The sequence below is a fragment of the Misgurnus anguillicaudatus genome, chromosome 2 (assembly GCF_027580225.2).
Source record: "Misgurnus anguillicaudatus chromosome 2, ASM2758022v2, whole genome shotgun sequence".
Classification (NCBI taxonomy): domain Eukaryota; kingdom Metazoa; phylum Chordata; class Actinopteri; order Cypriniformes; family Cobitidae; genus Misgurnus; species Misgurnus anguillicaudatus.
This window is the reverse complement of record NC_073338.2, coordinates 27,467-169,385: the sequence shown is the minus strand read 5'-3', so window position 1 is coordinate 169,385 and position 141,919 is coordinate 27,467. Positions and strand designations below refer to the sequence as shown.

General features: G+C 40.3%; 1 protein-coding gene across 2 annotated transcripts; it reads left to right on the top strand.

The window, feature by feature from the left end:
• Positions 1-51,136: 51,136 nt before the first annotated feature.
• On the top strand, positions 51,137-124,066 carry abcf3 (ATP-binding cassette, sub-family F (GCN20), member 3). 2 transcript variants are annotated; one of them, XM_055201081.2, is made up of 21 exons: positions 51,137-51,295; positions 51,850-51,991; positions 58,833-58,909; positions 68,136-68,191; positions 90,924-91,021; positions 91,246-91,368; positions 91,673-91,939; positions 92,351-92,431; positions 92,632-92,691; positions 112,691-112,747; positions 112,996-113,018; positions 114,516-114,571; positions 114,670-114,870; positions 115,104-115,180; positions 115,253-115,297; positions 115,385-115,517; positions 120,553-120,641; positions 120,718-120,809; positions 121,107-121,239; positions 123,248-123,335; positions 123,589-124,066. In XM_055201081.2, the coding sequence occupies exons 1-21, from the start codon at positions 51,220-51,222 to the stop codon at positions 123,745-123,747; spliced, it is 2,133 nt and encodes a 710-aa protein (XP_055057056.1). In that variant the 5' UTR covers positions 51,137-51,219; the 3' UTR covers positions 123,748-124,066. The 2 variants fall into 2 exon arrangements, with proteins under 2 accessions (XP_055057056.1, XP_055057054.1); XM_055201079.2 differs by having other exon boundaries at positions 68,133-68,191.
• The last annotated feature ends 17,853 nt before the right edge of the window (positions 124,067-141,919 follow it).

The window sequence follows — 141,919 nt, the reverse complement described above, 5'->3', positions numbered from 1 at the left end:
GTTTGCAATGGTGGATCTGTTACTTTTCTTCACCTATCCTAATGTTTTAATGTACTGTAAATGTCGCCAAATCAGTGCTGTCCTGACAGCCTGTTAGACTAATAATTTGAATAAGAAATCATTTGTATTGCGTATAGTGTCGAACGCGGCCATCCGCGTGTGGCCGCGCGGAGTATACTCGGAAAGCTTCGCGGACGCGTGCGCGCGCGAGCCGGACGCGGACGCGGAAAAAAAGTATACCCGGGCCTTAAAGCCGAAAGTATACTAGGGACGTCCGCGTATGCGCGCCGTCCGCATGACGTCATTTTCGTCATCAGGAGGGTCCGCGGCCGGCCGCGCGGACCGTCCGCGTGCAGCCCAAAATTTGAGACCGCGCGGACAGTGCGCGTACAGTCCGTGTACGACAGCGCATGCGCGTGAAAATATTTAGACAGGACACTCCACTATAAACAATTATACAAAGGAAATAGACAGCATTTGCGCACACACTATCGTTTTTCTTCTTTAACTTTTACTTCTTCCAAGAACAGAAAGCTCTGGAGCATGTTTGTTTGATTCCTGTTCTTTGTTGTCTTGTTGTTTGTTCTAAACTCTGTTTGCAATGGTGGATCAGTTACTTTTCTTCACCTATCCTAATGTTTTAATGTACTGTAAATGTCGCCAAATCAGTGCTGCCTTGACAGCCTGTTAGACTAATAATTTGAATAAAAAATCATTTGAATTGCGTATAGTGTCGAACGCGGCCATCCGCGTGTAGCCGCGGGGACTATACTCGAAAAGCTGCGCGGACGCGTGCGCGCGCGAGCCGGACGCGGAAAAAAACTATACCCGGGCCTTTAGTGTTGGCGTATCCGCACTTCATTCTGATCACATGTACACCTGCAAGAATTTTGTAATAGTTTGTGCAGAAAATAGGTTTATATGGTTTTTAGTGATATGTTTATATGTTGCTTAGTGATATGCTTTGCCCTATTTAATGTATGTTTCTTTGTTACGTTTTGCGTTGACCGTGAATATTTTTTTTAATATGCCCTGTAAACCTGGCAATGTCTTTGCATCCCAATGACGCTACGAGTGCACCTTAAAAGAGAGCGCATTCAGCCATCGTTGTCGGAATTTGAATGCGATATGCTAAAACGTGTCTTTATAGGAACATTCTTTATAGGCTAAATGTCGGTTAAGCTATCGGTAAAAATTATTTTTTACATAGCACTAGATACAAACGTACGTTTTCCCTTCATTCATATTTTGCTAATAATTAGTGACAAACGTCGTAGGGAAAAAAAGGTTGGATAAAAGCATTCTAAGCGGTGAAACACAGAGTCAATTTTAAGTGGGTGCGGGACGAAAAAAACTATGCCGCGCAGACCTCGATTTTAAGCCTCACCCCATGTCGTCAATATTTGACGACAATTGACCATTCGTCAATATGTGACGGGGAGGGTATACCTTTCGCGTCATTTTTTGACGAACTGGGGACTTCAATACTATTACGTCCGTTGCATTCTCTTTCCTATTTTCTTACCATTTTCGCGTCGGTTTAGGGTTAGATTACGCAAAATTAAACAGTGTACGCGAAATTAAACAGTTGTCACCTGGCGTTGGGGTTAGAGTTAGGTTTGGGTAGGGATGTCATTATGTAAATCTAACCCTAAACCGACGCGAAAATGGTAAGAAAATAGGAAAGAGAATGCAACGGACGTAATAGTATTGAAGTCCCCAGTTCGTCAAAAAATTCAAAACTCAGACTGTAAGCAAATGAGATCTTACATGGGAGCACAATGCAATTCACGCCCTTATTATGCCTGTAATCTGTTACCACAATAGTACTTTTTCTGTTTAAAATTATTTATTAAATATTAATATTGCAATGAGAGCAATAATAAGTAATAATATAAATGTTAAAAGGCAATGCACAATGGTATGAGTCCAAACTAAATATGGAAAAGATGATTTCACATATCATAAATTATTAAAATGTGCAATTAGTCATTGAACAATATCAAACAATATTATTAACAATATTATTACATGCATTGGGTAAAGATCATTAGGCTAAACTTTTAACAAGCGTGTGCTACAATTAACAGTCATTCTATATGCCACATTTCAGCACTTGACAAACGCATAGCCACTGCTGTGTGCGATATATTTAAGTGCATTTTGGGGAAATGCACGTGAAAGAATAACTAATGTTCATTAAGTAGCTCGTAGAAAGCGCTCTTAAGTGCTAAGTTCAATTTTAACAGGAAACACAGCCCAGACCGCCCGTTTCCAACCAACGTTCCTGTCTAATATGGGTACCCCAGAGTTCCGACTGCTACCGTATTTAAATGTAATCCCGCACCACAAGAATCAGACAAGAGTCGGACTGTATAAGAGAATTAGACTACAGGAGAGCATGATTGCTCGTTGCTCTGTCATATGCACAACCTTATTAAAATGTCTGTAATCTGTTACCACAAAAGTACTTGATCTGTTTAAAATGATTTCATTGGCAAATGTCTGCTAAGGTATTAAATTAAAAAATCAAAATTAAAATTTGTCCTAATCCCCTTATTCATATTTTGTATTTTTGATCTGAATGCACAATCCAAAAATCGAAAAACAAGTCGTTATTCGTTTTATCATTTTTGTTTTTAATTTGAAAAATCGATTGAACGAACGATACACGGATTATTGTTGTCATCAAATAATAGTATTAGAAAATTGGACGACATTTCGGGGCCGAAACATTATGCACACATTATTATCAGTGGCATTACAAAAAAAAAACATCATAATATTTAAAAAATCTGTCACATTTTTTGTTTTTAACCATAACCAAAGAGTATAGAAGAACAAGAGGCGAAACTCTGATTCGTTTTTGGCAATAGCGCGGCCACCATTTTGTAATGAAAATTCTCACAGCCAATTCATTCTCAATTAATTCTCAGCGAATCTCACAGCCAAATCAGAAGTGCAATAGTAAGTTTCTAAAATTAAAATTTTGTTCACTTACACGAAATGCTGTATTGTCTTGTATGTATGTGTTGTGTTGTTGTTGTTATCAGTTGTGGAATCCAATCATTAAATAGATACACATTTGAGGTCGTTTTTTCTTGCTTTATTATGTTATTCTATTTTATGCTACTTTACACATTTACTATTATTATTAGTTACCAACTCCACTAGGTATGAAATATATTTGGTACATATTAATCCCCTGGATCCCGCTACAAACATTATAATCTTATAGAACATGATGCATTGCTCTGTCTGTTATCCTATAATTGCCACTTTTGGACAGGCTGTGTTTTCTTTACTTAATACATTTCGAGCAATTCAGATGTGTGTATGTATCAGTATGTATATGGAGCCAAAATATTATGTGTGGATTAGTTTATGTCAGTATGTATGTATGTGTATTATAACCTATGTGCTTTCTTAATAAACACACAGTACACCGTCATGTCCAACTCACATGCATAGATAAATACACTAGATGTCGCCTTGGGGCTCTGAGCATGCGTCAAAACCGCCGCCATCTTAGAACAGGGGTCTTGTCATAGGAAGTAGCTAGGTAAAGCTTCTATCTCTGCCTGTACTTCGAATTCATGGACAATGCCAGACTTTTGTGCCGCGTATGGATGTTAGGGCTACTAGCACTATGCATAACAGTTAGAAAAAGTACATTTTTCATAAAATCAATACTTTTATTTTTTCCTGGACTAAATGCTAAATACATCTCTGACTGTTGAAACGAACCAAAAGAAAACCAAGAAAATCGCGTTCATGACGATTTATGGTCATTTTATTTCTGTTACACCATTGCCTACATTGACGCTGATGTGGAGTTCCTCTGTTTCAAGATGGCGGCTCCAGTTGACGCATTCGATCCAATGAACTGCCGTAGCCAAGGCGACATATCTATGACTCACATGGTGAACAACTGTTTATTCTTCCGCCCCCTCCCACATACATCATCACACCGTGCTCTCCTGTGCATTATGGGTAATGCAGTCCCTATTGTTACACCTCCCCCTTTAAGCTAAGCAATGCAATTCTTTTATCAGCCACACATATTAACATAGCGTTTTCCTTTTCAACACATCATCTTAACATTTCTCTTTTAAACATATTGTAACATTTCCATTTAAAAACATTTCTATAACATTTTCCATTTCAACACATTTCTATAACATTTTTCTTTTCAACACATTTCTATAACATTTTCCTTTTCAACACATTTCTATAACATTTCCCTTCTCGATATTAAATCCTCATAAACATTTACATCTTTTCCTTTTTTTTCCAGTCCACAGACTTAATCGATTGAACTATAAATTAAGTCTTTCTGGGGGCCTGTAAACCCTGCCTTCTCTAGAAATGCCTCTAATGGGTCAAAGATGTTTTCTGTTTCTCCGCAACACCCCTTTGTCAGTTTCAACAATGTATGATCTTGGGGTCTGGGCTGGTCTGCGCACTAATCCATGAATCCTCTCCGTGACCAGCCAAACCTTTTGATCCGTCTGCAAAGGAGGCAAGTGACGTGACTAATGACGACAATTGTAGTACATAGCCTGACATTGTCTTGTTTCCTTATCCTTTCTTCTGTATTCCTGTAGATCTGGCCACTCAGGATGTAGTTTTCTTGAAATGTGTGGTAGGGTGGTGCGGAGACATCTGCCCATGAGAAGTTGAGAAGGGGAGAACCCGTGCTCCAGAGGTGTTGCTCTGTATGTTAGCAAGGCTTTGTTGAAATCATTTTCTTTAGCCCACAGTCCTTTAATTGTGCGTACAGCTCATTCAGCCTCTCCATTTGCTTGGGGATAATGAGGGCTGCTTGTGGTGTGGTTGAAATTGTATTCCTGGCCGAACTGTTGGAATGCATGTGATACAAACTGTGGTCCGTTGTCAGAGATTACCTCCTCTGGAATACCATGCCTAGCAAAGACCCCTTTAACACCTTTGACTCTGACCTCAGCTGATGTGACATTAAGATGTGCAACTTCTATGTATCTGGAAAAATAGTACACAATGAGTAAGTATGTTTTCTTCTTCCATTCGAACAGATCCATTCCGATTCTCTGCCATGGACGTGCCGGGAGTGAGGAAGGTAAGAGTGGTTCGCAATGAACTATTTTGTGGTGACTGCATGTGTGGCACTGTTCCACCATTTGAAGAATGTGTGATGAAATACCTGGCCACCAAACGGAGTGTTTTGCTCTAGCACGGCACTTTGTTATCCCCTGGTGTCCATCATGTATTCTTTTCAGGATGTCGCTCTGCAGTGTCTCTGGAATGACAAGTCTGTCACCTTTAAGCAAAATGTCCTCAGGTACAGTAAATTCTGCTCTCACATGCTAGTACGGAATCAGATCTTTACCCACTTGATGTTTCTCTGGCCATCCTGCCAGACAGTGTGCTTTTACCTTTTTGCAGGTGACGTCCTCTGCTTGAGCTAGTTTAATCATTTGCAGTTTGTTGTCAGTTACAGGGAAGGAAGACACAACTGTATCCACAAAGACATTTACATCCTTTTCTAGCTGCAAGTCAGTCTGTGATGGACCCACCTCTAGTGGTGCCCGTGAAAGTGTGTCTGCTGTGATTAGGTTCTTTCCTGGAACATGCTGAATATCAAAACTGGAGCGCAGCAAGCGAAGGCGGAATCTGCGAATTCTAGGTGGGAGTTCATCAAGTCCTCTGCTTCCCAGCAGTGGTATGAGAGGTTTATGGTCCGTAAGCATTGTGAAGTGCAGACCTTGTAGAAATGAAACCAGTCTCTCACATGCCCATGTCACTGCTAGCGCTTCTTTTTCGATTTGCGCATAGCGCTTCTCTGTGTCGGTTAGACTCCTGGTAGTCTCGCGTAGCCAGACCTTCAATACTGAAGGTCTGGTGTTTTTCGCTGCTTTTTCTGGACAAAGCCCGCCCACGAGCTGTTTGACCGACATGTCAAACAACCAATCACAGTTTGTTTCATCTAGCGTCACGTTTCGGACTCCCCACAATAACGAGCCGGCTGGCAACAAGTCAGTTATTGAAATAACCAGCCGCAACCAAATAGTATCTAAATAAACAACATTACTCACCATAGGACAACGTTGAGCACCTCATCAACAGCCACACCAATGAGACGATCCTGTTAAACGTCTGTTTGAAGCATATCTCTCCACTTTTAACACATACAAGCAATTCAGGAGAACCAAACTTTTAAACTCCACTAACTGCCTTAAAGAAAACTCTTGGACGTCTTTTAGAGAGTCGATGCCGCGAACTATGCATATTTTTGAGAATCCAATGTTTAGCTGATCATGATAACTGCTCATTATTATCCACGTGAACACGACTGATTCTCTTCCTCAATGGAACGTCAGAGCTTTGTTTTCCAGGGACTGAAACTAATCGCGACACTCGCGTCTCCTGGAAATCCGTTTTTTTCCAACCAATCAAAGACGACTTTAACATTCTCACAGGGTTTCCAGAAAAGTGTACGAAAAACATCAGACGTTCAGCCAACAGTTTGTGGGCGTGACGTCTGAGGCTGAGACTAGACTCCTGGATATGTATGTGATTGGCTTCCATGTTCCATCGTTTTGTTTCTGCGACAACACGACGCCTATGCCATAAGATGATGCATCTGCAGCAACCTTTGTCTCTTTGTCTGGGGAATAAGCAGCCAGCACTTTTGGTGAACTCAATTCCTGTCTTAATCTGCAAAATACTTGTCTCTGTGGCTCATCCCAGAGCCATTCATTTCTCTCCTTAATCAGTTCTTTTAGCGGGACAGTGAATGAAGCAAGTTGAGGTAGGAATTTAGCAAGGTAATTTGCCATTCCGAGGACTCTGCGCACATCAGCCACACCTAGGCTCCAACCCTTTTGTTGTGATTTTGTGTCTGACGAAAAGCATTTCAGTCTTTGCAAACTCACATTTTTCATTTAGGGTAAGTCCCACTGCTTATAGTTTTGTCAAGACTTTGATCAGACGCTGGTCATGTTCAAGTTTGTCTCGGCCGAAGACAAGAATGTCATCTGCATGACATATGACACCACTGAAATCCTCCAGCAGCTGTGACATTCGCATTTGAAAATGTTCCGGTGCCGATGCAATGCAAAATGGAAGTCTATTGAAAAAATATCTGCCAAATGGAGTAATGAATGTGGTGAGAGGTCTTGATTCTTCTGTGAGGGGGATCTGCCAGAAGCCTGATCTGGCATCCAGTTTTGTAAATACTGTAGCCTCTAACAACATGGCTAAAGACTGATCAACTGCTGGAAGAATGTGGTGCTCTCTGTTGACCCATTTGTTTAGATTTGTCAAGTCCACGCATATACAATTTTTCCATTTGCTTTAGGAACCACGACCATTCCTGCGCACCATTCTGTAGGGCTGTTCACCTTTGAGATTACACCCATTGACTCCATTCTGTCAATCTCTTCTTTCATTTTTGTTCGGAGGGGTATGGGAACTCTACAGGGTGTTGACAATGCGTATGGTATTGCCTCTTGCTGCAGCTCTATGTGATATGGGTCTTTCAGCAATCCTAGGCCATTAAACACTGATGGAAATGCTCTAATGTAGTCGCACCCTGTTGTGTGACTGTTTCCATTCTGTGAATGAGATTTAAGGCCTCAATAGCGGGAAGACCGAGAAGAGATATTGTGAGTTTGTTTACAACATACACTTCCTGAATGCTGTTTTGCCCTTTAGCACTCAGCACACACTGGAACATCCTTTAACATCTAGAATGTTGTGTCCTGGGCCATACAGTATTTTTGGGGGTGTTTTCAGCTCACCAAAATTATTAGCTTTGAAGATGTCCTCTGGAATCGCAGACACAGCTGCTCCTGTGTCGAGTTTAATATGGACAGGAGTTCCATTCACACTGACAGTCTCGGTCCATTCTGTAACAGTCCCTTTTGACAGTTCTCCGAGAAAAGCATAATCCTCACTCCCTGAAGATTCTCTATCCTGTTGTGAAACAGAGTCCAATTTGTACGTCCGACACACAACCGCGTAATGACCCTTTTTCTTACATTTTCGGCACTCAGCATCTTTTGCCGGGCAGTCTTTCCATGAATGTTTCTTTTCCAGTCCACGTTTACCACAGTCTTTTTGTATTGATTTTTGTTTCTTTTTATCATCCTGATATCTGTCCTGTCTCTTATACTGGACCATTTTATTGCTTGAAGCATTATGTCTGATTGCATCCATATTCAAACTGTGAGTGACTGGTGTGTCTGTTCCATGTAGCACTGCTTGTTGTTTCTTGACTGTTTCCTTTTAGGGCGCACTGTTTGGATAGCTTTGGTTAACGTTAGCTCTGCGTCCAGCTGTAAACGTTCTGACAGTCTTTCGTCACTGATGCCTACAACTATCCTGTCTCGGATTAATTCCTCTTTTAATGCCCCGAAATTACAGTGTTCTGCCAGCTTGTGTAATGCTGTTATGAAAGCCTCTACATTTTCACCGTTGTTTTGGCATCGCCAATTAAACTGACCCCGTTCAAATATGACGTTGTGTTTACCGACACAGAGTTGTCTGAATGCTTCCACCACAGAATCATATTTATTTCGGTCTGACTCACCCAACGGTAATAGAGCGAAGATATCATCTGCTTCGTCTCCCATGGCATATAAAAGGAGTTTATCTGGTATTCCTCAGTCTTTTCATTTAATCCAGACGCTAGACGAAAGCGCTCGAACCGTCTGATCCACCTCGGGTACTCCGCCGCATTTGAGAAATCAAACAATTCTGGATGCTATATCTGCACTGCTGCAACAGCCATCATGCAGTTTGCTTTATGGCCGCGGTTCTCTGTAACCTAATCTTTAGGTTCACTTCTGACACCATTGCTGTTTCTCAATATTCGTTCTTCAGCGATCTTGCGTCCTCGTGTACACGCTCTACGTCATCAATAAAGGTCGAATTTAATTACAATTATCAAGAACGCAAGGACAGAGGACGCATGAAAATACCCGGATGTGTTCTTGATATCGAGGATGCATCGAGTGCAGACTTGCTGAAATCGCTTTACGCCCCAGAAGTCATTGCGGCAAAACTTCCGAGTTCGTTCTTCCAAGGTCGCCTGGCAAGACCGATCTCCACGAGGACGCAAGTCCGTTCTTTGCGTTCTTGGAATTGAGAAACAGCCCATGTATTATAACCTATGTGCTTTCTTAATAAACATGCAGTACACCGTCATGTCCAACTCACATATTGAACAACTGTTTATTCTTCCGCCCCCTCCCACATACATCATCACACCGCGCTCTCCTGTGCATTATGGGTAATGCAGTCCCTATTGTTACAGTATGTATGTAAAGTTAGCCTATATAAAAGTGGAAGACTTGTCTAAATATCTGAAAATAAGCTGTAAAAATGGATTAATGATCACTGGTCTGATTGTATGTTATTCTGTGTTATCATCATTCCGTTTGAATTTGATCTTTTAATGTACAAAGTAGCTGATATTGCCATCACTTCTAGTTGACTACCAAGTCGCTCTCATTCAGTAGCGGAGTGGCCATCGGGAGAGTCGGGACTTTTCCCGGTGGGCCGGTAGTGTTTTTGGGCCGCGCGATGGCCGGCCCGGTCTGATAATAATTATACGTTACGTCGTAATGATTACCGCGGCAGCCTGATCTGCGGCCGCTTCCCGCTGGTCAAACTGTGCAGCCTCTCTCTCTCTCTCTCTCCCTCTGCTCAACACAGTAGGCTATAATACAAGCGATCGCTGAACCCGTTCGGCAGGTCAAACCATGTCTAGGATTTTCACAAATATAGGGGGATCAGTGAGCGGCCCCTCACCAAATGGAATAGCCCATCTGCCTCTGATGTAAAAAGCTGCTGAACACACCTCTTTTTCCTCGTCACATTTTGGGAATCTAACTTTGCAGTATCACATTTTATATTTCCTACTATTAGATTTCCATATTAATAGACGAGAGTATTCAACTTGAATATATAAATATCCTCACAACATTATTATTTCTCAAAACTTTGACAAAAATTATTTTCAAATGAACTGTAGTCTTACAGTTATTCAAAGATGCACACATTATTCCAGATATGATTTGAATATTAGACGAGATTATATAATATCTACATATAAATTAACATTACAGCATAATGAAATTAATAAAAAGACAAGGAAGCAGGATTGGCATGTAAATTGTATTATTATTAGCGGGGAAAAAAAGCAATATTACTGAAATAAACTCTGAGGTAATGCGCCAAACAAGTTAAAATAAATAAGCAATAACCGTGAAAAAAAAACATTATTATCTCTTTATATGACAAAAATTATATTTAAAGGAAATATTCTTACAGTTATTCAAAGATGCACAAATTATTCCATATTACTCCGTTTATGAGCACATTCATCTCTGGTCTCGCTCTGTTATGTAATAGCTGATTGAGGCGCGCATCTCCGTCTTTCAACCAGGTATCATTTTGTATAGTTACTCATTTAGGAAAATTAGCCATGATTTAATGATTTAATTATTATTATGAAAATGTTTTTTTGGGAGGGCGCAAATTGATTACGATTTGTATTACCCTAGTTTTACTACAAATAGGCTACGAGACATTTTTTTTTTACCACGGAGGGCCGGTGGTATACGAAATTTCCCGGTAGATTTTTTGGTCCCACTCCGCCCCTGCTCTCATTCCAAAGTGGCGGATTCGTAGGGCTGCTGCTGGGCGCTGGTGTTGCAATGGAACGTTCTATTGACTTTCACTTCTTGTCAATATAAGTTCTTTGCCATAACCATAACCATTTGGAAGTATCAGTGTGCTTACTTAAATGAAAATTATACACATGGGCATGGGAAGTGGGCAGCAACCCCTGGTGGCAAAGATTTAAAAATGAGATGACAGTAAAATAATAGCTTATAAATATCTTAGATTGTCGTTTGTTTCTGTTCCAAGACATTTTGTATTTCATGTTTGGGGTGTGTGATGAAGAGATGGATAATTTTAGTAATTTTAAAATGATTTAATTTATTTCAGTGTGTATTAGCCAATCAGATTTGTCTTGATGACGTGATTGCGATTTGGCGACAAATGAGAACGACAAATGAGTTTACTATCTGTATCTATCTTCTATAATCTGTATCAGCTTCGCAATGTCTCAAAATAGAATTTGGGATTTGTTTCAATCACAAAACCCAAAAGTCTTGAGGACTAGCATTATTTCTACTGACTCCTCATTCTGCATACCAGAAAAAGCCAGTACCTCCCTGACGATCGCGCTCCAGCAGGACAAGCTAGCTTCTGTCGTTACTGGTGCTGCTAATCAGGCTGTTTGTTGACACTAGCCATTCAAGGTCAGAAATTTCACGCGCTGCCCCCGACGAGAGTGAAACTGCTGCAGGAGGGACATCACTTTTACCATCTGAGCCATTTCAGTCAAAGTATTTTGACTTCCCCACTAAGCGTTATGGAACTGAAAGTTTTTCAAGATTGTTTAAATCAGATTGGTTTAAAAGATGAAAATGGCTCGATTATGTCAAGGACACTGACAAAACCCTGTGCTTTATTTGTTGGTCTGTGGTAGCCAAAAAGTTACATGAGAAGCAAACCAGAGCTTTTCGAATTGGCGTCAAGCCACAGAAAAATTCAGAGATCACGAGAAGTCATCCTTCCACCTAAAGCTGTGAATAAAATCTCTGCGCTAAAAAATAAACCGATCAGTGCCATGCTCTCAGCCAGGGTTGCGAAGGAGCAGAATAATGCCAGAGTGGTTCTCCAAGAGGCCTTGATCCATCAGATATGATCCAGAGTGAGATAGTAGAACTGCTTACATGCTGGGCAGCGAAGGTTGGTCTCTGGGGCAATGGTTTCTCATTTCTTTGGACTAACGGCTGATGGCACTACAGATATTAGCTCATCCGAGCAGTTTTCCTGCCAATATGCATTATGTGAATGCTGATTTGTCTCAACAATGTGTTTTTATGGGGGGGGGGGGGTTTACAGCGCACCAGATTCGAAAGCAGACACTCTCTTCAGGTGCATCACTGACATATTTTTGCGCTTGCACCTGTCAATTGAAAATCTTCAAGGCTACTGTTTTGACGGGACAAGTAGTATGTCTGGATGTTTCACTGGCATACATGCTTTATTCTTTACATATAGTTGTATTATTTAAGTAGCTATATTATCTTGCTTTTACCCTTAGTCCTGATTATTTATAAAATTTATTATTATTATTATTATTATAGGTGCACTAAGTGGAGAAGTAGTTGTGGACACTATTTTGTTGAAAGCAAAAGCGTCTGCATCAGCAAGTGGCCAAAAGATTCCAGGGTCAGCAGAACACCATGTCGTTTAAGGGACACCACTGTGCTAAAGGTTTTAGCAGACAGTGGTGAATCAAAGTGGCAATGTGAATTTTTTGAGGCAGTGGATTTAATGAATTCGGAAATGAATCGCAGATTCGATCAAGCTGGCATGTCAACAGCTGCAAAGAGGGAGAAAGTGCTACTGGATTCTGCAAAGGGCCTTGTTTCAGATGCTGACTTGATTAACCTTCAGCTTCCGTAGATGGATATTGCATCCCTCAACATGCAACTGAGGATGCTGGGTGGCCTCACCAAACAACACACATTTCACTCAGTCAAAGAACTTGCTGGCTTTGTATCAGCTCTACATCCACAAACAAGAGGGCTCTTCACCAAGGTGGAAAAGCTGTTTACCAGTGTCTACTGCTGGCTCCAAAAAGTTTTTCTCAGCTCTTCGCCACCTGAAAACCTGGATCCGTATCAACCTGGCACTATCAGTCAGAGTAGACTTTCACACATGGCATTGCTTCATGTCCACAAAGAAATGTTGGATGATCTGGATATTCAGGGTCTAATAGCAGAGTTTATCAGCTGAACTCTGGAGCGCAAATCTATGTTTGGTGTAGCCCTTGAGACGGTGTCTGTTGTGACTTTGGTTTTTGATCTGCTGTATTTTTGTTTCTCTGTTCATGTTTCTGTGTTGACTGTTTTCACACATGCGCGGCTCTGTCACGGGTGTCATTAGTGTCATTTCTGTCACCTGCGTCTCTCACCTGATATTCATTTGATTCCCAATCGGTTTAGTATTTAATCCCTGTGTGTGTGTTTGCTCCTTGCAAGTTCGTCTGTGTATGTTCTCGCCATTACTAGCATTGCTAGTTTCCAGTCTTGTCTTGTGTCGATTTCTTGTTTGGATTTATTTATTTCATTTGTGCTATCTGCTGTCCAGGATTTATCGCTGGGATTCTGTTTATACCCTCGGCTCTCTGGACTGTTTCTCTGCTGCCTGTTACAGACTGTCCTCAACCTCAGTTGGATTTACAGACTGGTCTATTACTTAACTGCAGAAGCTCATCGCGGCATTGTCGCTGTCCACCGGAGAGGTCCTTCATCACTGGAGCTGTCCAGCTGCTCTCATCTGTTTCTCTAACGCTCTCTCTCTCTCCCTCTGCCCGCCGCAGGATTTACCCCCTGTCCCGTGGCTTCCGTGACGCGGCGCTCACGGGAGCGGTCTACGCACCATACCCCGTATCGGGGTCTTCATACTCTCTCCCACCGTTCGTCTGTCTGGCCGGAGCCCGAACGTGTGTGGTTCATCGGCCCCGTGCCAGTGTGTGATCTCCACCCTAGCCGTCTGCCTTGGTGTGGCTTTGTGCCCAGACGTGCTTTTGACATTTTCATCTCATTATCATTTAAATAAAGTCTTCTGTTATCCGCACTGGGATCTTCTGTTTTCATTGTCTGACAGAACGAACTTGCCATCATGGATCCCGCAGATGCAGATTCTGTTCGTTCAGCGATCGCTCAGCAAGGGGCTTGGCTGGGTAGACACACCGATCAGCTCTCTACTACAGCTCGGGAGATGGAGGATTTGTCCGCTCGTTTTAATGAGCTTTCGTCACGTTTTGATCGGACTCATCATTCCCGAGATTCGGAGCCCCATGCCGCCAACCCTCCACCTTACGACGGTGATCCCTCCTCCTGTCGGGCTTTTCTGTCCCAGTGTTCGCTGGTATTTGCCCTCCAGCCTTGCCGCTATGCGACTGAGCGTACTCGGATTGCTTATGTTATCACTCTGTTGGTTGGGAGAGCACGCCAGTGGGGCACCGCTGTTTGGGACGCCCAGGATCCTTGCTGCCATTCTTTCGAGGAGTTCCGTGAGGAGATGGTGAAACTTTTTGACCGTTCGGCTCGTGGAGATGCCGCTGCTGCCCGGTTGGCCCGCCTCACGCAGGGAACCAGCTCCGTCACTGACTATTCCATCCAGTTTAAGACCTTGGCAGCAGCCTGCAGCTGGAACGAGCCGGCACTCTGGGCACAATTTATTGAGGGTCTCAGCGACAACATTCAGGATGAGATTGCAACTCACGATTTGCCCCACACTCTGGATGGTATCATTGAGTTAGCACTGAGGGTGGAGGCTCGGATGCTGTTTCGCGATCAACGTCGCACACTGCGTCATCGTGTCCATCAGAGTGAGATCTCTCAGTCCAGTCAGAGCAGTGTTCCTTTAACTACGGAGACTGAGCCCATGCAGTTGGGTAGAATGCGTCTTTCGCAGAGAGAGAGAGAGCGTCGCCTTCAGAACTCCCTGTGTCTTTATTGTGGCAAGCCAGGACACTTTGCCAAGAACTGTCCGGTAAAAGGGACCGCCCATCAGTGAACCGGGGAGTCCTGGTGGGCGCCACTTCTAGGAAATCCTCCCCGACTTCATGCACTCAGCTTCCTGTCACCCTGTCATTTGCTGGCCTCGATCATTCTACTACTGTGTTACTCGACTCGGGCGCTGAGGGCAACTTTATTAGTGAGGATTTGGCTCATGAGTGCGGCATTCCTGCTGTCCCTTTAAAGGTTCCACTGGATGTCTGGTCCATCAGAGGTCAGCAGATGGCACAGATCACGCACTGCACTCCTTCTGTAAGTCTTTTTATTTCTGGCAATCATCGTGAGGAGATTGTGTTGTACATCCTTCATGCCTCGCTCTCACCCATTATTTTAGGGCATGCATGGTTGGCACAACACAATCCCCACGTTGATTGGCAACTCAATGTCATTTTAGCTTGGTCTCAGTCTTGTCATGTGTCTTGTCTTGGTTCTGCTGTTTTGGGTTCTGTTTCCTCTCTCCCTCAGGTTTCGGCGGTTGATCTGACCGGGGTTCCGGCGGAATATGCCGATATCGGTCAGGTTTTCAGTAAAGCCCGGGCCACCTCCCTTCCTCCCCACCGGCCATACGACTGTTCTATTGAACTTCTCCCAGACACTTCTCCGCCTAAAGGTAGACTTTATTCTTTGTCTGGTCCGGAGAGAGAGGCTATGGACCGTTATATTAGTGATGCCCTTCGTGCAGGTCTCATTCGTCCCTCCACCTCTCCCGCTGGGGCGGGGTTTTTCTTTGTTAAAAAGAAGGACGGCTCCCTACGTCCCTGTATAGATTATAGAGGTTTGAATGACATTACTGTTAAGAATAGGTACCCTCTTCCTTTAATGTCTTCTGCTTTTGAGCTTTTGCAGGGAGCGCGGTTCTTCACTAAGCTAGATTTGCGCAACGCCTATCATCTATTGCGCATAAGAGAGGGCGATGAGTGGAAGACAGCATTTAATACCCCTACTGGTCACTTTGAGTACTGCGTTCTTCCTTTCGGGCTTTGTAACGCTCCGTCTGTCTTTCAGACTTTGGTTAATGATGTGCTGAGAGACATGATTAACAAATTTGTCTTTGTGTACATTGATGATATTCTCATCTTTTCTTCCTCCATGCAGGAACACACTCAGCATGTCCGCCGAGTCTTACGCCGTTTGCTTGAGAACAAGTTATATGTGAAGGCGGAGAAGTGCGAGTTTCATAAGAGGTCGGTTTCGTTTCTGGGTTTTGTGATAGCCGAGGGTGAGATACGTCCCGATCCAGATAAGGTCAGAGCGGTGGCTAAATGGCCTGTCCCCGACTCTCGTAAGGCATTACTGCGTTTCTTAGGGTTCGCCAATTTTTACCGGCGATTCATTAGAAACTTTGGTCGGATTGCTCAACCCCTTACGGCTCTCACCTCCACTAAGGAGAGGTTTGTCTGGGGAAAGGAGGCTCAGGAAGCCTTTGATAATTTAAAGTACCGGTTTATCACTGCTCCTGTTCTTTCTATTCCAGATCCTACCTCCCAGTTCATTGTTGAGGTGGATGCTTCAGATGTCGGGGATGGTGCCGTTCTGTCTCAGCGATCTCGTAAGGATGGCAAGGTGCATCCTTGCGCTTTTTTCTCACACCGGCTTAACCCTGCGGAACGGAACTATGACATAGGTAATCGGGAGCTGCTGGCCGTCAGATTGGCTTTGGGTGAGTGGCGTCACTGGTTAGAGGGGACCTCGGAACCCTTTCTGGTCTGGACGGATCATAAGAATTTAGAATATATCCGTTCAGCCAGAAGGTTAACGTCTCGCCAGGCTCGCTGGGCACTTTTCTTTGACCGGTTTAACTTCGTCCTCTCGTACCGGCCTGGTTCTAAAGAACACTAAACCCGATGCTCTCTCTCGCTTGTTCGATGTTTCCGATTCTGGCAGAGACGAAACCATTCTTCCGAAAGGGCGAGTGGTGGGCGCTCTGCGTTGGGGCATCGAGCAGCGGGTGAGAGAGGCCGGACGAGAGGGGGAAGTGCCAGAGGGGTGCCCAGCGGGTCTGCTTTGGGTTCCGAAATCGCTCCGTTCCGAGGTCATCAGGTGGGGTCACGAATCCAAATTAGTCTGTCATCCTGGGGTTCGGAGATCGTTGGCTGCCGTCCGTCAGCGATTTTGGTGGCCCTCTATGGGTTCCGATGTCAGACAGTTTGTGTTAGCCTGTCAGGTTTGTGCCCGCAATAAGGCTTCTCATCAAGCCCCAGTAGGTCTGCTTAAACCCTTATCTGTCCCTTCCCGTCCCTGGTCTCATATAGCCATTGATTTTGTTACCAATTTACCCAGTTCTAGAGGTAACACTGTAATTTTGACCATTGTCGATCGCTTCTCTAAGGCAGCGCATTTTGTCCCTCTGCCCAAGCTTCCTTCTGCCAAAGAGACGGCTCAGATTATGATAGAACACGTCTTTCGCTTACATGGCCTGCCTTCTGACGTAGTTTCTGATAGGGGTCCTCAATTTATCTCCCGTTTTTGGCAAGAGTTCTGTAGACAGATCGGCTCCACAGCCAGCTTGTCTTCAGGTTATCACCCACAGACCAACGGGCAATGTGAACGGGCTAACCAGGATCTTGGTCGTGCGCTCCGCTGTCTGACATCTCAATATCCGAGCTCTTGGTGCCAACAGTTACCCTGGGTAGAATACGCACATAACTCTCTTCCTGTTTCTTCCCATAAGATGTCTCCGTTTGAGGCTTCCATGGGGTTTCAGCCCCCTCTTTTCCCAGATCAGTAACTCGATGCGGTGGTCCCGTCTGCGCTAGCCGTTTGTTCAACGTTGCAGACGCACCTGGAGGAGGGCTAGAAATACATTACTCAGGACCTCCAGACGGACCAAAGCCGCGGCTGATCGTTACCGTAGACCCGCGCCCCGTTTTATCTGTGGGCAAAAGGTATGGCTTTCTTCCAAGGATCTGTCTCTCCGAGGGCCATCTCGTAAGCTGGCACCTTGATTCCTTGGGCCATACAGTATTGAAAAGGTTATTAACCCGGTGACGGTTAAGCTCAGATTGCCTCCTGCTCTCGGTCGAGTTCACCCAGTTTTTCATGTGTCTAAACTGAAGCCTGTTTTCTTTTCTCCCCTTAACCCTGTCCCTTCTGCTCCCACCCCTCCCACCCCGCAGCTTTTGGACGGTGCCCCAGTTTATACTGTGAAATCCCTTTTGGATGTGCGTCGGCGGGGCAGGGGTTTTCAGTATTTAGTAGATTGGGAGGGTTATGGTCCGGAGGAGAGGTGTTGGGTACCGGCCCGGGACATCTTGGATCCTGACCTGATTGTGGACTTCCGTCGGCGACAAGGTGAGCCCTCCCATGGACCGCCTGGGGGCGGTCGTGGGGGGGGGGGTCCTGTTGTGACTTTGGTTTTTGATACTGCTGTATTTTTGTTTCTCTGTTCATGTTTCTGTGTTGACTGTTTTCACACATGCGCGGCTCTGTCACGGGTGTCATTAGTGTCATTTCTGTCACCTGCGTCTCTCACCTGATATTCATTTGATTCCCAATCGGTTTAGTTTTTAATCCCTGTGTGTGTGTTTGCTCCTTGCAAGTTCGTCTGTGTATGTTCTCGCCATTACTAGCATTGCTAGTTTCCAGTCTTGTCTTGTGTCGATTTCTTGTTTGGATTTATTTATTTCATTTGTGCTATCTGCTGTCCAGGATTTATCGCTGGGATTCTGTTTATACCCTCGGCTCTCTGGACTGTTTCTCTGCTGCCTGTTACAGACTGTCCTCAACCTCAGTTGGATTTACAGACTGGTCTATTACTTAACTGCAGAAGCTCATCGCGGCATTGTCGCTGTCCACCGGAGAGGTCCTTCATCTCTGGAGCTGTCCAGCTGCTCTCATCTGTTTCTCTAACGCTCTCTCTCTCTCCCTCTGCCCGCCGCAGGATTTACCCCCTGTCCCGTGGCTTCCGTGACGCGGCGCTCACGGGAGCGGTCTACGCACCTTACCCCGTATCGGGGTCTTCATACTCTCTCCCACCGTTCGTCTGTCTGGCCGGAGCCCGAACGTGTGTGGTTCATCGGCCCCGTGCCAGTGTGTGATCTCCACCCTAGCCGTCTGCCTTGGTGTGGCTTTGTGCCCAGACGTGCTTTTGACATTTTCATCTCATTATCATTTAAATAAAGTCTTCTGTTATCCGCACTGGGATCTTCTGTTTTCATTGTCTGACAGTGTCTTAAATCTCTGCGTCTTTTTCCTGCCGCCGTGCAGTCCCAGATGGTAGCAGTTTTTCTATAGCTAGTTTTATTTAATGTGTTTGTGATTTTTTTATGTGTCAAAAATAGTAAGCCTTAAATGAAAAAAATATTCATTTAATTTACTACATTTTTTTTAAGGTAGGTGGTCGCAATCACTTTATTTAAGCTACATTTAAACAAAACAAAAATAGAAATACAAAACAAACAAAAAACTTTTGTTTAAATGTAGCTTAAATAAATTGATTGCAACCACTCACCTTAAAAAATAGAGTTAATTGAATGAATCATTTTTTTGTGTGTTTTGCATTGCATTTTCTGTATTTTTGTTGTACGCACTAATGTTAAGCCTACATGATGGTTTATGTTATCCCTGCCGCCATGCAGGTAGCCTATTAAATATGGTTTGTGACTTTGAGTTATGATTATTAGATTACATTTCATTTCATATTCTGTATTTCCTTTGTGGTTTTATAACCACTTATTGCTGTAGTCTGTTGGGCCTACACACTGGTTTATGTTAGTGCATTCAGGTCTGTTATGTGATTTTGCCTATGAATTGTTTTTTTTTTTCAGATAACCTAGTGATTGTTTTAAAATAAACATACATTGTCTTGAAAACTGATCCTGGTGCATCAAGCTCTTTGTTTTATTAACAAACAATCTACTATGTATGAATTGCTAATATATGATTTACAATAGTCGCACTATAATATAAATAACATTTTAGTTTGTATGCGTAAAAAAAAGTGTGCATGCAACAATGATACACACTAGTGCTGCCTCACGATTAGTTGCAACTAATCGTTTGCAGAATAAAAGTTATTGTTTACATAATATATGTGGGTGTAGTTTGTATAATAATTATGTCTATATAAATACACACACATACATGTATAATTTTAAGAAAAAAAATATTTATATAATAAATATTTATATATAATATAAATTATATATAAATATAAACATGTATATACACATGCAAATGTTTCTTAATTATATACATGCGTGTGTGTGTATTTATACATAATTATTATACAAAGTACACCCACATGTATTATGTAAACAATAACTTTTATTCTGCAAACGATTAGTCGCGACTAATCGTGAGGCAGCACTAGTGTGTATCATTGTTGCATGCACACTTTTTTTACGCATACAAACTAAAATGTTATTTATATTATAATGCGACTATTGTAAATCATATATTAGCAATTCATACATAGTAGATTGTTTGTTAATAAAACAAGGAGCTTGCTGTAAACGGTAATCCAATCCAAAGTTAGGAGCAGGCAGCAAACAACAATAGTCCAAAATAAACACCAGGAAAGCAAACACAAGAAAACACGTGGCAAACAAGACTTCACAAAGTCAATGTGCTAGAGTCCCAGGATAAATAGGGCTGCTGACCCGGAACAGGAACCGCGGAGACAGCGTCCGTGGGGAATGATGGGAAAGGTAGTCCAGTTAATAATTGAGTTAGGATCCAAGATATTTTCGGCATCCTCCCAAGATCTTTCTTCCGGGCCGTACCCCTCCCAGTCTACTAGATACTGGATGATGGAGCCCCGGCGTCTGGACTCCAGCAGCTCACGGACCAAGTAGGCATCCTCGCCACCTACGACAATGGGTGGAGTGCTCGGAATCTACAGTCGCCCCTGGCTCCTCAGCGGGTTTGAGAAGGGAGAAATGAAAGGTGGGAGAGATGCGGTAGTTAGAGGGGAGTTGCAATCAATAAGACACAGGGTTAATTTGTTTTAGGATTTTGAAAGGGCCAACATATCTGGGACTCAGTTTCTTGCATGGAAAACAAAGTCTTAAATGTAGGGTATCACATTTTGAACAATGCTAATGGTAGCCAACTAGCAATTAAATCACGATCCCACCCTCCATTCAAATCGCCATCCAAAGTCACGCCTCTTTCAAAACACATGAACACTCACAGATCAGATGGTCGCATCTCATGTCTCATTCACCAGTGAGAAAACTTTGCAGTACAAAGTGAATAACATTACCAAAATAACCAACATAAACAACTGTTTTAAATCAGAATTAGTTAAAGCACACTTTCGGTTGTGTAGACGTAGTAACTATATTGTTACGCTAATCCGTAAACGAACACAAATTTCAGAAGTAACACAATGTTTCCTCAAAGTATAATATCTGAATACATCTTAATACAAACATATTGCGTCCCTACCTTTCCAAAATAAATAGTGCAATGACCCTTTCAGACCCTTTTCCTCCTGCAGCTGTTTGCATCTCGTGGTAAAGCAGTATAGTTACCGATGTTAATTTGGGGTTTTGCTCTTTGCTGATCCAGGCAGTTTTTGCTGTTATTGTTATAAAACATGTCTTTGGTTTTGTGGCTCCTGTGCAGGTTGTCAATTCAGCAGAAAAGTTTGCCATTCTCCCTCTGTTTACAGACGGGAGGTGAGGGCACGTAAACGGGCCGATGACGTATGGTGTCTGCGTAAACACGCTGCACGGTGGGCATTCAAATTTCGCTTACAGATGAGGGACAAAAAAGGCAACGTCTGTTAGTACCGAGATCTATGACTGGTTGAAAATGTTTTGGTCCTACACCTTTCACGGATGACACAAATTTCTACAAATACATTTAAACAACTTAACATAGAGATTGCTATCAGGATGTGAGGAGACTTTTAACCAGCATAACTAAAAATGTTTCAGGATCAAATGTGATACCCTGCCTTTAAATCTCTGCTAGAGAGCCATACCAACTGGCCAGGTTCATAGGTGGGGTCAGGAGGTCTATGGTGATCAGCTTTCTCTTTGAGTTTCCTGATGGCTTGACATAGGTGGATATGAGCCTGGTCCCATACCTCCTGGTTGCGTGAGAACCAGGCATCAACGGCGGGGACGTAGGAGGGTGCCTCATCCCAGGGGAGCATGGGTGGCTGGTATCCAAGGATGCACTGAAACGGGGTGAGACCAGTGGCTGTTTTTTTAATAAAGTTCTGGGCATATTCCGTCCAAGGTAGGAAGGGCCACCAATAATTTTGATTCTGATGACAATGTATGTGGAGAAACTTGGTGAGTTCTTGATAAAGGCGTTCAACTTGACCATTGGATTGTGGGTGAAAACCGGACGTGACCATGACGTTGATGTTGAGTGCTTTGTGAAACGCCTTCCATACCTTGGATGTAAATTGGGGACCACAGTCTGACACAATGTCTTCAGGGAGTCCATAGTAACGGAAAACACACTACAGAAGTTGTTCTGCCGTTTCTAGGGTTGACAGAAGCTTGGGCAAGGGAATGAACCTACAGGCTTTAGAAAAGCGGTCCACCATGGACAAGACGATGGTGTTACCTTCGGATGCTGGTAAATCTGTGACAAAGTCAATGGCAATATGCAACCAGGGTCTCTGTGGGATCTCCAGAGGTTGAAGGAGGCCTGCTGGGGGTTGATGAGAGGCTTTAATGGTTGGGCAGGTGGTACATGCACTGATGATGGAATTAACATCCTGATGCATGGACTGCCACCAAAACTTATTTTTCAACATTTGCAAAGTGGAATTAATGCCAGGGTGACCGGATGAGGGGGATGTGTGTGCCCAAAGAATTATTTGCTTTCTATGAGATGCTGGAACAAACACAAGATCTGCAGGGGCATTCAACTGGTGGTGGGTTGAGGGTGTTCAGTTGGTTAATTTCACGCATCATGTTCCACTGTATAGGAGCGATGACAGAGAGGGGGGAGGATGGGTTTGTGACAGATGGTTGAGGGGGGGGGGAATCAAACTGACGTGACAGGGCGTCTGCCTTGGCATTCTTAAAGCTGGGTCAGTATGTAATGATGAACTGAAACCGGGTGAAGAACAGTGCCCATCTTGCCTGGCGAGTGTTCAGACGTTAAGCAGATTGCAAATATTCCAGGTTGCAATGGTCTGTAAGAATTGTAAATGGGTGTTTGGTGCCCTCAAGCCAGTGCTGTCTCTCTTCTAGTGCTGCTTTCGTGGCCAACAGTTCATGGTTACCCACATCATAGTTGCGCTCAGCCGAGTTTTAGCTTACGTGAGAAATATGCACATGGGTATAACTTGGTAGGATTACCTTGTCTTTGGGACAAAATGACACCAATGCCACAGCTGGAGGCGTCTATTTAAATCGACTATAAATGGTTGTTCTGGGTCTGAGTGATGCAGGATCGGGGCAGAGGTAATTCAAATCAAGATGGCCGCCGAGGTGTGAGTGTGTGTTGCAAGCTCAGTCTGCTGGCCCAAAGTTTTTGCTTATTGAGGTCAAGGTGACATTTTTTTCTCTCTAAAACCTTTCTGCGTATGCAATGGTTTAGTGATCTTTCAAGAATATCAAACTAAACCAACCTCCCCCTTCAAACCAATTAGTTATTGGACCATATCTTTCTCTTTGTATGAACGGCAAGAGAGCGGCCTCTGAATGGGTAAGGAAACAATCACTCTTCAAAGTATTTTGGACATGATACAGCAAATGAAGCTAGAGATGATTACACACTCGGACGTCAAAATTGATTCACTTGGAGCTAAGCTTACTAAAATAGATGGATCGCTTCAAATGCTTGAAGAGCAGGTTACTGAGATGGAGCAGAGAGTCAGCTCAAATGAGGATGATATAACAGACCTCGTCAAACGTGTAAAAATCCTTGAAAAGGAAAACACTGACCTGAAATCATGGGCGGAGGACACTGAGAACTGAAGTAGATGCTCCAATTTACAATTCATTGACATTCCAGAGAGAGCAGAGGCCAGAGATATCCTTGGCTTCATGAGGCATATGATCCCTCAGCTTCTAGTTGAAGCAAATTTCCCTACTTTTCCAGTGATTGAGCGTTGTCATCGTATAGGAACGCAGGACAACAGCAGAGCCAAGGGCGCCAGGCCAATCCTGGTAAAGTTTCACTATTTCCAGGATAAGCTAAAAGTAATGAAGCTAGCTAGGGAGAAAAATGGGTCCCTACAGTACAAAGGAGCTTGTGTTTTCATCTATCCGGATTCCGGAGATGCAGAGGGTTTGATGCGGTTAAGAAAAAGCTTTGTGATTGGGACATTAAATATGCATTGATCTATCTGTCACAGGTCGGAGCGGACCACAGATGTCGTGAGTCACGCCCATTCCTAGGTTCCACCTCGAGGAGGTCCCCAGAGCACCCCAATGACCAAACACACGAGGAAGGTAAGTAAAATTAAAACAAACTTTATTTAAATTAGTTAAAATATTTCGGGGAGGGGGAAAGGGAAATCTTAAAATAACGTCTTCTGTTCTGCAGGGGGAGAACGGGCCAGAGGGGACTAGACGGCAAGGGTAAGTATCCCCGCAGGTGGAGGGGGGGGGCGGAGCTCCTTTGTCCCTTTTGGAAGCCCTTAGTCCTTCTCTTTGAGTTCTGTTGACTCGTGGCGCCCTTCGTTTCTCCTGAAGGCAGAGTGAAACACACAATAAATAATTGGTCGGATGAGAGTGGATACCTGCTACTTGGTTCCCTTAAATCTAGCTGACGAATGACTCGTTCCTCTGATGTCGTTATACAGGGTGCTTGGGCGGCGTCTCCCCTCCTGCAAGCTTCGAGATGGATGCAGCCCACAACACAAGACTCCTAAAGGAAAGGTAAGTGGCACAGTGAATATCTCGAAATGTTTACCCTGCACTCTGGCTGACCAAGCTTTTCGGAAGCAGTACCCCTGAAGGTAAGTATAACTTTAGCTTGTTGTAGGCAATGCTCTCTTTCGTCGCTGGATCAGCTATTCGGGGCTTGCAGGGCTTACGTGGTAAGTATAGCTTTTAGCTCTGACTCTACAGGACTTCAAGGTGAATATACACAGGGAAACCCATACGTCACCTCTTAACTCTGTTTTTAGGGGCAGGGGATTCTACCAGCTCCGCGTTACTGCTCGTTGGGCCGACTACGGCCGATGTCGTTGTCGTGGGGGGTTCAAGTAGAGCCGCCACACCGGGCGCACACGTGCGGTTGACCTAGATCTGTGGGTGGACGGCCAAGCTCACTCCACCACACAAGGTATGCAACACAGCGGTTAGATGAAAATTACAATGCTCTCCTTCAATGGTATGGTCTACCCCACAGTACCTTAGCCGACGTACACACACTGCCTCCTTCTGGCTGAACACAAGGGCTGGATTCACACGTGGGGAGATGTACAATGATGACTACTGCCACAGCAGCTCACATGAACGTCAAGCTGGGACTTCCTTGACCTAGAGAACGAGTATGGACAACGAGAGACACAGCACAGCACTGCAAGACTTCGGTGCACACACGTCAAAAACAGACTCACCCACTGCACTCCACACACTTCAGTGACTTTTTAAGGTCCGTACCACGTACTCGGTCGTGGTTCGCCCTGGCGGAAGTTCACGGTTGCTGCCACAGCCAGTATTCAGCTGGCGTCCGTAAAACCCACAATATAATCTCCATTGCCTTGTAACTCTTCGGCTCACCCACCCGTCTCGTCATCCACGGTGGGGCCGCTACTCAAGGGTTAAACACTTCAACACAGGTAATTATGTCCGTTCTTCAGATGAAACAACAATGTAAACAAAGCGCTGTACTCACTACTTCCTGGTTATTGATCTCCTCTCTTCTTCGTCTCTGGTTATCCCCAGACAACTCACCCAACACCCAGCAGTGCTGTCTATATTTCCATCCCGTGATCGTCTTTTCCACTTGGCCTTTAACACAGCACACACACCATAGGTAAGTACGTATCTCTTTCGACTTCACTCGTCTCAAACCTGTTCTGATTGTTGGTCTCCGATCGCTTCATTCGCTCAATAAATCCTCCAAATGCCTCTGCCTGTTCGCCTTGCCTCTGCATCCAAACACCGATCCGTCCGTTGTATTCCTTTCCAAACAATCACACCCTTCCTGTATCTTACACGCCTCCTTTATACTCCTTCCAGCGTGTGAACTGCCCCGTCAGCGATCGCCACGTCATCACACACCTGTTACGGATTTCGCTTCATTTGGGTTGCCCGGGGTTACCCGGAAGTGACGAGTGTTTGTGGAATTCAGTCCGGGCGGAACTTTTCCTCTCACCTTTAGTTCCGCCCTGCAGTCACTCCGTGACATATCCTTGCACACTAAAGGTTGCCTTTGCTGGTAAGACACAATTCTTTCATACTCCTGAGGAAGCTGAGGTTTCCCTTGGTGAACTTTCTCCTTTGAACTCTACCACTGACTCTGATATGATAGCCTAAAGTTATTAAATGAAGGCTAGTGCTAATAGTAGCATGTTATTAAGCTTGATGATGAACTTTAACTCTCTTTTCTTTCTAAGTTTGTAATATTTTCCTTGCCGGATTGGGATTGAACCTATTATTTACTCTTTGTTTTGTTATTATTGGTTTAAGTGCTATTTGAGCGCTTGAGTCCTTTTTTTTGCCAATTAATGTTGGAAGCAGTAAGGGTTGGGGCTGCTTTACTACTGTTTGCGGAATAATATGAATTAAATGGTAAAAATGGCCTAATATTAAAAGTTAGCTTATTTCAGGTTTCTTAAATGGGAAAGGATAGATACTAATAAGTCTGATATAGGCAATTAATTTTTTTTATTGATTAAATAAATTAAAGAAGTATCCTTTACAGTCTTTTATTTCATTATTTTTTATTGTTTGATGTTATTTTATTAGATGACTTCATGTAGCTAGAATTATACAACTTCAGAGAAATTGAAATGGACCAGGATCATTTATTTATTTTGTATTATTATGTTTGCTAGTGGGCTATGTAGACTGGGTGGACACTTATTGGTTTATGTGGATACTTTGTTTTGTGTGTGTGTGTGTGTGTGTGTGTGTGTGTGTGTGTGTGTGTGTGTACCTGGTAATTATCACGTTGTGGGGACCAATTGTCCCCACAAAGATAGGAATACCAGTATTTTTGTGACCTTGTGGGGACATTTTGATGTCCCCATGAGGAAACAAGATTATAAATCAAACAAAATGATGTTTTTTGAAAATGTGAAGTAGTAAAAGGGTTTCTGTGATGGTTGGGGTTAAGGAATGGGGTAGGTTAGGGGAATACAATATACAGTTGTGTTCAAAATTATTCAACCCCAACTGAAATCGATTGTTTTGGCCGGTTTGACATTGATTTTGATCATTCAGTCATCCTGCTTACAATTACATCAAAGAGGCATGTGTAGGTCAGACAAATATAACATAACATTTATAATGAAATAACCACAAATGTCTTTTCTGTGCTCACATCATTATCAGTTTTATTCAACCCCCAAGTGACATTCAATCTTAGTACTTAGTACAACATCCTTTTACAGTTAAAACAGCTTTTAAATGTGAAGCATAGCTTGACACAAGTGTCTTGCAGCGATCTACGGGTATCTTCGCCCATTCATCATGGGCAAAAGCCTCCAGTTCAGTCACATTCTTAGGCTTGCGCACTGCAACTGCTTTCTTTAAGTCCCACCAGAGGTTCTCAATCGGATTTAAGTCTGGTGACTGCGATGGCCACTTCAAAATGTTCCAGCCTTTTTTCTGCAACCATGCTCTAGTGGATTTGGAGGTATGCTTGGGATCATTGTCCTGTTGAAAGGTCCAACGTCTCCCAAGCCTCAGGTTTGTGACGGACTGCAACACATTGTCATCCAATATCTCCTGGTACTGAAGAGAATTCATGGTACCTTGCACACGCTGAAGTTTCCCTGTACCTGCAGAAGCAAAACAGCCCCAAAGCATGATTGACCCCCCACCATGCTTCACAGTAGGCAAGGTGTTCTTTTCTTCATAGGCCTTGTTTTTCGTCCTCCAAACATAGCGTTGATCCATGGGCCCAAACAGTTCTAATTTTCCACAGAACACTATCCCAAAACTTCTGTGGTTTGTCCACATGACTTTTGGCATACTGCAGTCGACTCTTCTTATTCTTTGGAGACAGCAAGGGGGTGCGCCTGGGAGGTCTGGCATGGATGCCTTCAGTACGCAGGGTGCGCCGTATTGTCTGAGCAGAAACTTCAGTACCTACATCTGACAAATCTTTTCTCAGTTCCTCAGCAGTCACACGGGGACTTTTTTCCACTCTACACTTCAGATAGCGCACAGCAGTCGCAGTTAGCATCTTTTTTCTGCCACGACCAGGAAGCGTTTCAACAGTGCCCTTTGCCTTGAATTTGCGAATGATGCTTCCTATGGTGTCTCTTGGTATGTTTAACATCTTTGTGTAGCAGCACTACCCAGAGACGGGCTGAATAAGTGCTTTAATTAGAGACAGGTGCGCTATGGGTGTAGGTCTGTATAAAAGAAAGGTCTCCAGCGTTGTTTAAGCGTGTTGACGGTTGGTTGCTGCTGCGACTTTGGATGTTAAAGGTCTGTTTCCTTGGTGGATCTGTGAGCCGTTTGGGACGAGTATTTGAGTGGGGACTTGCTGCATTTTGGGTAGGTCACAGTGTATAAATTAGTTTTATTTACGATGAGCTGTTGACTGCATGCGCTTTGTTCATTTGTTTTAGTATTCTTTCCGGGCTGTATTATTCGTGCCATGCCGTGGTGTTAGCAAGGCGGACTTTATTTCACAGGTTCGTATACTATTGTGAGTTATTTAATGTAAAGGGAGCTGTTATTTGTAAGCGCTCTATTTGTTTATATAGTATACATGCTGCGGAGTTAGTCCATCCTTTGACATGTCAGCAGTGCCGACTCTCAAATAATCAGGTGGGTATGCACTGACTTATCGCATGCCGATTATGTAAATTCTACCGTTAATGCTGTCATTTTCTTTTATCAGCTTAAAGCGCTCCGGGGGTATACGGCCATGACACTGTGTAGCTGATTGTGACCCAGCTTCCCCTTCTTTTTGGTTTTGTTTGTCAACATTTTTCTATTTCGTTTACGTACCTGCTGGGCGGCATACATTTCTGCGACGCCTGGTCCATCCCTTCATTTATGCTGTCCTGCTCCTGGGAATAACTGTGGGACAGGGTATTAGTTCGTGCGGGTAGTCGCGCACCCCCGCATTGTTTCAACCGGAGGAGGTTTGCGTGGTTGTATGGTACGTTTGTGGTTGTATGTATGAGTAAGTTAAAGTGGGTGTGTGTGTGTGCGACTTATAGTGTGTGTATAGTGTGAGAAGGACACGTTGTTCAGTGTGTGTGTGCGCGCGTGTGAATTTAAAGTGTGTATAGTGTGCGGATGGTAAATGGATTATGGTTTACGTGAGGAATGAGTGCTAGTGTGTTTACTTTATTTTGTATTTTGTTATAAATGATGATGTGATTTATTTTGTTTTCTTTGTTTATTTGATTTAATATTGGTTTCACAATTTAGTGTTTCTTTGGTTATTTTGTGGAGCGTGGTATTCTATTCAACTGTCAGATCGGTCTGGGGAGGAGTGTAATTTCTTTAAATTTCTTTTTTTTGTAATTGTTCACTTAAGTGGTTTGTAATTTTGTTTTTTTGTTTTTTTGAAACACGTGTGGTGAAGTGAGCCCAAAGAAATTTGTATTTAAAGTGTGTGGTGAAGTGGAGATTTGCTTTTCTTTATTTCTCCCTGTGACTCGATCTGAACTGTTGATGTCTGGTACCTAATCTAGTGTTTTTAAAATGAAGCTAGCTTCACTAGTCTCTTGATCAAGACATTACATTTAAATTGTGATTTTACTCTGCAAAAATAAAGTATTGTTATTTTGTATTCATGTCTCCTCTGAATCTTTGTGGGAACTAACCTGTGTGCCATTATTCATATTTCCCTGGGTGCAATTCCCAGGGTGGCGTAGTCGGTGTTACAAAGATTTAGGTGTTTACTAAATCTTTAAGAGGTTCTAAATAGTACCTTGTAAAAAGTAAAATTGTGGTTGGAATAATACCACAGGGTGCCACATTTTGGCGTAGTCGGCAGGATCCCACACTGATTCGGTTGATTTGAGACGTGAATTTGTTTTCTGTATAGTGTGAATGTTGTGTTTGTTTGTTTCCTTTTTGTGTTGAAACAGGACGGTGGTGTGCACAGAAGGTGTGACTAATTTTGTAAAAATGGATGAGGAATTACAGGAACTCCGTGATTTAGTGTTACAGTTGCGGGCTGAAAACGAGAAGTTGAAACAGGATCGGGCTGCCACAGATGTGGCCGAACCGAGACCTGGCCCATCTACGGCATCATCTGTATCAGGCATAGATCCCCCATTGGCGGATGCTGGTGCATCAGCCGTGGAGAGGTTTGTGTTTATACCACGAGATCGTAAGTGTCCCAAATTTAATGGTAGAACAGGAATTAGTATAAATGAATGGGTTGATGAGGCAGAGGCATGTATGAGGGTGCGTCACATGTCCATTTCCGATCGGGCATTTTTCTTATTCGATCATTTGGAAGGGGAAGCTCGGGAAGAAATTAGATATCGTCCTATAGGGGAGCGGGAAGATCCAGAGAAAATAATTTTCGCATTACGTGAGTTGTATGGATGCTCTCAGTCCTATGTGGCTTTACAAGAAGCGTTTTTTTTCTAGGAGACAGCATGAGGGAGAAACCCTTTTGGAGTTTTCTCTAGCGCTCATGGGTCTACTAGAGAGGGTTAAACAGCGGTCGCCAGGTGGTCTGCTAAATTCTGACGCGTTATTGCGGGACCAATTCGTTGAACATGTGATTGAGAGTAACCTTCGTTGAGAATTAAAACAGCTCGTTCGTCGTCAGCCAAATTCCACCTTGCTGGAAGTGCGAAGTGAAGCGATACGGTGGGAACAAGAAGGGACCCCAGGGGGCACTAGGGGACGTAGCCATTCGGTTCCATCAGTCCAGGGTTTCCAGTATGGGGTGGGGGGAGGCGCATACACGGCGACTAGTGGTGTACTTCCACGCTCGGAGTTAAGCGAATTGAGAGAGATGTTCAAAGCGCAGCAGAAACAGCTCGATCAGCTCACCCAAACCATCACACGGTTACAAGGACCCATATCTCGTGTTCCCTCTGCTCGTAGTGGTCCGATTATATGTAGGCGATGCAATAGACCGGGACATATTGCTCGGGAGTGTGTGGGGGATCGTGTGGCCCCTCAGTCTAGGACTTTGCCCCTCAATTCTGATTTGCCAACAGAGGGTAGGTTGCCCCAGTTGGCCCAGCAGTCGGAAAACTAATCCCCACCGAGTTGCGGAGCCACGATTCGGTTGGGGATAATGGCGGCTCAGAAATAGGGTATAGTTTACGCTCGTTACCACAATTGGTGTCTTCGTGTCCACACCTAGATGTCCGTATTGGTGGGGTGGTTGTGTCTTGTTTAATAGACACTGGGTCAATGGTGTCTACGATCACGGAGACCTGTTTTTGTAGACATTTTGAACCATGGGGGCAAGACCGCTTGAAGTCCTGCCAGTGGCTGTTATTGCGTGCCGCCAACGGGCTTTCCATTCCATACATTGGATATTTGGAACTAGAGGTCGAACTATGTGGTCATGTCGTACCAGAGTGTGGTATTCTGGTTGTTAAGGACCCCCCTGGAGGCATTGGGGGCCAAGCCCCTGGTGTCCTAGGAATGAATGTCTTGGGACGATGTTACCAGAAACTGTTTGGACAGCATGGTTCGGCACTTTTTAATTTCCCTTCTGTGGCAGGTGCACCTTCTTTGAGACAGGCATTGCAGCAGTGCCATCAAGTGAGTACTCAAACTTCTGGTGGGTCGGGGTGCGTTCGGGTACGTGGTCCTCGGACACAACGAGTAACAGGTGGTACTATTACGTTAATAGCGGCGACCTGTTCAGAACAGTTTGCGGATGGGGCAGTACTACTTGAACCCCCAGAGTCAGGGCTACCGGAAAATTTGTTAGTTTCACCCGCCTTGGTTCGTATCATTAAGGGGACAGTTTATGTTCCAGTAGTCAATGTGGATACTTTAGATGTTATGCTTTACCCGCATAGGGTTTTAGGTAACATAAGTACTGTACATGTAATTAGTCTACCTGCAGGGGTTACAGAGGTTAGGTCTAGTACAATATCAGCAGCTTCACCAGTGTCTCACCCCACGGTACAAGCACAGATAGATGCGATCGATTTGGCTTCATTGCCTGCTGAAGAACAGGGCAAGGTAAAAGTCTTGTTACAGCAGTATCAGTCAATTTTTGCTGCTCACGAAAGTGACTTGGGTTGCACAAACCTCATTTCTCATAATATTCCATTGGTAGATGAGGCTCCAGTAAGGCAACGACATCGACGTATTCCCCCTTCAGAGTATGAAACCGTCCGGGCCCATATAAATCAGTTGTTGGAGTCCCAGGTCATTAGGGAGAGCTGCAGCCCATATGCCTCCCCTATTGTTCTGGTGAAAAAGAAGGATGGTAGTCTGCGCTTATGCGTGGACTACCGTCAATTGAATGCTAAAACCAGAAGAGATGCTTTTCCATTGCCTCGCATAGAGGAATCGCTGGATGCATTGTCGGGGGCCAAATGGTTCTCTACGTTAGATCTGGCTAGTGGTTATAATCAGGTCCCCGTCAGTGAGGGAGACAAGGCAAAGACCGCTTTTTGCACCCCGTTCGGGCTATTTGAGTGGAATCGAATGCCGTTCGGGCTCTGCAATGCTCCCTCCACATTCCAGCGCCTGATGGAGCGGGTCTTTGGAGATCAACAATATCAGTCTCTTCTGTTGTATTTAGATGACATTGTGGTCTTCTCATCATCTATTAGCCAGCACCTGGAGCGGTTAGGGGTGGTGTTTGGGCGCTTGGAGAGGGAAAACTTAAAGGTGAAGCTAGAGAAGTGTGCCTTTTTTCAGCCTGAGGTAAGGTATTTGGGTCACATTATTTCAAGCAAGGGAGTTGCTACTGACCCTAGTAAGATTGAGACAGTGAGACAGTGGCCCCAACCCTCTACGGTTAAAGAGCTGCGTTCCTTTCTTGGCTTCGCCAGCTACTACCGCCGTTTTGTAAATGGTTTTGCAAAGTTGGCTGCTCCTTTGCATCGGCTGGTGGGAGAACTGACGGGAGGCAAGCGTAGGTCAAGGCAACAAGAGGGAGAGGTGTTTTCCAGCGCCTGGGGTAAGGAGTGTCAAGATGGTTTTGAGGAACTAAAACGTAGGCTAACCACCGCCCCTGTGTTGGCATACGCTGATTTCACCAAGCCCTTTGTTCTTGAGGTGGATGCGAGCCATGGGGGACTAGGGGCAGTCCTCTCACAAGAACAGGGTGGTAAAGTGCGTCCAGTTGCGTATGCCAGCCGCAGTCTTAGACCCAACGAACGTAACATGTCAAACTACAGCTCCATGAAGCTGGAGTTTTTGGCACTTAAGTGGGCTATGACTGAACGTTTTCGAGAATATCTGTTGGGAAATCGGTGTACGGTGTACACTGATAATAACCCCCTCAGCCACTTGGCCACTGCCAAGTTGGGGGCAACAGAACAGCGGTGGGTTGCTCAATTAGCTGCCTTTGATTTCGACCTCAAGTATAGGTCGTGTAGGAGCAATACCAATGCAGATGCTCTGTCCAGGTTGCATCCTCCAATTGCAGAAGGGGAAATAGGCCCTGGTACTATGATCCCATCATTATTGAGGAGAGCTATGGGGGAGGACCAAACAATTGTGGCTTCCCAGCATACCATGGCTATGTTCCCTGGCCATTCACCTGTGGAGCTGGCATCTTTACAGGCTGCTGATCCAGTGATTAGCGAAGCCCTAAGATTCTGGAAAGACAGGAGGTATCCTGGCCCAGAGGAGCGACAGAACATGTCTAGGCAGAGTTTAGTCCTGTTGAGGCAGTGGAAACGTCTGTCTGAGCAAGATGGAGTCTTGTATAGAAGGGTAATGCGTCCAGATGGTAAGGAGGAGACTTTACAGTTGGTTTTGCCGACCGTGTTGAAGGTGGAAGTTTTGACCCAACTCCATCAAAACCATGGTCATCAAGGTGTGGAACGCACCCTTGAACTGGTGCGGCAGCGATGTTATTGGCCTTGTGTTGCAGGAGAGGTGGCCCAGTGGTGTCAGCGGTGTGAACGTTGCCAAGTGGCAAAAGAAACACGGCCACCTGCTCGGGGGCCTATGGGCCATTTGTTGGCTTCTTGCCCAAACGAGGTCATCGCCATCGATTTTACAATGTTAGAACCATCTAGTTCAGGGGTAGAAAACGTGCTGATAATGACCGACGTCTTTAGTAAGTACACTGTTGCTGTTCCAACTCGTGACCAGCGGGCCGAGACTGTGGCACGATTTCTAGTGACTGAATGGTTCTGTAAATTTGGCGTTCCCGCTCGGCTCCATTCGGACCAAGGTCGAAATTTCGAGTCTGGGTTAATTTACCAGTTATGTGATCTTTATGGGGTCATCAAATCACGGACCACTCCATACCACCCAGCGGGAAACGGGCAATGTGAACGGTTTAACCGTACACTTCACAATCTCTTGCGGACCCTTCCGAGCTCGAGGAAGCGAGATTGGGTATCGTGCCTTCCTCAATTGGTGTTTTCTTATAATACTACTCCTCATCAGACCACCGGAGAGTCGCCACATTTTTTAATGTTTGGCCAGGAGGCACGATTACCTGTAGATTTCTTGCTGGGAAGGGTGTCGGAGCCCGTAGAAGGTGAGGTACATGAGTGGGTGTTGGAGCACCAGACTCGATTACAGGTAGCTTTCAAGGGAGCTCGAGAACAACTGCAGGTTGCAGCAAGGAAGCGGAAAGAGCAGCATGATCAATTAGTCCGGGATTCTGCGCTTGTGGTAGGCCAGTTAGTGTACCTTCGAAATTATGGGGTTCGGGGGCGCCAAAAGATCAGTGACCTTTGGAGTCCTGTGGTATATCAGATCTTGCGAGCTCCCGAGGAAGGTGGCGTAGTATATACTATTGCTCCTGTCGATGATATGACTCAAGTACGAACGGTACATCGTTCTCTGATTAAGGAACAGTTTGGATCTGAGTCAGAAGCTCAGGAGGAACTTGAGCCCAGGCCAGATCTAGAAGAGAACCTGCCTTTTCGGGAGGAAGGTTCTTTTCATTTGGAAGAGGAGGATGTAGATCTTGCGAGAGTTGTTAGAGTGGTCCCTGGGTGTTCAGAGCTTATGGTGCAAGCCCATTCTCAGGATGGTGAGAGGGATATTGTACCCCCTCTGAGAACTGGCACGGTGCAAGTGGATGCTTCTATGTTGGTTGAGGGAGGGGCAAGGTCTGGACTGGACAATTCTCCTCGTGAGGTTAGGAGTGTGGTTAGGAGGACCAGTCGAGTTACAGCAGGCCAGCATTCCAATGTGAACCGCCTCCCTAGGCCAGCAATGGGGTCAAACGGGGTAGTTAATGCAGTCACTGTGCTTTTCAGGCCATGGAATTGAAGTGGCCCTGTGATCGCCGGGACGTCGATCCAATTCGAGGGGGGTAGATTGTAGCAGCACTACCCAGAGACGGGCTGAATAAGTGCTTTAATTAGAGACAGGTGCGCTATGGGTGTAGGTCTGTATAAAAGAAAGGTCTCCAGCGTTGTTTAAGCGTGTTGACGGTTGGTTGCTGCTGCGACTTTGGACGTTAAAGGTCTGTTTCCTTGGTGGATCTGTGAGCCGTTTGGGACGAGTATTTGAGTGGGGACTTGCTGCATTTTGGGTAGGTCACAGTGTATAAATTAGTTTTATTTACGATGAGCTGTTGACTGCATGCGCTTTGTTCATTTGTTTTAGTATTCTTTCCGGGCTGTATTATTTGTGCCGTGCCGTGGTGTTAGCAAGGCGGACTTTATTTCACAGGTTCGTATACTATTGTGAGTTATTTAATGTAAAGGGAGCTGTTATTTGTAAGCGCTCTATTTGTTTATATAGTATGCATGCTGTGCGGAGTTAGTCCATCCTTTGACATGTCAGCAGTGCCGACTCTCAAATAATCAGGTGGGTATGCACTGACTTATCGCATGCCGATTATGTAAATTCTACCGTTAATGCTGTCATTTTCTTTTATCAGCTTAAAGCGCTCCGGGGGTATACGGCCATGACACTGTGTAGCTGATTGTGACCCAGCTTCCCCTTCTTTTTGGTTTTGTTTGTCATCATTTTTTCTATTTCGTTTACGTACCTGCTGGGCGGCATACATTCCTGCGACGCCTGGTCCATCCCTTCATTTATGCTGTCCTGCTCCTGGGAATAACTGTGGGACAGGGTATTAGTTCGTGCGGGTAGTCGCGCACCCCCGCATTGTTTCAACCGGAGGAGGTTTGCGTGGTTGTATGGTACGTTTGTGCTTGTATGTATGAGTAAGTAAAGTGGGTGTGTGTGTGCGACTTATAGTGTGTATAGTGTGAGAAGGACACGTTGTTCAGTGTGTGTGTGCGCGCGTGTGAATTTAAAGTGTGTATAGTGTGCGGATGGTAAATGGATTATGGTTTACGTGAGGAATGAGTGCTAGTGTGTTTACTTTATTTTGTATTTTGTTATAAATGATGTGATTTATTTTGTTTTCTTTGTTTATTTGATTTAATATTGGTTTCACAATTTAGTGTTTCTTTGGTTATTTTGTGGAGCGTGGTATTCTATTCAACTGTCCGATCGGTCTGGGGAGGAGTGTAATTTCTTTAAATTTCTTTTTTTTGTAATTGTTCACTTAAGTGGTTTGTAATTTTGTTTTTTTGAAACACGTGTGGTGAAGTGAGCCCAAAGAAATTTGTATTTAAAGTGTGTGGTGAAGTGGAGATTTGCTTTTCTTTATTCCTCCCGGTGACTCGATCTGAACTGTTGATGTCTGGTACCTAATCTAGTGTTTTTAAAATGAAGCTAGCTTCACTAGTCTCTTGATCAAGACATTACATTTAATTGTGATTTTACTCTGTAAAAATAAAGTATTGTTATTTTGTATTCACGTCTCTTCTGAATCTTTGTGGGAACTAACCTGTGTGCCATTATTCATATTTCCCTGGGTGCAATTCCCAGGGTGGCGTAGTCGGTGTTACAAAGATTTAGGTGTTTACTAAATCTTTAAGAGGTTCTAAATAGTACCTTGTAAAAAGTAAAATTGTGGTTGGAATAATACCACAGGGTGCCACATTTGCAATCTTCTTATAGCCATTGCCCTTCCTGTGAAGATTAATCACCTCTTCTCTTGTCTTCCTGGACCATTCTTTTGACTTCACCATGTTTGTAACCACACCAGTAAATGTTTAGAAGGAGTTGAGTATCACAGTCATTTTAAAGCTGCCTAATTGGTGCTTATTAGGCTTTATTGCTGTTCCCTGATATTTATAGGTGTTTTCAATACCCGATTGAAAACACTCCAATGAACCTCCGTTCTTCAGAGTGGCAGCCCCCCAAGGGGTTGAATAACTGTGTCAATGAAGAACTCACAAAAGAAACACTTACTACCATATTACAAAACCAATTGATGTCATTTTAGTTGCATACGGTTCTTTAAGAAGTCATTGTAGGATTTCATTCTGAATACAATTACAAATGTACACTAAATTCCCTAAAACCCTTAACAACATTGGGGGGTTGAATAATTTTGAACACAACTGTACAGTTTGTACAGTATAAAATGCATTACGTCTATGGAATGTCCCCACAAAACATGGAAACCAGAATGTGTGTGTGTGTGTGTGTGTGTGTGTGTGTGTGTGTGTGTGTGTGTGTGTGTGTGTGTGTGTGTGTGTGTGTGTGTGTGTGTGTGTGTGTGTGTGTGGGTGTTTGCTCTCCTACTGCCTTTTTCGTCAGCTGCCCCCATTGCTACATACATTATCGTGCGATGATGCTTTATGTGAATTCTCGCTTCCATATTATGTGTATATTACTTTTATTATTTAGGAGTAATGAACTTCCATAAAGGTTTATTTGTTATTAACCTGAACATTAGGAGTTTGCCTCCTAAAATTGATTTATTGAGAGCTTGGCTCGCTTACAATAATCTGCAGATCATTACTCTTTCTGAAACTTGGTTAAATAGTGGTATCACTGATGATGAATTAAACTTGACAATTATGTTCTTTTTAGGAAAGATAGGGGCTCAAGAGGTGGGGGCCTCTTAACATATGTATCTTCAAAATTGACTGCAGAACTTGTATTGCCAAGTGAGACTCCCCTGCATTTTGAAGGCCTTTTTGTTAAAATTATCTTTCATGAAAATAAACAACTTATAATAGGAAATATTTGTAAACCTCCTAATGCTCATGTTGAAACTACTGAATGTATTTTGTCTACCATTAATTCCTTAAATGGTGCTTGTGAAAAAAATCATATTAGGTACTTTAATTCTTATTGGCCAGCTTCTTCTTCTTGTAAAGATCGCAATCTTTTTAACAGCATAAATTTTGTTTACAAGAGTTGGTCCGAGCTCCTCTTCCTTGCTTGACTGGATCTTGGTTTCTCATCCTGCTAGAATTGTAAACTCTGGGATTTTACCTGATTCTCTCAGTGACCACTCTTTTGTTTTTTGTGTTTGGAAAATTAAAATGCCCTATCTCGCCCCTAAATTAATTAGAGTAAGGAATTGGAATAATGTCAATCCTGAACATTTTATTCAAGATATATTAAACATAAATTGGGAGAGATTTCAGTTAATTCCATCTGCTGAAGAAGCATGGAATTATTTTTATACAGAAATTGTTGAGGTAATAGATAAACATGCTCCTTGGAGATCAATCAAGGTTAAGGGTCGACATTTACCATGGATCAATGGAGGTCTTATACACTTATTTAAACAAAGAGACAAGGCATGGAAAACTTATCGTACATCAAATGATTCTGCTGACTGGGATACTTATAAAGAATTAAGGAACAAATGTAAAACTACTACTAGAAATGCTAAAGCAAATTTTTATACTGATTGTTTATCATCTGATTTTAAGAATCCAAAGCATTTCTGCAAGTGAATCAATTCCATAACTAACAAACCTATAAAAAGCCTCATTTCACATATTAGAGTAAACAATTAAACTATTAGTAAACCTTTATTAATTGCAGAGGCCTTTAGTCAGCACTTCTCTACAGTTGGCAGTTCTTATTCCTTTCCTCCTCACTCTGATGTTTCTATGACCCAAAATAGGTGCAGTGGATCCTTTTGCTTTAAAACTATCACTCCAGTTGATGTTCAGCAGGTTATAGATGGTATAAACTCTAAATGCAGTGTTGGTCCAGATGGTTTGGAGATCAGGTTTTTTAAACTCGCCTCTCATGTTTTATCATTTCCATTGGATATATTTAATTTATCACTGGCAACTTGTGAAATACCTCGATCATGGAACTGTGCCAGGGTAATTTCTCTTCATAAAGGAGGTGATATCACAGATATGAATAATTATAGACCTATTTCAATAATCAATAGTGTATCGAAAATATTTGAGAAACTAATCTTTAATCAACTCTCTAAATATCTTAATGAGCAAAACATTTTATCTCCTTATCAATCTGGATTTCGATCAAATTTTTCGACCACTTCAGCTCTTCTAAAATTCACAAACGACATACTGTCAGCAGCTGACAGTAATATGCTTAGACAGTAGATGCCATATTTATTGATCTTACCAAAGCATTTGATATGGTTGATCATGATCTTCTCTTGGATAAATTGTATGCTATTGGTCTTTCTTCTGACTCTATATTATTCTTTAATTCTTTTCTTTATCACAGAAGTCAATGTGTTACTCTTCAAGGTAGCCAGTCAGTCTTCAAAATTATTGATAAAGGTGTTTCACAAGGCTCATCCCTAGGTCCTCTCTTTGTCACGGTGATCCGTGTCATGTTTTGTATCTGTTCCATATTGTCATCACCTGGACACTTGTTAATTATCACCTCATTCATTCCACCTGTGTGTCATTAGTCTATGTATTTATACCCGTGTTTGTGTCACACTCGTCGCCGGATCATTGTGTCACAGGTCGGAGCGGACCCAGATGCTAATGAGTCACGCCCCTTCCTAGCTTCCACCTCGAGGAGGTCCCAAAGCCACCCCAATGACCAGACACACAGAGTACAAGTAAATTAAAACAAGCTTTATTAAATTATTTAAAATAGTTTTCAGGGAGGGGGAAGGGGATTTTAAAACAATGTTTCTTCTGGCCTCCAGGTGGGGCTTCCTCAGGGAGAGAGGGGACGGGACTCCTTTGCTGTTCTTCCTTGAACCCGTGGCGCCCTCCGCTTCTCCTGGAGGCAGAATTTTAAGAAAAGGCTTCAGTTGCGTGGTGGACCACTCTATGTGGCCTTGCTAGGAACTCTCCTGGCGATCCACTCTGGTGCCCTGAAACTCAGCACAATGCACACAAAGTAAGTAGTAGGAGAATAGCTGGACCTTACTCCGCTCTTTTAGCCGGCTTGCAGCTGTGGACACGAGGCACACTCCATGGCCGACGGGGTTTCTTTCACTCCTACAGGTAGCTGGTAGCGGTAGCTGGTAGCGGTAGCTGGTAGCGGTAGCTACGGTAAGTACTTCTCAAGTAACTGGGCTCGTAGTTTCCTCCGTTTGAAGGTTCGTGGCTGCAACACAGAAATGACACTTTACTGATAACTGTAACCTTTCTCTCTTACAGGTGGCTGGTAGCAGTGGATACGGTAGGTACTTCTCAGGTAACTGGGCTCGTAGTTTCCTTCGTTTAAAGGTTCGTGGCTGTAACACAGAATGACACTTTACTGTTAACTGTAACCTTTCTCTCTCTCTTACAGGTGGCTGGTAGCAGTGGATACGGTAGGTACTTCTCAGGTAACTGGGCTCGTAGTTTCCTCCTTTAGAAGGTTCGTGGCTGCAACACAGAATGACACTTTACTGTTAACTGTAACCTTTCTCTCTCTCTTACAGGTGGCTGGTAGCAGTGGATACGGTAGGTACTTCTCAGGTAACTGGGCTCGTAATTTCCTCCTTTAGAAGGTTTGTGGCTGCATCACAGAATGAAACTTTACTGTTAACTGTAACCTTTCTCTCTTTCTTACAGGTGGCTGGTAGCAGTGGATACGGTAGGTACTTCTCAGGTAACTGGGCTCGTTGTTTCCTCCTTTAGAAGGTTCGTGGCTGCAACACAGAATGACACTTTACTGTTAACTGTAACCTTTCTCTCTCTCTTACAGGTGGCTGGTAGCAGTGGATACGGTAGGTACTTCTCAGGTAACTGGGCTCGTAATTTCCTCCTTTAGAAGGTTTGTGGCTGCAACACAGAATGAAACTTTACTGTTAACTGTAACCTTTCTCTCTTTCTTACAGGTGGCTGGTAGCAGTGGATACGGTAGGTACTTCTCAGGTAACTGGGCTCGTAATTTCTTCCTTTAGAAGGTTCGTGGCTATAACACAGAAATGGTAAGTATAACACAGGTGGCAGGAAACCCGTACCCCTGACTCCTCAGGGTCTCGATCCTCAGACGCTTCCACCTCAAATGTTACTCGTGGGCGGTGGCTTGTGATGGACTAACATGTACACAGTAGATGGAATTACTCACAGACCTTTCGTGGTAAGACGTCTTCACGTGGGCCTTCCTTCAAGGCCTCTGATACAACAGGGGACTTCAGCGCTGTCACAGTCGAGCCGAACACTGCCCTCTCCTCTCTTCTACGTATGCTTCCAGAGATCTAGACAGGGGCAGACCTTGAAGAGGCTCCGCGACAGGCAAAGTACTCACACCATGCTTAGACAGCAATACAACTTTTTCACACATGAACAACCACTTTGGAACTCTTCTCACGTACGGTCTGAATTCCCTGTACGGTTTTCCACCGTCTCCACAGAGCCACAACGATTTTTGAGACTAGAGATTTGGACGTCACACCTGTCTCCACACGGTGTCGCTGGGCAGCATATAATTGTAAAGCACTTCACCAGCCTCACGGGCGTTTTCTTTTCCCACAGCTAACTCCAACCTATAATGGCTTCTGACGACAAATACACAGCATTCCACTGCAATACATCAAGTGTACACACATTCAGCAAAGTCAAGACTCACCCACGGCACTCCACACACTTTTAGTGAATAGATAAGGTCAGGCCATGGTCTTCATGGAGCTGGGCTGGGGACCTATGGGGCGTTGTAATGGTGAAGGACCAATGGTAAAACGTAGCTGCTGCGACTGCTTTTCCTCCTGATATTTATGTGCTTCCCGGCTCACCCACCACTCTGCTACGTGATAGGGCCGCTATTTCAGTTCGCTGAGGGCTCACAACAATAATATACTCGAACATACTCGAAAACTCTTGAAATTTAGCACAGATATCAGAGTCGTCGGCCATTAGGACCGGGCAAAGGCTGGAACACGGGCGTGGCAGGGGGGCTCTGTAGCACCCCCTGTAATACAAAAACAAACATTGGGGCACAGATCGGGCAAACATGTACACACACGTACGAAAGTTGGTACACATATAGATCTCATCGACCCGAACAACTTTCGCACTCAAACCTATTAGCTCCGCCCAACAGGAAGTCGGTTCGCCCTACTATGACTTTGTTTACCACTGAAATAACTTTGAAGCTGTTAAATTAAGGTAAAATAACTGCATAGTGTGTCTTTAAATCAAATGTCGCCATAGTTCAACAACTCACTAATACAAAAGTGCAAACAATTCCAGACCTAAACCTACCTATTCAACTACTACATAAATCCTAACTAGCTTTTCAGAGGGCACCAATTGGGAAGCAAAGCCTCCCCCCAGACTACCTCCAAAAATAACAAACTAAAATAATAAAACAAAACAACAAACCTGTAAACCGTAGATAAGGCCGGCGCTGGACACGGTCCTCAAGGTTTACTCTACCTTTCTGGAATTTGTTATGCACAATTGTAATAAGTTCCCCTTAAAAAATTAAAAGAGGGGGAAAAAAATTGGGAAGGACGAGCCCCCATTTTATGTTACGAACCCCTAAGTAAAACCATAAAGAAGGGGTAAACGCAACATAAAGGAAGGACACGTGAAATCAAATTACTGCAAAATATTTATTTAAAAAGGAAACATGCATCAAAAGAAACAACCAACCTTGAAAATTAACTCCTTAAGTAACAAATTACTCCCAATAATAATGTTAATTAAATACCTGAAACCTCAACCCAAAACAACTAATCAAACTTACAAATAACGAAAAAAAAGAAAATTAAACAAGGAAAAAGAGAGATGTTTGCTGGTGCGGATTCTGCTGGTGAGTGCTCTCCTGGCTATTCCCACCAGCATCTTTAATATAGCCGCCCACAACGAACCCAATTTGAAACAGGTGCGCAGGGGTGGACCTACAAGTAAGAAAACAGGAAAAACACCATACACACACACACACACACACACACACACACACACACACACACACACACACACACACACACACACACACACACACACACACATGGCAAGAGCCGTAACACAGCCCCCAACACAAAAACCTGGAAACGTTTGTGTACATTGAACATCTCGTTACAACAAACGTGTTTATAAACCGTCGCAGTTAAGTGTCTGCTAAAAGCAATGTAATTACAATACACTAAACGCATGTGAAGAAACTTAAGTTACCTTTGCCAGTACAACGCTGTTTGTGAGCTGGTTCCTGTAAGGTCCCTTTCTTTCGCCTTATCTTTTTGCATTGCTTTATTCCTTTTCTTTATCATATTTGTAGATCGTCTCTGTCCTGCCGAAATAATAAATTAAAGAGCTCTGGAAGTCGCGCCTCTGTGAAGTTGCCCCTGGCAACCGATAGCGTCTCCTACCGTCATGGCCGACGGGCTCAGACCCCGCCCAAATCGGCACGTGACTCCTCACTCTCAATAGGTTTGTATGCGATCCCCGTGCCCCCACCTGACTGCAGATCGATCATCAAAAGTTTGTTCGATAGCGCTGCACAGATAAACATAAAAGTACAGCGAGAGCGATAAGAAAACATGCAGAGCAGTCTCCTGTCACAATGCTTTGATATCATCCGCTATCCGTTTAACAGTAACACAGGTCAAAATTGATGGACACCTATACCCGGGAAGACGAAGCATTCTGTCTTCAAATGGAAAAGTATGAAAAAAAACTCACGCATAACTTTCAGGTCAGTTCACATAGCCTTTGTAAATGTATAGCTGGCTGCTGACACCAACTCATCTGCGTGATTTAAATAGTATAACAATGTACCAATCATGTACAGGGCTCCAGACTAACTTTTTTCACTAGGAGCACAGTGGCCCCCAACAAAAAATTTTAGGGGCAAAACCAGAAAATTTAGGGGCACACACCGTAAATCAACATGCTAACCAAATATTCACATTTCTACTAATTTCCAATGTATTACTAATAAATACTTTGATGATAGATGTAGAAAGTACAATGTGCCGTTTCAAATTCAGTGTCACATCACAAAAAAAGGTCAAATTTACTGGTCGCACATGTGCGACTGGATGTAAAATTCAGTGGCACACTCTCAAATTTGGGTGGCAAAATGCCACCTCACCATTTGGTGGCAGTCTGGAGCCCTGATGTAACTTCAGTTGTTTAAATGACATTGATTGGGCTGCGTTGCGATTTGAAGCATGGCAAAGATATCTATGCTAAAGACATCTGTTGTTTTGTATGTGCTAATAACTACACTTAATTATTATTTGCATTAACAAAACCTACTTAGCCGAATGCTTGAGTGTTAAATCAATCAAACACATAATAAACATACATACCAACTTTTGCTTTTGTTAATAGACATCAGCTAGGTACGAGACAATCTCGGCTGTCATGGCTGACAATTTGGTTCCTCTCGACGAAACTTCGGATTACCTCAAGCGACGTGCGGAGTAAAAACATTCTTGAAATTGTAACTTAGATTTAGTTTAATTGCTAAACTACAAGTGAACGAAATTTCAATGAATTTGAATGACACGCAAGGGTTGTTTTACCACCCACAAAATGGAAAACAATAGGACAAAATTAGGTGATGATTTTCGAGTTTCAAATGGCCAGTATTTTGTTTTTCTTGAACCCATAGACATGGTCTTGGTGTCATTGTAAAGTTTTTTTCAAGCTCTTTCTATCTGAACAACTAGTTTTAGCATTTTACCATGTTTACAATTTTTGTCACATGTGTTATTTCTCTTAAAAAAAATGAGACTTGTTCTTTTTAATCCTCAATGAGCTTGTGCTCAAACTTTAATGTCCGAACCATTCACCAGCATAACATTCTCTGAACTAACTCTTATTTTACTCTTCTATCTTTCAACATGCACCATCGTCATCTAACACGGTAGTTCCCCCTAGTGGTCACATTTAGTATCACATGTGATTCATTGCCTATCAATACATCCCCCTTTCTTTAAAGCTGAACTGAACATGCCTCAATATGTATATTTATATTACACTGGGATTGTGAACAACCAGTTTCAAAGTATAATTTTTTTAAACACACAATTAGAACATTACGTATTCAGTCCATTCATTTACAAATCGAGTCTGACTGGTCTTTTGACTTGATGCTCAGATCTTCTCAAGACCTGTGACCCTAACTGACCATCACTTGTGTCCACATGTACACATTCATTTGATTTCAGGTCTGGCACTGTTTCTGCATGTGACACAGGAGCAATTCCATCTTCATCTTCACATTCTGTTTCTTTGAAAGTCTCTTTGGTTCTGAGAAGGTGACGACGGTTCCTTCTAAGCACATGACCCTCCTCAGTCCTTACTTCATATGATCTCGGTCCAATCTCCTGAAGAAAAGTAGCTTTTCGCTGGGGATAAACCACATTCAAGCAGGGCTGTTCTGTAGCTTAGTAGAGCTAAATAAGGATCCGACTTGCTGTCTGTGGACTTTTTAAGGAGCTGTTTGATGATATGCACTCCCTTTTCAGCTTTGCTATTTGCCTGTGCATGCTGTGGACTTGAAGTGATATGGGTAAATCCATATTGTCTCGCAAACTGTTGCCATTCCTTGCTGCTATAACAGGGACCATTGTCACTCACTACAGTCTTTGGTATCCCATGTCGGGCAAAAATAGACTTGACATGTGTAATGACACTGGTGGAGGTTGCACTTGTGAGAAGAGCTATTTCAGGAAAATTTGAGTAGTAATCTATCACTCTCAGATAGTCTTTGCCATTACAGTGGAACAAATCTGTACTAAATTTCTCCCAAGGAGCAGTGGGTAGGACTTGGACCAGCATAGGCTCCCTTGCCTGTTTGCTCTGGTACTTGTTACACGTCTCACATTTTCAATATCCTTGTTGATTCCGGGCCAGTACACAGCGGCCCTGGCTCTTCTTTTACATTTTTCAATGCCTAGGTGTCCCTCGTGTAACCTACGAAGTATCTCTGGCCTCAGGCTGTGTGGAATGACAATTCTACAGTCTCTCAGTAGCAGTCCATTTGCCACACTAAGCTCTGATCTCATGTGATAATATTTTGGACAGGACCCCTTGGGCCAGCTACCATGAATGTTTTCCATCACTGTTTGTAGCTCCTTGTCCTTGACTGTTTCTTCACAAATTTCATTTGCTTTGACATGAGATACAGGTAGAGACTCAACAGCCATGTTGACATAATTCTCAATTTCTTTTTCAGTGGACCATGCAGAACTCCTCTATGGCGCTCGGGATAGCGCATCTGCCAGAACTAAATATTTGCCTGGTGTGTACTTAAGATCAAAATCATACCTTTGCAGTTTCATGATGAGCCGCTGAATCCTTGGTGACATCTCATTAAGACTTTTCTTGATAATTGATACAAGAGGACGATGATCTGTCTCAACTGTGAATGTAGGAAGCCCATAGACATAACAATGAAATTTCTGTAGTCCATAAGCTAATCCAAGACATTCCTTCTCTATTTGAGCATATCTTGTCTCAGTCTCAGTCATGGACCTAGAAGCGTAAGCAACTGGCTTCCAGCTGTCCCCTTCTGCCTGCAACAAGACAGCTCCAAGTCCGTCCTTTGATGCATCTGTTGAAATCTTCAGTCTTTTGTTGGGATCAAAATACGCAAGCACAGGTGCATTTGTCAGTGTGACCTTTAGAGCATTCCATTCTCGCTCATTTCTCGATGTCCACTTGAACTCTTTGGAGTCATGGAGAAGTTCTCTCAGTGCTGATGTTTTCACTGATAGGTTGGGTATGAACTTTCCAATAAAATTGATCATTCCTATTATTCTGAGCACACCTCCCTACTGAAAAATCCAGCTAAGACCAGCATAAGCTGGTGAGCTGGTTTAGCTGGTCTCCCAGCTTGGTTTTAGCTGGTTTTGTTGGTGTAGAAAGCTGGTTTTGCTGGTGTAGCAAGCTGGTCTAGCTGTGTTTTGGTTACGTTTTAAGCTGGTCTAGCTGGACTTAGCTGGTCAGGCTGGAAGACCAGCTGACCCACCAGCATGCTGGGAGGACCAGTGTAAACCAGCTAGTGCCACCTTAAACCAGCACAAACCAGCTACCAGCTTATGCTGGTCTTAGATGGATTTTTCAGTAGGGCTTTTCTGTCTGTGGGGCGCGGCATGCCTAAAATGGCTTTTATTTTCTCTTGATCTGGCTTTGTACCTTGAAAAGAAAGTTTGTCTCCAAGAAATGTTATTTCTTGCACACCGAATCGGCACTTTTCACGATTTAATGTAAGCCCATTTTCACGCACCGTTTGAAGCACTTTTGTCAGTCTTTCATTGTGCTCTATTAGATTGGAGCCCCAGATCACCACATCATCTACATAGCAATGGACCCCTTCTAGGCCCTCCAGCATGTTGTCCATTGCTCGATGATAGATTTCAGATGCTGAGATTATTCCAAATGGCATTCTCAGGAATCTATACCTCCCAAAAGGCGTATTGAATGTGCAGTATCTTGAGCTTTCTTCGTCCAATTTGATTTGCCAGAATCCCTGTGCCGCATCTAGCTTTGAGAAGTACTTGGCTCCTGCCATCTCACTTGCGATTTCTTCCCTTTTTGGTATCTGGTAGTGCTCACGTTTAATGTTTTGATTTAAATCCCCTGGTTCCATGCATATCCTCAGTTCTTTGCTTGCGTTCTTTTTGTCGACACACACCATGGAATTTACCCACTCTGTCGGTTCTTCCACTTTGGCGATGACTTTTAACTGACACATCCTTTTCAGTTCCTTTTTGAGGCGCTCCCGAAGTGGAGCTGGAACTCTCCTTGGTGCATGGATAACAGGAGTTGCATCCTCTTTGAGTTTGATTTTGTATGTGCATGGAAGACATCCCAGTCCTTTAAAAACATCTTGATAACGAGTCACAATGGATTCAACTGAGCCTGTTTATACACTTACTGCTTCTGAGCAGTTAATGTGGTAAACTCTCCTCACCAGGTTCAATTTCTTTGAGGAAACACCACCGAGCAGTGATTCCCGGCCCTCAGGTACAACAGAGAACAGTACATTGTGGCGTTTGTCCTTTATTGTCACTTTCAGTCTACACTGACCTTTGCTTTCTATGTCTTTTCCGTTATAGTCTTTCAGTTGCATTGTTTTCTTGATTATTTTAGGCTTTTCTTTCATGACCTTTATTTCTGTCATGCTGATCAAGTTTGCTTATGCGCCTGTGTCAATTCTTAGTGCTATTAACGTGCCATTAATTGGCAATGACACAATCCATGTTTCATAATTTTCTAAGTGGCTAACATTTTCTTCTGTGGTATCTTTTTTGATATCGTTACACGACACCATGCCAACAAAGAAAATCTCACTTAGGTCAGTTTTTTCAACTAGTCTCACTGACTTTGATTTGTCCTTTGTTAAGCACTTTCTTGCAAAATGATTTTTTCCATTGCACTTTGAGCATCTTTTGCCATAGGCAGGGCACTGCCGGGGCTCATGTCTGTTACCACAACGGTTGCAGGAGTATGTTGCGGCATCTTCTCTGTTATTCTTTTGTGGTGCAGGCTTTTTTATTTTATTTTTGACTACTGCATGGCACTGTCATGTACAGCAGTGATATTTGCTTCATTAAACGTCTTTGCGTGCTGTTGTGCTAATTCACTTGCATGACACAGTCTCTCTGCTTCTTCCAGGGTTAATTTAGCATCTCTTAAAAGCCTCTCCCTCATTCTCTTATCCTGAATTCCATAGTCAATTTGATTGCAAATCATGGAATCTTTGAGATCTCCAAAATGACATGACTGCGCTTTAAGCTTCAAATCAGTCACATAACAATCAAATGTTTCGTCGGGCTGTTGCATCCGTGACCGGAACACATACCTCTCATACACAATGTTCTTTTGTGGGGAGCAATATGCACTGAATTTCCAGTATGGTATCGTACTTCTCTTTGTCTTCATTTTCGCCGAACTCGAACGTGTTGAATACTTGGCTTGGGGACCCACAACTGTAAGCAGCAACGCAATTTTTCTGGCATCGGGTTTATTGTCCAGTCCTACGGCCGACATATACAATTCGAAGTGTTGTTTAAAAGTCCGCCAGTTGCTATCTACGTTACCCACAAATTTTAGTCCCTCCAGTGGCTTCAAAACATCCATTTTACTAGCTGAACTGAGACTTGACAAAGTCGGTTTACTCCTGGTACCATGTGTTATTTGTGTCTTAAAAGATGAGACTTGATTTTAATCCACAATGAGCTTGTGCTCAAACTTTAATGTACAAACCAATATTCACCAGCATTACATTCTCTGAACTAACTCTTATTTTACTCTTCTATCTTTCAACATGCACCATCGTCATCTCACACGGTAGTTCCCCCTACTGGTCACATTTAGTATCACATGTGATTCATTGCCTATCAACATCACATACCTACATCAGCTGTTTTCTTAAAAGGACACTTCACCCATTTGCATTAGGCTTTGTATAGTTAGAACCCCAGTCATGTTTTTGAATGGTCGTGCATCATTTCCTCAGTTGCCGCTGAGACAGGAGAAATACAGATTTCAGTGTTGCACTTCCTTCTTTCAATGATGTAAAAATAATCATTTTGCATCATTAAAAGCAGGAAGTCTAATATCTTTGTTGAGGGGGTGAGACTACAAACACCGCTTTTCTCGGTTAAATAGGCACTAAATTCGAAATGTATGTTACATTCCTTTAAACTTTTGTATTGGTGTTGGATTAGTTGTACTGTGAGCTGTTTATATTTTACACAAAAACGAATTTAGACTTAGATTGCATCCCAACATTTACTAAGTAGCCTTCCAGTAATGAACAGTTCACCTTTGTTGATTCTCCTTATAAACATCTTAATGTAAATGCATTTTGTTGGTATTTCAGTTGCATCTATTTAATCCGCGATACAATACGCGAACGCGATCTCTTCCATTGCTGATGTTTGATGTCCACAACAAAGTGAGATTCATGAAGCGTCCGGCTTGCCTGCAGTTTTTTCACTCCTCACCTCACTGCAGCCGTCTGCGCTCGTCTAAATTCCAGGCAAGGCAAGCTGCATCTCAAACAAGCGTCTGACAGACAATGATCAGGTGATGAGTGACATCATAGGGTCAGTCAGAGTCAAGATTAGCGGGGAACTCGCCATAATAAAGAACTAAATAAAAACAACTGTGCCTATTATGATGCCCGATAAAGAGCGCTGTAGATCAATTTCTTTTTATTTCTTTTATATTACTTTTGATGTATATTTTTTTTCAACCACTAGCCTGCAGTGACTCTATGGGGCCCTCTGCTGGCCACGGGGCCCTTTGCAGTCGCAAGTGTTGTTTAGTGGCTGGGCCGGCTCTGCTTTTAGTGCATAGTAGGCGAATTGGGATTTAAGCCAATTGTAGCCATTGAAATTCTTGTAAAGAGAGTTTTTGGCAATACTTGACTTTATTATAGAAAATATTGATACAATTTTGTTTTACGGTGAAAACATGTATTATTAGGTTTGTTCCCTGCTGAAAAAAACAGCATACCAGCATATGTTGTGTTTTGGTGCTGGTTTGCTAGTGAACACCAGCTAAACCAGCATCAAACCAGCATTAGCACCAGCTAAACCACCAAACCAGCATTAGCACCAGCATCCCATGCTGGTCATACCAGCATAGCCAATGTTGTGCTTTCGTGCTGGTATGCTGGTGACCACCAGCTAAACCAGCATAGACCAGAATAATTTCCATGCTGGTCCATGCTGGTTTGATGCTGTTTTTTTCAGCAGGGTTTGTAAATCAAAACAAATGTATTGCATATTTGATTAATTTGGATAATTTAATGGCTAAATGTAAATAACTCTGGTAAAAAAACACAATTTACAGTATAAGAAATAAATAATGCATATGTTGAATTAGTCTAAAAATAAAATAATAGTCTAAAAACCAGAAAGCTTGTCGGACACAGTCATGAATGTAACTCTTTTCATGTTTTTTTTTTTAATTACCCACCAGCAATTTTTGCGTTGTATTTCTTTGTTTTTTAATTACTTACATCTGAAGACACTACTTGCATAGCCTATTATGTTCTTGTCATTCAATAAAAAAAATTCATAAGACCACGTGGGACGCAGTTTTTTTCCGCACGTGCGTGTGGAGCGCAGCTGCGCCTGCGCGCTATGTGTGTGAGCGCGTGTGCATTGCTGCGCATGCGCGCTGGCTGTGTGAGTGAGTAAGTGTATGATGGCGGCGTATGTGGACATACTGAAGAACGAGTTTCCGCAGATCGACTCTGAACTCTTTGAATATATCACCGGTACTGTACGACATCTACACGACACTGTTATTTACACTTATCACACATGACGTGCACTGTTATAGTGTTTTAGCAGGATGTATATTTTAATAATGCTGAGGTGTTGAGCATGCTAACCTGAGTTCATGACTCATTATCATTTCAAGACTTGCACGAACACCGCAGTTACCGTTCACGTCAATGAATGAATGAAGTCGGTGCTTATATGTGTGACATAAAGCGAGAATAAAGTTTGACACGTTTCACCGGTCAAGCAGATTATTTACTTTTAATTCATCGTTTCTATTAGTTTATGATATCCAGTATCAGACAAAAATTTTACTGATCATGATCAATACAGTGATATGAAGGTTATACGGCAGGTCACGTGATTGGTGAGATCTTTAAATGCTGTACATGATGATGTCCAATAATTTATATTTAAACAGTAAAATCTACAGAAATATCAAATGTTTAGTTCATTATAACCACGACCACTGACTACCAATCAAATGTAATGCATTCCAGACAAAAAGACGTTGATTGATTGATTTGTTGTGTGTGTTGTCATTCAGGTGTGTTGGACAGTGGCGGCTCAGAGTTTGAGGATGCAGAGGAAGTGTTTGATGCTATTGGCGGCTTTCTTCAAGATGTCGGGGACAAAAATGAGGATGACATCCGAGAGATTTGCTTTCAGATGTTCAACACACTTCATCTGTAAGTGATCCAATAATTATAGTCAAATACTATGTGTTGTGTTGCCTTATGTGTCAGTGGAGGGCATGGCCGGACTTACCATTGGGCTTGAGTGGGCTTGAGCCCAGGGGCCCCGGCCAATAGGGGCCTCCGTGCCGGCTTGCGTTCGTTTGATTTGTTCAGTCGTTTTCATTTTTTATTTTACAGCCTATTGGTTGGTGATGCATTAAATTCGTTAATATATGTCAGTCTTGGTGCGGAATATGACGCGCTGAGTTTACTGCTTTTGAAACCCACAGATGCTAGTATAATAGCGATTACGCGAAATGAGAGTCATAAATGAGCTTTACAGATAACGAGAAAGAGCAACGCGAAAATGAAGCGCTCCGTATGAAAGATTACTAGTAGAGTAGGTCTTGTAACTTTGTTTTTTTTCTTGTTTGTTTGTAATCTAACGTGATACGCAGCAGGTATACGCAGTATACCAACTAGGAATGGTCAAGGATTTCCGTATACCCATTTAAAAAGGCGTGAAAATATACTTAACAGTGTGTGACAAACCTTTGACACTTTCATTCATAAATTGACATCTGAATCACTCACCATTCGCATGCTGCACTTGCAACTTTGGCGGGTTGAACCTCATATACAGTTCAGTCGGCTATTTGGTATTTGGTGCATTTGACTTCATGCGGCACTGCGCGATCCGATCATCATATGAAATCAAATTATCACGGCGCAAAAGTGACTGTAAAGCAGACGGGGTATTCATATGGTTCAACACATATCTATGGTTCAACAACAGCCAAAAAAATGACATCAGAGTACCGCGAGAGCGATTCGAGAAATCACACAGAGAAGTCTGCTTTCTAATCGCTCTCGCGGTACTTTGACATCATCACCAAGCGGTCTGCGTAGCGCCAAATGAAATCCAATCTGCTCGCAGTCTGCAGCTCACACGACACTGTAACCAAACTGTGAACGAGTGGAGCAGAGCTACGAAACATAACAAAATCCGGAGAGTTAACCACGCACATGTGATTATGTCAACATTTAAATCATCAGTCCAGTTTATTACTTCATCTGGAGGTGAGGATTCACTAAATCATGGCCATGTTGATGTCCTGATGGTTTTTGATATATCCACTAGACTAGCCTACCTGTAGTTTCTCTTTCAGCATGTTTGCTTGTGCTTAACAGAATCACAGTTTAATCTTCTAAAAAGTGTTCATTTTTATATCTACCTTCAAGGTTTTAATGTATTATGTTCATATCAGACGCAAAAATTAATGAATGATCATCTTCTCCACTTTGATTTTTGGTGTTCTAATATTACATGATTGTCTTGTCATAATGATTAAATAACATCCTAAAATCTTTTATTTTCACTGCACCCCTTAGGCTATATGCACAAAATACGTTTGTTGATTATGTTTATAACTTTATATGGTGTGTAATCAGGTGAATGTTAATCAAAACATATAATTATCTTCTTAAGCTAAGTCTAACACAATGATTTTAAATGTTGTTATGGGGTATTTTTTTATGTGCATGATTAATTTGGATTTGTGACATCCCTAAAATACATGATTTAATTTTAGACTGGGCTTATGTTCTGCTATAGAGATATAGGGGCAGTTTCCTAGTCAGGTCTTATCCTAGTCCAAGACTAAAATGCATGTTTGATCTGTCTTAATTTAAACACCTTGCACTGATATATCTTAACATATATCATTGCCATTGTTTTGTCTCAAGATGCACACCAGTAATGTTTTTGTAAGGTTTGTTTGTAAAAACTAATTGAATGCCCTAATATAACCTAGCAATAGGCCTAGTGCTAGATTAATCTAAACTAGGGGTGTCAACAATAATCGATTCAGCACTGCATCGCAATGCGCGCATGCACGATTCAGCATCGATGCAGCAAAGTGCCATAATCGATTATGTCACTGTTTATTTTCTGGTTTCGAGTGGACAATAAAGTTGTGAAGTTGTAATTACTTCCGGGGGCATAACAACAACAATCAAGATGACCGTGATAGACGGGTAAATAAAAACTAGAGCTGGGCATAGATTAATCTAGATTAATCTCATGCAAAATAAAAGTAATTTTTTGCATAATGTATGAGTTTGTGCTGTGTGTAATAATTATGTTTAAATAAATACACACACATTCATGTATGTATTTAAGAAACATTTACATGTGTATATATATTTATTTATATTTTTATATATTCTATATTATATATAAATTAAAAAATATATATATAAATAAAACATTTCTTAAATGTACATATATGTATGTGTGTGTGTTTACATATACATAATATTTACACACAGCACAAACTCATATATTTTGCAAAAAATTACTTTTATTTTGTATGAGATTAATCTAGATTAATCTATGCCCAGCTCTAATAAAAACGCACACTTTTCCACAGAAAGTGGACATATGGGCACATTTCGGATTCTACGAAGTTAATGGGAAACTAGACAAGACTTGCGCTGTGTGTAAATTCTCATCTCAGGTATATAATTGTCATTGTCTTAAAGCTGCTAAGCTTCCGTTTTTGTTGAGAATAGTTGTACTTGACTGATTAAAATTTTGCCTTTTTGTGTACAGTAGAATTCTGATGCATCGCAATGCACCATAGAATCGAATTGAATTGAATCGTTACCTGGTGAAAGATTAATTGAATTGATTGTGAGGGCAGTGCCAATGCACACCCCTAATCTAAACCCTGTCGGGAAACTTCCCTGAAATGTAGTTCTATGATATATTTTTTATTTTAGGTTGTTTATTGTATGTGCACTCTCAGAAGATAATTTACACAAGCTGTCACTGGGGTGGTACCCTTTCAAATAGTACACCTTTGTACCTAAAGAGTGCATATAATTGGTACAAATGTACGTATATCTGTACCTAAATGGTAAATATTAGGACCCATTTAAAGGGTACCGTCCCAGTGACAGCTTTTGTACCTTTTGTTCTGAAAGTGTAGGGCCCAAAATTTATTCAAGCCCAGGGGCCTCCACCCTGTTAAGTCCTGCCCTGGTGGAGGGGGTGCAAAGCATTTTACTGTGTTAAAGATGCAATTTGTATTATCTGCACTAGGGATGCTCCGATCAGGATTTTTGCAGGCCAATACCGATTACCGATTTGTTGTCTTCGTGATCGGCCGATACCAATGCCGATACCGATTTTTCAAGCTGATATGCAAGCTCTTTGATGACTGTAACTTTTAACTTTTTTTCTAGATAAAGTAATACCACAGATGTTGCCTTTGTGATATTACTTGCAGTAATTAGGTATATTATTGTTTTAATAGAGAATCAAATAAATTAGCACAACAAATATTTCTTCTGCAAAGAGAAATCTAATATGCCTTTAAAAAGGCGTATGTCTGTAAAATCTAATGAAAACACTTCACAGTCTTTACTGTATGAATTAAATATACACGCATTCGTATGAAGTACAACAGTTCTTTTGTCAAGAGCAGAGAGTGATTTTATTGAGAGATGAATTAGGTTACTGTAGCTTTAAGACTTGAGAGAGATCGCTCTGTTCACGTGCACTGATGACCGGCTGCTGTTTGTGCGCGCGGCGGGTGTATGCAGACGAGAGCAGCTGTGAGGAAAATTCAAGTTTAAACGCTCAAAACTTTAAAACGCATGCAAATAATAAACTTTTGACATGAGGATGCAATTGTCCGCGATAGATATGTGTTGTATACGCTGTTTGATGGGGATATGAAGACGGGTCGCGCTGTTAGGACCGGACCGAAAATACACATATCTCTGTAAAGGCAAAGAGAGAAATGCAAATCTGCACGTTGCTCATGAGCCACGGGTTATAAAAATGCTCTCACTGCGTAAAAATGGTCTCTAACTGCAGCCGCATTGAGGAGCCATATGATGACAAAAGTAAACAGAAAGATCGGTTCACGAGATCGGCAAATTTAACGAGGACCGATCGAGTCATTTAATGCCGTGATCGGCCGATACGATCTCTGGCCGATCGATCGGAGCATCCCTAATCTGCACCGCTAGATGGCGCCAGATCAAATCAATAACAATGATGTTGTTTAATGACGCTCTGAAGCAGCGTGGAATTATGGGATTTGTAGTCTTTAACTCAACCGCTGATGGCCATGAATCAGACGCGAACGAGAAATCACGTTGACGGATAATGTAATCAAGTCTTATAAATGTTGCGTTTGATGACATCATTTATTTCATTATGTAAGTTTATATGTGATGTTCAAAACGAAATTGTTAGTCATATTGATATTACAGTATTAGTCCAAATTCGATGGTAAACACAGCTCAGAATTAAGTTTTCAACTTACAATCTACAATGATTTTTCACATAATGTATTGACAGTACAATCTTATTATGAAGTGTCTTAAAATGACCATTTATATTGCTGTACAATACCTTTTGATGTGCATATCGTCCGCGGGAAGACGCGCTGATTACAATCTACACACTAATGTTGTGATCAATATAATAGCATACGTTTTTTGAAGGGTTACGAATCAAAACAACTCACCCGTAGCGTAAAACACAAGCTGGATCAGAATCTCTGTCTAGTTAAATGTTGTCGCGAAGCTCTCTCCATCCAGATAATGCAACAACAAATTGATCCTCATTCTTTCTCTCGTTTTGTTCCAAACTCTTCTTGGGTCATTTGGTTGGCCCGTACGCTTACGGTAGCTGTCTTTTCTGACACAACCAGCGGCAGACGGTACAGAGTAATCCATAAGTTCGTAAGCAAGCGCGTAGCCCGACAGGCGCTATCGCATAGTTCCGCATTTGTCCACGACACTGGCTGCGTCCGAAAACTCAAGGCAGTGACTTGTTGCCTCGCTGCCTCATGAGGAAATGACTTCGGAGGCAGCTCAGAGAAACGCTTTCGGACGCACTTCAAAGGCAGCGTGTTTGAAATATAAACAGAGAGCGCCTTTGTGATAACTAATCACATATTTGAAAACTACAATGCTAATTTCTCGCTAGAAATGCTATTAAAATGTGTAAAAAGTGAAAATATACCTTTATTTACACTAAATTTGTGCTTCAGTTGCTTCCTTGGCCGCCATTTTATTTTTTCAAACTCGACCACTGTTGTCATGTGGTTTTTACGTCAGTAAAGGCGGTTACAAAGGGTCACATGGATAACGTCATTGACAGGAGACTGCACTGCCCCGTAACAATGTTTTGAATGGAAATTTTCTCACGGTTTCCAAGTAAGAAAACATTACAGATATTGATAGTAATCAGCTGGACAAAATATATAACACTGGCCTAGTGGTTTTTGGACATTTTACCTCAAATTTACCTCAAATTGCACCTTTAAAGGTGATACAGAGGATGTTTTCGCCTACTGAGAGTCCAAAGACCGTTACTGAGTTTTTGAAATGAGCCCATGCATAAGAACAGCCCCCCCCTTCTTCACAGCTTATTTCTAGGGAACGCCTCCCAAAACTCGTGCTCGTGTTTGTTTACCACCGGCATATGCTGTGTCGAGTCAGTGGATTCATTATGTGAAATGATATGATAATAAACACATAAGACGTAACATTAGATCAGTCAACGCTACTCCCATTTCAACTAGCATGTAGCAGACTGGTCAGTGCCTTACAACTACAGTACAAGAACAACATCGATATACCTGAATAACAGTACAACAATAATTATTCCACAAAGAAAGAATAATCACTGTTACCTGTCGAGGAGAACTGCACGTCTGTTCCTTCATTGCTCTCCAGCGTTGAAATGTTTCTCCAATAACGACTCTGGTTACATTACGTTCTCCTGATAATTTTCTCCTTTTCTCAGTGACTTAAAAAAAGTCTTTCTTTTGCGTCCGCCTTGGGGTTTTTTCTCTTCCATGGGGCAAATTCGAGGAGGAAAGCAGGAGCGACAATAAAAACAAACCAAAACTGAAGACGTAGTTTCATGCCATACGTCGCCTGTGTAAAGTTACTGGAACACGCACGTTTCTCACAAGGAACGTAATGGCAGTAATTGACAAACCAGAGGGCAAATCGTTTACGCGATGATCACGTAAACGATTGGCTGATGTTTTTAAGGCACCTAATAGTCTTTTATCAGTTAGTAAAGACAGTTTCAAGTAATATTGCAAACATGTATAAAACAAAACATCCTCTTTAGCACCTTTAAAGGAACAGTGGAACAAAAACACTTGAATTTCTCCCATAATTTTTGCCTTCGTGCTATTCTAGGTGTTTATGACTACCTTGGAGATATATCTCATGAATAATTGACGACGTGCCGTTAAACTATTTGGAAATACTGCACACCCAAGGTGGTGGTAATCTGTTACAGTGTGGGTGTGCATCATTTTCAACTAATTCAAAGGCTCGGAATCAATTATTCCTCTTATACCGGTTACCACAAACATTGTTCTGGTGGTTATTTTAAGACATTTAACAGATCAGTTGTGTCTTTAACAGAAAAATAATCAACACCCATAAAACATTTCTCAACCAATCAGAATGAAGCATTCAACAGCCCCGTGGTATAAATATATATCATTAAAAAATGAAATAAAATATGTTTGTGAGAGAAAAATATTTTGATATTATTTGATATGTCCTGTATTATTTTTTAATATACTGATCAGTCTCGTACATTGAACTATAAGAGCATGTTGATAACTTTAAATCATCAAACTGTGAAGATTTCTGTAAGGAATTAAAAACTTAATACACACACTCCTGACAATCTGTTTGAAATGAACAAAGTGAAAAGGAAAAGCATTTCATTTCTAATTCCAGGTTAAAAGCACACAACATTAGTTCTCTGTTTATGGTTGGTGATTATATTTGTTGTTTTCAGGACGAAATGTAACTCTGGCAAGCAGCAGATGCTGTTGGAAGCTCCGGTGCAGTTATCACAAGTGTCTGCAGATGCAGGTGAGTTCAGTTCAGTTGATATTATAGTCAGTCATGATCAGGAATCTGCAGTCTTTTTGTTATTGAAAAAAATCTGCCAGTCATTTGGTAAATAAATCCCCTACAGAAGTTGCTCAACCAAAATGTGTCCTTACCGCCGTTCTTGAAGCCGTGTCAGTTCCAAAGGTGTGTTACATGTGAACCTCATGCGTGAAAATCATGCCAGGTGGCGCAAGAGTACAGTTTGCACCTTTAAGTCAACTGCTGTTATTTTAACAATCTAACTCAACAGTTAAGATGAAAGAAACAAATGTAATGTTAAGTGATATTTAAATTTCTTTGTTTTTTCTTGAAGCATTGCTTAACAAGTCACACTTGGGATGTATTCCAGGTTTTATATTTAAACGCATTGTAAAGTAGGGCTGGGCGATAGAGCTAAAGGGTTTAGCATCGATATAACGTGTTATATAATTCAATAGCGAAAATTATTAATACAAGCTTTTTAAAAAATGACAAGTACTAAAAGTTTTAATTTGACCACTGTATGTTTTATTTACAAACTTTATGAAGGCAAACAATAAACAATTTTAGTTTAGCATTACAAAAAATGTGTATATCTTACATAAAGATAAATTTGGTGTTAAATAAATGGAGCAATTTCGTCACCATAATGTTTGATTTCTGTTCTTTGTTTCTTGTTATCTGTTCTAAACTTTGGTGGATCGGCTCCTTTTTCTCACCTTCGTTTTTTAATGTACTGTAAACAGTGTTTCCCACAGATCTGAAATTTACTTGTGGTGGTAGCCTGTGAAAAGGGCAATCATTATCAACCGACAAAAAATGGTCTACTATACATGTGACAAAGAACTAATAATGTGTGACACAACACAATACATTGATTTATTGAACATTAATATTAATTTCATATTATAGTTCATTAATCTAACCACCCCAAACTTTCTTTTAACAAAGCTGACACTGTTTGTCAAAGCACCACAAAAACACTTTACAGTTTTTGCACTGATATATGAAGCAATTTGATGACCCCTTTTATCAAACTCAATATATACAATACTATGTATACTATATTAATAGACAGTGCAGGTCTATAGATTATAAATGTGACTGATGTTATAATGGTTATAGTTTCTATTAGATATAGGCACTTTTACTGCTTCTGCTCTCTTTCTATTTCTCTATTGCCGATTAAAAAAAGCTTAATCTACTCATTATTTCAGATTTAAAAGTTTACTTGTTGTCCTGGTGACAGGTGACTTTACATTACAGCTTTGCGTTTTTTATATCCTGAGTCAGCTTGAGCTTTGCTCGTTCAGTGCAGTGGGCTTGACATTAGCACTGCTTTTTGCTACAATCTTTGTGCAAACTGTTTAGATTTTAGTAAAGATATGGTCTATTAATAGTAAGACTATTAAAAAATGGGATAAAGAAAATGCAGCGCTTGGTCTTGACAAGAGCCATTTGTTGTCGCCATAGAAACCGGAGGCACGCTGAAACAGCACTTGAGCTTTAGCGCGGTAGCGCTCACGGCCATTCTCCAATCGTTTTACACACAATATTAATCAGACTTGGGACCCGAAGTAATAAACTAGGACCGACCCGGACCCGACTGACCATTTAAAATATAAACCCGGAACCGTACGGGTCCCGCGTCCTCAGTGAAGAAAGACCTCTAATGGTAAAACTCTGCTCAAGTTCAGAAACATGAAAGGATACAATGTGACACTGAGGTTGCTTCGCGTCGCACCCAATTCATTGAGAAACAGAGAGCATGTGAACCTACACTCATCGGGAGAGACACAACGTGCTTGCACGCAAAATGAAGCCAACTTGGATGCTATAAACACATATGCACATAAGCATATGTGACCATTTTGGTCGCAGTGTAGTTTCCTGGCTGCTCAGTATGTGCTGCAGTTGATCCAGTTTGCCGCGCTGGATGATGAGTTTGTGACGCGTGCATCATCTTCACAGTCACCCGACCCCCACCTCTCTCTCTCTCTCTCTCTCTCTCTCTCTCTCTCTCTCTCTCTCTCTCTCTCTCTCTCTCTCTCTCTCTCTCTCTCTCTCTCTCTCTCTCTCTCTCTCTCTCTCTCTCTCTCTCTCTCTCTCTCTCAACAAAACACGGGTCATCCAGTTGAGTTCAGAAAATACGGAAATTCGTAAAGTGATTTTTTTTTCCTGGGCGGGTCACAATTTACCTGGGCGCACTGCCCAAGTAGAGCCCATGTATGGGAAACACTGCGTCACGTTTCGGACTCCCCACAATAACGAGCCGGCTGGCAACAAGTCAGTTATTGAAATAACCAGCCGCAACTGAATAGCATCTAAATAAACAACATTATTCACCATAGAACAACGTTGTGCACTTCATCAACAGCCACACCAATGAGACGCTCCCGTTAAACGTCTGTTTGAAGCATATCTCTTCACTTTTTAACACCTACAAGCAATTCAGGAGAACCGAACTTTTGGACTCCACTAACTGCCTCAAGCAAAACTCTTGGACGTATTTTAGAGCAGTGGTTCTCAAACTTTTTCAGCGTGCGGCCCCCTTTGTGTACGGTGCATTCCTTCGCGCATCCCCAAAGAAAATTTATGACAAAAAACAGTTCTAAAACTTCACATTTTAATTAAACAAAAAATTAAATTATACAAAGTATTGCTGCCTTATTTTTTTAGGCTTAATATCACAGAATTCATGATAAATTAATGTATTTTATAAAAATGTCATAAAACTGGGGCCCCCTGGCACCATCTTGCGGCCACCCTTGGAGGCCCCGGACTCCAGTTTGAGAACCACTGATTTAGAGAGTCTATGCTGCGAACTTTGCATATTTTTGAGAATCCAATGTTTAGCTGATCATGATAACTGATCATTATTATCCACGTGAACACGACTGATTCTCTTCCTCGATGGAACGTCAGAGCTTTGTTTTCCAGGGACCAAAACTAATCGAGACACTCGCGTCTCCTAAATATTAATTAGAGCCCGACTGATATATCAGCAGGCCGATATTATCGGCTGATATAAGGCATTTTCCAAACTATTGGTATCGGCATTCATAATGGCCGATAAATGAATATCTAAAAAAAAAAACTGACAAAACAGCCTTCAACCATGTCATGAGTGTTGCCGTTGTATAGTTTGTCCACCAGAGGGCACTCTACAACCTCCCTGTTGGCAACACTTGTGTTTAACGCGTCACACATCCTGCAACCTGCTGATCCAGCCAGAGTTGGGCAGAGAGAACAACGGTTAAGTGAGTTCATGGTGAGTTGGTCACGAGACAACAAAAGAAACAAGTTTCTTTTTAAAATGCATTATCATATTATTTTAGTTAAAACTCATAAACAACTACAAATAACTAATGTTAGGGAAGTCTGTTAATGTTTTGTTGCACTTTTTTGGAAAAGAAATAAAATAAATAAATATCGGCTGATATGTCGGAATACCGGATTTTAAAACCAGCAAACATTTGTATCGGTATCGGCCTTCAAAATCCTTTATCGTCGGGCTCTAATATTAATTTCATATCTGAAAATACAGAACAGTATAATACATACATGTGTTGCTTTTTTCAGCAACAATGCAATTCTATAGACTTGACAAGAGGTTTAGCTGAGATTTTTCCTCTTATGTTTGAGACCTGCCTGGTTGAGAATTAAACTCCCTTAAACTCATCATCTCTCATTTTCTGCTTGCTTTTCCCTGCTTTGCACAAAACATTTCTGATGTCCACAGGAGCCAAGAGGGATCGATTTAAAATAAGATTATCATTAATATTTAGATACTTAATTTAGTTTTGTTATGTTTTCATGAGATAACTCGATCACGTGGCGTCTACTGGACTTTTGTATGCGGTTGCGCGCGGATGAATGCACAAAGCGCGAGCGAGGACATGGATTTGTGCGTGCATGCGTCAGTGCGACTGATTAAGATTCCTAATTCCCTTCAGATTCCCATCGAAAACTGCAGGTGATTTAAAGCGTAACTAAACCCCTGTTCAGAGCCTGACTCCACCCACTGGCAAAATTTGAAAAGTGCAAGAAAAGTGGGCAGATCCCAACGGAGATAGAGGGGATGAACTATGCTCGTACCAAGTGTGTGGTGAGATCGTAACAAGGGCGTGGCGAGCTTGAATCTGCTTACGTCACGAGTCATTTTTTGGACTCAACATCCAATAGGAAAATTCAACTGCAGTAGCCACCGTTCAACCTGAAGAGGGCAGCACTCAGACGTTTTTACACCATATATTGCAGTATTGAAACACTTTATATCCAAATGTCAAACTTACTAAAATCAATGAACAGCACTAGTAAAGCATCATTCTTACAGATCATTACCTAAAAAAAGTTGGTTTAGGGTTTAGTTACACTTTAAGTGATGTCTGTGGTGAAGCACAGGGGACGATGGTGTAGAGTAGGTCATGTGTTGACCGGTCAACGAATAAAATTAAAAGAACAGCATATCGTATAAATCCCCATCATGCTACAATGCACACCGTGAATTTTTTTTATCGCCAACTATCGTACTGCGAACTATCGTTACATATTGGCACCCTTGAAAATAAGCAAAGAAAGCTGTGAAAATAAATCTATGCTTTTTGAGCTTTAATGATTTTTTTTACAAAAATACAATGTTTCATTGATTTTTTTTTTTTTGAAAGTGTGGGGAAAATCACATAAAAATTGTTTTTCATAAATAGACCTGGCTCCTCTTCATTTAACTGTCTTTGCTACCGTTCCGCGTCTTGTATTATATCTGACGAGGTTTAAGTGATCTTAGATTATTTCTCCAGACCCTTCACATGTTGCTGCTCTCTCCTCTTCAGTAATTTTCTGTATGGGTCAGGTCAGGGAACTGGGATGGTGCCTGCAACTGCCATCAATGCTTTTGGTGTGATTGGCCCTTTAATCTACATCGGTACATAGCCCCCCGTCTCACTCAAGAACGTGCACTTGCCCAGGATTATTAGACATTGTAGAGATGAGAGAGGGAGGTATAAATGGTTAGGTTAATAGAAGTAATAGAAAATGTAATTGACAAGTATTAAAAGACAAGTTCAGTATTTTACACTTAAATTCCTGTTTTCAGATTGTTTATGATGAAATAGAACGGTTTTGACTGAAATTTGGACATATGATGCTGGCCCGAGAATTTTCGGGTGTTTGTTGTATCTACAATGTATGTATAGGTGCACTGGAACAATCTTTCCCAAAATGCATTAAACTTTAATTTACAAGGAGGTGAAACTTACCGAGTGGTCAGGGGTGTTCACTGATATGCTCACACAAAAATCGCTGCAAAAGATGCTTTCCAACAGGTTTTATCGTAGTTTTTGTCCAACTCCATTGACTTGTATAAGATGAGCTGTGAGGTACGCTATTACTCCGTGCCGGAAACGTTGTTTGTATTCTTGCAATTGGCAAAGGTGGATTATCGCCACCAACTGGGCTGGAGTGTCTATTATTCAAGCTCTCAGCGGAAGAATGTACGGGTGTGAGGCGTTTGGAAAAGTAGGTCCACAAGTTAACAACGAATGCTAAAGCACCTGTTGGAAAGCATCTTTTGCAGCGATTTTTGTGTGAGCATATCAGTGAACACCCCTGACCACTCGCTGAGTTTCACGTCTTTGTAAATGAAAGTTTAATGCATTTTAGGAAGGATTGTTCCAGTGCATCTATACACACATTGTAGAGGTGGGAGGTGATAGAACAAACACCCCCAAAATTCTCGGGGCAGCCGCATGTCGAAATTTCAGTCAAAACCGTTCTATTTCATCATAAAAATCTGAAAACAGGGCTTTAAGTGTAAAATACCGAACTTGTTCTTTAAAGTATGTATAGCCATTTCACTCATCTAATTACAATATGATATCTGGATATGACTTATTGCAGGGGTCGGCCGCTGCCCAATATTTTTTTAGCCAGTAGATGGCGGGCCAGCTGCTGTTGCCACACTTGGGTGTCTTATTTTGAATTAGCGTAGTATAGGCATCTGATCTTTTGTCAAGAAACATTGTTTTTATTTCCTATTTAAAAGACAAAAGACGGCATAAAAAATTGCTAAGAACATGGTTATGGGTCCGTGTATCATTCGTTCAATCGTTTTTTCAAATTAACTCTTTCACCGCCAGCGTTTTAAAAAAAAGATGCCAGCCAACGCCAGCGTTTTTCATGGTCTTCTTTAAAAATATAAACATACAATATACCAAATGAAAGAACAGACCCTCTGCTTTCAAAAAAAAAAAAAAAAACGTTTCATCCTACCTTAAGTGGTTCTTTTGTAATCAGCTTTTGAATATGGGTAGGTTTTTGCAAAACACCACATTTTGAGCAAAAAGCAGAGATAATTCCATTTTTGTGACAGACTTTTCATAGAGATCCCATTCAGAGGGCAATACTTCCGGGTTTAAAAAGTTGCGGAAGGGCGCCACCTGGTGGATAATAGCGGCATTGCGGAATTACGGAAAATCTCGTCATTGGCGGGGAAGCGTTTTCTCTTAATTGACGAGATATCTCATCAATGGCGGTGAAAGAGTTAAAAACAAATAAAAAACGGCTTGGGTTTTTTTCATTATTTATTTCCTGAACTAAAATGAAAAAAATGAGTAACGGGTTTTCTGATTGTGTGCTCAGATCAAAAAAATTAATTATTTGATTAGACAAATGTTTAATTTAACACCTTTATAGGCATAATATATCAATGAAATTATTTTAAGCAGATCAAGTACTATAGTGGTAACATATTACAGGCATTTATGCTCTCATGAAAGACTCTTACAGTCTGACTTTTGAACTTTATTCCTTTTTTTAATTAATATTTATCCGGGACACACACATACACACCTAAGGTTTAAGGAGGTCTGCGCAGGACTGTTTTTTTTCCGTCCAGCTCTCACAAGGTTCTATTCAGTAAACCGCTTAAAATACACTCTGTGTTCACCCGCTTTATTTCCTGACCTGACGGGTCTGCAAAACCTAAATCTCATTTCCAGACACATTCAAATGTCTTTAACCGAAAGAGAGATTAAGTAGCCTATAACAATTATAAATGGTATACAAAAATTGTATTCGTGCCAATATAAATATTATTTTAACATTGCACTGTCAGCTGAGAAAAAAATGTCACAGAAAAAGTAATGAAACATAAATAATAAATGAATTGGACAAAGCCTATCACTCAAATTTCTAACCAACATAAACCGAAACCATATTGCCCTACTGACTAATGAAGTAGACTATTTTCTGCCAAACTATTTCAAACGTCCTTGCACAAAAATAAGGTTGTTGGCTGACAATGGTTTCAGTACCAAACAGCTCCGTACAGGTGGTCAGAATGAAGTGCGGATAAGCTGTCAAAAGATGTTGGGAGTGTGATATTGTAAGTCAGACCACCCGCTCCGCCCAAAGTATAGGTACCCCAGAGTTCCGAACGCTATCGTCTTTATACTTAAAAATTTCATCCCGCACCGCATAAAATATTTTTTATCAGGTAATACATATTATTTATCAGTGTGTTATACGCGAATAAATAATAGTGAAAAAAGTCCAAATTAGGATTATGATTAAAACAGCGGCACTGGCTAAATGAGATGCAAATACATCCTAAATCCTGTGAAATGTTGTGTTTAGAGCAGAGTTCCCCAAATCTTACCCTGGAGGGCCGGAGCACTGCAGAGTTTAGGTTCAACCCTAATCAAACTTACCCACCTGTGATTTTTTTGAGTGATCATGAAGAACTTGATTAGCTTGCTTAGGTGTGTTTGATCAGGGTTGGAGCCAAACCCTGCAGTGCCCCGGCCCTCCAGGGCAAGATTTGGGGAACACTGGTTTAGAGTTAGGTTAGGGTGAAGGTTTAGGATAAAACAATGCTCACCTGGCAAGATTTTGTTTGCTGTATCCCTTCTATCCACAACCGCAGGTGTGGCAGGAATGTTTTAGGCGTGGCGGCCCGCCATGGTAGAATGTATGTAGCGGTAACCCTGTATGCACTTATATTTAAGTTCACTCATATCTATGGTTTTTTAACCTAAAGATTTAAGGCAACAGGTTTCCTCAAATGGTTTGAGTTGTGTTAACTTATCAGGTTTTACAGTATGGCTAATTTATACGACAAGTTGCTGATTCAGTATGTTGTAACTTTTCTTGTTAATTGAGTCTTGGGGTATCTTATGCCTAGAATTAGTCAAGGAGGTTGTATGAGTCTTATAACTTCCTTCAAAGTTTGATCATTTGTGCATAATGTACAACAAATGCATATAGGGTGTCAGACTAGATTTGCATCATTTAAAGTTCAGGTGCTCTTTTAAAAATATTTTGGGTTAACCTTAAACATGTTACCCCTTAAACCCCCCTTCCCACAGAGCCCCCCACATAACAAATCCCAATTTAACTCCTGCCCACATCCAATATATTGTTACAAACGTATACGTACAGAACTTATCAAACAATGCGTGAGTAAAGTATGGAGATCTGTTTCCTTTTTTGTGCTTAAATATCAAAATTGACCAGTCGGGTCAGCGACTGTTGCATCCCTGCTAACACCACATTTTAACACGTTTGTAATAATTACTTTACCACTGATGTAACGATTAATCGTGCAAATGCGCGTTTTCTCAATGAATGAATTTAAATGAATTACGGTGAAATGCAGGCACATCCAAAAGCCAGGGGCGCTCTCGGGCAGAAACTCCACTTGTGCCACAGAAGAAGTAGCATTACAAACACTATTCCAGGAAATGTCTAGAAGAATATTTATATTGCCGTTCTTCAGATTGTTTCAGGTATTTTCATGATAATAAAGAATATTTTGAATGATTTTGTTTGCTTTTTAAATCCACGTTATAAATGACTCTGACTCATAATGATTTCTATAAATCTTATCCTGTCTGAGTGAGAAAAACGTTGCAAATAACATCAGAAGTAAAAATTTATTTAGAAACACATCCTAATAACTTATGTGACTGATAAGATGTAAAGCGGGTTCATTTAGATCATGATGCTATCTGTTGGTTAGGTGTATTAATATGACCGTTTGTGACTTTACCTCCAGCTGTTAGTTTAGCGTTCTGTGCACAGTCCAGTCAGTTGTAAGATCAATGGTTTAAACTGTAAGTTTAATCAAGTGTATTTAGATTTTAGCAACTCCTCAGAATGAATATATCACCTTTTTCTTTTAAATTCTCCCAGCACATCTTCAATTTCTCACATTTTTCTTCAGCAGCGTCATCTGCCAATGATGTTCATGGAATATGGATGATAAAGAGGAACCAGAATACAGTAAGCCAATGCAAACTCTACAACATGATTAAAAAAAGATTATTAATATACTGGTTACACTTTACAGGTTGTATTAGTAACCATTAGTAAATGCATTAAATAACATGAACAAACGATAAACAATATAATTTTTCAACATTAACTAATCTTTATTAATGTCAGTTATTGTCAATATAGTTATTCATGTTAGTTCATGGTGAATTTACTAATGTTAACAGTTACAATGTTTGATTTTAGAAATGTATCCATAAATCTCAAAATAACATGAACTAAGATTAAAAGTGACATAGAATGATTGAACGGAGTATTTATCCTTGTTCTGTGATGTGACATGTAGACAAAAAATTTTTTGTTTGGGTCTGTAATGCCTTAGAAGCTTCCTAAAAACCTCTCTCAGATAGCTCTATTAGGGTGGGGGATTTTAAACAAGTAGTTTTGCACCTATTTGGCTCCCCCTACTTGCTTAACTTGCAATCTCATTACTGATTGGCTGACTTTGCTGCCACTCAAAAAATGTAGCCAATTATTTTAAAGTGGAGGGGCATTGATATGCCTGTGATGTCATAAGCATCAGTTTTTCAGATTGGGCTGTTTTCTGGCTGACATTTCTAAAAGAGGAATTTCTATGAGACTGAGATGTTTAGCATGTCTAGCACTTTTTGTATGTTTGTGAATGTGGGTAGACTACCATTATTCAACAAAGACAAGGTAAAAATGGTTTTTCATTCTCTGTCCCCTTTAACATACTGGGGTCGTGTCCGGCACACAAAGAGACTTCGATTACTCTGTTGATTTTGGACATACAGATATGATTTATACATCATTTAAAACGTTAAAGTGTCTAGTTTTTTCTGTCCATTCCTTATAAACACAGAATATTGTGCTTTTCGCAAAAAAACTTAATGCTTGGAATGTCTACTTTTAAATGATGTAAGTGAAATTGAAAACAAATATTCTCATTCGATATAAGCTGTATGAGGAGGAGGAGAGGTACAGACTTTTCCTGTTACCTCATTATCTGTAATAAGCTGAGATCCCCACATCCCCGCGCTATTGAAGTGGACGAGCAGAGACATTCATATGCATAACTCTCACCTCCTGCTGTCAATGGTTACTTAATTTCTGATCCAGTCTCTCCACTCCACATCCGAGTGCACCAAACATGACATCTAAATCCTTATTTACTTGCGTATGTGTGTCACTTAAAAGTTGTCTCCAGACGCGAGTGATTTCTTTGTCCTTCCGTCAAACAGTTCACACGACGGGCACACACAAACACATGAGGCATGAAATTTAAAGCGCTTTTTAGTATTCTTACAAAAGACGCGATTGCACACATCTAAATCCTTATTCACTCGCGTCTATGTGTATATCTAATGCATGTCCACACATTTCTTTGTGCTGCTTTTACAATCATTCATAAGTTGACCACGCTCATCTGTTGTGTTTCTACAATAATGATTAAAAAAACCCCGCAAAGAGTCCAGACAAAGACGAGCAGGTCTTCTTCTGTGCTTTTTACTACGCAAAGTAAAACTCTTGCTGGCCAACCACACACTGACTCTGTTGACCAACCAGTACCTTTATCAGAGTGTGTGTGTGTGTGTGTGTGTATTTACATTCTATTTAAAAAATTTGTTATAAATTCCCAAGTAAACCTTATCATGGTTTTCCTACAGAGAAAGTAGTTTCCTCTTACATTCCTGCCTACAAGGCTCATTATGCCGCTCATTATGCAAGTCTATTGTTTCCTCAGCTGTCAATCACAGATTATTCAGGAGCCATGCATAAACATTTTTCTCTCAAAAATACAAATTGTACATGTTGTTCATATAATATTGTAGCCCAGTTTGTGCTGAACACTTTTGCCTGGTTGACTTTTGCCATTATTATGTTTTTAAGCAACTGAAAAAAGCACAAATGTCAAAACTTCTCCAGGGCTCTAAAAACCGTTTAGACCCAAGAGGGTTAATAAATGCTGTAAAAGTATTGTTTATTGATAGTTCATGTTAGGTAATGCATTAACTAAGTGTTATCATATACAACCATATTGTAAAGTGTTACCAATATACTAATAGCAGATTAATGTAATAACTGGCGATATATTGCTTAGTTAAACATTACATTGTCTCAAACCTGCATGACATACAATATATACATATATTTTACAGAGGTCTTTATATTTATGCTTTTGGCAGACGCTTTCATCCAAAGCAACTTACAGTGCATTACAAACTATACTTTTATATATATATATATATACCTTTTGCGCTGCAAACGCAATGCTCTACCACTGAGCTATACATCTCTTTTTCCAACAGGAAATGGAAAAGGAGATGATTTAAGGAATGTATGGTCACATGAATTTAAAGATCCCGTTCTTTCAGTGTTTTTGAAGCTTTGATTGTGTTTACAGTGCGCAATATAACGTGTTCATGTTTAATGTGTAAAAAAACACATTATTTACATTTACATTTAGTCATTTAGCAGACACTTTTGTCCAAAGTCAGTGTTTCCCCTACCATTATATAAGGGGGGCGCCCCGCACTCCTTACGGCTCCACCCGCCCCCCTTGAAGGTCAATTAAATTTGACTTGATTTTCTTTAAAGTGCCAGAGAACAATTTGTTATTTTATTAAAGCGTAACTAAACCCCTGGTCAGAGCCTGACTCCACCCACTGGCAATATTTGAAAAATGCAAGAAAAGTGGGCAGATCCCAACGAAGATAGAGGGGAGGAACTAAGCTCGTACCAAGCATGTGGTGAGATCGTAACAAGGGCGTGGTGAGCTTGAACCTGGATACGTCACGAGTTAATTTTTGGACCCAACATCCAATAAGAAAATTCAACTGCAGTAGCCACCGTTCAACCTGAAGAGGGCAGCACTCAGATGTTTTTACACCATATATTGTAGTATGTGAAACAGTTTATATCCAAATGTCAAAAAACTTACTAAAATCAATGAACAGCACTAATGAAGCATCATTCTTACAGATCATTAACTAAAAAAATTTGGTTTAGGGTTTAGTTACTCTTTAAACAAACTAAACAGCCCTCAAGTAATATGTTATTTATCTTATTTCCACAATGGCATGATTCTGTCAGTGTTTGCGTTTACTTACAATTATCCAATTGAGTGCGCACATTTATATTTTACTGTTCGGCTTAATTTACTGCACATGCTCTCTCTCTGTGCAGCGCGCGCCTCTCTCTCCCATAACTGGTGACGGTGTTTTGAAAGTCCGCCTCCGTATACTTGATTTTTCTGCGTAAACATCAACAGTCACGGATGTTACTGACAGAGAGGACGACTGATCGATTTTATCATGACTTTCCCACACACGCGCGCACATTATCTCCCTCTCTCATGCTATAAATGCCCGCGCCGCGCACGTGTATGGTAGTTACTCTGTGTAACAGTAACATTGTATGCTGTCATATTTCTGAATTTGCGAATGACGCGAATCGGGCGGCGCAATTGCCGCGAAAACACGCGCTTTTCCCTTTAAACACGTCTTCGCGCAAGTTGAAAATATGCAGCTCAAGCGAAAAAACTCAGAGCAGCTTCAAGAACGCGCACGCAGGATCTTTTGACATTGTAGAGAGAGAGAGAGAGAGAGAGAGGTAAGAATGGTGCCAACGTTGAGAGAACTTAATAGAAGACTAAAGTATGTATGTCATTCATCTAATTACAGTATGTTAACTGGATAACACTGGTTATAACTCATTGTATAGTATAAAATAATGTATTTTGAATACACAAATCAAACCTATATTAATTGTTTTACTAGCTGCTGACCAGCATGAATCTCTATGGCTAATTTCTAAGACATGTTGTTGATACAGTACTGTGTGTTGTATCTTTTCTTGATAATTAAGTCTTTTGGGGTAGCATCTTATGCCTATAATTATTCAAGGAGCTTGATTCTTTTAACTTCCTTCAAAGTTTGATCAATTGTGCATAATGACATGTGCAACAAATGGATATAGGGTGTCAAACTCATAGACTTGCATCATTTAAGACGCTCTTTTTAAAATATTTTGGCTCAACCTCTGACACAGATTTAAAGCTGAAACTTATCAAATCCTATCAGAAGTCCAGAATGTCATTGAAACACACAAGTGGCTTTGCTGTCATCAGGATTAAACGTGTTACCCCTCGAAGTACCGCTCCCCACAGAGCTCCCACATAACAAATCACAATTTAACCCCTGTATATACATACCCCCCAAAGATGTAAACCTAGGGGAAACACTGAAAGTGACTTACAAATGAGGTAAACAATAGAAGCAATTAGAGCAACACAAGAACAGCAATACATAAGTGCACTGGAAATAGTCTCATCAAGTCCAACACAGTATACATAGACAAGGGTTGATTAGTATTTTTTTTTTTAGAAATATACAGATAAAGAGAAAGGAAAAATATATAAAGATAGTAAGTCCTATATTAGGAAGTAAGGTATTGGCGGAAGAGATGTGTTTGTAGCTGATTCTTAAAGACAGCTACAGAGTCAGCAGTTTGTATCGCGACCTGCAGATCATTCCACAGTTGTGGAACAGCTCCTGAGAAGGTACGCGATAATGTTTTTTTCCCTTTTTGAGATGGCACCACAAGCCATCGCTCTGTGACAGAGTGCAGGGATCGAGAGGGTATGTAAGGCAGTATAAGCAAGTGAAGGTAAGGGGGTGCTGACCCAGTGGTGGTTTTAAAGGCCAGGAGCAGAGCTTTAAATTTGATGCGAGCTGCTATAGGATGCCAGTGTTAACTTGACAGAGGAGTGACGTGCACCCTCTTTGGCTCATTGAAGACCACTCTTGCCACTGCATTCGGAATCATCTGTAGGGGTTTGGTTGTGCAGGCTGGTAGTCCAGCCAGTAGCTAATTGCAGTAGTCCAGCCTGGACAGGACAAGAGCTTGGACTAGGACCTGCGTGGCGTGCTCATTTAGGAAAGGTCTTATTTTCCTAATATCGTAGAGGATGAATCTACAAGAGCGAGCGGTGCTGGTAACATGCTCTGTGAAGCTAAGCTGTTCATCAATGACCACTCCCAGGTTTCTGGCTGTCCTGGATGGCGTGATGCTCTAGGAACCTAGCTGAATGGAAAGGTGCTGTTGAATCTTAGTTCAGATGATATGAAAAGCAGTTCTGTCTTCGCACGATTAAGCTGGTGATGGTGATCCTTCATCCAGAGTGAGATGTCCTTCAGGCATGCTAAGATGCGGGCAGAAACTGTGGGATCATCAGGGTTGAATGACAAGTGGAGTTGAGTTTCGTCCGCATAGCATTGGTAGGAAAAGCCATGTTTTTGAATGACAGAACCCAGGTATTTTGTGTGAAGAAAGAGGAGAGCTGGTTGAACACCACACGTTCAAGAGTCTTGGCAAAGAAGGGAAGAAGAGAAACTGGTCTGTAGTTCTCTAGCATAGCATGATTGAGTGTGGGTTTCTTCAGCAGAGGGGTTACCTGGGCCTCTTTAAATGCTGCGGGAAAGGTACTAGGGTTGTGGTGATAGACAATAGTATCGTGTATCGACGATCTTCAGACATATCGCCAATGCCAGGATTTCATAGCGATAGTCATGACGATAGTTGGCGAATGGTTATTATTATTATTATTATCATCATAGTTTTACATTAAAGTCCACAATGCATGCTTTTCCTCGCATGAGGGTTTGAGGGCTTCACTTAACATTGAGAGCTAGTAAAGAGAGAATTCCTTCTTGCACGTACCTGCACTTAATGTGCGCATCTTGGACTACTTCTAGCACTAAATCCAGCGTGCCGCGTCATGAGCAGCTGCGCTTCTCTCTGTCTCACGTGCACGCGCTCTCGCGTCTGTCCAAAGTCTAAACATAAACTAAAGTAGTAATCCTTATGTCTTTGTTCAGTTTAATGCGTTTCATGCAAGCTGAGGCAAACTTTACTTTTTGTTTAAAATATGTCCCGCTGCATAATGGCGCCTCTCCCACTCTCGCGTACGTGCAGAGAGCTGCGCGCTCTGTCAGATCACTAGGTATTAATCCTGTTTATGATATGCATTTCAAGGAGTTGTAGCAATACATCCCTCGTGTTTAATATATGATTGTGTTTAAAATATGATCGCATTCCGCTGGGCCGATGCGTTTAAAAAGGATCCTCTGAGAGCACCACTGCTTGACACGTGTAGCCTTCTGCAACAGCACTAAACAAATGCATTGATTTGTTTGTATGTGCGTGCACGTGTGTGTGCGTGCGCAGATGCATGTTTGTACAGTTATTAAGCAGTCATGTTTAGGGTTTTAATGACGCGCTCGCATTAATGGCATCAGTTTTAAGAAGGTTGCAGTCATGACGGTGTTGCTCTTGTTCTTTTTTGTCCACCCATCAAGTGACTTGTTATAATGAGTAAAAAATTAACAAATAAAAAATGAGTAAACAACTGCCCCCCCCCCCCCCCGATACTATTGTGTATCGCCGATCTCTCAGGCTGACAATAGGACGATCTCAAAATAGGACATGTCACCCAACACTAAAAGGTACCAGTGAAAAGAGATGAATTGATAACTGATAACTGACAAAGAGATGGCCTGAAGGAGATGGCCTGAAGGAGACGGGTGGGTATGGGATTGAGCATGCTTCAGATAGAAGAGAGAAGGGGGGAAGCGAGCACTCCTCAGAGGTATGAGTATGCACAAGAAGCGGCGGTTTGGAGAACTGACTGCTGATAGTATTCGTTTTCTTCATAAAAAGAAGCAAAGTCATCAGCCGTTAAGTCAGATGAAGATGGGGGGCATGCAGACTAAGAAGAGTAGAGAAGGTCTCGAAGAGAGTGTGAGAGTCAGGTGAGCAGTTGATTTTAGAGTGGTTATATAAGGTCTTAGCAGAAGAGACATCCACGGTGGAGGCGGCAAGAAGAGACTGATAGAGACAGAGGGCAGCAGGATCTTTCGATTTACGCCACCTCCAGGTCGGTCCAGATGTCAGAGGGCATAAGCTGTCTAAGCAGGATGTAAGAGTGGAGCATAGATTGTTGATTGCGTTATTTGTATCTAACAGAGAGAGTTGGTTGGGAGTGTGGAGCGTGGAAGAGACCACAGAGGATAAGCGGGAAGAAGAGAGCGTGCGCAGGTTGCGCCGGAACGTGACCAATGGGGGAGCATGTGCAGTGACTGGGGGAGTTAGGTCAATTTCAAGAGTGAGGAAGTGTGTGTAGGGTGTGTGTAGTGGGGTGACCTAGGTGTGGTAAGTAGAACAGCAGCGTGTGTAGATAAGATCTAAAGATTGCCTGACCTGTGGGAAGGTGAAGTTGGGACTCGCTTGAGGTCAAAACCAGAAAGGCCAGAATGTGAAGCAATAGCATTAATGAAATGTGCTTTGTTTACTGCAGATTGGCAGTTCCATACGCCAATGGGAAAAGTCAGTGAGGCGGTAGTGGATGGAGGGAGAGTGCAGAGGTTATTGACATTTAACCCGTGCGACATGATACAACTGATTTACGAGTTGTAGTAACAGTAGAGATTTGAAAACACATGGTAAAAATAGAAGATTAGAAAATATGCAAGAGAGCCAAAAAAAGAGATAAGTAGTTAAATAAAAAAAGTTAGTACAAAAAGTGCAATACTCAAGTGCCAGGTCGGCATTTCTGCTCGGTGGAGTGGCGCAGGTAGAGTCGATGGTCTTTACACTCTTCAGTCTTCATACGAGGAGGGCTGCACACGACGCTGCTTAAATAAGTGCTTGAATTGTGGACTATAACTCAGCAGGCCACGCCCGACAACAATCAACAACTAATGGCCGAAACTAACATACGCAAGGACGCACAGGACCCAACTCGATTGCAGCACGTGAGACAAAGGTAAACAAGACAGCGTTTCTTAGCAATGAAACTGCAATAAAACTTTAATTCAATTCAATTCAATTTTATTTATATAGCGCTTTTCACAATACTTAATTGTTTCAAAGCAGCTTTACATTAATAGAAGCAGTAAAAGCACAGAAAAACGACTAATAGCACAACATAATACACGATAGCATAAGCAGTCAAATTTGCTGCGGCTATGACTCGACATTATAAGCGAGTGTATTACTAATGTAACGTTTAAAAGAGGAAGCTAAGTTAAGCCCAAGAAGGCTGCCTCCCCGGGGTAAAAAAAACCCTAGGAGAAAAAAAACCCCGGGCTGTTTAGCCGAGGAAATAAAGTCCTAGGAGGGAAAAACCCTTGGGAGATATATATGTATATACACACATATAAGCGGATAAGGAGAGTAAGCGGAGATTAAGCGGGTTCTGCCGGTGATCGTTGGTCAGCCATCAGCTGGGCATCACATTGAGGGACGATCAGTAGATCAGAGATGTGTCGACTTTCACATTTACCGGAACTGGGTCTGTTTGTCCCATTGTCCTCAGGGTCGAGGACAAGACAGGGAGAGAAAAACAAAATCATATTAGCGTAGGGGCCGTTCACATGTAATTGCATGTAATGCAAGTGTCACACTGATGTGGTTTAATCAGCTTAGTTTCAGACAGACTAACTATTGCGGCATAATTATATTATCCACAGTTGAGGATTTTGCAAATTGGGGGCCCACTGCGACGGTATATATGGTAACTAAGGGTCACCTTCCGATCTTTAAGAGAAAATGAAACCTGTCGACCCGTTTGACTAAGGCCTGTAACCCCACTGTCGTCGTTAATGCAGGTTCAGTGGCAAACGGGTCTATATTGCATACTATTTACAAGATCACGAGAAAACGCCAACATCGCAACCTGACCATACGTGTCAACCCGTTTGACTAAGGCTGGAGGCCCCACTGTCGTCATTAATGCAGGTTCAGTGGCAAACGGGTCTGTATGGCAAACTATTCACAAGACACATGAAAGCGCCAAAATCGCAACCGGACCATACGTGCCAACCCGTTTGACTAAGGCCGGAAGCCCCACTGTCGTCGTTAATGCAAGTTCAGTGGCAAACGGGTCAGTATGGCATACTATTCACAAGACACACGAAAATGTCAAAATCACAACCCAACCATACGTGCCAACCCGTTTGACTAAGGCCAGAAGCCCCACTGTCGTCGTTAATGCAGGTTCAGTTGCAAACGGGTTTGTATGGCATCCTATTCACAAGACACACGAAAGTTCCAAAATCGCAATCCGACCATACGTTAAGATAAGGTTTTCATTTATTTATTTGGTTGGTCTGTGTTATGACCGCGAGTGCTTTGTTCCGTACAAATAACTATTTCGAGTTAAGTACCTTTACTAGACAAATTATGCGAATGCTTTGTTGAAGAGAAAAGTTTTAAGTCTAGATTTAAAATTATCAACTGTGTCTGATTCTCGGACATCGGTTGGTAAATCATTCCAGAGCTTAGGGTCTAAGTAGGAAAAGGATCTTCCACTTTTAGACACTTTTGATAGTCTAGGGATAATCAAGAGACCAGAATTTTGCGACCGTAGTGTGCGTGATGGATTGTATTCTGATAGTAATTCTCTGAGATATGAGGGTGCTAGGCCATTTAAGGCTTTGTAGGTGATTAGTGATATTTTAAAATTGTATGCGATATTTAACTGGTAACCAGTGTAAAGATGCCAGAATTGGGCTTTATTGACCATCAGGGATCAAGTATTGCTCTTATGCATACTATAAACAGTTAGGTATGCAAAGCAATTTTAGCTTATATAATGGGTTAGGGTTAATGTATAAATCACAAGTTATTGTCATTTGAAAGTAACTAGTTACATTACAATATTACTGACTCTGAACTGTAATGAGTTACACTACTTCTGCCTTACTTTTAAGTTACTTTCATCAAAATAACAGAAGTATGACTAGGCATTATAAAATGTTAAAATGCAGTTTTTTGCTGCTTATAAATCTAGAAGTTATGTGTTGGCCCTCGAGCGTTGAATAGCCACAGTGAAGATTTATGGCAAAGTGCAGTAACAATCACTGTCAGAATCATAAACACAGACAAATGATCTGGTAAAAGTCTGGTGAATTATGGTACACACACCAAACACAATAGAGCTAGAGCCCACTATAATGCAACCTATAGCCTAATAACACGGCAAGACACGCAACCTCTTTTTATTTCTATTCTTTTATTCACTTTTAATTCGGATTCACAGCACAAACCTGGCATGCACTGGGTTGACACCACTTATCAAAAATTGCTATTGGATGATTAGGCCTCAAGGAATACAGCTCATTTCAGTACAATATATGGATTACATGTAGGCTTAAAGGGAAACTTCACCCATTTGCATTAAGCTTTGTACCGTTAGAACCCCAGTCATGTTTTTGAATGGTCGTGCACCATTCCCTCAGTTTCCCCTGAGAGGGGAGAAATACTGATTTCAGTGAGGCACTTCCTTCTTTCAATGATGTAAAAATCGTCATTTTGCGTCATTGAAAGAAGGAAATCCTGTATCTCTATTGAGTGTGAAAGACTACAGACACTCATTCCTCATTTTTCCAAGGTGGGGGCTATGGGTGGGACCCACTCGCGCTTCAGACCAATTACAGATAAGTGGGTGGGACTTACGAAAATATACGAACACAGACCGAACAAAAACGATCAGCCGCCATCTTTATGCTAAGCTAAGCTAAACAGAAGTTGTGGAGCGAGCCGAATTCATGTTACAATAACAGTGGAAGTTAATCAATATTACATGGAAGAGGGTGATTTCGCAAGCGTGATGCTCTAATCCGCTGTGCATTGCACCTTTATGAGCCACAATACTGCAAAGAGCTTAGGCAGATGTAGGAACAGAAGCCCGAGGAGAAGCCGGAGCCTGGGCGTCGGCTGGGTAGAGGAGCCCGGTGAAGACGCAGCAACCACCGGCCTCTGCTGCGTAGAGAAGCTTGGACAGACTACTGCCTGTATTCTCGCTGTGTGCTTGCTTTATTACATTTCTGCATCAGATAAGGATATGGGCGTTTGTTTGGTGAAGGTTTCTATGCAAGAGAGGAACTTTGCGCGCGTTTGGAACGTTTATTTCACGGACATGTTTCGGTTTACGAGCAGACGCGCTGCGGAGTATATAAGCTTGGACGGACTCGCGCCGTTTGCTTTCGGTTTAACATTTCTGGATCAGATAAGGATATGAACGTTTGTTTTGTGAATGTTTCTGGTCGCGTGCTTATTTCAAAGACGTGTTTCGGTTTACGAGCACAAGCTCCAAGAGCTGAGGCAGCGCGTATGTGGAGATATTATGCAGGGGACGGGGACGCGTTTGTGTGGAGGAGGATGGAGGGATAAACGGACGTCTGACTAAAGTGAGTGTTTATATTTTCTTTGTTATACTAACGTGGCATTTATGTACACAATAGCATATCTGAGCGGTGTTTTATATGTCTATATTGTGAGAGCAGTGAGGCCAATAATAACACAAATGCACTCAAAAAAATAGTTTTTTCATTCAACATAATTGAATTAAGGAAAACTTTTCCACGAAATTAGTTTAGGCTTGTACAACAAGAATACAATAAGTTAATTTAAACAAATAATCTTTTGTTGCACCAACTTAATAAATATATTTTCATTGCTCATAAAAATATCTTGTTCAATAAACTTAATTCAATTAAGGAAAACTTTTCCACGCAATTAATTCTGGTCTGTTCAACAAAGACAAAATAAGTTCATTCAAGCAAAAACGTCTAGTTAAACCAATTGTCAGTTTCTATATAATACTAGTAAGCATAAGCACATGTTAGCATGCTAATGACACATTGGTTAAACATGTGAGAAGAGACACATGTTAGTGCTCTTTAAAAGAACTACGTACGTCAAATCCACAACTTAACCACAAACGCCACTCTTCTGCACGATGGTAACCAAACAATTCGTAAAAATATAACACAATCGCTTCTAAATCAATAAAATAAACCAACATTAAACACTATAAAGTCTTTCTCTTTACCTAAAAATGCATAAAATAACACTTAATTTAAAAGAATACTCTCCAATGGCAGTTGCATGCAAAGCATGCTGGGAAATACCGATTCACGGCCCAGTAAGTAATAGCAACAAAAATCATTAATGTGCTCCCAATATAAAACGATTTAGTTCATGTAATTTTTTTTAAATTTAAGCAGATTGACCATTATAAAAATAGGTTGAGACAAAAAAAATAAAAAATTGTGTTGGATTAACTTGTTTCATTTAAGTAAATTAGACAAGGTGCAAAAATTTTTTTTTGAGTGTGTAATTACAGTAAACAAGAGACAAAAAGAAAATTGGTAAAACTATATAAACATTTTATATGCATACCTTTTTTAAGTACTTGGAAAGACATTTGTACTGCGGATCTGAAACCGCACGTTACTGTTTGAATAAGACTTGGCTACACACCAGGCCAGAGTGTTATTGTGTGTACCACAATGTAACATCACGTTTAAAAGTAAATCATGATTGGTGTCAGTCAGACACAGTGGTGGTGGCCATTTTCTTTGTTTTACTAACGTGGCATTTATGTACATAATAGCATGTCTGAGCCGTGTTCCGATTAATAGGAGTGGCTTGCAGAGCTGTGCATTGTGGTGCATAGTGGCAGTTGTAGTTTTTCATACAAATGTGCTCTAAAGTCACATTTTGTCTTTTCTTTGTCAAATAGGCACAAAATTCTACATTTATGTTACATTTTGACTACAAATATGACTCACTTTCCATAAAGATTAATGTTCCTATCGGTGAAATGGCCCTTTAATAAATGCTTAAAGGTAGGGTAACAGATTTGATCCTGAAACATTTTTTGTTATGCTGGTTAAAAGTCTCCTTACATCCTGATAGCAATCACTGTGTTAAGTTGTTTAAATGTATTTGTAGAAATTTATGTTATCTGTGAAAGGCGTAGGACCAAAAAATGTTCAACAAATCATAGATTTCGGTCCGAACGGACGTTTCCATTTTTGTCCCTCATACGTAAGCGTAATTTGAATGCCAACCGCGCAGCGAGTCCACGCAGACACCATACGTCATCGGCGTGTTCACGTGCGCTCACCTCCTGCCTGTAAACACTGAGAACAACAAACTTTTCTGCTAAATTGACAACCTACACAGGAGGCACAAAACTAAAGGCATCTTTTATAACAACAACAGCAAAAACTGCCTGGATCAGCAAGAGCAAAAACCGAAATGAACATCGGTAACTTTACTGCTTTACCCCGAGATGAAACAGCTGCAGGAGGCAAAGGGTCTGAAAGAGTCGTTGCACTGTTTATTTTGGTAAGGTAGGTACGCGATATGTTTGTATTGAGATGGATTCAGATATTCTACTTTGATGAAACATTGTGTTGCTTATGAAATTTGTGTTCGTTTACGGATTAGCGTAACGAAGTTAGTTACTACGTCTACACAACCGAAAGTGTGCTTAAACTAATTCTGATGTAAACCAGTTATTTGGTTATTTTGGAAGTGTTATTCGACTTTGTACTGCAAAGTTTTCTCACTGCTGAATGAGTCATAAGATGTGACCGTCTGATCTGTGCGTGTTCATGTGTTTTGAAAGAGGCGTGACTTTGGATGGCGATTTGACTTGAGGGTGGGATCGGGATTTCATTGCTAGGCGGCTACCGTTAGTATTTTTCAAAATGTGTTACCCTACCTTTAATAAAACACAGACAAACTGCTTTTTGCCAAACAATGCATATAGGCTACCATACAGGCTAGTAAAAACTTTAAACAGTGATGTTTAAATGTACTAAATTATATTTAGATAACCATGTTTAAGTCTACATTAATGTTACATTGTAGTTTAGGTTGCTATTTGTAATAAAACTGTAGATAGCATATTAATAGCCTAGCAATCTATTATGTATATGGACTGTAACCATAGCAATGTTAGCTTACCTTGTCATTGCTGGTGTTGATATGGATTTTACTGACAAGCTTTCTAAAAGTCTCTTTACATCTGAGGTTCAAGCAGCATGTGAGACCGACAATAGAAACTTTCTGTTGCTTTTACTTAGTGCTCTCATTCGCAGAATTATTTTTTTACCCTGCATGCATGTGCGGTGGTACTGGACCCGCAGCTTTTTCCTGTGTGGATGCTGGTCGCGCGGCATTGGTCAAAAATAAAAAATTAAAATGACACATTCTAATTTTTAAATGCATTGTTGTAACGTGCGTTACTAAGGCTTTAACGAGTACAATATTACCAAAATTTTTGTAATGCATTATATTACTGCGTTACAGCAAAAACTAATATATTACTGTAATATATTATATTGTGTAATGCATTACTCCCAACACTGGTAACCATATTTTGTATGTAGTGAGAGCAGTAGGGTGTCAAGTGTGAATGTGTGTCAAAGCTCACGAGTCATGGCTCACGACCCGGGTCAGGTAGGAAGGGCCCCTTAGCAGAATTTTGCTTAGGGCCCCAGGAAGGTCAGAATCGGCTCTGGCTGCCACTAATGACTAATTTTCTGACGACTAATCTTTCAACAAATTTTTTGATTACTCAACTAATCTAAATGACAATTTTTTTTAACTCAAATGTTTGTTATTTCATTGTGTCCATTTTATTTTAAACTCACTGGTGCCATAAACAATATACATAACTTAAATGTTACCAAATAAAAAATTACAATGTAAATATATAATAATAATAAAAAACTTCCAGTGCAAAGTAGTTGCTTAACAGAAAAATTGAATGTTTCACTTCTCTTCTTTGATCTATCACACTAAATTGCATTTTAACACAACTGAATGCTATTTTTACATATTTTGTTGTCAGACATAAAACAAGTAGACTATTAAATAGTGACTAAACACGACCCATTATACCTCGTGTTTAATCCAACCAGCTGTTCCTTTTACTGTTGCTAAAATCCTGATTAAAAAATGTGACATTGTCTGACAAAATCACCATATATTTACACTGAAGCTTTACTGCTGTTGCTCTTCTCATAAGTGTTGTTGTGTTTTGAGACATTTTTTACGTATAGGAAAATTAGTGGTGCAAATTCAGAAATATAAGAGAATACCCAGTTGTTGTTGTTACACAGACTACAGGACACACGTGCGCAGACATACCGCATCATAGGGAGGGAGAAAGCTCGCACACAGACTCACACTACTGCTAATCTTTCTTCAAGTCATGTTAACTCGATTAGTCGTCTTTGTCAGTAACATCCGTGACTGTTGAAGTTTACACAAAAAAGAAACTATATGGAGGAACGCACTTTAACTCTTTCCCCACCAGTGTTTTTAAAAAAAGTTGCCAGCCAGCGCCAGCATTTTTCATGATTTTCACAAAAGTTTAATGCCTTCCAGAAAATGTTCTTCTTTAAATATATAAACAAACATATATCAGATGAAAGAACAGACCCTCTGCTTTCAAACAAAAAAAAGTTTCATCCTACCTTCATTAGTTCTCTTGTAATCACCTTTCAAACATGTGTAGGTTTCTTCAAAAACACCCAATTTTGAGCAAAAAGCTGAGATAATTCCATTTTTGTGAAGGACTTTTGTTAGAGATCAGATTCAGAGCGATCTTTAAAACATACACGGAGTTCTTTCTCTTTCACGTGAGGCGCTACTTCCGGGTTGTGTAAGTTGCGGAAGTGCGCCACCTGGTGGATAATAGCGGTATTGCGGAAAGACGGAAAATCTCGTCATTGGCGGGGAAGCGTTTTCTCTTAATTGACGAGATATCTCTCGTGTGTGTTTCTGTAAGTGCGTATAAACCATTTAAAAATATGTTGCACATATATAGCATTGTGTCACTGACGTGTAAACAACAGTGTTGCCTCACTCACTTGTAAACAATAGTGCAATGTATGTAATCATATTGCGCACAAATATAAATTATCCTGTAGTAATATGATAGCCAATGTAACTGAGAATTACTGTCTAAACTGTTTAAAAACAGGTTGCGCACACATGGGATGTTTTCTCGCGTCTTCCTGTCTCAAAGCCTACGGATTGAGAAATGGACACTGGTGCAATGCAATCTCGGAGTCATATTAAAGCACACAGTTTAAATATACTGTTGAACAATGTTTAAAAGTAGTCTAACTAAAAGTTGCCATTAATGACAACATGATAACAAATGAATAAATGACTTGTCTGTAAGGAATAATATCGTTTGATTATGATAATAAATAGTGATTAAATATTCACTTGCGGGGAGGAGCAAGGATGTGCAGACACACAAACAAATGCACAGGGAATAATAAAACAGACAGATTTGGACAAAAAAAAACCCTTGAAATTCAACGCCTGTGTTGGACCGTGGAGGTTGTGCTGAAATTATATTGAGAATTTTGGCATCCCTATTAAATATGTCAAGTGTTTTCTAATATGTATATATATATATATATATATTAGGGCTGTCAATAGATAAAAAAAAATAATCTAGATTAATCGCATGATTTCATGAGTTAACTCGCGATTAATCGCAAATTAATCGCACATTTTTATCCGTTCTAAATTTACCCTAATTTAACACTTTTCAGGTTTTTAATACTCTGATCATATATACATATATAGATGCTTTATGCAAATGTATGTTAACAACAGCCTGTTTAAATTTTTAACAGAACCATCAAGCCATTGTTTTGTATATGCATTTTCCTTTAAGAAGAATTTTCTTTCTCCATTTTTATTTGATGCTGCATCATTTTTGACATGTGCTGTCAAATTTAGTCAAAATTAACAAATTTTCAAAGAAAGTGTTGTTCATATTTTGACATTCTCTATTAAAACAGAGAACAATGCATGATTTGGTGGAATATAACAAAATATGACATAACTACACCTGTTTGAAGTTGAAAGAGTCAGCAAAGTTAAATTACCAGAAAAATCTCCACATCCATACATTAAATTACCACATCAATACCTTAAAATCACTGATAAAACTATAAGATTTAGCACACACAAAGCAAAAACATAATCAATATATGTTAAACTTTTTTCTTTTGTTTGATTGACATTGTGACAGACTGCTTAAAATTTAAGTGATCTAATATAATGTTACACATCAGATATTTTTACCCAACAGTTAACCAAACATTTACTTAAGACATAACAGATTATAAATCCTACCTGCGTGAATTCTTATCAAAACAGATATTTGTAAAACTTTAATTTTGTGTAGATGTCTATATATCCGGGTCACGGACTTGCGCGTCTGTGTGCACGCGCTTCAGATGTCAGTCAGTCAGCGTGAGGAGATCGCTTTTGAGTCTTGTCGCTCTTAATAACTCTTTAACAATAATCAGGTACCGAACTTTATCTCTCTTAATGACTCTTTTAACATCAAGCAAGTCCTGCAGTCTATTTTCTAAGTCATGCATAAAAGCGAAACCAAAATGAATTGAGACGCATCTTTGCATTAGATTAAGCATAAGGAGGACGGGAACGTTACACCTCAGACGTATAAATATAGATCATTTCAGATGTCCAAGGAGCATTTAGAGCATTGGATTTGCTAGACCAGGGGTTTTCAAATTGGGTGAATGTGAGCCTCCCCTTAGAGTAGGTAAGGACAGCCAAGCCCCCCCGCCCCAACATCCTGTCCGCCTGCCCTAACCCACACATTAAAAAATATTTTAAAGGTTGTTTGTTTTGTTGCAATTGCAATGCATAATACTGACATACATGGGTAACTCTTTGACATAACTCATCCAATTAGTTATTTTTTTGAGTGCACACACCTCTTCAGTAATGCCATCTTTTGTGTGTTCCAGGCAATGATGACATTCAATATCTGATTGAAAACATTTTATTTCCACAACTTTTTTAAAAAGTGCATTCATAAATGATTCATTGCAACAGCAAATAATTTCCAACTTCATGCAGGCCTAATTGAGGCTTAAAATCACTGAGCATCAGTTGACAAGTCAACAAAACATGCTTAAAAATACAACAATACAGCAAGCGCCAAAAATACAACTAACGACACTCGGCTGCAATCGGTGCGTGTTTCTGCGCATATTTGACGGAGATTGTCTCAAACAAAAACAGCACAATGGACAGCTCTCAGATCAATAAAAAAACAACTCTGATTGTTCACGGAACACATAACAATTAACAGTCAACTGCATTGCAGGTATATCATATCGAACAGCTTAACATAGTTTATCAAAATTTTTTAACGATTTCAGCCACATAAAACCTTAAAAAACAAACAAAATGCCATTCATATAATGTGTGCTACGAGCGGCATCAACCCCATGGCCCAACCAATTTATGCATTCAACACAACATAACTTTGACTTTCAATTTTATCGTCAATATCAATGGGAACAATGAGGCCTCGCTTTTGATGCGCAGAGGTGTTCGATGCGGGGCTGCACTGCAGAGAGAAATAAACGCAAGTCGTCCTCCACCTGCAGCCTTGATCTGTATTTGTTTTTAATCAGTGTCAGTGCGGAAAACCCACATTCACACAAGTAGGTGGAGGTGAAGGGGATTAGGACTTTCATAGCCTTCGTGGAGATCTGGGGGAACTCGCTCTCCACAGACAACCAGAAACGCGTGATCGGCATTTCTCCCAGTCTCTGCTTCAAGTCCATATTCGCGCTGAGCTCGATCAGGGCCTCCTCCTCTTGCAGGCTCAGTCCATCACCGGGTGTGTGGGGGAAAGAGAACGGATTTCTTACCCACTGATTTCCCAATGCGTCCTCTCCGAAATACTCGCCAAACTGGTCACGCAACCCATTTAAATGCGCAGCGATGATCGGTTGTACAGAGTTAAGGGGCAGCCCTGTCTTCTCCGCGACATCCTCCAGGGTTGAAAACATTTCCAACGAACCTCGTTCAACACGAGCACACCACAAGTCCAGCTTTTTCCTGAACCCAGACACTTGGTCGTGTGCCGAAAAGACGTGGCACTCTTTGCCCTGGAGAGAGGTGTTGAGGGAGTTGATCCTATCGAAGATGTCGGAGAGATAGGCCAACATAGCAAGCCAGTTCATGTCTGCCAGATGTTTTGCCAGTGGGGAGTTAATCTCGGTGAGAAAGACGAGGACTTCTTCACGCAAATCGCACAGCCTGGCGAGGACTTTGCCCCGAGAGAGCCACCTGACCTCGGAGTGCAGGAGCAGCTGCTGGAAGTGAGCGCCCATCTCATTGCAGAGGATTGAGAACAGACGGGCGTTTAAGGCACGCGATTTAATTAAATTTACAATTTTGACAGCATCATCAAGAACGGCACGCAATTCGTGGGGCATCTTTTTTGTTGCTAATGCCTGGCGATGTATAATGCAGTGCTTCCACACAGCCGCGGGGGCAACTGCCTGAACCCGTTGTACGAGACCGCTGTGACGGCCCCAGTCATTGATCTTGCGCCATCAGTGCATATCCCACAACACCGACCCCAGTCAAGGAAATTAGCCTGGTAAAAGTTGTTCAAGGCTTTGAAAAGTTCGTCAGCTGTTGTGCGGGTGGGTAGGGAAACGCAAAACAAAAAATCTTCCTGCACACTGAGCTCTTTGATAAACCGAACGTACACCATCAATTGAGCACAGTGTGCGACGTCAGTGGACTCATCCAGCTGAATGGCGTGAAAGGGGCTTTCACGAACACCGTCCAGGACCTGCTCTTTGACATCACAAGCCATGTCTGATATTCGTCGCTGGATGGTATTATCAGACATAGGGATCGAGTCAAGTTTAGCAGCAGCTGCTTCTCCCAGCATCACTGAACACACATCTCTAGCTGCAGGGAGTAGCAATGTTTCGCCAATGTTATGGGCTTTGCCTGCCTTTGCTATACGTAGCGCAACACGATAAGATGCTTCTGTCGCCTTCATGTTAATAGTGCCAAATGACTGGATCATGCTTTTTTGTAACTGCAAATAATCACGCTTCCTCTCAAAAAAACTCAACTGGCTTGTTCACTAGATTTGTGTGCTTAGTTTCAATGTGACCCCAAAGTTTGCATGGTCTCATGCTATCATTCGCTAGCACCTCCTTACAGACCACACACTGCGGCAGCGGTGCAGCCTCAGACCCCGACCAGGTAAAACCTAACTTTAAGTATTCAGGATCATATTTCCTACGTTTTTTGCTGGGTCCTGTCTCCTCCCTTAATGCTGACTTCTGTTGAATTGGGACAAGGAAACGATGCATTTTCAAGATAATACACGCACGCACAATTACAGAAATCAATAGAGCTGAATACAGATGTGTACAGATGTGTGCCGTTATTTTTTCTTCGCGTGTCGCGCCTCCCTTGTGGCTCTTTGGCGCCCCCCTGGGGAGGCGCGCCTCACCTATTGAAAACCTCTGTGCTAGACGATTTGGTTAATGTTCTTATTTCTATGAAAACCTTTGAATCATTTAGACAGGATCCCATTTGTGTGCGTCTCTGTTCATTCAACTATGGGCTGGACCAAGGGTCAAACAGAAATTGCGCGTTGCGTTAATCGGCGTTAATAAAATTAGTTGCGTTAAAATGAGTTTGCGTTCATAATATATGAAGAGTTTGGTTCCAAAACGCAATAAATCCATTTTGACAAATTTTGGTAAAAACGTGTTTTCTATACCAAGAAAGTGACAAGATGAAAACAACTATTTTCTGTTACAAACTTTCACACAGCATCTTTAGGTTATAAAAACATAAAAAATTCAAATCCATACTTTGATTTTCAAAGATTTATTATAAAAACGGATTATTTTTTCCACAAAATGCAATAAATCCATGACAAGTTTTTATTCAAAATGCTATAAATCTATTGAATCAATAGCCTATATAAATGTGCATTCATCTTTGCCATGTTATATGCATTTAGTTGACTAGTTGTACACACTAATTAAAAATATAAGCATTAATGTTATTAATCAAAACACTTACTTTGTTATATTAAGAACACTGTCATTGCTGCGGTTATAACTTACTTGACGTCGTCGCTTAACGTTTTTCACAGCGATCATCTGTAAAATGTTTTGGTCCTGCTCGATTTTCGTTGACTGAGTAAAATTATGGAAAGTTTTTCATAAGATCCTCTGGGGTCAATGTGTTAGCATGAGAAGCTTGATGCTGTCGGGAGAACAAGCACCCGTCTCGTGAGTGCCTCTCAGGGAAAATATTAGATGTTGATGGCTTACGTTTCTTTCCCGTCACAGAAAACCACCACAGGTTTATCAATGCAATTAAAGTATTATTTTGTTTTGTTTGTTGATCACAAAGTACAATGTAGATGAGGAAAACTAGGACTCCATGTACTCAGCGCGCCGCCATTGTTTGTTTACATTGCGTGAATGGTGCGCTGTGGGATTTATTGCGTTCTGTATAAAAGGGGGAGTGGCGTTTATCGCATTTTGGGAAAAAAGGGAGAAAAGATGACAGAATAACACGGCGGATATTGGATTTTGCGTAAAATTAAGAATTTACTTTTAACTGCTGACCTGATATAATGCTGATTTTGGCAGTAACTCATTTTTTTCAAAAATGGCGTTTATCGCGTTTTGGAACCAAACTCTTCATATATATATATATATATATATATATATATATATATATATATATATATATATATATATATATATATATATATATATATATATATATATATATATATATATATATATATATATATTTTTTTTTTTTTTGTGACTTGAGCAAGGCACCTTAACCCCAATTGCACCCCGGGCACTTTAAGGATGGCTACCCACTGCTCCCTATGTGTGTTCATGACTCACTGAGATGGGTTCCATACTTGGCAAACATTACACTTTCAATGTCTAAGTGCATCATGTTATGTTTTCATCATCTTATAGGTTATAAAGTTATTGTTGCAATGTAGACACTCAGCTTTTTCTGTTATTTGGCCAAACAAAATTTATAAAAGCTAAAGTTCTATGCACAGACTATAAGACAATAATTATAAACTAATCGCATGAATTCATGGTAACCGGTGTATAAGCGGAATAATTGACTCTGGTTCTTTGAATTATTTGAAAATAATCTGCTTCGTGTCGTGCCGCATTATCCACCTTGGGTGTGCATTATTTTCTTATAATTCAACGGCTCGTCATCATTTATGTAAGCAATAAGGTACGAGAGGCTGTGCTGTATTGTGAATAAGTAACGGCTGAAGGTGTTCAGCCGTTACTTATTCACAATACAGCACTTGCCTCAAGTACCTTATTGCTTTTATAAAACGGTTACCACACAATATTAAAGTGAAAAAAAAATATTAGTGCAACTTTCATGAAGTTAAATAAATAAAAAGCATTCCTTCCGCTAGAAAAAATAGTCCCTGATCATGAACAAAAATGTGTTCCAAGGTGTAATATGCATGAAAGCTCAAATAAAAACAACAAACCAATACGTGTGGTTGCTAAGGGCACAGTGATATATAGAACCGTTGGGTGAAGCGGTCACAGCTGTGTTTTATTGTGAATAAAGCACACCTATTGACCAATCAGAATCAAGGATTGGAACCAACCGTTTTATAATCCTTCCATAAACCATTAATTCAGTGTTCCTTATTACTGTATTCAGAATCGGTAAAATTGGGCGTACGGATGGTCTAAAGAGTCTGTACTGTGTGCACTTATTTACACCAAGTTTATTTTTTATAAATCCCAATACGTATGTGGATACGTACGTAATTTGCTTAGGCACGTTTCAGTGCCCATTTTTTTGTGTATGTAGACTTTATAAATGAGGCCTCAGGTGATCAAAGTAAATGTGAAAGTTTTCTAAATGACGACAACGTTTAAGTTTTTGTGTGAACTGTTGTTTGTTTGAGTGTTTCCTGTTTATAAATAAAAATCAAATCTCATGCTAGACTGTGGATGCCAAGAAACTGGAGAAAGCAGAAGCCAAACTGAAAGCCAAACATGAGCGCAGAAACGAGAAGGACTCGCAGAAAACAACCTCTCCTTTGTGAGTACTGATGTTTAATCTCTTTAAGATCTCTGATCAGATCTTCAGTGCTAATATGGGCCAACACCCCAATCATGCTATATTTGGTTGTCTTCTATGTCTTTATATCAGCTTTACATAAAAACACATGCCACATTTTAAAAAGTGCTCTGTTTTCAAAAATTTGAATTGTATTGAATTGAATGATATGTTTAATGTTGTTCTGTATTTGTATATATTTTAAGGGTTTTGGAGGAGGCTTCAGCAAGTCAGGCCAGTAGTAAGAAAGAAAATCGTGTCGAGTCCTCTGGGAAGAATCGTAGTTATGACATTCGCATTGAGAATTTTGATGTTTCTTTTGGGGAGAGGTAAGAAACTTTCTGATTATAAAAAACACGAATATAAGCATGTCAAGTATGCTCGAATTGATTGTAGAAGGATTTAAATCGGATTCATTTTATGCATTTGCCAAATGTCAAAGCATATGATTTTTTATTGTTTATTGTGATTAGTGGGTGTGGCATCAATTCAGTGTGGTTGTGTCAGGTGTAAGGCTTGACAATGTGACACCTTTTAAAATGAGCTTTCACAGAGATGACTTTTGCCATTAATATAATGTTGCTTTTGTTGAAAATGCAGTTTTGCTATAATGAAGCATGCTCCTGTCCACAGATGTTTACTGCAGGGTGCTGAGCTAAGCTTGGCCAGCGGCAGGCGCTACGGTCTCATCGGGCGTAACGGCCTCGGTAAGACCACTCTTTTGAAGATGTTGGCTAGCCGGAGCCTACGCGTCCCCTCGCATATTTCTATTCTGCATGTGGAGCAGGAGGTGGCTGGAGACGACACCATTGCCTTACAGAGTGTTCTTGAAAGTGACACCGTTCGAGAGGAGTTGCTTAAGGAGGAGCGTTTACTGAATGCACACATTGCCAATGGAACGTAAGTCACATTCTGTGCATTGATAGCAGTGATAGCAATGACTGAGTTATAGATATCTAATAGATTTCATCAGAAAATACATGACCATAACGGGGTGGTCATGTTACATTTATTGAGCAAGTAGATGGCAGTCTGTGTAGGTTTTTAAAGTTGTTCTTCACCGTAAATGGTGAGTTTTTGTTGACTGAAGTTGATTCTATGCTTGGCCTTAAATATTATTTACTGGACTTAGTCAGCAATATTTTGGGCTGCATTATATAAGATTTGTTAGAAATGAACAGCTTTGTTTTCATTTTTCTTTCATTATAATTTAATTACCAGATGTTGCATTCAATTGATTTATTTATTTATAATTGGACCCGAATCATTTGAATTTACATTTGTTTCTCATTCTATCTGTTTGCATTTCAGTGCAGATGGTTTAGAAAGTGTTCGTCTTTCTGAAATTTATGCCAGATTGGAAGAAATAGAGGCAGACAAAGCACCTGCCAGGTGAGTTATGTAGTGCATCTGAAGTCACATACTGAAAATTATGTTGCTGAAAACATTTTATGTGTGATAAATATACACATCATCTTTTTGCGTTGTTGTTAATTCAGAATTATGATGATTTAATCTACATTGCATTTAAGTATAGGAAAGTCATAGGATACTTAAGTATAACAAATGTTTTTCACTCTTTTTATTTTTAGGGCATCAGTCATACTTGCTGGCTTAGGCTTTTCACCCAAAATGCAACAACAAGCAACTAAGTGAGTAGGAAACATGTGATTTTTTTATGTTCTCTAAATGTCGCGAATCAGTTCTGCCCTGACGGCCTGGTAGAGGAATAAATTGAATGAGAAATTATTTGTATTGCATACTTGTCGAACACAGGCATCTATGCATAACCACAGTTGAGTATACTTTGAAAGCTGCGCGTACTCGAGACGGACGTTTCATGATAAAAATGAAAATATTTTTATTTAAAACATTCAAATAAAATGTATTTTTGAAGAAACTATGACAGAAAATGAACACATACTAGATTATTAATGAATTAAATGTTTTTAACATATACCTCTAATGAAAATAGCTGCGTGATACTTTAGTGAAACTAAAGGGTTAATAAACATAAACTAAAGCAGATGTTGTAAAACGTCTGGCAAATGATGATAGATAGCGCAAAGATTGTAAAATTTCCCACTATTAATTACATTATCTTAAAGGAGTGTAACAACTGTAGCATGTAAATAATGCACATACATAACGTGAGCAAGAGCGCTCAACAATTATATTTAATCAACAGGCACATGCAACCTAGCTAGCTAGACCGAAGTTGCCCATCCCTGGCCCATACCTGGCCTGCATGATCAATGTTTGTAAAAAATATATATATTTTTTTTTGTTTAAAGCAAAACATTTAATTACTTACCAGGCTACAGGAGGTGAAGCAGCTCTTTACGCCTTCTAACGTCTCATTATCAGTCCTCATTTATGTCCAAGAGACTCAATAATAATCTTTTTTAAATATTTTTTCTCTAAATTTTAATTCTAAAATAAGCAAACGCGCGTTGTCGTTCCATTTATAGGCACATATTACAAATGTTTAAATAACAAATATTGCATCATTGACTTGAGACTTTAGACCAGGTTTTAGTTGGTCAGTGGCGTATTTTATTTTTCTCAAAATAGCAACGCACCTACAGTGCGCCTGAACACACCTCGATGAGCAAAACGCTCATGGGGGCAAAATTGGGCGCACATTTATCTGGAAGACTTTTCTTTTTTAGCTGCTGAACAAACACCTCATGTTCAGAATCCTCAACGGTGATGTTAAAGGGTGCACCAGCAAGCTGTAATAAAGTCTTCTCACCGAAGGTGTTCGACTGAGGCAAGCAAGCAGCGGCAGCACGCATTAATCCGTACGTGTCAGCTTTAAACCGGGTGTTCATGATGTGGCGTGAGGGAGGGGCTAGGAGGCAATACCATAGACCGTAAAAAAATATGGACGTAGTGTCCGTGACGTCACCCATTGGTTTGTGAAGATCGCTTTTGAAGCTAAAAGTAGGCGTTGCCTGCCGTCGCCATCTTGGCCGCGCATCCACGCAAATTACTCGCGGAAAACCGAAAATGGGTAAAGAGGCGGGACATGGGTGAATCTGAGGTGAAACCACGCCCGCCTAGCGCGAGTCTAGTGACAGCAATGGCTGTTCAACCGACACTCAAGCGGCCACGCCCTTAATTATGCAGAAGTTTAAAGCTTAATATAATCTAAACTGGTGAGTTACAAAAAAATTCACCCCCTCACAGTTGTCATGAGGGGCAAAATTAGCTATATAGGCCAAAAACACTTTTTGTACCAGGCTGTAAACATATTTTCTACTGTAAAGTTGGCCATTTTTAACATGGGAGTCTATGGGAATTGACTCCCTTTTGGAGCCAGCCTCAAGCGGCCAGTCGATGAATTGCAGTTTAAGTCCCTTCCGTGTTGGCTTCATTAGAGAGATCGGAAGGTTGCCCCTCGGGCAATACACTGTTTGAAATGCGCTATTTGTTGCACTACTATTTACAAAGTTAACTTATTCCTTATCATAATAGCAAACAAGAGTAAAAAAAATAAAATGTATTTTATAAATCAAGTATAGTGATAATTGCAACATAATTTACTCATTAGGTATACCTTGTAAGGCAATAATAGGCCTTACTGGATAGGCCTAGCTGACAGGTGGGTGGGCCCAGGACCACCCGTAGCTACGCGACTGCAACAAACATTGTGGTTAGTGGCCCTGTAGGCTTTGTATTGGCAAAATTTGGCTCATGGGTGAAAACTAATTGTTCTATGCCCTTAACGTCAAGTGGCTTTTTCTTATCTGTGACTTCAGTTAATTTTTCAAATCTTGTATTTCAGAAGACAGTTTGTCTTCATCACTGTAGCCTTTTTAAGGTGATGTCAGTGTTACTGGATATTTTATTCATTTTATGTATTAATACTTCTGTCTCCCATTTATTTATTGTAGGTATGTAAACCTACTCACTGGTAACCATCTTACTGGTTCATGTAAGAAAACAAATGACCTGTCATTGTATTTAGTTTAGGTGTGGTACATTTACATTTGGGAATTTAGCAGCAAATTTCCATTGGATTTTATTCTTTATTGTGTATACATGGAATTGTCTGGGTCATGATTTTTGCCTGGAAATTAATGGAAAAGTGATGGAAATGTATTGTTAAAGATGTGTACGAACCCTGAACATGGCAAGACAGAATTTCAAAATAAAGGACCTGAACATGAAACAAGAACTTCAAAATAAAAAACATGAACATGACAAAACAAAACCCTTTCACAGACATAGCGTGAAAACACAGATAAACCATATATAATCTTAATTGTGTTTATTGTCTCCATACTTTAAAACATCAAAACATCTTAATTTGCCTGTTATTGAACAAAACCGCGATCTGTACGTGACTGTTCATGGACACGTCTGACACATGACCTCTGTGTCATAATGAGACTGTCTGACTCTAGCGCCCTCTGACTTCACGTATGAATGAAACAAACTGAGTGTGAATTACTGTAAAAAGATAAAGGGCGAATTCCAATTTGAAAGTGATCATCCCTATTCTCTCTGAAGATCAGAACTCTTGATGTATAAACCCTCTTGATGTAAAAAAGGTGATTTCTTTCCCATTGATTTAAGATCAGTTACTGGGATTTTCACGCACAACCATTTCTAGGGTTTACAAAAAATGATGTGAAAAGGGAAAAACATCCAGCATACGGCAGTCCTGTGGATGAAAATGCCTTGTTGATACTAGAGGTCAGAGGAGAATTGGCCAACTGATTCAAGCTGATAGAAGAGCAACTTTGACTGAAATAATCACTCGTTACAACCGAGGTATGCAGCAAAGCATTTGTGAAGCCACAACACGCCCAACCTTGAGGCGGATGGGCTACAACAGCAGAAGACCCCACCGGGTACCACTCATCTCCACTACAAATAGGAAAAAGAGGCTACAATTTGCACAAGCTCACCAAAACTGGACAGTTGAAGAAATTGAAGAAAAATGTTGCCTGGTCTGATGAGTCTCGATTTCTGTTCAGATGGTAGAGTCAGAATTTGGCGTAAACAGAATGAGAACATGGATCCATCATAGGGGAAGTTTTCTTGGCACACCTTAGGCCCCTTAGTGCCAATTGGGCATCGTTTAGATGCCACTGCCTACCTGAGCATTCTTTCTGACCATGTCCATCCCTTTATGACCACCATGTACCCATCTTCTGATGGCTACTTCCAGCAGGATAATGCACCATGTCACAAAGCTTGAATCATTTCAAATTGATTTCTTGAAGGGATGCACTGTACAGAAGGGGGGCCGCATGCCGAAACATTTTGAGAACCCCTGCATTACAGAATCATATATGTGTACTACTGAGCATTAATGTGTGTTCCATGGAGAGGAAGATATGATGACTAGTTGCCTATAAGTATTGTAATTGTGCAAAAAGTCACAATTCAGAGCAGGGCCAAATGGGGACCCTAAGCAGACTTTTGCAGTGGTGCCACCTTTAGTTAAAAAAACAACAACAACAAAATCACACACAACTATAATATGTGTAAGCATAGAACTTTATTAAAATGCTATAATTATCATTTAAAATTGTATTTTGACAGCAACACAAACTACAATTATACAAATATGCAATTATATATTATAGCCTATATTTCAGTATCTGTAGCTGTGTAGCTAATGGACTTTAGCTTAATCTAATGTGACAAAGCTAATCTTACATGCCAGGTGAGATAAACATCAATGATGCTTTGCTACAAGCAGGAATTGCAAGAGCTACTTGGATATGGAATATCGTTCCACGATGAGAAGTGGAGCGTCCACATTGTTGGAAACCCTCTGCATCGTCAGCAGGTGTCTCAGGTTCACTGGCGTTTCGCCCCTTAGCCTGTACGCTTCACCTGAGTGGGGCAGCAAAGAGCTTTTAGCCTTTGCCTGCAGAGGGGTTCCAACTCTGGGCTCTCTTCAGCCACAGCCATCTTGAGCTCGCCTCGGCTGCTAAGGCTATCTCCCTAGTGGCTTTTTTCAGATGTCTTGGATCCAGGCCAACTTTCTGCAGGAAATAGCACAAAGATGTTGTTGGGAAACCGCGACAGCCGACTTCGATGGGAAACATGTTAGCGTGCCAACCTTTGGTAAAAGCCTCATCAATCAAGTCCTGGTACTAGTCCTTCTTAAGTTGATGTGAGATAGCTAGCCTGTCCTCCCATGGCACCGTGAGTTCCGCTACGAAGATGGTCTTGATATTCCTGGAAATCAGGACCAGATCCGGACGGAGTGAGGTCACTGCAATGTCTTGTGGAAAGACCAACATGGTCCACTTGCATCTCCCAGTCAGAAGCACGCTGTAGAATGGATGGCGGGTGTTTGGCAGTTGCCTTTACCGTGGGAGTATGGTTGCCTTCACGCTGGAAATCAATAAATTCTGGAGACTGTGATGCCAGGTTGCTGTTGGCTTTGACCCTTTGCAGATCCACCCATTTGGCGACTTCTGTCAGGACCTTGTCATGTCTCCACCTGTATCGGCCGTCTCCCAATGATTTGGGGCATGCCGTCAAGATATGATTCAGCGTGCAAAGCCCTGCTCCACAGTTCTTGCACGATGGATCTTCTTCCTTGCCCCAGATCTTTAAATTACTTGGGGTTGGCAAGAGGTCGGCTACAGCACGTAGCAAGAAAGCCAACTTGCCTTGGTCGATTTCCCAGAGCTCTTTCCAGGACAGTGATCGCTCAAGAGCCTGATCCCACTGCATCCACTGCCCTTGCGAGGCCAGCCCTACCGCTTTCACACGGCGGTGTTCTTCTTCTGCTTCTCGGACCCTCTGCGCCACAAGCTCTCTCTTGCCTTTGGTGTTGGCCTTGCTCCACCTCTTGGTACTGTAGTATAAATCCAGTATAAATCCAAGCAATTTTGGAGAATTATTAAATGTATTTCTTGTAAGTAAATTAAAAGTCAGCTTTAAGAAAACAGCAGATGTCTATTAACAAAAGCAAAAGTTGGCATGGATATGTTTTCAATAATAGAGGTGTTGGATTGATTTATCACTCAAGCATTCGGTTGCTATGTTAATTCAAATTAAAAATAATTGTAGTTATAAGCATATTCAAAGCAATGGATGTCTTTAGCATAGGTATCTTTTCCATGCTTCAAAGCGCAACCCAGCAAAATGAACTCTTACACTCTGAGGCTATTTTGGGGATTTCCGCCTGGCTTTGGTGTACCCAATTTCAAAATTTCTCATACCCACATGCAGAGGTGTACATACAAAAGTTTGTTATCATTTTACAGACAACCCTTTAAAATGACACAAATCACTGTTAAAAGTGCTAAACTTGGTTGTATGTGTTGTCAGTCCTCTAAAAAACATAAAAATAACAAGGCGCTTTTTTTCTAAAGTTTGTATTTGATAGTGTATAACTCTGGGCATGAGTGCTCCTGAAACTGGCAGATAGTTTTGTTTGATTCAAGACAATGTCAACTCACAGAAGAAAAAAGAAATTTGTCTCTCTCATGATCTATGCAAAAGTTATTTTATTCCAACTGAATGGAGGAATAATTGTCTTTTGTATTCAATTTCCACCTTAAATATTTGAAGTGTCCCCATAACTACATACAGTGGAATAAATGCAATATCTTTATATCATTCTGAAGAAAACCCTTTGAAGTTACATAAAAAGCTGCTGTTTGTGACAAATATTATTATTTGTGTTGTTTTTCCTACGATAAAAGTTTTTTTTATGTTCTAAACGGTGTCTCTTTTGTGCTCTAAACACATGATTTCAGGGCTTATTTTGATAAAGATGTCTGGAATCAGCTCTGGTTGTTACCAGCAGGTGGCAGCAGAAGCAAAAAAAAAACAAGAAGCGATTCTTTTCCTTAGCAACAACCGGGAGCTTTAGCTCGTTGAGTGTAGTGTCAGATATATATATATCTATATATAAAGTACTTTGTTGTGTTTTGCACATACAATAAAAAACATGGGATTATTCATGCCCCCAACTAAAAAAAACCCGCTGTGAATGGATTCACTTTGTAGCTGTGACCCTAAGGAAAAGAATGATGTAGCATTTGCTGCTAACAGCGCTTCCTGACGCTGTCAGGCTCAAGTTTCACTTGTAAGTTTACAAATACCATATCTTACCTAATATTTCATTCAACGATTGTTTAATATGTGATGATAATAGAACAAAACTAACAAAGCATTATTCCTGAGAATGAGAGCTTTCATTTGATATAAGACATGGCCATGTTTGTCATATTTGAAAAATACGAAATACATGAATATTAAAGGGGCTGTACGTAAGTTCAGAAATTTCTAACCGTTACTGACACCAGTGGCCTTTATAGAAACTGCAGCCAGTCTCATGCTCGTTCTCGGTAAGCACACTCGTACGAGCACGACCACAACAACCAGAGCTGCAGTAGCAACCACAGACAGCTCATTGAGATTAACCAGCATGTTTACAAATGTAAGAAAAGTTACAGTACTGTAAGGTTATTGTTTGACAGGCCGTATTTTAGAAGTCTACTTTTAAACTTCTAAAAGTTTTGTAACACGACACTGTAAAACACACTCCCGACATTCACAATCTTAATGCACTCGTGCTTTGAATAAAGATAATTCATATAAGAAAGTAACTTTTTTATAACCATCGAACACACTTCTGATCATCTGCAGTCAGGTGGGGGCGCGGGGATCGTGTACAAACCAATAGTGGGCTGGAATAGTGTATGTTTATACTTTTCATCCAACCACAATCACATTTACCCGGATGACGCAATTTATCTAGATAGGGTTTTTTAACGATAACAAGCCAAAATGAAACAGGAGTAAGGATTTTAAAAATGTAAGGAGTAGAAAGTAAAAAGTCGGTTGAAAAAGAATTACTCCAGTAAAGTATAGATACCCAAAATTTCTAAAGTAAGGTAACAAAGTATTTGTACTTTACTACTTGACACCTCTGGTGATGATGTTGTATTCCTGGAACCAGCATTAATGCTCCACTGCTTCATTGTTCAATCCTAGACTCATTCTGATTTTAGTCAGGGCAGTGCCATCTGAAACGGAGTCATGATTTGGTCACTTGTGCTGTGATGACTTTGAGCCCAGTTTGAATTGAGTTGGGTTCATTGTTTATTCACACTACACTTTTTCTGGGCACATTGTGCGTCAGCATTGCATTGTTAGAAGTCTGTTGACAATGTGGCTTTGTATGTGTTGGTCTGCTGAGTGGATATGTTGGCTGTTGGGAAACATCATAGGTTGGTTGCAGGGTTCTGGTATTACATTGTTGTAGATGGAGAATGGTTGGATGGATCATACAGTTCAGAGCAGTGCTTTCTTGGCCGAAACCGAAAAAAAGGAAACCTAGGCTCAAAACCGAAACAGAAACACCGAAAGAAATTATTATGCCAATTATTAGTAAAATTGCATTTATGGCTATCACTGTGTACTAACTTTACTAGGGGTGTGTGACCGATCACAAATCTCACAGTTCGGATCACATTACAGTTTTTGAGGCACAGATCAGATTATTTTTCGGATCCGCAAAAAGTGGGTGGGAAAAATCTAATAACAAATTGCAAACATTTATAAAAAAGAACAAAGTTGTACATTGTACAAGGTCTGAAATTATCATTAGGTACAAAAATCAAATTAAATGAATCATAACACTCTTTATTGTATAAATTAAATATATGATTATTTTTAGAGCTATTTGTCTCTTTGTCATGGGTTGTTTGATTAACATTAATGACACAGACTTAAGTAGGTTAATCTTTAAGCACAGACTGGTTTCTGACATGTTGCTGCAGAAGCGTGCAAACAGCTCGACCGTGATTGAAACCTGCTTAAGCACAGAGGGGAGGGGTGGGTGACGACTGATAACAGCTTGATCGTGAGTGAAACCCAAGTGCTAGCGCACGGATGGGAGGGGCGCGGTTGACATTCATTTTCGGTTTACATTTTCTGATGGATTTTTTATGTCGGCCCGAAACCGATAATGCCATTTTCGGCGACCGAAATTTCGGTGCACCCCTACACTAAATCCATTGAATTACATAAATACAGTAGCAGCATATAGCGGACTATCACGGCTGTAGACGGTAATGCTGTCTCTTGGTTCATATATGTCAAAATTAATTCATACTTACAAGTTGTGCCTGACTATAAGTCGCAGGAGCAGCCAAACTATGAAAAATGTGACTTATAGTCCTGAAAATGGTAAAATTTTACCTTCTGTAAAAAGGTCTGGAGAAATTACCTCGGGTAATTCTAATCCAGTGTGATTAGACCAGCACATACATTAAGTCATTTCTTGTTATTTTGCGGGTTTCTTTCAAACATAAAAGCGCTTAAAGAAGCATTTACTTGCGTCTTAGGCAAAAAAAGTCAGTGGCAGGTCAGTTCCTTAATACCAATACACAGACTCTTAAAAAAAGTCAAAGTCACTTCTCAGAACGGTTTATGAAACTTGATATTCTTCCCAAACTGACATTAAATGCAGTGTTTTGAGTAAAAAATAACAAAAGGACACCAATGCACTCTTCTTAATAATAAACCACTTTAATAAAGGTGCTAGTTCATAATGGAACTTAAAAACATGTTTCGGCCTACATTTAGGCCTTCATCAGGGCAAAACTGTGCTACAAACACAGTTAAAGAGCACAGTAATTAGCCAGCTGATCCACTCCAAAGTAGGTGGAGTCAACCCCTACATATAAAACAGACCTAAAGTAGGCAATGCATCAGAGCAATCAAGAAACAGACAACCACAAAAAAAAAGGAGGAAACTTAAAGTAAAGTTAACATATCAATACTATCATTAAGACCCGGAAAAGTCATTGCATTAAGTCTGTGAATCCAGCGACTCTCTTTCTGATTAAGAATCCTTTGTCTATCACCTCTTCTAGAAGATAAAGATACATGATCAATCCCCAAGGCAAAGAAAGAAGCCTGGTTACCATCATGTACCTCATTAAAATGTTTCACCATGGCATAATCACAATTTCCAACTCTGGCTGCATATCTGTGCTCCGCGAGTCGGTCCTGAAGGCGACGTTTCGTCCGCCCTACATTGAAAGCATCACAAATAGCACACTTCAAAATATAAATAACATACACTGTCTTACAATTTATGAAATATTTTGTGATGTATGTCCGTTGTGTACCTGGGTGAGTTAACCCTTTTACCTTGGTGACTATATCACAATGTTTACAATGGCCACATTTAAAAGTGCCATTCTGAACTTTAGGTAACCAGGTGGTCTGTTCTCTTGCTGTAAGGTGCTCTTCTAAATGAAAAGACTGGGGGTTTCTCAAAGATGTCCCTCAACATGTCATCACATCGAAAAAGATCCCAGTTCTTTCTAATTACCTGCCGTATGCATACATCACAAAACATTTCATAAATTGTAAGACAGTGTATGTTATGAATGTACTGTAAAAACAAGTAGGAGTCAGGAGTGGGTGTGCAGCCCAAAATTTTAGACCAACAGCGGATGCGCGTGAAAATATTTAGACAGGACACTCCACTACAAACAATTATACAAAGGCAATCGACAGCATATGCACACACATCGTTTTTCTTCTTTAATTTTTACTACTTCCAAGAACAGAAAGCTGTGAAGCATGTTCGTTACCATATTGTTTGATTCCTGTTCTTTGTTGTCTTGTTGTTTGTTCTAAACTGTGTTTGCAATGGTGGATCGATTACTTTTCTTCACCTATCCTAATGTTTGAATGTACTGTAAATTTGTGGCGGACTGATAAATAAATAAATGTATGGGAATGTACAAGGACGCTCTCTCTTGTATGATGTCACAGCAGTATGCACCGCAAATATAACGACACGCCTATAATTCCTCCCACTGCGAAGTGATACTAAACTCAATGGAAAAGCTAACCACGCCAAAGTGAGGTGAGCTGACCCGACCTAAACTAAACTAAACCGTGGGGTACTATGCAATGGAAAAGCGCCATAAATGTCACCAAATCAATGCTGCCCTGATGGCCTGGTAGAGTAATAATTTGAAGAAATAATTTGTATTGCGTATAGGGCTGAACAAGGCCATCCGCGTGTAGCCGCAAGGAGTATACTTGGAAAGCTGCGTGGACGTGTGCGCGTGCGTTCTGGACACGGAAAAAAGGTATACCCCAGCCTTTAGGCTTCTGGGCCAATACTTGAAGAGCATTTTTATAAAGAATTGCTAATGGCTTTAGTGATAATTTGAATATATATTTTGAGGGGAAAAATATTATTTACGGTAGCCAATCCACTGAATGAGCGGTTATCACCACCATTAACTCGTTGCCCACCAGCATTTTTTTGTGTGATTTTCACAAATGTTTTTCAAAATGCCTTCCAGGAAAATGTACTTCTATAAATATATAACATACAATATATCAAATGAAAGAACACACCCTCTGCTTTCAAACAAACAAATAAACAAACAAAATTGGAAAAAAATCATCCTATCTTCATTTGTTCTCCTTTTATAACCCCTAAATATGGGTGGGGTTCTTTAAAAAATACCAAATTTTGAACAAAAAGTTGAAATGATTGCATTTTTGTAAAGTACTTTTGTTAAAGATCAGAAAACTCTGTTAAATCTTGTTGAATCAGTTGATGCTTCAGTTTTTTAAAAGTTGGGTAAGAGTACCACCTAGTGGATAATAGTGGAATTATAGATTACCGTAAAAACTATTCATGAAAGTAGAGGCCTGCACTCCCGCGGGTCCCGATGCAAAACAGTGCGGCGCGGGGCAAATTTTGAATGGTCATTGCGGGAGCGGGCGGGATGATAGAGATGCACTTGCGGGTGCGGGCGGGAGTGATGATACGCTGCACTCCCGCAAATTAAATATTAGTTAATATTACAAAACTTTAGATTTATTTATGTTAAAAGATGGGTAAATGTTTTCTGTCTATTAGTTTTTGTTAAACGCTGTGTTTAATAAGCGAGTCATTTTACTAATTTATTGTTGTTCTGTTTTAACAAAAAAAATAAAAAAATAAAAAATACTAAGCATTCGTAGTAATGGAAAATTATGTCTTTCATTTATTCGTTATAACGCACATAGCTTCCGTTGAATTCGTTTTATTAATAAAACAAACTGTTCAATATAAGTACGTTTGTCATTGTAAGCCTACTATTTTATTGGTGTTGATTTTGAGGCTGCAAGGGTCGCTCTGATAATAGTTATACATTGCGAGTTATAGCAACCCCGTCTGGCGGCTTGATGTGAATATAATTCATATTATAAACTATTCAACTGTATTCAACTGCAATATGGCAATATCCTCACAACATTATTATTTCTCAAAATTTTGACAAAAATTATTTTTAAGGATTAACTGTATTCTTGAAGTTATTCAAAGATGCAAACATTACTCCGCATATGATTTGAATATTAGTCGAGAGTATATAACGGCAATTAACATCTTATATGGCAATAAATATCCACATAACTTAATATAACAGCATAATGAAATGAATAAAAGACAAGGAAGTAGGATTGGCATGTAAATTGTATTATTATTACCGGAAAAACAGCAAAATAACTGAAATAAACTCTGAGGTAAATGTGCGAGGTAAACACGTTAAAATAAAGGAGCAATCACAGTGGAAAAAACATTATTATCTCTCAAAACTTTATATGACAAAAATGATATTTAAAGGAAAAATTTTTACAGTTTTTCAAAGATGTAAATAAAGTATTCCATATTACTCCAGTTTATGAGCACATTCATCTTTGGTCTCGCTCTGTTATGTAATAGCTGATTGACAGGTGCGCATCTCCTTCTTTTAAACAGGTATCATTTTGTAAAGTTACTCATTTAGGGAAATTATCCATGATTTGATGATTTTATTATTATTATGAAAATATATATATATTTTTTTTCAGATTGATTGCGATTTGTATTACCGTTTTACTACAAATACAAGACCTTTTTTTTTACCACAGAGGGCCGGTGGTATACGAAATTTCCCGGTAGATTTTTTGGTCCTACTCCGCCCTTGATATATATAATGAATAATAATGAACAAACATTTAACAAATTTATTTTATTAAGAAATGGAAATATTTAATAATCTAACGCTAAATATCAAATGTAGCCTACTGGGTAGGATTTTAAACGTCTTTGCCAAATATATTTTCGTTTAAAATATGCGGTGTGTTTAATACATTCAGAAGGTGAAAAAAATCCTCACCTGCATATCCCTAAATCCAACACATCTTTGTAAGAACTTAAGTTAAGTGTCCATGTTATTTTTACATTCTGACTTTAAAGAACAATTTGGGAAAAGAGATCAGAGCAGAGGAGCGTGTAAATGCTGCAATTACACTTGCTCTGACAGCAGCTTATTTTTAAAAGACGCTGTATTTTATTGCTCTATTCGCCAAGTGTATTTTAATTGGCCACACTATGAAATTTATATATAAATTCAGAACTTTTAAAAATTTTATTCAATTAAACTTATTCAAAAACTACAGAAAGGAAATAAATGTGTTTGTTTCTATTTTTTAAATGGTGGGTCTTCAGATTACCTGTTGGGTTGAAAAAGTTTGCAAACCCCTATAATACATAAGCAAGATTGATGAAAGCTTTATCAAATCTTTAAATTTTTTTTATTAGTAATTATATCATGTTATTCATGTATATAGGTAAATAACGTCGTAAGATACGCATTCTTTGTGTCCAAAAACTTACTTTATTTTCCAATAAACTGATGAGTTTTGCATCAAATAGATTTTTGATACTCTTGCAATAGACTATTTATGACGATTCACAGACGATTCATTGTTACATCTATGACTTAAAAAAATACGATTTGTTCCTTTTCTTTTTAGAGACCGTTCGCATCAAGTTTCCAAGTTTATTTTAAATCTTGATGAGCGGCAAGCGCACTCAAAAATAGACGCGTCTGAAACAAAACTAGTATTTACAGGCGAACGCTTTGAAAAGAAGAAGAAATTCAGTGCGTCCTTCGTTTTCCATTCACTTTAGATGTTAAGTTAATGGACTCGAATGCAAAAATTCTTCCAATAAGTGGTCGGGACTCAGGACACAATCAATTTGGGCATAAAGTGGTCGGGCTGCTGTGACTGCAGGCAGCCTATGACAGCAACCTTCAACCTGGTGGCATGACAACAACCGGCCTCGTTGCCAAAAAACAGACTAGCCCATCAGGAATTCTCCTTGTCCGATTAGCCATCTGGGCCTGTTACCATGTATTGGTAAGGAATTATATGTGCACGCACATTTTTTAAGACCTTTCCTGAGACCGAAAGTAAACACCCATCCATCCTGCCTGCGGGCATTTGCGGGCGGGAGCGGGACAAAATATCACAGATGCGGGCGGGAGCGGGACTAAAAATTAAAAATCTTTGCGGGAGCGGGCGGGAGTGGGACTGAACATTGCGGGTGCGGGCGGGAGCGGGACTGAAAATTGTGTCCCGCGCAGACCTCTACATGAAAGCACCACTGCCAGGAAAGGGTTTTGTCTTAATTGATTGGATAATTTGTCAATGGCAGGAAAAGAGTTAGTATGAATGTTTTGTGAATGTAAATAAGACTATGGGTGCAGTCTGTAGAAGTGGAGAGTCAATAACCTGGATGGCCTGGCCAGACTGAAGTGCTTGTCTGGTGAACCAGTGATGCAACACACAGGTCAAGTACCTGGTAAGAAGCAGGAGGAGCCTGGCCTGAATCAGCCCCCAAGTGCCCAGACCTTCATGCACCACTAGACTATTCCTAAGCCAGGCACTCTGAACAATGCCAGGTTAAGTGGCCATCTGCAAATATAGAAAATTAGTGGCACCAGTTTGATGAGGATGTGGACCAGATCGTCCAAGAAACAGCTGAATGGGGGATGCTCATCGGACACTGCAGACAATGTGTACGATGATTAACATAGCCACCGAGAGATTTGGCCTAAAGGAGCAAGCAGTGTTCGACCAAAGGTGCGGCGGACCCAATTGTCGGAAAGAAAAAAGATTGACCAATTGCGGCAGGAATTCTGACACTCAAGATGAGGTTGACAAATACATAAGTTCCAGCTACAATGATAGTGCAAGAGACCAGGACCTTGGACCATGCAGCACATTGATAACTCCACCAGAACCTAGTGTAGCATTCAATCTTGAGAAAGCAGAGATTGAGAGTCATCTCTGGATCAAAAACATCTGCATTTCATAGGCTGAAGAATGGTATAATCGCAGGGTGCACCATCTCAGTAATTTGGTTTGCCTTAGCCATGAATATGCTAGTTAAGTCAGCAGAGGTAGAATGTAGAGGCCCACTCACCCGGTCAGGTGTGTGACAGCCCCTGATCGGAGCTTTTGATGGATGATCTGACGGTGACTACAACATCCGCATTAGATTGCAGATGAATTCTCCAAGGCCTTGAATGCTTCATCAGCTGGGCCTGAATGGACTTTAAACCAGCCAAGTCTCGATCCCTGGTGGTGGGAAAGGGAAAAGTAACTAATAAGTTCTGTTTCCCCCGGGGAGGAGGCCAAATTCCATTAATAACTAAAAACCCTAGGAAATGTCTTTTACTGCACACTCAGAGATACAGCCACAGTTCAGGAAACTGGAAAATAATTGGAAGCCTGGATTTTTGCAGTAGATAAGTCAGGGCTACCAGGAAAATTTAAATCCTTGGTTTGGAAGAGTATGGAAAAATATTTAAGTTTCCAGACTTTCTAAAAATGTAGTTAAGAATTTCTAAATGTATATAATAAATATATATTATATATACAATCGTTTTTCATGGCGTTTGGATCAGTCTGCCAGCACTGCCAAAAGATCGTTTTTACACTTGATCTGCTGGAGGTCTGCAGTGATTGGTTGTTAGGTGGCAGTTGCCATCGTTTCGCCCCTACCTCAAACTGCTTGACTACAAAACACCTGTAACGTTGTCCTTGATTTTTACAATTGAGTGAGGACTTCACGGCAAACAAAATGGGAAAATGCAAGTTTTCCTAGGGCTGGCTCGTCCATCCTAAATATAGGTAGAATGTAGAGGCCCACTCACCCGGTCAGGTGTGTGACAGCCCCTGATCGGAGCTTTTGATGGCCTGTTTAGCCAAAGACTTAAAATTTTTCAATGTTGAAATTCTTAAAGGAATAGTACACCCCAAATTAAAATGTGTAATTTATTCACCACATGTCTTTCAAAACCATAAGACTATTATATTAATTTAAATATATTAACACAAATTAATACACATATATTTTTTAAATCTGCTCAATTTCATTCCCTTTATTAAAGGGCTAGTTCACCCCCCCCCCCAAAAAAAAATGTCCTAATCAATTACTCACCTCAATGCCATTCAAGATATCCATGTCTTTCTTTCTTTAGTGAAAAATAAATGTAAGTTTTTGAACTGAGTTGGTTGCCATCATGGATGGCATTGGGGTGACTAAATGATTAGGACATCTTCATTTTATGTGAAATAATCTAAACAAATTGAAATATCTTCATGTGTGTTTCCAAGATTAATAAAACTCTTATTAGTTTAGAATGACATGAGGGTAAGTAAATGATGATAGAAATGTCATTTTTGGGTAAATTAATAACCCTTTAGCATTTTGTTTGTTAAGGTCACAAAAGGCAATGTTTTTATATAGAATTTCTAAATATTTTATTTATAATTAGCCTATTGTTTAAACCTTCTTTTCAAGTTTGCTTTACCTAACAGCCAATTAAGCATTGTCATTTGACTTTAGCTCTATTTTCAGTTTTAGCATTGCAGTTTTAATAAAATGCTGTGCTTTGAACTTGACTGGATTTGGTGTTAATTGACTTCGAGCATCAGTAGCTACAATTTTCAAATTTAACATGATAGCCTACATAGAGGTTTTGACTAAGAGTGTAACATACTTGTTGGTGCCGATAGCATTGTGGGTAAGTGCGTCGCCATGTAGCGCTGTTGTGCTTCGGGAGACCCGAGTTTGAGTCCTGGCTTATGGACTTTTCCCCATGTGTGTTGGGTTCCCGCTACGTCAGCAGTAACAATCATAAATATTTTAAGAACAAGCATGCGCCCGATGTCCCTTTAGCTTTCCCTATCTCTGTCCTGACATGTGATAGAAAGACGAAGGCCTTCTCCAGCCGCACAGCAATTCTATCTAATCTACTGCCTATTATACGTCATTCTGAGATTGATACAGTGCCAAAACCAGTTACTGTTAAGTTAGCACTTCTGAACATCCGTTCACTAAAGAACAAATCCTTTTTAGTAAATGATCTTATCACCACTAACAACCTGGACTTTATGTTTCTAAATGAAACTTGGTTAGATGACAGCTGCAGTGCTACAGTCCTCAATGAATCAGCCCCACCCAACTTTACCTTTATAAGGGTCTGTAGAGCTGTTAGAAGGGGTGGAGGAATAGCTGCTTTATTCAAAGATGCCTTTCAATGCAAGCAAGTGTTACATGGTGATTACCAGTCTTTTGAATATTTGTGTATTGCTCTAAAAGGTACACCACGCATTCTGTTTACAATTATTTATAGACCTCCCAAATACACCTCAGCATTTGTTGATGAATTCACAGAGCTTTTGTCAACAATTTCCTCTGAATTTGATTATTTTGTTATTGCTGGAGATTTTAATATTCATATAGACAATGCAGAAAACAATACTGCAATTGAACTGTTACATGTTTTAAACACTTTTGATCTGACCCAGCACGTGCAAGGTCCTACACACAATCGGGGACACACTCTTGATCTGCTCATTAGCAAGGCTCTAAACATTTCATCCACTGTAATTAAGGATGAAGCGCTATCTGACCATTTCTGTGTTTACTTTGATTTATTGATCTGTCCTGCCACTGATGCTAGATCTGTCTATGTCAAAAAAAGGTTCATAAATGAGAACACCAGTGAGGTATTTATGAATGCTATGTCAATGTTGCCAAACATATCGGCAGACTCTGTTGATGTTCTCCTTGAAAACTTTAACATAAAAGTTAAAGATGCCATTATATCGCCCAGCCCTAGATGCCATTGATGGTATAGCTCCAGTAAAGGTCAGGGTGATCACTGGCAGACGTAAAGCACCCTGGAGAAACACAACAGCAGTACAGCACATGAAAACAACATGCAGAAAAGCTGAACGTATGTGGCGGAAAACAAAACTTGAAGTACATTATAGCATCTATAAGGACAGTCTTCGTGCTTTCAATGTAGAACTAGGCACAGCTAGACAGACCTTCTTTTCAAACATTATAAACAACAACATAAACAACACTCGCAATCTTTTTGCTACTGTAGAGAGACTAACAAACCCCCCAAATCAAGTTCCTAGTAAAATGCTCTCTGACAACAAATGCAATGAGTTTGCAACCTGCTTTTTCTCTGAGAAGATCAGTAATATCAGAATGACGATCAATACCGCCTCATATTGTACTGTGGTCAGTCAGATATCATTACAACAACCTCAGAAATTAGCCATTCTCTCAGAATTTGACATAATTGATATAAAAACCTTGGAAGAAACAGTACAACATCTTAAAGCATCAACTAGCAGCTTTGACACGCTCCCCACATCTTTTCTCAAAAAGGTACTTAACTGCTTAGAAACTGACCTCTTAAAAATTGTAAATACCTCTCTGATCACAGGCATCTTTCCAGAGTCATTAAAAACAGTAGTTGTTGCAATTTTCAATCTGGTTTCCGTCAGCATCACAGCACAGAGAGAGTGCTTATAAAGATAATAAATGATATTCGCTTAAACTCGGGTAAAATATCAGTGCTGGTGCTACTAGATCTTTGTGCTGCCTTTGACACAGTAGATCACACCATACTCTTACATAGACTGGAAAACTGTGTAGGGCTCTCTGGGATGGTCCTCAAATGGTTTAAATCATACCTAAAAGTGAGAGGTTACTATTTGAACATGGGTAACCATAAATCTGAGTGGACATCCATGACATGTGGAGTCCCACAGGGTTCAATTCTTGCACCACTTCTGTTTAATTTGTATATGCTCCCACTTGGTCATATAATGAAAAAGAACCAAATTGCTTACCACAGCTATGCAGATGACACCCAGATATACTTAGCCCTGTCACCCAATGACTACACTACAGCCCCATTGACTCTCTATGTAAATGCATTGAGGAAATTAACGGTTGGATGCGTCAAAACTTCCTCCAGTTAAACAAAGACAAAACTGAAGTCGTCGTATTTGGAAATAAAGATGAAACTCTCAAGGTTAATACTTACCTTAACTCTAGTGGTCTAAAGACACAAAATAAAGTCAGAAATATTGGTGTAATTTTAGAGTCTGACCTTAATTTCAGTAGTCACGTGAAAGCGATAAGCAAATCAGCTTACTACCATCTCAGAAATATTGCCAGAATTAGATGTTTTGTCTCAAGACAGGACTTAGAGAAACTTGTTCATGCTTTCATCACCAGCAGGGTGGATTACTGCAATGGACTTCTTACTGGGATCCCCAAAAAGACAATTAGACAGCTGCAGCTCATACAAAACACTGCTGCCAGAATTCTGACTAGAACCAAAAAATCTGAGCACATTACTCCAATCCTCAGGTCCTTACACTGGCTTCCTGTTACATTTAGAATAGATTTTAAAGTATTGTTACTCGTTTATAAATCACTTCATGGCTTAGGACCCAAATACATGACAGATCTGCTAACTGAATATAAACCTAAAAGATTACTCAGATCATTAGGATCAGGTCAGTTAGAAATACCAAGGGTTTACTCAAAACAAGGTGCGTCAGCATTTAGTTATTATGCCACCTCTAGCTGGAATCAGCTTCCAGAAGAGATCAGATGTGCTTCAACAGTAAACACTTTTAAATCTAGATTAAAAACACATCTGTTTAACTCTGCATTTACTGAATGAGCACTGTGCTGCTTCACACTGACTGCACCTTTAACTCAAGTCACTTTTACTCCTGTACCCCAGTCAATACAACCTCTTCTTCTGGGTGCTGATAGACACCCCTGCATGTTCTCTTTGCCAAAAAAGAGGATCTTTGGAGAACATAATAAGCTTCTACCCTGGAAGATGGACATTATCGGTGGCACCACAACCAGGTGCCAAGAGTCATTGCAGGAGCCATCATTGCAGGGATCTCTGTCAGTAAGCATCGGCAGCCATCACAACGCTTGATCTAATTTGTCAAGGCTGGAGAGAAACCACCACAAAGCAGGAATCCAGTGGGGGACTTCTAGCAACAGCTCAGGGTTGGCAGTTAAAGGTCGACCTGGAATTCCCAGAAACCATCGTTATGACCACACTTAGGCCTGACATGGTTCTCCTCTCAGAACCCTTAAGCAGTCATAAAACACATAAAAATGACATTGTAATATGTGTGCTTTATTTCAATTTATGTAGTTTTGCTATCCAATTCTACATCATTAGGATAGCAGGGGCATTAAGAGCACCCCAGTGGCCATATTTGGAAATGCGATTTGAAAGAAAAAAGCTTACAAATGCCTCAATACAATGCTCAAATACTAAAATAATATTTTTATGAAACAGAAAATAATTTTGGGCATAACATTTTAGTTCCACTTCACTTAAGTGGCTCTTTAAACATATACAATTTGTAAACTTGTATTGATATTTATTTACCACTAGCATTGAAATAATGTTATATAAATATTTATGTAAACTAGTTATCATTCTGTGTTTCCTGTAGGGAGTTTTCTGGAGGATGGAGGATGAGGTTAGCTTTAGCACGAGCCCTATTTGCACGGTGAGTTTTAACCTTCGTAAATATTTTTTTATAATTATTTTAACATTATAACATTCATAAATAATAAATAAAATAATTTTACAAATGTTTATCAAATCTTTATTGTAACTTTAAAAAAATAGTATAATTAAAAAGCTAGCTTAAATAAATAATTTTTGTCTTATTAGGTTTGTTGTTTAAATGTAGAATTTATTTAATAGAAAAGTTTTTTTTTCAGTTAAGTGTAACTTTGTGATGTTCTATTACAGGCCAGATCTATTGTTACTTGATGGTGAGTAAAACATGCACAAGTAATGTTACCACTGTTTTATGTTACTATTATTATTATCATTAGTAGTAGTAGTATAAGTATTACAATTTATCTAGGGCTGCAGCTATCGATTCTTTTTGTAATCGATTAATCTAGCACTGAATCGATCGATTAATCGAGTAATCGGATACAAATTTTGTGTGTTTTTTTTTAAACAACCAAAACAAATAACGCATAACGAAAATGACGTGGCTGTAGAATGTTCAAGCATTTGGCTTTTTTTTTAAAAAAAAAAACAAAGGTATTTGGCTCCAAAAAATAAGCCTATTTATTTCAATTTTTACCCATTTAGTGTTTATAAGTGCCAGTGCCAACAATTAAACACTTTAATTTATTAATATGCACAACATGCTGTAATCTAGCCCTGACATCAAAGTAAATATCTGGTTTATGTACATTTCTACACCTGCAGCATTTACCATTAGGCTACTAACATATAATATATCATTTCTGGGGTGAGCCTATTTGCTATGGTAACAACCTGTGTGTGTGCGCACGCACGTGCACCTGTGTTTATGTGTGCACGCATGCTGTGCCTGAGGAAGAGTGACACCCCAGTCAGACTTTCAGTTGCTTCATTGCATTTTGGTACGGCAGAAATACATACATTCATTTTCAGTAGAACGATGCATTTGGTTTACATCACTTGCATTGCGGTGCATTTTAGGTTAAGAATCCGTTCAAAAATCACAACATCACGTCCCGCTGTATACAGTGAATGCATGTAGCTGAAATTATTGTTGCGTGGCTACATAAAAGTTTAAGCATATGTGATGAATTGCGCGATCGGTCTGACTTGCGTTAGAGAGAATAACTTCCTTATGCTAAACTCCAATAAGACAGAGATTATTATTATTGAACAAAATATGTCAGATTACAAGTTGCCCATATATGATTGCAGCGTGGTGCCGTTTTTTGGTACACACACCTGTAAAGTGCATGCGTGTGTGTCAAGGGATTCTTTTTTAAGCTATACTCTCCTGCAATTAAACGTGAATACGTTTACTACTTAAAAACATCAAAGCTAAACATCATATCTAGTCAAACCGCATAACGACATCGCTACAAACACAGCATGGGATCAAAATCAGCGGAAGCTACGTTACCTTGTTTCATCGACGCTTGGTGAAACAACAGTGGATTTTTTTCAGTTCAGATGCTGAATGTAATGATAATGTAATGATCCCAGACTTTAGACATTCTCTCTATGCCGTTTATGGACATATTCGCTCCGCCATCGCGCAAACTAAATTCAAAATGTACCACACGCTATGACGTGCTTCCTGAACATTGAACAACGGTCCGTGTGAATCAGATCTTGGCGCGTGTAGTGTGCGTCATGGGAATTTAATGAGGCTTCGAGGCAGAATTTTTGCCTCGAGGAATTTTTTGAATCGAGTACATCGAGTAACTCGATGAATCGTTTCAGCCCTAAATTTATCTGTTTATTTCAATCAGAACCCACAAACATGCTGGATGTCCGAGCCATTTTGTGGCTGGAAAACTATTTACAAGTGAGTTCCTGCTTTGAAATGTTTAGTAGTGTTTAGTATGAATAACGACTGTTTGGTTTTATGGCTGACATGACATCATGACACTTTCCCTGTCCTAGACTTGGCTGTCCACTATTCTGGTTGTGTCTCACGATCGTAACTTCCTGAATGCTGTGGTGACAGACATCATACATCTGCACTCTCAGCGGTTAGAAAGTTATCGTGGTGATTATGAAAACTTCATCAAAACAAAAGAGGACAGACTGAAGAACCAGCAAAGAGAATATGAGGCGCAATTACAGTACAGAGAACACATACAGGTATGCCAGTTACACTCACAGGTTTGCCAATTACAACATAAAGAAAACGCACGGGAAAGTCAGTAACAGTCTATAGATCATGCATGGGCACGCAAGTAGAGCGAATACACATGACTACGCCAGTTACGGTATCTCTATTGGCCAATAATCTCATTGTTATGGGTGATAGTTTAGTGCATCAGTAATGGTGGCTTTTAATGCAGAAATGACTAAAATAACTGTCTTTTCTTCAGGTATTCATCGATCGCTTCAGATATAACGCCAACAGAGCCGCTCAGGTGCAGAGCAAACTCAAGCTGTTGGAGAAACTGTAAGTGTCATGTCATTTAATCGTTGGTCAGACAAACTCGTGCTGGATTCTTACAGTCTGTATTTGTTACAGGCCTGAACTTAAACCCTTGGAGAAGGAATCTGAAGTCATATTGCGGTCAGTTCATGACTTACTCCTGTGTGTTATGTGGTACTGATACTGTAGCAGGCTCTCTCTTTCTCTTACACACGTTTTTCTCCACAGTTTCCCAGATAACTTTGAGAAGTTGTCTCCACCTATCCTGCAGCTGGACGAGGTTGAGTTTGGCTACACTGCCGAACGGAGGATCTTCGCGCAGCTCAGCGTGTCAGCTGATCTGGAATCTCGTATCTGTATAGTATGTGTTCGCTTGTGATTACAACCATATGCAGAGTTTCACATTACTGGTATACAGGGGTACTGCAATACTTTGAGATTAGTGAGAGAGGGGATTCTTGGTTGTTGAATATGAGTTATATTAATTGAAATATTTTAGCCTTAGGTTACTCAATTTTAATTATTAATTTTATTAGGGCTGGTAAAAGATGGATCAATTAAAAGATTAAAAGTTATTTTTGCATAATATATGTGTGCACTGAACTTTTTTATATATATTGAAATGCACACACATTCATGTATGTATATAAGAATATATATTTGTATGTATGTATATACATTACTGTGCAAAAGTCTTAGGCCACCACCGCCAGACTTGTTGTTTTAGAAGTTTAAATGTCCATCCATATTTGGCACTAAACACATCTTGAGCATTTTTGAGCAGAATGAAGTAAAAAGACTAATTTCTTTAAAATTACAAATTTGGATTTAATTTTATTTAGGTTTAGGAAATCCTGCAGTTTCATGCTATTGCTCAAGAGGAGTAGAGTTTACCCTTTAATTTGACACATCAGTTTACATTTTTATACAGTTTTTAATACTATATACAAATTTTCGGTATTTTCTGGATGTATTTTATTAAAGAGACTGAGAAACAATTATATATGATCACTATAACATTGCAAAAAAACAACAAATCTAATTCTGGCATGGAGGCATAAGACTTCTGCTGTATATACACACACAAACACAAACTTTTATGTTGTATGCGATTAATCGCGATTAATCTTTTGACAGCCCTAAAAATTATAAGACCAACGGTATGAATTTGGTGATTTTTTTATTTTATTTATAGCTCAGACAATATCACAATTGGCTCTGGTCTGTTTTCGTTAGGGATGTTAACAATTAATCAATCTTCGATTCGACAATTGTCAAATTAGCAAGATCATCCACGTGTAACTGACTGTTGTTACACTCTGAACACCCGCAACGTATATCCCTGATCATTATTGACTGGCTGAGGCACTACACGCTAGCCAAGTTGACTGTTGCGTGTTTTCTAATGGAAGGTTGCCATCTTCATAATATAAGCATCTTTCCTGAAAGTACGCCGCAGGTCTAAGGTGATGACGGGAAAAGTGCCCTTTGTGTGAATCATGGATATAATTACAACAAACGGTGATTTAACGACTCAGAAAGCAAGGTGAACAACTAGAAAGATAACATTTGATGATAATGAAACTTTTATTTTGACATATCATGGAGGCGTAGACTTTCATGCGACTGTTGCAGAGTGCCCATGTAAGGCAGAGTTGTACACTGTCATTATATTTGTCACAACCCCAAAAGGGAGAAACAATGAAGGAGGAGGAAGAGAGAAAGGCAGTTTCAAAATATATATTTATTCTAAACAATTCATCACAAAAGTACGGCTACGCGGCCGTTCAAAGTTCACAGCCGCGCCGGATTAACGTCTCAGTTCTGGCCAGGGATCGTGTCAGCTGCTGGCATCACAAGTCAGGGTGTTTTTATGGACGGGCACACCTGTGCACCGGTGAACCCAATTCACCTGATTACTCCCCCCAGTACTGCAGCGCACCTGTAGAGGGAGCATAACACACGGCAAAAGAGGAAACATGGAGAGGGGGCCGTAACAATATTTTATTACGTTTAAATTGATGATTTTATCAAAACACCAACTACATTGACTCATTTCACAATCCCACTACCACTAGTATGTTATTTAGAAAAAATAAAATCTTTTAATTTGCGTGAGGAAGCTGGCGTTTTCACGCACACTTATGTCATTGTCCATGCCACAGCTGTAAAGGCTTATTGCACTATTACTGTTAAAGATTATTCAATTGATTGATCGTAGATCAATTGAAATTGCATAAATTGCCATCCCTAGTTTTCGTCTAATCGAAAGCTGACTTCTTTGTGTCCTTTTACTCTCACAGAACTTTAGTGTCATATGACATTTGCACATCATAGTTGAACACACCTCCGGTCTTTACTGTGGACAACCACAATGGATCTTGGTCCTCCAAACTCTGCTTATGGATACAGCATCTGATGTGTGCTTCTCATATTCACCTAAAGGAATAGTCTACTCATTTTCAATATTAAAATATGTTATTACCTTAACTAAGAATTGTTGATACATCCCTCTATCATCTGTGTGCGTGCACGTAAGCGCTGGAGCGCGCTGCGACGCTTCGATAACATTTAGCTTAGCCCCATTCATTCAATGGTACCAATCAGAGATAAAGTTAGAAGTGACCAAACACATCAACGTTTTTCCTATTTAAGGCGAGTAGTTATACGAGCAAGTTTGGTGGTACAAAATAAAACGTAGCGCTTTTCTAAGCGGATTTAAAAGAGGAACTATATTTATTGGCGTAATAGCACTTTTGGGAGTAATTCGACTCGCCTGAAAAGTCCGCTCCCCTTCTCACTCTCATAATGGGAGAGGGAGGGTGTTACTGCGCCGAGTCGAAGTACTCACAAAAGTGCTATTACGCCATAACATATTAGTTACTCTTTTAAATCCGCTTAGAAAAGCGCTATGTTTTATTTTGTACCACCAAACTTGCTCGTATAACTACTCGTCTTAAATAGGAAAAACGTTGATGTGTTTGGTCACTTCTAACTTTATCTCTAAATGGTACCATTGATTGAATGGGGCTAAGCTAAATGCTATCGAAGCGTCGCAGCGCGCTCCAACGCTTACGTGCACGCACACAGATGATAGAGGAAATGTATTAACTCTTCTTAGTTAAGGTAATAACATATTTTAATATTAAAAATGAGTAGACTATTCCTTTAAGACTTATTGCATAGTTTCATTGCTTAATTTTAAATCAGAGTCAGCATTGTTGAGAAACACTTCAAATGAAAGTGTCAAGGCAATTTTCTGTCCTAACAGCTGAAATAAAAAAATTGCAGATCATCATCACACATGTATGTGACTTTGTTCAAGTATATATATATATATATATAAAGCAAAATGAAGGGATTGAACATGTTGATGAATCAAGGAGTACATACAGCTATTTTAAAGGCCTTTACAGGTTAGTAAATGTCTTGGTGTGAATCTTTTATATTTATTTAGTAGGGATGTGCACGAGTAATCAAACATAACATCAATGATGATTACACGAAAAAGATAATCGTGTAAGTTTAAATTAATTTGTGGTTGGCTATGGTGGCATTTTGAGGCCTGACTGGTGGTCCATAGTGATTTCGTCCGCTACACGTCGGGTGGTTCTTTGCCCCCACGTCGTGCATTAAAATCCTTTAATGCATGGCTAGCCGTGGATTATCCTTTACTTACCCCACCTCTCGATGTAAAACTAATTCCGTCTAAATAGTAATTAAAGGTGCCGTTCTTTCTTTGTTTTTGCTGCTTTGATTGTGTTTGTGGTGTGCAATATAACATGTGTTCATGTTTCACGTGTAAAAACGCTGTATTTTTCACACATTTGACTTATCTGTATAGCGCTGTTTTCACTGTCCTCAAAACGTGCTGATGTCTTTCTTGTTCTATGAAGTCCCTCCTTCAGAAATACGTAACTAGTTCTGATTGTGTAGTTTGTTTAGTGTGCTGTGATTCGATAGCAGCTTAGCTTAGCAGAGCCGTTTGAGCCAAAGTGGTGACTGATATATTCCTGTGGGCGGGTTTTACTGATGTCATTAAAGCAGGAAATAGAGGGCTGTAGTCCAAACCGGCTGTTCGATGTAGGCTTTGAAAGAGGAATTCTGTTAAAGAAAATACATCGTCTAGCTGTGAACTTTGAGCTTTATCATTTTACAGGTATTATTTATGCTCAAACAGCTACATTGCACACTAACTAAAGTTTGGAAAATGGGATCAGGAAGAACGTGACCTTTAAAATTAAGATGATGACATTATTTATATCCCCAGCAATGTCAAGATTATGTCCTTGCCTTAGCTAAATGATTGTACTCATTAGTGTTCAAAATGTTTATTTGCAAAGAAAAGTTAATGGTTTTATTTATTACTGTGTTCAAGTTAATTTTAGGAGTACTTATTCCTCTTAGTAGGTAAGTTCAGTTCTTTACTTATCAGCAGTTTGTGGCCTAGTTGTATTGTAGTTTGTATGGTTAGTGTCAGCATGATAAAGTTTGGCCCTCATAAGGGGACATTTTTTACGATCTGGACCTCAGCCTAAATGGTTTTGACACCTCTGATCTAAACTGTGTTTATTAACCCTTTAGTTTCACCTGGCACGGGCATCTTTATTAAGTAGCATTTGCTTGTAAATAAAAATAATATTTTTTGTTCAACATGATTCATGCCCTGCCCCAGATTAATAGAGTAATCATTTTTTTAAACCTATGCAGTATTTAAAATTAAAAACTGACTAAAATGCATAGTCCCACTATTTAGCCATATTTCAAACACGCATGGTGGCATATTGTTTACATTGATTTTTAACTGGTGTAGTCATAATTGCCATTTAGTGATAAGACATGCAAAATGTGGTCGTAAAATGAGTCATGTGGTTTTAAAAATCCCAGGATGTTTGTCGAAAAAGAGTAGGGATGTGTCCCGGCATCCTGGCCAAACTTGCCAGTTGGCCTACTAATCATCCTCTCATACTAATTGGCTATATCACTCGGTCTCCTCTCAACTAATAAGCTGCTTTGTGTTGGGCGTTCTGGTGCAATATGGCTGCCGTCGCGTCATCCAGGTGGATGCTGCACATCATTTGTGGTGGTTGAAAATAATCCCCCATTCATATGTAAAGAGCTTTGAGTGCTGCAGAAAAGCGCTATATAAATGTAAAAAATTATTATTATTATTATTATTATCAAAAATAAAAAATTTCTGTTGTATCAGAATAGTGTATTTTGGTATAATATTATTGTTGTATTTTTGGGTATTGAAATAAAGTTGTATTTTTTAAACAGTATTAGTCCAGCAGCACAAAGTTTTGTCATATGTCAGGTTAAATCAGGTAATGTTTGTAGCACCTGGGTGGATATTATGTAATTGTTTTGATAATGGCTTCCTGTCTCATGTGTAGGTGGGTGAGAATGGGGCCGGTAAATCCACAGTACTGAAGCTGCTAATGGGAGAATTGACGCCCATCAACGGCACCAGATACGCTCACCGGTCAGATTTACTAAGAACCCCTAGACGTTATATTCAATCTGACTTTCTGTCTGACATGATTAAAATTTTCACACAGAAACTTGAAGATTGGATACTTCAGTCAACATCACGTAGATCAGCTGGACCTCAATGTCTGTTCAATTGAGCTGCTACTGAACAGATTTCCTGGTATTGTCTCACACTAACACTTACATACGCAATCTGTCACATCATGAGCTCACCTGACACAACATCAAATCAGATGCTTCTGCTTATGTGTACCCTTAAGCTTGTAAACAGTAATATCATAGCATAACATAACATTTTAACATCCAATCAGATCATTATTACATTATTTCTATTAGATATTTTTGCTTATCGGAATTCTTTAAACAATAGGGTTAGGGTTATTTGGCAAGGTAAATGTGTCGCAGATGGTCTCTCAGTCTCATTTTAGGTTAATGTGTTTATGTATGCTGTGTTCAGGTCATACAGAGGAAGAGTACCGTCATCAGCTGGGCCGCTACGGCATCACAGGAGAATTGTCCACACGGCCGGTGGCGAGTCTTTCTGGAGGACAGAAAAGTCGTGTGGCCTTTGCTCAGATGACAATGCCATGGTAACGCACACACACATACATACATAAATACATACACACACACACACACACTTAATTCTGTTTTCATAGGACTTTTGCCAAGCAACCTACTGTGTATGCACATATGAGACAAAGTATCAGGATTTGGTTGGTCATGACCTAAAGGGCCACCGAATGCAATTGCTAACAATCTGTGATCTAGATCTCCTCTAGCAGGAGTGCCGATTAGTTTCTAAAACTTTACTACACCTTTTCTTAAAATTAGAAATTCGACCCTTTACCCATTGCACTTTTAAATTATACCAAACATGAAGATGAAACCTTAGGCACATCACAAGATACAATTTTTATGGTTCAGTAGACTTTGAGTGATCTGAGCCTAGAGGAAGGTCAGGGTGAAGAAATTTGGGAGAGGGAGATAGAGAGGTTGAATCCTGAACCCCATTCACACAGACCTTTGGTCCCAGAAAATACCCATAAAATTGCCAGACAAGTGTCTGTGTGAACACAAACACGTCCCGAATATCTTCTGGAAATGTTGCCTGGGAGACGACCTAGTCAGATACACGGAAAACCCTCTGTGTTAACAAGAAGCCGAAACAATGCCGTAACGTCACAACAAAAGTTCAGCTCCTTAAAACGAGAGATAACATGCATATAAACATTCACCAGAAATGTTGCAAACTATATTGAAGCAGTTATCAGGAAATGATAAATGAGACGCATAAACAATGACTGGCGTGCCATAGTGAGGACGCGTGTGTCATGGCAACATGAAGTTGGTTCAACTCTTTAAAATTAGAGATTTACAACATTCACGACGAGAAATGTCAGCAAACCGGACTGAAGCAGATATCAGGTAAGTTAGCTCGTCACTTACTTTGTTGAAACGTAGATCATTCAGCAGCATAAAAGAATATTGTGTAACGTGCTCATTTGAGCTTAATGCCCGCGCAAGATATATCGTTCAGCTCCTCAAGCAGTTATCTGTCATCTTCTGCCGTCACTCTCTGTGTTAATGTTGAGTTAACTGAGATGACGGCAAACTGCTTCCTAATGCGCAGCCGATCTTCCTTCACAATAGCAGTGCCACAGTATTATGGAGTTTTCTACATACAAGCGTTCATAGCTGCCAACAGCAAATTTCTTGTGTAACATAAGCTCTGAGTGTTGTGTTTGATTTTTGTACAACATTGTGCCTAAAATAACTCCTAATGTTGTACAGCGCTACCTTCATTGTAAAAAGTAATACTTTATTGATAAAGGTGCAGTCTTAAAGGTGACATAGAATGATTGAACGGGGTATTTATCCTTGTTCTGGATGAACATTTTTTGTTTGGGTCTGTAATGGCTTAGAAGCTTCCTAAAAACCTCTCTAAGAAAGCTCTATTAGGGTGGGGGATTATAAACAAGTGGTTTTGCACCTATTTGGCTCCCCCTACTGGCTTAACTTGCAATCTCATTACTGATTGGCTGAATTTGCTGCCACTCAAAAAATGTAGCCAATTATTTTAAAGTGGAGGGGCAGTAAGATGCCTGTGATGAAATAAGCATCAGTTTTTTAGATTGGGCCATTTTCTGGCTGACATTTCTAAAAGAGGAATTTCTATGAGACTGAGATGTTTACATGTCTAGCACATTTTGTATGTTGGTAAATGCGGGTAGACTACCATTATTCAACAAAGACAAGGTAAAAATGGTTTTTCATTCTCTGTCATTTTCTGTCATTTTCATTCTAAGAGTTTGACAGTGCTGGTTGATATTCATACACACTATATTAAAGCTGTGAATGTACACATATCCTTAAGTCAATGTGATCCTTAACACTTTAAGCAGACCCTGCACTTGTTTATGTGTACTGAATAATATAAAATCATCCAGACTGCAAATCAGGTCAAGAATCTGAGCAAAAGTGTAGTCTATTCCAGCCTTAACACAAAGCACAGGCATACGTTACAGCACACGCCTGACCTTCCTGTAATCTATGATCCTTTTTTTATACCTTGTATTCTCGGATTCTCATTTACAGCCCCAACTTCTACATTCTGGACGAACCGACGAATCATCTGGACATGGAGACGATTGAGGCCCTAGCGAAAGCCCTCAACATCTTCAAAGTAAGAGTACAATCTGCTCTTCATAGATTTCACATATCATTTTGTTGTTGGGTTTACATACTCTGAGATCCTGTAATGCAAGTCTGTCAAAGTTATATTGAACTGTAATGCGGTCAGTAAACCTGGAACTGTCTGATAGCTATTACAGCAGTTGACACATTTCACACAGTGTTATGGGTTTTCTTGAGTTCACGGATGTAAAATGAATTCAACTGAGACTGCAGTGATATGAGAATGTCTCTCTTTCTGACAGGGTGGTGTGGTTCTGGTGTCCCATGATGAGCGTCTGATCAGGCTTGTTTGTAAAGAGCTTTGGGTTTGCGATGGGGGACGGGTCAACCGCGTTGATGGAGGCTTTGATGAGTACAAGGAGATCTTGCAGGAACAGTTTCGGCGAGAGGGATACTTGTGATGTTCTCCTGCTCATCTGTCCCTTCTCTCTTCATTACATGCACCAAAACTGCCATCTGTTGAGATCGTCTGCAGTCCCATGAGCCCCTGTAGGCTGTCTGGATGTTCTTACCATTCAACTTTACACTCCCCAATTCATGCGGGTCAGACATGTCCTCCAGATTCGAGGGCTAGGGGCTTCCTGAACTTTTGTGCAAGCCAGCATATTGAAGATAAAATAAAGGCAAAGTGGACATATGCACTAAACAATGTTGTACTTTACATCGCTTTTAAAAGATCACTCAAAACACAATAAAATAATAACTGATCGAGAATTTTAATTGTTCTTGTTGTATTTGTTTCTTTAAAAGAACCGCTGTTGTTTTTTATTTGGTTATAAGACAAGGGACATGTAAAGCAGTGTTTCTCAACCTGGGGGCCCACAGGCAGGGTTGGGCAAAGGTACATTTTTATTTTAAAATAAAATACCAAGTGCCTTAGTTTTATGTATATCAAAATAAACTACAAAATTCAGCAGCCACAACATGTATCAAAATAAACTACTGTAATTTTCTATTTTGAAAATACTAAAATACTTTTACATTTAGTCATTTAGTTCAGTGTTTCCCAACCCTGGTCCTCGGGCACCCCCTCCCAGAAAGTTTTAGATGTCTCCTTATTTAACACACCTGATTTAACTCATCAGCTTGTTAGGGACACATGTTTACCATTTTAGAAGGAGGCTGATGAGTTGAATCAGGTGTTTTAAATAAGGAGACATCTAAAAGTTTCTGGGAGGGGGTGCCCGAGGACCAGGGTTGGGAAACACTGATTTAGTTGACGCTTTTGTCCAAAGCGACTTTCAAATGACGTAAACAATAGCAGCAAATAGAGCAACACAACAACAATGCATAAGTGCACTGGAACTAGTCTCATCAAGTCTAACACTGTATACATAGCAAGAGGTGGGTAGAGTACCCAAAATCTGTACTCAAGTAAAAGTACAAGTACTTATACAAAATTTACTTAAGTAAAGGTAAAAATAATTCAATTCAATTCAATTCAATTTTATTTATATAGCGCTTTTCACAATACTCAATTGTTTCAAAGCAGCTTTACATTAATAGAAGCAGTAAAAGCACAGAAAAATGACAGATAGCACAACATAATACACAATAGCATAAGCCGTCAAATTTGCTGAGGCTATGACTCGACATTATGAACGAGCGTATTACTAATGTAACGTCTAGGAGAAGAAGCTAAATTAAGCCCAAGCAGGCTACCTCCCCGGGGTAAAAAACCCCCTAGGAGAAAAAAAACAAAAACCCCGGGTTGTTGAGCCGAGGAAAAAAAAATAAAAAGTCCTAGGAGGGAAAAACCCTTGGGAGATATATATGTATATAAACACATATAAACGGATAAGGAGATTAAGCGGGGATTAAGCGGGGTTTAAGCGGGTTCTGCCGGTGGTCGTTGGTCAGGCATCAGCTGGGCATCACAGTGATGGACGACCAGTAGATCAGAGGTGTGCCGACTTTCACATCTACCGGAACTGGGTCTGTTTGTCCCATTGTCCTCAGGGTCGAGGACAGGACAGGGAGAGAAAAACAAAATCATAGCGTAGGGGCCGTTCACATGTAATGCAAGTGTCACACAGTGTTGTGGTTTAATCAGCTTAGTTTCAGACAGACTAACTATTGCGGCATAATTATATTATACACAGTTGAGGATTTTGCAAATTGGGGGCCCACTGCGACGGTATATATGGTAACTAAGGGTCACCTTCTGATTTTTAAGAGAAAGAGAAAATGAAACCTGTATACCCGTTTGACTAAGGCCTGTAACCCCACTGTCGTCGTTAATGCAGGTTCAGTGGCAAACGGGTCTATATTGCATGCTATTTACAAGATCATGAGAAAACGCCAACATCGCAACCTGACCATACGTGCCAACCCGTTTGACTAAGGCTGGAGGCCCCACTGTCGTCGTTAATGCAGGTTCAGTGGCAAACGGGTCTGTATGGCATACTATTCACAAGACACAAAAAAGCGCCAAAATCGCAACCCGACCATACGTGCCAACCCGTTTGACTAAGGCTGGAAGCCCCACTGTCGTCGTTAATGCAGGTTCAGTGGCAAACGGGTCTGTATGGCATAGTATTTGCAATATAAAGAAAGCGCCAAAAGCCCAACCCAACCGTACGTGCCAACCCGTTTGACTAAGGCCGGATGCCCCATTGTCGTCGTTAATGCAGGTTCAGTGGCAAACGGGTTTGTATGGCATACTATTCACAAGAACACGAAAGTTCCAAAATCGCAATCCGACTATACGTTAAGATAAGGTTTTTATTTATTTATTTGGTTGGTCTGTTTTATGACCGCGAGTGCTTTGTTCGGTACAAATAACTATTTCGAGTTAAGTACTTTTACTAGACAAATTATGCGAATGCTTTGTTGAAGAGAAAAGTTTTAAGTCTAGATTTAAAATTATCGACTGTGTCTGATTCTCGGACATCGGTTGGTAAATCATTCCAGAGCTTAGGGGCTAAGTAGGAAAATGACCTTCCACTTTTAGACACTTTTGATAGTCTAGGGATAATCAAGAGACCAGAATTTTGTGACCGTAGTGTGCGTGATGGATTGTATTCTGATAGTAATTCTCTAAGGTATGAGGGTGCTAGGCCATTTAAAGCTTTGTAGGTGAGTAGTGATATTTTAAATTGTATGCGATATTTAACTGGTAGCCAGTGTAAAGATGCCAGAATTGGGCTTATGTGGTCGTACTTTTTAGATCGAGTAAGTACCCTTGCGGAAGCGTTTTGAACTAGCTGAAGCTTGTTTACTTGATTTGCATGGCATCCCCCGAGTAGCGAGTTACAATAGTCTATTCTAGAGGTCATAAAAGCATGGATAAGCTTCTCTGCGTCAGATGTAGACAGTATATGGCGTATTTTCGAGATATTTCTAAGGTGGAAGAAAGCTGTACGGCAGACGTTGGCGATATGACTATCGAAGGATAAGTTGCTGTCGAACATCACACCTAAGTTCCTTACCGTGGAAGATGGCACTACAGTGCAGCCATCTATGTGCAACGTGTAATCTGACATATTATGTTTGTAGCGATTCGGTTCAATAATAAGTATCTCTGTCTTATTGGAGTTCAGCTTAAGAAAGTTATGTGCCATCCAGTCACTAACATCGCTAAGGCAGTCTGTTAGCTTAGAAAACGTGTGTGTTTCGCTGGGATGTGAGGAGATGTAAAGCTGGGTATCATCCGCATAGCAGTGAAAACTTATGTTATGTTTCCTGATAATGTCTCCTAGAGGTAACATGTATAACGAGAACAGGATAGGACCTAAAACCGATCCCTGCGGTACACCGTATTCAACCAGGGAGTGATATGACTCTTCCTCGTTTACATAAACAAAGTGATAGCGATTGGTTAGATACGACCTAAACCATGCTAGCGCCTGACCACTGATACCAACATAGTTTTCTAGTCTATTGAGTAAGATTGTATGATCTATTGTGTCAAAGGCTGCACTAAGGTCTAATAATATAAGAATTGAGATTTCACCACGATCGGATGTTAATAGGAGGTCATTTGTAACTCTAAGCAACGCTGTCTCTGTGCTATGGTGGGGCCTGAATCCTGATTGGAACTTTTCATATGTACTATTATTTGTCAAAAATGTGCGTAACTGGCTTGCCACTACCTTTTCTAATATTTTCGAAAGAAAAGGGAGATTTGAGATTGGTCTAAAGTTATTAAGCTCTCCCTGATCAAGCTGTGGTTTTTTAATCAGCGGTTTAATAACTGCTAGTTTGAAAGATGTTGGAACGTATCCTATTTCTAGCGATGAGTTAAAGATATTTAGAACCGGGGTTGACACTACAGGAAATACCTCTTTAAGTAGTTTTGTGGGAACGGGGTCTAATATACAGGACGATGATTTGGATGACGTTACTAGTTTAGAGAGCTCTTCTATTGTAGTAGGTTTAAATGAATCAAGATGTTCGTGTGGTAGTCTAGTGTTAAGTGAACTAACGGGTAGAGTGGTGGCTGCCTGTGTAGCTACGATGTTTTCCCTTATAGCCGTAATTTTGTTAGAAAAGAAGTTGATGAAGTCGTTACTATTGTGTTGGAGTTTACTATTGGTTTCTGTTTGTTCTTTGTTTCTAGTCAGTTTTGCAACGGTGCCAAAGAGGAAACGAGGGTTATTATGATTCTCATTTATAAGCTTGCTAAGATAGGTAGATCTGGCGGTTTTAATAGCCTGTCTGTAGTGTTTAACACTATCTTTCCATGCTGCACGCCATACTTCTAATTTTGTGCTTCTATAATTTCTTTCCATTTTCCTAGTTGCCTTTTTAAGAGCTGCGGTGTGGTGATCATACCATGGAGCTGGCGGCTTTTCTTTGATTCTCTTTTTTCCAATGGGAGCAACGGCATCCAATGTGTTAGAACAGACATTGTTTAGGTTTTCTATTACAATATCTAGATCATCACAGTTATCTGCATGTTTAATTTGGGACAGGTCTGGAAGAGTGCTAATAAAGCTATCTTTAGTGGTGGAAATTATTGTTCTGGCTAATCTGTAGCATGTTGTGGATTGAGTGATCCTATCTAGAAGTACAGTGTATGACACAAGGTAATGGTCAGAAACTGCATCACTCTGAGGTGATATTTTGATGTCATTAATATTAAGCCCGAGTGACAGAATTAAGTCTAATGTGTGCTTACGAGTATGCGTTGGCCCTGTCACGTTTTGTCTAATATTGAGAGAATTTAGAACATCCATAAACGCACGTCCTAATGCATCTTTATGGTTATCCACATGAATATTAAAATCACCAACGATAAGAGCTTTATCTACAGTGACTACAAGCTCAGACAGAAAATCTGCTATTTCTTTAAGGAAATCTGCATGGTGGCCCGGAGGTCTATAGATTGTAGCTAAGGCAAAAGAGAGCTGTTTGTGGTTACGATCAGTTATTTCCATATTTAACAGCATTAGTTCAAATGATTTAAATTTTAGTTCAGATTTTTGGTTTACTTTAAAAATTTTGTTGTATATTGTAGCTACACCACCCCCTCTCCCCTTTAACCTAGGTTCGTGTTTATAATAATAGTCTTGTGGGGTGGATTCGTTTAAACTAATGTAGTCGTCTGCTTTAAGCCAGGTTTCTGTTAAACAGAGTGCATCTAAGTTTTGGTCATTAATTATTTCATTAAAATAACAATCTAATGATTTACTTGAGTAAGAGTAAAAAAGTATTAGATGAAATACTACTCAAGTAGTTCGTTTCTAGTTACTTCCGATCTGAGAAGAAGCTTAAAAACACTGAATTTCAGACTACTTGGAGGGTTCACAAACCTCTCCTTGAAAGTCTCATTGTTCTGCTTATATACGTAAAACCTAAAGTAAAAAAAAACGTTTTTTATAATGTCATATGAAACATAGCTGTTTTTTGAAAATCAACTATATAATATATAATAAATTTGTATATATATTAATTTATTATTACCATTTGACAGTAGCGTAGTAACGTCATCGAATGTAGCGAAGTCAAAGTACAGTTTTTTCACTCAAAATGTACTTGAGTAAGAGTAAAAAGTACCCATCCTTAAATTTACTCTGAAAGTACTAGTTATCCCAAAAATGTATTTAAGTAAATGTTATTCGTTGCTACCCACCTCTGTACATAGCCAATGTTTGGTTAGTTTTTCACAGGAAATGTACAGATAAAGAAAAGATGAAAAATAAAAAAAATGTATTAAGCTCTGCATAAATAAGTGAGGTGTTGGTGGAAGAGATGGGTTTTTTCTTAAAGACAACTTAAGAGTCAGCAGACAACTGAAGAGTCAGCAGATCGTGCCGTGACCGGCAGATCATTACACAGATGTGAAACGGATATAGAGAAGGTATGCGATTGCTACTTTTCCCTTTTTGAGATGTCACCACAAGCTGTCACTTGGTGACAGAGCGCAGGGATCGAGAGGGTACATAAGGTTGTATAATCAAGTAAAGGTAGGGGGTGTTGACCCAGTGGTTTTAAAGGCCAGGTGCAGAGCTTTAAATTGAATGCGAGCTGCTATAGGAAGCCAGTGTAACTGACAAAGAGAGGAGTGACTTTGGTTCATTGAAGACCACTCTTGCTGCTGATTCTGAATTATCTGTAGGGGTTTGGTTGTGCAGGCTGGGGGTCCGGCCAGTAACGCATTGCAATAGTCCAGTCTGGACTGAACAAGAGCCTGTACTAGGACTTGCATAGCATGCTCATTTAGGAAAGGTCTAATTTTCCTAATATGGTAGAGGATGAATCTACAAGAGCGAGCGGTGCTGGCAAGATGCTCCAAGAAGCTAAGCTGATCATCAATGATCACTCCTAGGTTTCTGGCTGTCCTGGAAGGCGTAAGGGTCAAAAACCTAGCTGAATGGAAAGTTGAATAGTTTTGAGTTTGTACAGTCAAAGGTAGACACTGCTATTTTTTTGAACACACCCCTTTCAACTAATTGCCCAATTGCACAGCCTTAAGAGCGTGCATATCATGAATGCTGGGTTTCTGAGAATCTACTGAACCTACTGGTAACTTGTTTGCCACGTAGCAATAAAAAAATATACTAAAAACCTTGATTATTCTGGTTAGTCACATTGTACTGCTATTATTTTGAACAATACTGTATGTAGCCAAAAATTTAATCTGAAAGTAGCAACAGAACTCATCAAGGAGTATTAACTAAACTCCAACCATCATGTAGACTTCTTACAAGGTATTTAACAGTATTTTAAAATTACAAAACACTAAAGTATTTTGCTACAAAATACATTTTCACCAACCCTAACCCAAACAAATTACAAAATACTATTTTGTATTTGAAATGAGTATTTGAAATATGCATTGTCATTGATCATTTCAAATGTTCTATGGTCAAACGAAAAATAGCTTTTTTTAGCAGCAAACACCCAACATTAGTTTGGTGCCCATAGGGGTAAAATGTACCCCATGTGTAAAATGAAATATACTGCTGTATTTTTAATGTTGAGGGCCTATTTTTCTGCTGGAGGTCCTGGACATCTTGATCAGATACATTGCATCATGGATTCTATGAAATATCAACAGATAAAAAATAAAAACTTGACTGTCCCTGTTAGAAATCATATACTGGGCCATGGTTTGATCTTCCTTCAGGGCAATGATCCAAAACAAACATCAAAACTAACAAAAAAATGAGTCACCGAGCACAAAATGAAGCTTCTGCCATGACAATCCCAGTCCCCTGACCTGAACCCTAAAGAAAGTGAGTGGGATGAACTGAAGAGAAGCAGCACCAACATGGAGCTGGTATCTAAAGGATCAGGAGAGATTCTGCATGAAGGAATGGTCTCTGATCTCTTGCCAGGTGTTCTCCAAATTCATCAGGCATTATAGGTGAAGACTCAGAGCTGTTCTCTTGGGAAAAGGAGGTTGCAAAAAGTATTTAATAAAAGGGTATGATTAATTGTGAGCAGTTTGTATTAGGAAAAAAAAATATTTCTCTCATAATGAGATTTTCCCCCATTTAAAATTCTTATTCTCCAATGAAAGGTTGGATTTTTAAAAATATTTTTTAAATAAAATATCAAAAGTATTAACCATACAGATTAATTTTCACAGCCGCCTTTGGTCATACTTACAAAGGGTATGAATAAGTTTGAGCATGACTGTACATACTTGTATCCGTTTCTTGTCTTCTATCCAGTTTTCCTGACCTGGGCACCTGATGACCTTTATTCTCAATCTTATCTATAATGTTTTTGTGTTAATGTATACTAGAAGTTCTCCTGCTTTCTCTAATTTCTGCAATGTCTAATTGACCCCGTGCCGCCTTGCGGTTCTGAGTGAGATGTGAAGTGTGTTGACTTCACGCAGGGCTACATAGATCCATTTGTAAATTTACTGAACACATGGTGACATAAAACGACTGACGCATCATGCAAATGAGCTGTAAAAACTGGGTTGCGCATTATAGTTTTTTTCCATGGGTGCCCCGCAGATGCCTGCACACGCTGTCTCAAAATCTCTATACATTTGGTCACAGTTTGGAGCCCTTGGTGGCCCAGGGCACTCGCTTAATCCTGTCTATGGATAATCTGGCCCTGCCAGTAGTGCTTGCTGGACTTCATGAGAGTGAAGTAATTTTGAATGGCATTGGCAATTTTATTTTCTAAGTTGAGTGTACTTATAATTTATAAATTGAGTGTACCTATATTTTATAAGTAATTAAGTTTTTATGTTTTGTAAGTAATATAAGTGTTTAATTATATTCCTAATTGTAGCTAAATTATTTTAGGTAGAATTTACTCAACTTTTATGTTCAGTACACTAAAATTATTTATGTGCAACCAGATCAATTTAATGGTTTCATTTTTACACAAGTTTAATTCAATCGTTTTTTAATCGTTTATTCTATCCTAACTTTCATTACTATTTAGACAAATAAAGCAAACACAATATTTTCAACTCTTACTTTATAAAGAGATTTTTGCTCTCCCAAACAAGGGTGGCAGTAATGTAACTCACTATTCGTAACAAAAAGTACATACTGGGCTACAGTATTATACGAGCAACATGTATGTACTTTAGGGTTGTAACAATTAATCGGGCAAATGTGTGTTTTCTCAATGAATGAATTTGAATGAATTATGGTGAAATGCCGCCACATCCAAAAGCCAAAAGGTGCTTTCGTACAGAAACTCCATTTGTGCCACAGAAGAAGTATCATTACTAACACTATTCCAGGAAATAACTAGAGGCATATTTATATCGCTGTTCTTCAGATTGTTTCAGGTATTTTCATGATAATAAAAAATATTTTAAAGGATTGTGTTTGATGAATGTTGCTTTTTTAAACGCACATTATAACTGAGTCAAACTCATAGTGATTTTAGATTGATAAGGACTTCCTACTGATCATGGAGCTGTAGTACATGCACAAGCTGTTCATGAAACACTGAATCGGAGCCTTACGATTCAGAATCGATTTTAGACAGGTCTTTTTAATGGGAACGCGATGCATCGATGCACATCCCTAATGTACATGTTTGTATTTTTGAGAGAAAAAATGTTTGTGCGTGGTTTTTGAAAAAGCTAAATTTTTAAGTCACTGATATACACTCACCTTAAGGATTATTAGGAACACCTGTTCAGTTTCTCATTAATGCAATTATCTAGTCAACCAATCACATGAGGTGAATAGGCCACTGAAATAACCACTCGTTACAACCAAGGTATGCAGCAAAGCATTTGTGAAGCCACAACACGCACAACTTTGAGGTGAATCGGCTACAACAGCAGAAGACCCCACCGGGTACCACTCTTCACTATAAATAGGAAAAAGAGGCTACAATTTGCACAAGCTCACCAAAATTGGAAAGTTGAAAACTGGAAAAATGTTGCTTGGTCTGATGAGTCTCGATTTCTGTTGAGACATTCAGATGGTAGAGTCAGAATTTGGTGTAAACAGAATAAGAACATGGATCCATCATGTTACCACTGTGCAGGCTGCTGGTGGTGGTGTAATCGTGTGGGGGATGTTTTCTTGGCACACTTTAGGCCCCTTAGTGCCAATTGGGCATCGTTGAAATGCCACGGCCTACCTGAGCATTGTTTCTAATCATGTCCATCCCTTTATGACCACCATGTACCCATCTTCTGATGGCTACTTCCAGAAGGATAATGCACGTGTCACAAAGCTCGAATCATTTTAAATTGGTTTCTTGAACATGACAATGAGTTCACTGTACTAAAATGGCCCCCACAGTCACCAGATCTCAACCCAATAGAGCATCTTAGGGATGTGGTGGAACGAGAGTTTTGTGTCCTGGATGTGCACCCCACAAATCTCCATCAACTGCAAGATGCTATCCTATCAATATGGGCCAACATTTCTAAAGAATCCTTGTAGCACCTTGTTCAATCAATGCCATGTGGAATTAAGGCAGTTCTGAAGGCGAAAGGGGGTCAAACTAAGTATTAGTGTGGTGTTCCTAATAATCCTTTAGGTGAGTGTAAGTCCACAAAACTCATTCTAAACATGTTTTCAAAAGACTTTTCAGAATCTCCTGAAACAGTAATCAGACTTGAAGATACAAATGAACATCCCATGACTGGCAAGTCTTTATCTAAGAAACTGATAAACAACAGAGCTCTACTATGAGCTGTAAACGTCATGTGGCTCATGTTCCCATATAACTTTAAGTCCAAAAAGTGTGAATATGTCTTTACACTTCATAGTTTTGTACTGATGAGAGGATGCAGACCTGTAAAGAGAGTTATAAAGAGCTGTTATCATATATTGTCCACAGAACTACTACATAAGCTTACATACCTGATGGGTAAATATCACTGATAGCAACTATATTCAGATAAACTATCATGTACATAAACTAAATTCAGAACATCTCAGATAAACATTTGCAGTGATTAGTTATTTAAAAAGCTATTTTCAGATGACTGTTTTCAGATGTCCATCGACTGGTCTAGCTTCTGTTTTTAACAATGTTTTAATGCGTTTCTGTAAGCGCGTATAAACTTTAAAAACACATCGCATATGGCATGTCGTCCATGTGCGCGAGTACTCGGGTCTCCTCATGCATAAACAATGCTGCACTCGTAAAAAACGGTGTCATGTGTAAAGCGCAATGTATGGAATCATATTAAAGTACACACTTAAAATATCCTGTAGTGCAGCCTTACTGAAAGTTAAAGGATACATTTATATTCTTTATATAAACTGCACGGCTTGTACCGAATTATCCGCCATTACACGAGTAACATTACGCCGGTTTCACACAGCCAGCATGAGCAGCGCATAAGAGGCACTTGTTTTTTTTCGGTGCCCATTTTAACAAGTTAGAGCATGCACACCGCATGCATGAGCAGCGCGTCCTTGCGTAGCAGGAGCAGCGCTAAAGCAGCAGTGCTGCGATCGCTGCGGCGTTGGTTTTATTTTTGGTGCGCTTCTCACGCTCAATTAAAGTAATAATGCATTGTTTATGCTTTAAATGCTCGTGGATTGATGCAGAAAAGTGTAATTTTACCATAAAATCATGAATGTGATGCCAAGTGTATTTTAAACAGTCATGACTTTGAGCAATTTAAAAGAAAGCAATGATATATTTAAAAACACACTGTTGCCAGAAGACTGCGCTGTCATTCACTCTCTGCCCAGCACTTAATGAATCCTCAATTATCTTAATAATCTTCAGAGAAATAGATAAATCTGTAAATCTAAATCTTGTGCTTATACTTTTGAAGAGAAACACAATCGATTGCATGCTGTCAATCACTAAGTGAAATGTTTAATTTTATCGGAAACTTGAGAGACACATATTTAATAATGTGCCATGGACTTTTTATGTCTAGAATTGTGTCTATGTCATTACAAGGACCAGGGGCCTCATTTATAAAACTGTGCATAGGATCCTTACTAAAAGTCTATGTACGCACAAAAGCCAAAAGTGGCATATGCCAAAAAAATATTAAAACTTATAAAGACTTATAAAACAAAGCAATGTGTTCACATCCAAGTGTGCGTACATGAATCATCCTCATAGCCTGCAATGCAAGCCCATTCTCCCATTAAGTTCGTTTTTTTAAAAAATCACAACCTTTGCGTGGGAACTGGCACGCTTTATAAATGAGGCCTCAGAACAGCACGAAAACAATGTGGATTTAACAAATCACAGTTATATAAATTACACTGACCATCAAACGGTGTATTGAAGAGGTTTTGCTCATTAATGTAAAATAAAGTAATGTGAACTTGAGATTTTAATACATTACTTTAAGTTTTACTCAGTTAAAGGTGACAAAAACATCAGCGTCTGCTGTACACTCTGCGTGGGAATAAAACTTTTATCTACTGCGAAAAATTCCACCTCAAATCTGAGCACACATTTAGCAAGCTGGCACAGGAATGTGAAACTTACTGAAAAAACACTGAACCCCCAGCGGACATGACCGCTGCGGCTCCATCTCATACAGTGTCCTCAGATTGTATATGATATTCTATTACAAGACATTCACGCAAAATTTGATGTAAATAACAGACTATATATCTATATTTCATGGATTATACGCATTTGTGGACAATTATGGTCATTTGATGAATTCTGTTAGACGGTTTTCATGGGTTATTCACACATCTGAAACAGACTGGATTCGACTTGTGATCGTTATATCAACACAAAGGTAAGAAGTCCCGTTTATATTTTACATGTTGTCATCTGGACTTCTGCCACAAAATACTACATTTATGATGCTAGAGCATCTGTATCTCAAAACAGAGACCATACACTGATGCTTAACCCGTAGACCTTTTAAACGATGTATAGTAATATTAATATTATTAATGTTTGTAGACAGTAGGCTATATAGATATTGTTAGCAGTGTAAAAAAAACAACGTCATCACGATCACAAATTAGTGCGCATCAAGAGGTTAAGACAGAGAATGTTTCATTTGATTCCATTTTAGATGATGGAATATGCAGAAAGAATAGAATTAGGCTGAAAGGTCTTGGCCCGGTTGCATAAAGCACCTTAACTCTTTCCCTGCCATTGTCGAGATATGTCATCAATTAAGAGAAAACGCGTCCCCGCCAATGACAAGATTTTCCGTCTTTCCGCAATACCGCTATTATCCACCAGGTGGCGCCCTTCCGCAACTTTTTAAACCCGGAAGTATTGCCCTATGGCAAGCTGCTGCATGTCCGTGTCTGTTTTAAAGATCGCTCTGAATGGGATCTCTATAAAAAGTTCGTCAGAAAAATGGAATTATCTCTGCTTTTTGCTCAAAATGTGGTGTTTTTGCAGAAACCTACCCATATTCAAAAGCTGATTACAAAAGAACTACTCAAGGTAGGATGAAACGTTTTTTCTGTTCAGAGGGTCTGTTCTTTCATTTGATATATTGTATGTTTATATATTTGAAGAACATTTTCTGTAAGGCATTAAACTTTTGTGAAAATCATGAAATATTTTGCAACTTTTTCAAAAAACGCTGGCGGTGAAAGAGTTAAGTTTTTATCACGGAGTGACTTCACTTAGCGGAACCAAAATGGCAGAACTAATTCCACCCGGGCCTTTTTGTCTAACACCAGGCTGGTCGTAATCGTGGCGAGGAGGGATTGGCCACCGAAAAGGAAGAGGAGGCGTTTAAATACGGCGCTCCGGATACCGGAAGCGTGCAGTGTTGTTGTTGTTATCCCGGTGATCGCTTGGAGTGTGGCAGCTGATTGAGGTGAGCCTGGAGAGGCATTTTGGATGGATGTACAGGTTGGGCGAAGATAAGAGAGAGAGAGCTGGGCGAAGAGAAGACAAAGATAAGTGTGGAAAGTTAATTATACTGTTGTGTTGTGTGGACAATTTCACTGTGTATGTTGAAAGAGGCCCGGTGAGTCAGAAGGAATGCACGGGCTCAAGTAAGCAAAGCTTCGGAAGATAGGACATCTATATTGAGCAAGGAAAGTGTTCTGAAGTTAAAGGAACAGTTTGATATATTTGAAAATCGTGTTGCTACCATTCTTTTGTTACCATCTCGCTAATCTTGCTATCCCAGTCTGCTTTTGAGTGTGTTAGCCACCTAGCCCGTTGTGGAGGCCCATTGGTGTGTGAGACCTGAAGAAGAGGAATAAGGAGGAGTTCTCGCAGTCGCAGCATCAACGTATGGTTGTCCTCTGCCCTATCACCCGACGATTCAGGACTTAGAATCCGGCCCAAAGTGGTGGCCCTGGCCCTACGTCACTGTGAGTGTGTGGAGTGCGGTGGGTGAATCTTTTGAGAGTGTACACTTGGATTATTGGAGTGTTGTGCCTATTCCGTGTTGTCAGTGATCACCCCCCCAGCCGAAGGAAGAGCCCTGACTACTAGGAGCAGAGTGGTGGCACTGGACAGTCTTCTATATCCATTCGACTGCAACCAATTGAACTCCCTCCCCGCCTGTGGTGGCGCCTCAACTAAAACAAGTAAAGACTGGTTGTGAGTATTGGATCAACAGAGGGTCAAAACCTATACTTACCTGCAGTAAGCGAAAAAGTCTATCCCCTGTGGTTGGGTGTACCCTATACGTGTTCAGTGTTACAGATGTCCGTCTATACCCACGCCTTCTGTCGGGCAGTCTGAGGGAAAGGAGACTGGAAGTGGCTGGCTTTGTTCTGGACATACGTTGCATCGAACGACCCTCCTATCTGTGTCTATCTACCTCTGTGTCCAGAATCTGTGTGTGGGTCCGCCTAAACGACCAAGTAGTCGCCCCCGGTGCCTCCATCTGTCCCCTTCCGGCTGGGAGTCCAGAGGTGTCAAGGTAAGGTAAGGTAAGGTATACTTTATTGTCCCAATGGGAAATTTGTCTTGGGCTCACGAATACAACCACTGCATTACCAAACATAACAAAATAAACACATTACATAACAACCATAAAGAAAAATACACATTTACAAGAAAAAAAAAAAGAGTGCAAATCATGATTCCTACTTTATATTATTTAATAACTTAACAGCTGAAGGGATAAATGAATTCTTGTACCGGTTTAGTCTACAGCTGGGCATTCTCAATCTTCTCCCTGATGGCAACATCACAAACTCAAAGTGCAAGATATGCGTTATATCATACAGAATCTTATTTGCCTCCCTCAATGTAGATTTTTCATAAAGAGTCTGGAGATAAAAAGGGTCTGTTCTGCCCATGATCTTCATAGCCATATGAACAAGACGCCCATGCCTAGATTTCAGATGTACCGTTAAATTACCATACCAAATATGTATTCCATAACTGATCACTTTCTCCAATACAGCCTGATAAAACAGCATCATGATCTTACTGCTGACACCATAAAGTCTAAGCCTTCTCAAAAAGTACATTCTTTGCTGTAACCGAGTGCACAAGATGTCTATATGGATCTGTCATTTAAGAGAACAATCAATATAAACGGCAAGATATTTATATGAGGACACTTGTGCAACAGGAACATCATGAATACGTATAGGGCTATGGTTTCCGATTGACTTTGGATCAAATATCATCTCCTCAGTTTTCTTCACATTTACAATCAGATGATTGTCATCACACCACTCTATAAACTAACTAATCTCAGAGCAGTAAGACGAAATGTCTTGATCTTTATAAAATAAACTCAGAATTGCGGTATCATCACTAAATTTCACAATATAGTTGTTACTGTTATTCCTCAAACAACTGTTTCTGTACAATGTAAAGAGAAATGGGGAACTCACACACCCTTGCGGGGCTCCCGTACTAATATCATGAGAATCAGAGATCTTCTTATTAACCTTAACCTGTTGAGTTCTATTTGTTAAAAAAGAAAAATACCATTTAATAATAAAGGGATTTACATCCATCTGTTTTAATTTCTCCAATAATAAATACGGTTGCAAAGTATTAAAAGCTGAGCTAAAATCAATAAAAAGTAGGCGTGCATATGCCTTTGAATCATCCAAATGTTTAGATACTAAATGTGTGATACTTCCTATAGTATCATCCGTGCTCCTGCCCTGACTGTACGCAAACTGCCATGGATCTAAATTTGACGTTACTTCACTTTTCAATAAAGACACCATATACTTTTCAAAGCATTTCATTATTATTGGTGTCAATGCTACAGGTCTAAAATCATTGTTCTCGGACGGATGTGGCCTTTTTGGAATTGGAATGATCACAGCTTTTTTCCATAGTGCAGGAACTATATGTGTATCCAATGAGCGCTGAAAGAGTGTACACCACACTGGAGTAAGTTCTGCCGCACATGTTTTCAAGAGCTGTGCAGAGATCCCATCAGGACCCTTAGATTTCTTTGTGCATAACTGGTGAAATATTAATTGCACCTTTGAACTATCTACCTGTAATCTAGTGCTTATATCATCCGTCAGAGAACCTATAACCGATATGCATTTATCAGAAAAATCCTGAGTTTGAAACCGCAAATAAAAATTATTAAGTTCATTAGCTTTCTGTAAATCATCACTTGTACTTATATGTGGTCTATTTAATTCCATATTAGTTACAGCCTTCATAGTATTCCACATTTCCTCCGAATTTGAAGTGGAGAACTGACGTTCAATAAGATCTTTCTGCCGTCCCCTTGCCCTTTTTAGTTCATGATTAAGCTCTTTTTGTATTGTTTTCAACCCAACAAGATCATTGTTTTTAAATGCAACCTTTTTCCTGTTAATGCAGTTCTTAATTTCTTTAGTTATATAAGATTTGTTGTTTGGGTATATAATAACATTCTTTTTAGGAAGTACACTATCCACACAAAAAGTTATATAATCCTTTATTGCCTCAGTAGTATTGTCAATGTCCACATCATTAAAAACATTCCATTCTGTGCATAGGAAACAACCCTTAAGTGTCTCTATGGCATCGTCTGACCATACAGTTACTTCCTTCATACATGGTTTACTGCATTTAAGCATGGTCTTGTATGTAGGAATTAGATGGATAGTGTTGTGGTCAGAGTTAGCCAGCGGTGGTTTCGCTCTGGCCTCATAAGCCTTTTTAATATTACCATAACACTTGTCTAGAGTTCTGTCCTTCCTTGTCCCACATTTGATGTATTGTTCGAAACCAGGCAAAAACAGTTCAAGCTTACACTGATTAAAATCACCTAAAATAAATACCGGAGCCTCAGGAGAGCACTGTAGTTGTTGGTGAACACAATCCGCTATACATTCTGCTGCTTTGGCTGCATGTCCACTGGGAGGGACATAGACCGCACAAACAACGACACTACCAAACTCCCTCGGTAGATAAAAAGGTCTCATTTTCAAGCACAGAACCTCCACATCGGGGCAGCAAATTGTGTCTTTAATTGTGTACTGCTTACACCAAGCGTTACTCACATACACAGCCAAACCGCCACCTCTGATTTTTCCAGATTGTTCATTCCTGTCCGCCCGCACCAGCGAGAATCCTTCCAGCCCCAGAGCAGCATCCGGGACATCGCGGTGCAGCCATGTTTCCGTAAACACCATCAAACTTGAAGTACGGTATTCGAAACATGCCTTGGCGTTAGCTCGAAGTTCCTCCACTTTACCGTGCAGTGATCTCGCGTTGCACAGCATCATCGATGGGAGAGGTGGTCGGTTTCCTCGTCGTCGAAGACGTTGCCGTATTCCTCCTCGTTGGCCTCGTCTCCTCTGCCTTCTATTGCATTCAGGTGACAACCTCACACAACCAGGCAGATTCAAGGGAGGTAGCCCTTCATGGCGGAGTGCAAGTAATGCGTCTCTGGTGTAGCTAATTGGCGTCCACGCTGCTACACTTGCGTGTAGTGTTTGGCACCTTGCAAGATATCCAAGTACAACAACTACTAAACACAGTTGAACGAACATTGTCGTACATCGGCGTTAGCGCAATTAAATTACTAAAATAAAATAAAATAAAAAATAGGCTAAAAACAGATAGACTTAAACAAACAACATATAGGTGCAGTAGAGCAAGAGAGAGCCCGGGTCGCAAGCAGAGCAGCGCCACCGGAAGTTCCGAGTCTAGACCAGAGATCGATTTTTTGTACATTTACTGAAGCATTGTAATTGCTGAAGAATTGTGTCTTTGCTGCCAGTCTGTAGGTTCGAGCCAAGGGCTCTGTGTCGCTGTGGATTGTTCTTGCCTATTTAACGCCTCAAGTGGTTGCCGTACGTCCGCCTGAGTAAGGAAAGGAGAAAGTCTTGTATCTGCCCATGCCCTCGCCTGTAAGTTCAGATTATTTAAGTTAAGAGCCAGTTATATCCACCTGTGTCTGGACCTGTATGTCCAAGCTAAGAGCTAGTTACACTCACCTGTGTCCAGTCCTGTACGCCCAAGCTAAGAGCAAGTTACACTCAACTGTGTCCAGTCCTGTACGCCCAAGCTAAGAGCTAGTTACACTCACCTGTGTCCAGTCCTGTACGCCCAAGCTAAGAGCTAGATGTACTCACCTGTGTGCACCCCTGCAAGTTTAAGTGAAGAGCCCAGTTGTACCTACCTTTAAGCCCAAGCTAAGAGCCCAGCTATACTCACCTGTGTAACTCCCTGTATGCCCAGTGGAAAGCCCAGTTATACCTACCTGTGTACCTACCTGTGAGCCCAAGCTAAGAGCCCAGCTATACTTCACTGTGTAACTCCCTGTATGCCCAGTGAAAAGCCCAGTTA

Bases quoted from the DNA above. Each gene is read 5' to 3' on its own strand.
- abcf3 (XM_055201079.2), top strand. From the start codon at position 51,220: ATGATGGCGGCGTATGTGGACATACTGAAGAACGAGTTTCCGCAGATC. The intron at 91,940-92,350 runs GTAAGTCACATT...TTTGCATTTCAG, and splicing joins GCACACATTGCCAATGGAAC to TGCAGATGGTTTAGAAAGTG. The intron at 114,871-115,103 runs GTATGCCAGTTA...TCTTTTCTTCAG, and splicing joins AGTACAGAGAACACATACAG to GTATTCATCGATCGCTTCAG.